At 36.7% G+C, this 125,478-nt stretch overlaps 3 protein-coding genes across 13 annotated transcripts in view; 2 read left to right on the top strand and 1 right to left on the bottom strand.

The window, feature by feature from the left end:
• Positions 1–4,751: 4,751 nt before the first annotated feature.
• LOC121380990 (transcriptional activator protein Pur-beta-like) lies at positions 4,752–66,191 on the bottom strand. 7 transcript variants are annotated; one of them, XM_041510052.1, is made up of 10 exons: positions 66,061–66,191; positions 58,791–58,985; positions 36,470–36,576; positions 35,505–35,607; positions 29,032–29,046; positions 27,176–27,294; positions 24,617–24,746; positions 19,860–19,966; positions 12,493–12,537; positions 4,752–9,906 (listed from the first exon to the last, which is right to left on the bottom strand). In XM_041510052.1, exons 2-10 carry the CDS (start codon positions 58,846–58,848, stop codon positions 9,796–9,798), a joined length of 795 nt encoding a protein of 264 aa, XP_041365986.1. In that variant the 5' UTR covers positions 58,849–58,985; positions 66,061–66,191; the 3' UTR covers positions 4,752–9,795. The 7 variants fall into 7 exon arrangements, with proteins under 7 accessions (XP_041365986.1, XP_041365985.1, XP_041365987.1 ...); XM_041510051.1 differs by lacking the exon at positions 66,061–66,191 and adding an exon at positions 59,088–59,126; XM_041510053.1 differs by lacking the exon at positions 66,061–66,191 and adding an exon at positions 59,088–59,126 and having other exon boundaries at positions 24,626–24,746.
• Positions 66,192–66,304: 113 nt separating this feature from the next.
• On the top strand, positions 66,305–90,862 carry LOC121381403 (putative protein TPRXL). 5 transcript variants are annotated; one of them, XM_041510700.1, is made up of 6 exons: positions 66,305–66,458; positions 76,290–76,594; positions 78,351–78,526; positions 82,435–82,557; positions 83,652–83,937; positions 90,115–90,862. In XM_041510700.1, the coding sequence occupies exons 1-6, from the start codon at positions 66,404–66,406 to the stop codon at positions 90,325–90,327; spliced, it is 1,158 nt and encodes a 385-aa protein (XP_041366634.1). In that variant the 5' UTR covers positions 66,305–66,403; the 3' UTR covers positions 90,328–90,862. The 5 variants fall into 5 exon arrangements, with proteins under 5 accessions (XP_041366634.1, XP_041366636.1, XP_041366635.1 ...); XM_041510702.1 differs by lacking the exon at positions 66,305–66,458 and adding an exon at positions 68,893–68,929; XM_041510701.1 differs by lacking the exon at positions 66,305–66,458 and adding an exon at positions 73,287–73,338.
• Positions 90,863–104,514: 13,652 nt separating this feature from the next.
• The window catches only part of LOC121382220 (arylsulfatase I-like), an 89,035-nt gene continuing 68,071 nt past the window's right edge, over positions 104,515–125,478 (top strand). The window contains exons 1-2 of the mRNA XM_041511748.1: positions 104,515–104,708; positions 108,433–108,707. Of these exons, the coding sequence (XP_041367682.1) occupies positions 108,596–108,707 (112 nt within the window). The 5' untranslated portion in view covers positions 104,515–104,708; positions 108,433–108,595. The remainder of the gene's footprint in view (positions 104,709–108,432; positions 108,708–125,478) is intronic.

The following is a 125,478-nucleotide window of genomic DNA, read 5'->3' as shown; positions in this document are numbered from 1 at the left end:
TCTCACAATGATCCAAATGAATCTTCTTCTAACAATGACGAAATATCACAAACGAATAACAATGACGTAGTAGATGTGGTCGTTTTCGGCGAGCGAATGATAATGAAACCGTATCTAGCCTTTTTATACTCTTTCGTGTCAGTCTAGGTAGGTCAGGGGCCGGTCTAAGTAGGTCAGGGGCCGGTCTAAGTAGGTCAGGGGCCGGGGTCAGTAGGACGTTGCACACGGCACAGTAGGCCAGTCTAAGTAGGTCACGGTCAGTCTAAGTAGGTCAGGGCCAGTAGGACGTTGCACACGGTACAGTAGTCCGTGACATCATCAAGGTCATGGCACCATACAGGCATGACGCTATACAGGACGAGGTCACGTGACGTCATCAAGGTCATCAAGGTCATGACCCCATACAGGCATCATGACCCCATACAGGCCCTGATACTACTGGTGAAGGTAGAGAATCTGCTTTCTCTGTACCTTACGATAGTACATTACTCCCCCCCCCCCCCCCCCCCCCCCCCCTTACACATGGTTATTATGATTGACTTGCTGGTAAGTATAGTACCTTGATAATATGTAGAAAACAAAACTGGATTAGGCTTTTGTCCAAGAAATCTCCAGAGAAGTAACCATCGTTTTTTATGTCTTGAAACAACATCCAAAACTGAACATTCTGTCGCCTTAGCATTCCCCACCAGCATTCTATTCTTTGGTTGTGTTGACTTGTTCCAGTAAGGTAACATGGGTAACGATATGGTGCCGTTTCACTGAGAAACTGCTGCATGTGGGCAACTCTAACATTTTCTGTACCCATGTCTGTTCGCACACACACCGGCTGTCCCTTCAACTTTCGACATGCTTCCACAAAATACCCAGCAATAACACGTGGATCGCTGTTGGTTTTGGCAGCCTCCAGCCATATTATCTTTCTAGAGAACCCGTCAATGCAGCCATTGATACAAATTCCATATGGTGACAGTTTGTCGTAAGAATCAATGTGCCACATGAAGTTTGGTCCCCTACTAGAGTACACACGCCGTCGTATACGACGCGCTGATCGAAGCTGAACACCAGCAGGGTCCAGTACTGCCAGCAATGACCGTACTGTTTCTTGTTTCACGACCAAGCCGGACTGGATACATTTTTGATGCATCCACCGATAACCATGCCTCTGTCCTGATAGTCCAAGTTGGTTTCTAATAAAGTCGATGACAAGGACGATTTGACTGTATTCTTTTCTCCGAAAGTGTGAAAGGTCTCTCAATAATCGCTTCAAATGGCGAACCGAAAGTACAATGCCATGATTTTTAGCAAGAACATGTGTTATATCTACATAGGTGAAACCGAGACTGAAGTATCCTCGAATGAGATCGCATCTTCTTTCCATATTATCCACACTCTATACCTGCTGGAATATTCAATAGCTCATCTTTTTAATACTGCACGTGCATGTGTTCCAAAAATGCGTACAATACTAGCTTTAATAACAACTTGTGCGCACACTTTAATAACTCGTGCGTACGCTTTAATATCTCGTGCGCACACTTTAATATCTCGTGCGTACGCTTTAATATCTCGTGCGTACGCTTTAATAACTCGTGCGCACGCTTTAATATCTCGTACGCACGCTTTAATAACTCGTGCGCACGCTTTAAATTAGTTTTTTCTATGTCCCTTCAACGCCGTGGTAGTTACTCATTATCAACTTTAGGTTTTTTTTCCCCTCTTCTTCTTCTTTTTTAAAAATTATTTTTGTTCTTCTTGTTTTCCTTCTTTTTCTTCTTCTTCTCTCGTTGTTACCCTTTTTTCTTCTTCTTTTTAAAAAGTCCTGGACCATAAGACGTGCATAAAAGGAAGTACTATTTTATTTTTATTTGTGAGTGCGTACGTGCGTGCGTGTATGCGTATGTATGTGTGTATGTTTGTATATATATATGTATGTTTACACATGTATGAATATTAATTTTAAGACAAATTGTAAGGCGTTGTATCAGGGCTCCGCAACCCTGGCACTGTCTGGTCTGGGGAGAAAAAAAAAAAGAAAAAAGAAAAAAAAAGTGATCAATCCTCCGGTTTCTGTTGTGTGTGCTAAATTATATTCTATGTCTGTTGTGAGTGATATGTCATGTTAAAGTTCTCTTGTGTGTGCTACGTCATGACCATGGTATGTTGTATGTGTGTTCTGCCATGTTCTTCTTCTGGTTCTGTTGTGAGTTCTCTATCATGTTCAGGTTCTGTTGTGAGTGCTATGTCATGTTCAGGTTCTGTCGCAAGTGACTGGATAAGGGCCGTGGTATGTGTTGTCCTGTCTGAAAAAGTGCATATAAAAGATATATTGCTGCATTAGGAAAAATGTAGCGGGTTTCCTCTGATGACTACCGAGTCATAATTACCAAATGTTTGATATCCAATAGCCGATGATTAATAAATCAATGTACTCTAGTGGTGTCGTTAAATAAAACAAACAAATAAACTGTCGCAAGTGCTAAATCACGTTCATTTTCTATGGAGATTATTTTCTCATGTTCAGCTTTTTGCTGTTATGTTCAGGTCTTGTCAATGATGTGCCAAGTTCTGTTGTGTATGCTATATATCATGTTCAGGTCCTGTTGTGTGAGCTACGTCATGTTCATGTCCTGTTGTGTGAACTATATCATGTTCATGTCCTGTTGTGTGTGTGCTATGCCATGTTCAGCTTCTGTTGTGCTGTTTTGGCGTGCGTGCGTGTTGTATCATGTTCACGTTCAACATTCTGTTGCAAATATTCGTTGCTGTAGAGTGAATAAAAATTCATAGATCTTGCCATCGTTTATGTTGAGGCAACATTCACTTCATTCGCCTTTTAACCTTACGTCTGATTACACTGTCTTGTTACTGGACTTTGTCATGGATAATTTACAATTGCGTTTGTATGTGTAATATTGTTAATCCATAATACCTACATGTAGGGCAATCCTATAGATCTTCAAAGACAACTGAAAGACTAACTTGATCACCGTAACATACAATTAAATACACCCAAAACCAGTGTAATTATCCTTGCACTTTGGTCGTATATGCCACATACATTACTATGAATTAAAATTGTATCTACCGATACAAATCACGTTGGAAACTTTGCTTCGATTAAAAAAACTTCAAAATAGATATTTGTTTTTCCAAGAAAATTCACCAAAACATGTTTATTATAATTATGGTGCACCTAAAATAGCAAACCATACAAACATTAAGGTTACTGCAATTCCTATTTATATATACAGACACGATTCTGGTCTGATGCCAAATGGTTCGTTGTATGCAGTATCAAATTTTTTCTCACGACAAAACCAAAACTATTTTTAGGATTCAAGCACATAAAAATATTGACAATGTATGCTCTATTGTACTTCGCATTTGTAATTTCTATCACAAACCGATAATACAAAATACATATGGGTCGTATTTGGCACATACGACCTATGTCAGACATAATGATATAACGAACTGTATTTAAAAAGGGTGTATCTACCACATACGACCAGTCGTGTTCACATAATGGACAGGAAGAAAGTCGTGTGTGTCAGTTACGTCTATTTTCATACAAATTGGTATCTGCGATTCACTTACTACCATTTAAATCCTGTATAAGCGATACTATTAGAGACACAGCTACGATTTTTTGTGACAATATGTAATCGGGGATTTCAAAATTGCAAAAAAAGACGTTTTAGCTCTCACGCGACGACATAGTTTTCAGAATTAAAAATTCTAAAGATATTTTGCATAAATTTAGTACATAGGTTTATCATGCAGAGTTAGAGATGGGGATAGACTAGTTTACTTAATCAAACTTAGCACAGGACAGAGCTCATTAGAATTGGTACAACTGTGACAAGCACTCATGAACCGCTGGAATAGGTGATGATATCTGGCGTTTGTGAAAAGTTACCATATCCTGCCCTACCGATGGCACCCGTCATGAGTAAAAGAATTTTTTTTTTTTTTTAACGACGCACTCAACACATTTTATTTACGGTTATATGGCATCAGACATATGGTTAAGGACCATACAGATTTTGAGAGGAAACCCGCTGTCGCCACTACATGGGCTACTCTTCCGATTAGCAGCAAGGGATCTTTTATCTGCGCTTCCCACAGGCAGGATAGCACAAACCATGGCCTTTGTTGAACCAGTTATGGATCACTGGTCGGTGCAAGTGGTTTACACCTACCCATTGAGCCTTGCGGAGCACTCACTCAGGGTTTGGAGTCAGTATCTGGATTAAAAATCCCATGCCTCGACTGGGATCCGAACCCAATACCTACCAGCCTGTAGACCGATGGCATAACCATGACGCCACCGAGGCCGGTTCCGTCATGAGTACTGCCACCACGTCACTTCATCTAAAACTGAATTTTTTTAAAACAAATGTAATTTCTGATCCATTTCACAAATAATATGACGATATTTTACTAAAAAAAACCCAAAAAATAAAACGACGCGGTTGACTGAAAAATACAAGTAAACCTATCTGGTGGGTAGCACCGACTTTGAAGATGGTACAATAATTGTACATGGCAAAATGTAAATCTATAAATTGTAAAGAAAATTAGCTGGATCACATCAATACTAAACATATTTTATTTTTACTTGCCTTCCCGTAATCCCAAGTCTATCGCCAGTTTTTTTTATTTCCTAACAATCTTCAGCATATTGAAACAAAAAATATACTAATATAGACTTAAAAGGTGTACAACAAAACAAACAAAGACACAGCTGTCAACAGTATAGATTTAATGGTTGCACAACAATTTTAGAACATGTTTCCATTGTTATTAAGTAAAAGTACTGTACAGCTTAAACTGCAATTACAACCTTGAAACACCTCTAAGAACCTACCTAAAAAAATAATGTCTTTGGGCTTCTCTATACTCTTTCATTATTTAACAGTTATTGGAGCACTTAGAAATCTTCTAATAAATGGATTCAACAAACAAACAATTCTGGAGAGGGTGGTTAAGCACATTTAGCCTGACCAAAATATACATCATGGATGGGAAAACAAAAACAAATGGGATGGTTCAACATCTTTACATATCACATGGAAAGGGTATCTGCTGTGCATTTTATGGTCCAAACAACTAACCCTACTGCACTATCAATAAAGAAACGAAGCAAAAACAAATATATCTATTAATAATTTTTGTCATTGTGACACTGTCTTCAAAAGATCTCAAATGACACTGGATTATTCTGAAGAAAATCAAATTTGTGTCAAGAATATAAAATAGCAAAATATGTACAATCACTCCACTTTGATCAAATGTTCAGTGTATATAATATAAATTATATTACGCTAACAACTTGCTTATGTATGAAATAACACTAGAAATATTAAATTAACCAAGAACAGGTCATTGTGTTTACTACTTATTTAAAAAATCCATTATATAATTTTATATAAATTTCCAGATTTTTTTCAGTTTCTTTGTACTCTAGAAATAAAAAAAACAAAAAAGAAATTGAAAAATTAACCACAATGGCAGCGAACAAAATGGTAATTAATAAATGTACATGTACTAGTTTACAGGTGACTTGGTAACATTTGGGTTGGTAAAAATAATGTGTGGAGAAATGGTACATATATGGCTGGCATATTTGCTTTTAATTTATAAAAATGTTGAACTATCCCTTTTCAGTTTTAAAATTAAAATACAGTTGTTAAACATAACCGTATATGTACTTTTTAACAGCAGAAACCAAACAGAAAATTAAAAATTAACAATAAGTTTCATTAAAAAGAGAAGCCAAAAGAAAAAAAGAAAGAAATATTTTCTAAAATAAGAGGAAGACTGTACAAACTTTCATATTTTGCTTCATCTACTATTATACATATATCAGTCACATTCGTTGGGCTATGCATTTTAAACTGCATTTCATGATGGAAAACAACTGAGATGATGTAGGCCAAATGAATGACTTTTTGTTTTAGTACTCTGAAGAAGGAATAAGAATATAATGCAAACAAGTTTAAAATAATGACATCTATTTCCCAAGAAAAGGTACAAACAATAAAAAATGATTTTCACAGCAATGTTACTACATCCACCAACCCACTTTTGTAATGAACTTTTGACAATTTTATAACAAAAACTTATAATCATGCTATTGGTATGTTTATTTTAAATAATGTTTATAAATTAAAAAAATATTAACAATATAATGTCAAAGTAATTCAGAGAAACAATTTGATTTTCTGTAATTGCTTCCGATAAAAGGTGGTCTAGACATTTTATTTTGAAAGATGGATGCTGATCTATGTATACTGAACATCATAAAATGACCCAAAAACTAGTTGCCAAAAAAATCCCAAGAGAACATAGCATTCAAAGCCACAAGAATAAATAAATCTGCATAAACATTGAACCAAATAATTATTATTTCTAGAATATAAAAATGTACGAGCACCAGTGGATTAGCTTGAATGTACTTGTATGTGGTAAATTTATTAAATATAAATAAAACGAAATAAAATTGCTGGTACTCTTTGTAATTAGTTGTTCTGTAATAGTCACACAAACAGAGCTGAAATTAAAATAAAGAATACTTTATAATTTGAGATAGATTTTCTATCTTTCTATATACATATACATATACATATACATATATATATATATATGACCCCAAACTCCTCATGTTAGCATCTTTAACAAGATATATACCCTACAGACAGAAATGCCTTACAATCCCAACTGGTGCCCCCCACCCCCCACCCCCCCAAAAAAACAAACAAAAAAAACATGTAAAAAGAAAACAAGTTATAAAATCTCCTTTTCACAATTCTGTGAAAATTAATCTTTTTGGCTTAGATGTGTAATACAAAACATTCTGTCCAACAAATTAACCATCATTAGGTATTGAAAAAACTTTCAAAAAATTATGAAAAATGACTGCCATTTATGTGTTTTGTTGGGAAAATATTAATGTTAATAGGGCATCATCAACATAAGATGCATATTTTCATTATAAAATGACATTTAAAGTTTTATCTCCTCTTACAATTATGATGAAGGCATTAGAAATGCAGCCGTTTGGAAGAAGACAAATGCAGCCCTTTGGAAGAAATGTTCACTAATATCTACATGTACTGAAGTTCTTACCCTTTGATGCTACCAGAATTAGAAACTTTATTAGTTTTACTTTAACTGCACAAAGTGTTAAAAATGGCTTTAAAAACTGTAAATTTTGTAATAGAACAGCTGTTAAAATGCATGAACATGACAACAAGTTGATCATGCCCCTTCAACGAGAAAAAGAACCTATGATTCAAGGTAATAAAACCCAACTCATTGTGGGTTGTGTACCCTGCACCTCTACAGTATATTTTTTTTAGCTAGCCAACATAAAATAGGAACGTCTCCAATCCAGTTCACCTAAGTACGTAACAAGCCAGTAGATCACAGCTCCTTTGTTAATAAATTATCACAAAATAACAAGAAGCCCAAAATTATTTTGTGTAAGGCATGCAACAACAACAACAAAAAAAAGTGTTTAAGAACCCCTCCCCCCCATATAACAAGAATGAGTTATTATAAACTTCCAGTGCAATACTTAATACAACACATAAATAGAACTTCCTAATAAGGATTTGAAAAGGCTCTAGCAACACAAGGAACTCGACATTTGTCCCTGTTAAGGTCTGTTGATAAATATGGGTAAATCATTTGTCAAATTCTAATATACAGCGGTCAACAAAATACATAAAAAATAACAGATGAACATGTTATTTAGCACTAAAGTTTCTTCAAGATAATAAATAAGGGACACAACAATGGAACTGCTTAATGGGAAACGACACCTATTAAAATGTATCGAATCATAGCTATGAAAACAGTTTCCTGATGATAAAGCAAAGAAACACTCAAATTAGAGTCAAATTAAGTGCAATTTTATATCATATAATAGAGATGATGTTTCGATTTTCTGTGTCACCGTTTTAAAAAGATTTTTTTTTTATCATTATAATGTTTTTGTTTAAATAGTTATCACATATGTACAAAACATCTTACACGAATCAACAAAGTAACTATCTCCACACAACATATGATGGGTATTATTATTTTTTTAATGCATGTCTATGCAAGACACATTTTTCTTTTTCCGATTCTCTCTCTTAGGTTATTTCCCCCATCACTGACATCTGATAATTAATCCCAGAGGACCACTTCTCATTTTTTTGTGCATGCTTCTATACAATTTCCGTTTTCGATCAATAAACATCGTTACACATAGTCATTAACAAGACCTCACCAATGTCCAAATGCATGACACAAATGTACACTATTCATAACATGACAACAATAAATACTGCGACCAATTATCGGCAAACCATGTGAAGAAATATCAACACCTCAACCTAAAACATTGCAATGTGGCACACAGACAGTTTATCTGTCTAAATCTTCTCTGCTGCTCGGCCGGATTGCCTTTGGTTCTTGGGATGCAAGTGGGAACCCATGTTTTTTCTTTCGTTTGTGCAATCTAATGCATTTATTTTATTTTATAAAACGGCCCATTAACAGGTACCTGAGCCGACTGCATGAGATAATGTATCTCAGAGCACACCCATGCAGTATTTTTATTTAACCTTAACATCTACTTAGCATTGTGTTTGCGGTAATCATTGCCTACACCAACACAGACAAACTGTCTCTGTACCCATCTTGCTGTACCAAAGTATTGGAACAAAACACGTTTTTAACAAGGTTTTTAGCAGCATTCGACAACCACATAACTAGAGTACCACCACTGGGGGTGCGCAGCTGCATTACTTGTGTTATATTTTCTACGAAAACAACAAGCCGACCACCATTTTGCTTTTTTACACATTAGCGACAGGATCGAGTACAGCCTTCCCAAAATAAGTATAATAAGTTGTCGCAATCTGTCTGTATACAATAATTTACAATATCCCAGAGTCCATCAGTCAACAACAACAAATAACAGGGATGCTAACAGTGTAACAAGCTTAAAACCTTGTTCTCCTTAACCACACTATTAAAAACCAATTATCACTACCGAACTGTTGATGAAAACAATCACGGAAAACTTTCCACGAATCTGTATAGGTTATATATTCTGACTGCTGGGGCTGGATCTTCGCGCCACAAGGGGACAAAGGAAATGTGCTTCATAATCATCTCCGATCATTGCCAATGATATGGTATAAAATAAAATAAAAATACACATATTAAAAAAAAAAAAAAAAAAAAATATAATAATGCATGTGATGAGCTAATAGAATGATAATGGAATATGATTGCAGGCAAGCTTTGCTGCCACCGAGGCACATCATGCAAATGATGCATGGTGCCTAGAATTTATCTCATCAAATCGGATTGGCAGGATTTTTTTTAATGGGACATACTCAGCTTCTTTAAACAGTTCTCAAAATGCACTCTGCAGTTAACATTTTATCTTTTTCTCTCTCTCTCTCTTTTTTTAAGAAAAACTGTATCACAAAATAGTGGGCCAAAAAAGATTAACTTGGCATAAATATTTCCCTTTCTTACCATCACTGTGGACATTCTATTTCTTTTTATTATTGTGGTGTTTTTTTCTTCAAATTTTCATTTTTAAATGCATTTTGTTTAAATCTGATCTGGACCCACTGTTCGCTAAAATATGCAGTCTTTGTAAACAGGCACAGGTCCACAAATACAGGACACACATACAGACATGTCGATGGACATCACCAAGCACATTCCCTAAGTCATAAGCAGGTCAGTTTTGGTCGCTGTTCACAGCAAGTAGATCTGGCCTTACTGCGATTCCTTCTTCTCGGGCCGGTCAACGAATTCCGAAAGTACATCACGAAACCTGGCCCAAGATCGCTCTGGAATGGTGATGGCAGTGCGGAAGTTATTTCGAACCTGCAAAATAGGCAAAGGGAACAGAAACTTAAAAAAATTAAAAACTAACATGAAGAATCAGTATTTAATGAATGAATGAAAGAATGTTTAATGATACCCCAGCACAAAAATATGCATTGACTATTAGGTGTCAGAAAAGGTAAGTATATGCAAAAATTATTTACATTAAGAATAAAATTTATATAATTATGTAAAACACAGTGTAAAGAGCCATGGGGAAAAGTACAATACAATACAAATAAACATGTCTAAGTTCAACATTCTGTGAAGCAACTGTATTAAAATGTTAATTTGTTGTATTAGAAAGTTGACTCACAACATAAAAGTCAGGTAACATTTCAACTAGTTTAAAAAAACAAAAAACACTGAAAGAAAGTACAAATTATATTAAAAGTTGAAATTAAAAGAATTATCCTGACTTTGGTGCCACTATAAAATGTTTACGACTAACAATCTTTTTGATGACTTAATCAAAATATTTTCTTTTCTTGAATATCAGCATCTGTATAAACAAGGTGTTTTTTATTGTCCTAATATTTATAGTAGGATGCCCAAATTTTATATTTCAATAATTTCAAATTAACCCAAAAATACATATCACAAAGTAAAACGAAAAATGACTTCTATAATCATTAGCACAAAACTGCAAACACACTGGTATTCTAAACAAGAAAAATGCTGAATCAGTCGGAAACATCTTACAATGGCTGCAAAGACAGTCCATTTAAGATAATGAAAAAAGGTACAAAGTACATGTACATGTATATATTGATTGATGGTAGAAGAAAAGAAGGGATTCAGTTTATTTTTAAATGTTTGTTCAGGCTGGAGCAGCACTTGTTTCTATGTAAGCAAGAATGGAAAAGCCCAGTAGTTCCTTCTGCAAGAAAACCAATCTTGTATCTGAACTGACTTTCACAAAAATGCATGTTTTAAAGTTTAGAGATAAATAATAATAATAATAATAAAGTTTCCTACATTCAAATGATCGAGCTATCATTTTTATAACTTTTCTGGAAGCCACAATATTTTTGGTACCTTGTCTTCCACACAACACATATTTAGTCAGTTGTTAGTAAACATTAAGAAAAGCAAAGGACAAATTTTCTTCTAACATTTTTAATTGCTTAACACAATCACTTAACCTTAAATCATAAATCTGGCCAATGAAATAAAAAAAAAAAAAAAAAAAAAAAAGAATAAAAAAAAAGAAGAGGAAACTCTCAACCACTTTATATCGACCATTTGCATATTTTGTGGATCATTCACATCTGATATAAAAATAATCTCATAAGCTTTAATAAACATCTCAAACTAACAAAAAACCCGAAAAGTTAAGTTTGTTTATTTTGTTTAACAACACGACTAAAGCACATTGATTTACCGTACACTAGTATTCAATCTATATTGTAAACTGACTGGAGTGTGTTCTGTATTGTGATTGGTTAATTACATTCTTTTTTCGGGATCAAATGAAAATAACACCCTGGAAAGCTAACGACGGGGTAGAAAGTGATGTCATTAGCAATTGGAACAGGCGAAGTTGACGATTCAAGGGTCTACAGTTAGATTGTAGTCAGGTATTTTTTTCAAAAAACGCCAAATATACAGTTAATTCTGTAGAAAAACGATTCAGTTTAAATCTAAAATTTTCATGTGGTTATCTCCTAAGTCCTAACCAGATCCAAATATCCATTTCTTGAAAGACAAAACATTTTAACTAAAAACTGAAGGTAACCACTGTTTACTTTTTATAACTAGTCTTTGCCTCCAAACCTTTAGCCATTTTTCTGATTTTCATCAATGTTGTTCAGTAATCAGGCTGTTAGGAGCATGTCAACACTGCCTCCACTTTTAAATTTTGAGAAAAATTACTTTCAAATGACTAAGAAATGGGCAACATTGTTTATCATTAAAAATGACAGAGAGAAGCATGCCCATTGATTAATTTAGCTCTTCATTTGTTCACATGAGCCATATAGACATGCACATGCATGAATCAGGGTTGGACATTTAAATACAAAATTTAAGTGATAACAGATTCATAAAAATACTTCTGTCTGTGCCTACAAATTGAAGAACAGAATTGTTTTAATGGTAGTAGGATAAATTCTTTTTAAAAGGATAACTGAAGTAATGTGAAGCATCCAGATACAAAGCTGTATACATTTTTTTTTTAAAACAAATATGATACAATTATGTTTGCATTTTACTCCTCTTATCTATTATTACTAACAAACAATGATGACTGTGAAGACAAATGACAATGAGAATGATTATGATTTTAATGAAGGATTATGATTATTATGATGATAAAAAACAAGGGGAGAGGGAAAAAAAACAACCAATAAACAAAACCAAAACCTCCCAAAAAACCAAACAAATGGGGAGTACAAAAAGCAGGAAAAGTGCGAAACTGAAAAAGAGAACAGCTCTGTCTGTATTACCATGACAGGTGCCCGCAATAAAAAAGAATCTCTATGTAAATACTCAGGTAAGGCTTCAGAGAGATGTTAAAAAAAGATGACAGCTACACCAACCAATCTAGTATTACACAAAACATCACCTAGAAGACAATCGTTTTACCTGAGGACTCGATCTATAATTCCGTGAATCATACCCAGAGACCACCTGAAAAAAGAGTTACAACTTGAGACCTTGGACATTTTATGCCAATCTGTCGCCAGCAACCAAAAAACACTGGTGGGTCTTTTACTGAAAACATGTAATTTTATGTCTTTCACAATTTTTCTGACCTCAAATTTTAAAATTCAAATAATGGAAAACAAAATTGGCAAGAGTTTTTAAACTACTCCATATTTAAAAAAATGAATTTTGTGGGTTTTTTTCTAAAAAGTCAAGAATTCAGAGACTTGGTTTTTGGACCATTCTAAAAAGGCAAAAAGGCTTACATTTTTGTAATTGTTTACTGACACTGCTAGACCACATTAATTATCCATCGGATATTGGATGTTCAAGGGATCTTTTATATGCACTTTCCCAAACAGGACAGTACATACCATGGCCTTTGATATACCTGGTTAGAGCAGGGAAAAAACCCTATGGGTCTTTTGAGGTAGTTGATTCCTACAATCCAATCAAACATGCAAGTGCTCAACCGATGAGCTAAATCCAACCCCTCTAAAATAATACATTTTCCATATCCCAGTTTTAAACAATTCTATTTTCTTTACTAAAACATCCCGACATCACTAGAGCACATTTACTTATTAATCATCGGCTATTGGATGTCAAACATTTGCCAATTTTGAGTCTTCAAGCAAACCCACTACATTTTTCCATTGATATAGCAAGGGATCCAAAGACAGGATAGCACATACCACAGCCTTTGATATACCACTTGTGGTGCACTGGCCGGAATGAGAAATAGCCCAATGGGGCCCAGAGATGGGGATCCATCTTGGACAGACCTCGCATCAGCCGAGTACTTTACCACAGCAGTCCACTACAGTCTTATTATACTAATAAAAAAAATGACTAGGTAGTTTTTGTTATATTAAATTTTGGGTCTTTTTAAAAATTAAAATCAGGTGCTATGTTTTGTGTGCAAGTCTGATAGAAAAAAGCCAACCCTGTTAACTTTATTATTTGAAAATATTTTCCCACAGATAGCACATACAACAGCTGTAGATATACAGCACACATACCACAGTCTTAGGTATGAATGATGAAGTTTGTTTTAACACCACCACTAGAGCACACTAATTTATTAATCATCAGCTATTGGATGTCAAACATTTGGCAATTTTGACATATAGTGTTAAAGAAGAAACCTGCTACATTTTTCTATTAGCAACAAGGGATCTTTTATATGCACCATCCCACAGACAGGATAGTATATACCACGGTCTTTGATATACCAGTCGTGCACTGGTAGGAACGAGAAATAGCCTAATGGGCCCACCGACGGGAATTGATCTCAAACCAACCGCACATCAAGCAAGTGCTTTACCACTGGGCTACATCTCGCCTGTAGGCAGGATAAATACCAACTGATGAATCCACAACAGGTTTACCCATGACTTAATGCACCTCACCCACTCAGTAATGTGCTGGTACATCCCAAATTAACCTGAATATGTAGCGACTCCAAACTGACCACAATGGTTTAAAATCTGAACAAAACAAATGTTTTGTTATTCACAATACAGATGTGTACAGAATTTATTTCACAATACAGATGTGTAAAAAAAAATTTTTTTAAATCTCAATAAATGCTAACATATTATTTTATTCTCCTCACTGTGTTTACCCCAGGCCCAAAGTTAAAATTTATTTTATTTAACGACACCTTTAGAGCATATTGATTTATATACTACTCAAAAGAATTTAAGGGTCAGACGATATTTTCGACATTATTTTCTGAATGTCAATTATATTAGCTAGACCATAATGTCATGCATTTTGACGAAAGTGGGTCTAAGCAACCCATAAATGAATTAAAATCCACTGTCATTGACACTGTCGACTAGTTCTAATGGCGAAAACATGCTTACATTTGCACGTAAATTAGGGCGAAAGCGAAAGGTCTGCTAAGTGCCCATAACTTGCTTTTTCACAAAGCGCTTCATTTGCACGCTTTGCACGTATATTCCATGTTCCCAATGCTGAATTTCCGTATAATTGGGAGCTTGCGTTCGTGTCCGGTGCACACTCCAAATTCGACAATGGTACGACTTCATCCGACTATCGAAGATCGAGGAAGGGCTATTGCTTGGCTTCAGGATGGCAATACGCAAAGAAATGTTGCTCTGAGACTTAGTGTCAGTCAGAGTGTCGTTGGCCGACTGTGGCAACGGTACCAAGCAACGAATTCTGTTCGAAATCGTCCACGTTCGGGAAGACCCCGAAGCACTACAAATAGAGAGGACTGCTACATCACCAATATGGCTCTACGTCAATGCACAACCACTGTACGCCGATTATGTGACAATCTGCGGACAGCGAATGGAACTCGAGTGTCTGATCAAACCATACGCAATCGTCTGAGAGCCAATAATCTACGCTGCCGTCGCCAGGCTGTTCGACCACCACTCCTACCACGTCACAGAACGGCCAGACGTCACTGGTGCCTGCTTCATCTGCGGTGGCAACGTGCTCAGTGGGGTTGAGTGATGTTCACTGATGAGTCCAGGTTTAGTCTCCAGTTTAACGACGGTCGGGTTCGTGTCTACAGACGTCCTGGGGAGCGCTTCGCTGACGTTAACGTTAGACAACGTCACCGGTTTGGTGGTGGCAGCGTCATGGTGTGGGGCGGCATCTCTATCCACCACAGGACCCCCCTCTATGTGGTGGATGGCAATCTGAATGGAATCCGCTATCGGAATGAGATTATCCGGCCGTTGGTTCTCCCAGGCCTTCAGCACTCTGAAACTTATTTGGTTATAAATTTTTGACCCTTAAATTCTTTTGAGTAGTATATATCATCAGCTGTTGGATGTCGAACATTTAATAATTCTGACATTTAGCCTTAAAGGAAACCTAATACATTTTTCCATTGGCAGCAAGGGAACTTTTATATGCACTTTCCCAGAAACAAGACAGCACATACCATGACCTCGGATTTACCAGTCGTGGGGCACTGGCCGGGATGAGCAAAGAATGGGTTCAATGAGTGTGTGATCCTATGACCCAAGCATCCGAGGCGTGTGCTCTACCGACTGAGCTTCACACTCCTTCCCCAGAAACAATGTCAGATTCTGGGTCATCCCTACAACATTCCCTAGTGAGTCTACACATCAGAACAGTTAGTTAACAACAGTGCTAAAAGACCACCCTTTAAAAAGATAATAATCAGAGAAGGAAGGAAGGAAATATTTTATTTAACAATGCTGGGGTGTTCTTTCACAAGCTACGGACATTTTTTTTAAAGTTTGCATTATTACTTGATATTATTTATTTAGGCTAGACCGTCAGCTAATGGACGGCAAATCAAATATTCAAATACATTTACATCGGGTCGCCGTAGTCTTATCGCAAATTCATTATGGTCGTTAAAAATTGGGGTAAAAGCCAATGTCTGATACTGCATTACGCTAACGTTGAATAGTCCTCTGTTATCTCTGTGTCCATTTAACAATACGTAACGCAAAATCTTGCAGTTTTAATACCCCTCTCGCTCGTGTAACGTTTTGTAACCATGTCATATTTTACTTTGGGGTCTTTAGTAATACATATATGTTAAAATAAAACGGCAATGACTGGTTGCATACTTTATTAATTAACATTACGTTGCACAATAACACCCTCCCCCCCCAATTACGTTTTGTCACACATCCCATAATTCCTACTCTCCTTAGTGCACGTTGAGTAGTTCTCGAATGACCCCATTATTCAATCGTAAATAATAAAGAAGTAACATACCGCTGGTCGGTAAATGTTAATTTTTCACCGGATCAATTTTATTAAGTCTCAATATCTATAATATGCAATCTAATAATCTCCCAGCAGAACTATTACATTGTAACAGTGTTCAAACTCGCACGTGCTGTTCGTCACATGGTGTGACATCGGGTACGGCCATTACTTCAAAGGGAATGAGTAGCACATTTAAATTATGGGGTTTTTTTTCACTTAATTTACTACTACTGTAGTAACGTGTTTTTTTTAGGGGGGTTTAATTACAAAAACGTACCAAACATGATTTTAATTTTTTTTTAAATAATAATAAAATATTTGAGAAAAAAAGTACGAAACATATGTACACACCTTTTTACAAAATAAGATCGTCTGCTTAAAATAGCACAGCAAATGGTAGTGCAGGATACACATTAAGTCAATACTTTTACTTTCTACGTCCGTAAATAGCGGATTGGACGTGTTGCGATAGATCCCAAATATGTGTTAACGCAAATGGATGGATTAAAACAAAAAGTTATATTCTTCTACCAAAAATATATTATATCAGACAATGTAGGCATTATTACTAAAAACTACGATACAACAGACTGTATCAAAACAGGATACACCTAATTTGCATATCCAGGTCAGAGTTGTTCGTCACATGTTCATAATCGATCGGAAAACCAAAACGAAACTTTTTCGATGTCATTTAAAAAAAAAAAATACAATTAGCTAAATTTGTAAACATTTTTATGAGTTCAAGTGTCCACGATAAGAGCAACTTTGGGAATCTTTATTGGGAAACTGTTGGGTTGAAGGGTCTAATTGGGGAAAAGTTTGATATTGGATTGGGAATTTACGTTAGGGGAATGGGGCCGTTCACCGGCCCCAAAATGTATAGTAGTTTATACCCTGGAATGGGTCCCTAAAGGGGGTCAGTGGGGCAAAGAAAACGTCCGAAGCGATCGGGTTGACATTACGGAAACCGAAAACGGCCGAAGTGATTCTCATTTAAAAAAAAAAAAAAAAAACCTGACTGAAATTTTTTTTTCCACAATTTCTCTGACGACGGAAATCCGTCTCACGACGGACAGTTAACCCGCTGTTGCCACTTCATGGGCTACTCTTTTCGATTGGCATCAAGGGATCTTTTATATATACCATCCCACAGACAGGATAGTACATACCACGGCCTTTGTTACACCTGTTGTGGAGCACTGGCTGGAACGAGAAATAACACAATGGGTCCACCACCGATGGGGATCGATCCCATAATAATCAGAGAATGAATGCACTAAGTGGGTTTGATCCTACAACCAAAGGTCCTCAGCCAAGTACTCTACCCATTGATCTAGTGCCCACCCTACTTCAGGAGGATTTGAAAAAATCCTTTGTAACCATTATGGGTTTAGTAATACTGTCATTTCTGCATATATAAACAGCTTAAATACACTTGCAAAATTTAAAGCTGTATATAGAAGTCACTTGCTCACAAACAATATTCCAAATTAAACACTGTGTATTGTTTTAAAGACAAGTTTCTTTTAACTCTCCACCTGACACACATCGGGATAAATTTAAAAGGAATTTCTTTTCATTCCACACCCACCCAAAACCCATAAACATTCCTAAACAGATATAATTTTGTAAAACACAGTTCTCAACAATGGTAATGTATGGGATAAGCCAGAAAATATGGTATACCTTAACTAATAATATCCTGCAGCTTTCCTATAAACCTCAACCCAAATTTTTTCTTTATAGAACATGGTACAACAGACCAAATTTTATCTTTACAGAGCATGGTATTACAGACCAAATTTTATCTTTTTTTAGCATGGTACTACAGACCAAATTTTATCTTTATAAAGCATAGTATTACAGACCAAAGTTTATCTTTATAGAGCATGGTATTACAGACTTGAGAAGCTGTGAAAGAAAATAATGCAGCAAAACAAATGACCAAAAGGAAGCATGACGAGGATATAATGATGACAAAATGAAATGGACAATGAAGATGACCTGTGATAAAGAACAAAAGGCCCACTGGACCTACATGTACGACGCTCACCTGATCAGTCTTAGAAAATCAGATGATGGTTGCTAATTCTGAAGGCACCGTATGGGGACGCGAGGAATAAGTCTTATAAATGTGTGTAGAATAATATACACACTTTTAATAAGTTATCTCAGATTTATAATACTACCTTTGGTGCATTTCAAAGTTGACAATGATGTTAGTTTATGAACAAAATTTCTACCAGAAAAACAAATTTGGGACTATATATGTATTTGTATCTGGAGACGGGGGTTCCATCAAGTAAGCATTCTTGTTCAACCATGATTCCATTTTCTTTTCAGTTTTATTAATAAATTTCTTCCAATAGGTCAGTTAAATTAAGGAAGACAACTTAACGCACCAAGCATTTCATTCTTATTGCATTTACAAGACTTAAAAATAATAAAAATTAAGCACTTGCATTATAAGACTCAAAAATAATAAAAATAACAGCACATATTCTAGCCTTTTCTATATTATTTGTAGAACACTGGTTGGAGCAAGGATAAACTTGAAAAAAGGCCCAGAACCAATGGGAGATGATCATCAGTTAATGGTACAGAAAACCCCAGGAAATGAAATCGAAAGGAAAGGAATTTTTAACATAACCCCAGCACGTTGTTTGCATCAGCGGTTATTGGGTATCTATTACCGAATTGCAATACTTATGGTTTGAAAATCATTGGTAAGCAGTAAACTGCTGACCTGAAATTATAAAGGAGAGCAAGTGCTCTGTGTCAAGTTCACAGTAATTTTGAATAAAATAAATCAGTGATACCAGCGAGTGATTAGGTGAACATGCAATTGTTCGTATCAAACCATAAGGACAGGAATTGTAAGAAAAAGAACCGGCTACCACCAAGGGATGTAATGCTACAGAAGAGTGATGATGCTATACTTGTTTTACTAAATTTTTGGTGGCTTTTCTGGAAATCTTTTAATGCAAATATAATGCAAAATTATTTACTAGTTTGGTGAAAAAAGTATTAAAAAACTTAACTTCAGAGAATTATTGAGAGACAATCTGTACCCTATATCTTGTACGCAAGAGGTAATTAAAATGAACCCATGTCACACCCTGTTCTACCTCCGATAGAATTGTTGAGAGACAATCTGAACCCCATACCTTGTACGCAAGAGGTAATTAAAATGAACCCATGTCACACCCTGTTTTACCTCCAATAGAATTGTTGAGACAATCTGTACCCCATACCTTGTACGCAAGAGGTAATTAAAATGAACCCATGTCACACCCTGTTCTACCTCCGATAGAATTGTTGAGAGACAATCTGTACCCAATATCTTGTACGCAAAGAGGTAATTAAAATGAACCCATGTCACACCCTGTTCTACCTCCGATAGAATTGTTGAGAGACAATCTGTACCCCATAACTTGTATGCAAGACGTAATTAAAATGAACCCATGTCACACCCTGTTCTACCTCCGACAGAATTGTTGAGAGACAATCTGTACCCCACATCTTGTACGTAAGAGGTAATTAAAATGAACCCATGTCACACCCTGTCCTACCTCCGATACTCGCATGTAAACTCCTCGTCTGTTCGAACCAACATCAAAATAGAACATCTTGTTTTCTACTCGCATTGATCGACTTTCAGGCAATTCACTTTGAGGCTCTGAAATTGAGAACAATTTGGTTATATGCTAGTGTAATATAGAATACTACCAAAGCAATAAATGTCTGGGCCCCACAGATCTCCTAAGTTCATGGGCTATAACATGTATAAATTATATTTTTGACAGTTAAAACAATTCCCATGAAAAGTCTTAAAGGAATGCTCGTGCAAGGCTTTTGGACTGGTATGCATATTCAACAATATATAATGCACATTACTAATTAATATTATTATATTTAATTAATAAAACGGTTAAATGTGACGGCTATTATATATAACATCCTAGTGTTTACACCCTCTGGAGAGCTGGTGGTTACGTAATATTTAACGTGTCACGTAATATTTAACGCCTCACATCAGGAATTAGTCTTAGAACTAAAGAAACAAACATACCTGATTTTTGCGCAATGTTCTGTAATAATATCCATCCCACTAAACCAGCAATAAGTATATATTATTTTACAATACAAAATAAACCACCATGGTCAAAGTGTCGAAATAACAATTATGTTTTGTCAGTACATTAACCTATGTACTGAAATGATAAATGGAGTGGGTTTTTTAGTCAATTAGTCTATACTTTCAGTGGCCTCCACCTGTGATTCCTGATTGGCAGGTGTATATTTGATAGGTAGACAATGGTATTAGACCTTATCAGCCGTCATGCTTTATTACTGTAAATAATTCTGTAAAACTCTTGATTAAGTACTTTCCCCATCTAAAATCACTGACCAATTATGTAGTCCCAAAGAAAAGAACATTATCACTTGGGTATTACAAGTGGTCATTTTTTGCTCCAGCGTACCCTACCAAAAGACCTAATAGTATGCTTTTATATTTTTTAAGAGAGCAAAATATTATAACCCCATTTCCTTAATTAAAGCAAACTGAAATATATTTAGTTAAATAGTTTATTATATTATCAAGTCATTTATGTTCTGTTACAAGTCAGGTTGATGAAAGTGGAAGTGCCGTGTCGTAAATTACTGCGTTTGTTTACACTGTGCATACAGGAGTTGGTAGGAGCTGATGTCACTTTTCAATGAAAACAAGAAAATGGCTGCCCCAAGTTACCTGTAGCAGAAATAATCAGCTTTGTTTTTTTTATTAACTCTAAAATTATGTTTTTCATTTGTTAAAGTGTCAGTATGTATTGGTGGTCCAGGTATGCGTTTTTCCAACACATACGGTTCATATTTGAGTTTAGTTCCCCTTTAACATGATTTTGGCCATACCTCTCGTCAAAAATGGGTATACCCGCATGAAGGCCAAACTTATCTGTAACTCTACATGATAAATCCATACATAAAATTTTAGATCAATATCTTGAGACATTGCGAAAAAAAACGTCTGGCAAAACTATATTTGGGACAGAGAGACAGACAGACAGACAGAAGGATGGAGATGAAACCTATAGTCCCCTCTGGTTGAACCGGTAGGGGACAGACAGACAGACAGACAGAAGGATGGAGATGAAACCTATAGTCCCCTCTGGTTGAATCGGTAGGGGACAGACAGAGAGACGGACAGAAGGATGGAGATGAAACCTATAGTCCCCTCTGGTTGAACCGGTAGGGGACAGACAAACAGACAGACAGACAGACGGACAGAAGGATGGAGATGAAACCTATAGTCCCCTCTGGTTGAATCGGTAGGGGACAGACAGAGAGACAGACAGACGGACAGAAGGATGGAGATGAAACCTATAGTCCCCTCTGGTTGAACCGGTAGGGAACAGACAGACAGACAGACGGACAGAATGATGGAGATGAAACCTATAGTCCCCTCTGGTTGAACCGGTAGAGGACAGACAGACAGACAGACAGACAGAATGATGGAGATGAAACCTATAGTCCCCTCTGGTTGAACCGGTAGAGGACAGACAGACAGACAGACAGACAGAAGGATGGAGATGAAACCTATAGTCCCCTCTGGTTGAATCGGTAGGGGACAGACAGAGAGACAGACAGACGGACAGAAGGATGGAGATGAAACCTATAGTCCCCTCTGGTTGAACCGGTAGGGGACAGACAGACAGACAGACGGACAGAAGGATGGAGATGAAACCTATAGTCCCCTCTGGTTGAACCGGTAGGGGACAGACAGACAGACAGACAGAAGGATGGAGATGAAACCTATAGTCCCCTCTGGTTGAATCGGTAGGGGACAGACAGAGAGACAGACAGAAGGATGGAGATGAAACCTATAGTCCCCTCTGGTTGAACCGGTAGGGGACAGACAGACAGACAGACAGACAGACAGACAGACGGACAGAAGGATGGAGATGAAACCTATAGTCCCCTCTGGTTGAATTGGTAGGGGACTATTAACATGAACAAATGAATGCTGCAAATTAAAAAACAATTCTGTTTTTTTAAATAAAAGTGTTTGAGACTCTGGAATATATGCTAGTCTGAATAACTGTCACTTTTCAACTGATATGTTATTCCATAAATTAAAAAATATACAGGACATTTATACTAGACAGTATTATTGGTGAAGACCCTAGTTTTAAATTTAGGTGTGTTTTTGAAGAAAAAAAAGAAAAAAAAATATTTTGTTGCATAATGGCAGCTTCTCACCAAAAGGTTTATAATCTTTTGCTCAATTTAACAATTTAATTAACTTGTGAAAATAGTCAACTGACAGAATTGAGCGCATTCAGTTGTGGCGAACATTATGCCAGTCGGATGTCGATTACAAATTTTCTAATTTCGGGCAACTTATCTGTCTCTGACAGCTCTATCCTATTTTATTTCATATGCTTTCAACTATATATCCATAAAAAAATAAATTATTTGAATAATTTTAGTGGACAATCAACAGAACAGGGTGTGTTCAGTTGAGGCAAACACACTGTAATGTTGTGCCAGGCAGATGCTGCCAGCAAATTTACTTTCTTTGCATAACTCATCTGTGTCCGACAGCTTTATGCACTTAACTTGCCAGATTTTATAAATTTGCTGATGTTATAAGGTTTGTAACAATATGATAAAGACAGGAATCTAGTCATACTGAATGTTGACGTCATATAAGCAACTCAGAATTCCAATATTTCAAGTTATTTAAGTAAAGATTATATTATGCAGGGATTTTATTTTGTAGTTATTTAATAGTAGTTATAACAAAATATGGCACCTTTAACTGTTATATAGCACTTTTAATCTGTACCAGTGAATAATTGAAAGAAGAAACGAAATGTTTTATTAACGATACACTCAACACATTTTATTTACGGTTATATGGTGTCAGACATATATTATGGTTAAGGACCACACAGATATTGAGAGAGGAAACCCGCTGTCACCACTTCATGGGCTACTCTTTTCGATTAGCAGCTAGGGATCTTTTATATGCACCAGCCCAGACAGGGTAGTACATACCACGGCCTTTGATATACCAGTCATGGTGCACTGGCTGGAACGAGAAATAGCCCAATGGGTCCACAAACGGAGATCGATCCCAGACCGACCACGCAGCAAGTGAACACTTTACCACTGGGCTACATCCCGCCCTATTAATTGAAAGAAGGCTAAACACATTTTCACACATACCACATAATGACACGGTAACATTTTAACATGGGAATATTGCCTAAAGACAGTTATTATACTAAAAGTAACTACATATACAAACTATGATAATCTGGGCAGCATGTATTTTAACATGGGAATATTGCCTAAAGACAGTTATTATACTAAAAGTAACTCCAAACATATACAAACTATTATAATCTGGGCAGCATGTTACAAAACATGAAAAGAAGAAATTTTTAAAATAATGAATAGGTCATTGCAGTACATGACAGTATAAAACGTGATGGACAATAGGTCATCATAGGTTAGTACAAAGTTTGTCAGATATTAAGTGATTTCAGTATAAACACTACAATTCTTCGAAATATTAGGTTATTTTGCTACAAGATAATACAAACATTGTTAGATTTTAGGTGACTGGAGTACAATAATACAATATAAACCACGTCTGTTATTTATTGATTTTAATACAAGACGGGACAAAACATTTCAGACATTATAAAACACTACAAACCTGCAAGCCTTGTCAGATACTGAATGATATTAGTACATTACAAATCCGGTCATATATTACATGTGGGTGATTTTAGTACAAGACAACACACACCTTTTCGATAGGTTATGTTAGTAGAAAACAATACAAATCTTGCTGGAGTACAAATCAATACAAACCTTGTCATATATTAGGTGACTATAGTACAAGACAACACACACCTTTTGCATAGACCATGTTAGTACAAAACTATACAACTCTTGTCACATATTAGATGACCTTTGTACAAGACACCAGACATTTTTTGCCTAGGTCATGTTGGTAGAAACCAATATAAACCTTGATGGATAGGTCATGTTAGTAGAAACCAATACAAACCTTGATGGATAGGTCATGTTAGTATAAACCAATACAAACCTTGATGGATTGGTCATGTTAGTAGAAACCAATACAAACCTTGATGGGTCATGTTAGTAGAAACGAATACAAACCTTGATGGATTGGTCACGAGTGTTAGTAGAAAACAATACAAACATTGTTGGATAGGTTGTTAGTAAAAACCAATACAAACCTTGTTGGATAGGTCGTGTTAGTACAAGACAGTACAAACAGTGATCTTACCATCCTCACCTTGATCATCGGTGCCGAACTCATCCAGCAACTCGGTGAGGGCGTCCCGGAACTCTATCATGCCCTGGGCGGGGATGGCAATCTGTGAACGTGGACCACCACGTGGTATTGTTTGTGACACCTAGTAAAACAGGTTCAATTATAATTCTATAATTGTTTGTGACACCTAGTAAAATAGGTTCAATTGTAATTCTATAATTGTTTGTGACACCTAGTAAAATAGGTTCAATTATAATTCTATAATTGTTTGTGACACCTAGTAAAAAAGGTTCAGTTATAATTCTATAATTGTTTGTGACACCTAGTAAAGCAGGTTCAGTTATAACTAATGCTTGTGACATCTTGTAAAACAGGTTAAATTTTAACTATTGTTTGTGACACCTATTACAACAGGTTCAATTATAAGTTATATAACTATTGTTTGTAACATCTATTAAAACAGGTTCAATTATAACTCTACTGTATGTGACACCTATTAAAACAGGTTCAATTATATAACTATTCTTTGTGATGCCTATTAAAACAGGTTCAATTATATAACTATTATTTGTGACACCTATTAAAACAGATTCAATTACAACTATTCTTTGTGACACCTATTAAAAACAGATTCAATTACAACTCAAATTTAAACCATATTTAAATACAAATAACACAAACAAGAACTGACCCACCATCATACCAAACCTTGTTTTTTTAAAACAGGAAGAAAAGTTTTATTTTCAGTGTGTTATGTACATATAAATTGAAATTCATTCTCTGTAATTTCACTCCCCAAATGTGATTGTATATATATTATGTAATTTATATGTACATATTGAACAGATATTGAACTGATTTATATAATCCATTCATTTTAGTCCTATTGCTTTTGTGCATGCTGCTTTACAGTGCTGTTACCGGTATTTCATTCAGTCAGTCATACAGATTTGAATCATTCATTTAGCCTTACTTTTGTTTGACATCCAATAGCTAATGTTCAGTTTGTTCATAATGTATACTAGGGGTGTAACAAATACACATGGTGGCGAATACAATACAAATCATGAATATGAGGTGACAAATACGAATATGAAAAGGTTTTGCAGAAAGAAAAAAAGAAGAAGGAAGTTTGTTTTGTTTAACAACACCACTAGAGCACATTGATCAATTAAGCATTGCCTATTGTATGTCAAACATTTGGTAATTGTGACATGTAATCATCGGAGGAAACCTGCTACATTTTTCCTAATGCAGCAAGGGATCTTTTATATGCACTTTCGCACAGACAGAAAAACACATAAAACGACCGTTGACCAGTTGGAATGAGAAAAACCCCAGTAAGTTGAATGGAACCACTGAGGTGGTTCGATCCTGCAATGTAAGCACCTCAGACGAGCACTCAATGGACTGAGCTAAATCTCACCCCTTGCAGAAAGAAAGAACAGGGTTTTTTTGGTTTTTTAAAAGTAAAACCTGATTAATCATGTCTACTGTCAAGTCCAGAATCACGTTCTTTTTAAGAACACTAACATGTTCACATTTTCACAGGAAAGGAAGGAAGGAAATGTTTTATTTAACGATGCACTCAACACAATTTGTTTATGGTTATATGGCGTCAGACATATGGTTAAAGACCACACAGATACTGAGGGAGGAAACCTGCTGTCGCCACTTCATTCACTACTCTCTTCGATTAGCAGCAAAGTATCTTTTATATGCACTATCCCATAGACAGGATAGCACATACCACGACCTTTGATATACCAGTTGTAGTGCACTGGTTGCCGGAATCCTAAACATGATATAATAAATAGAAAAAGTTGGGATTCTGACCCAAAATCTAGGATTTGCTGAAGAATGGAATCCTGTTAAATTCACAGCCTTGTAATGTCAGACTTCAATTATTAACAACGTCTCCAACAGCGAAAAATGCTACGGTCTGTCTATGGTTTAACTAATTCGTTCAAATATCTGGATGTGCCAAAGCAAGAATCCTGCTAAATTCGCAGCTTGGTAATGTCCAACTTCAATTATCAAAAGTTGCATGAGATTTGTCGGCCCTAAAGAAAAATTTAGATGTTTTCATAGTACAATTCTATTGCATGCAATAAATTGATGCAATTAATCGCATAATGAGAATGCCCCTTAATAGTAAAAAATATCAAGGTCTGTAAGTTCAATTAATTCAATGATGTCTACATGACTCACCAGGGTTTTATCAGCTATGTTTCTAGACTCCAATAATCAGCATCATTCCCCACCATTCATAAAAGGCTATGTCATTTTTGATTAGGACTAAAACATTCCCAATATGAATGTACCGGTAGATATTCCTTGTATTTATTATTATATACGGTACAGATATATTTTGAAATTGATATGTAACAAACACCCCTATATTAATTTGAATAAATAAAAGTACATGTATATGTATATTATTACTCTTTTAAAATCTAACTTGGTTTAATAAGAAGAAAATTCCCTTTTTTGTTTTGTAAAAGACACAAAAATTCCCAAAGTAAAAGCCATGGGCGTCAAGTCAAATTTTAGAAATAAAACCCTGCTCACCCTGAGGAATCTCCCACGTTGGTTCTCCTTCAGGTCGAGATAGTAGCGCCGGTTGTCCTTGACGATCATCTCACTCTTCAGCTTACCATCCTCCGGTGGGTTCTCAGTGTTGGCCGGACCTGTGACAGACCAGTAAGCGGGATATGTAAACAGTACAATCTGTGACGGACATACAGCTGGGCAGAGGTACATGAGCAAAATATACCTTAACGTGCATTACAATGACGACACAAACAATTCTGGTGGTTTTTAAATGATCATCTTGGCAGATATGCAGTACTCACACATGAATTGTCATAATGAACAATGGTTAATCTATCTATGTATAGAGGCTAAAACATTAGTAAACTTAGTCACAATGTCTTCACGAAGTATTTAGTAACATAATATACTCGTATCCATATATATGCAATGGTAATAGGAAAAAGCAAGCTCTGTATACATATAAATATTATGTTAAAATGTGTGTTAATATCTTTTGTAATTAAAACAATTTTTTTTTTAAACTTGAAATGAAATACATTAATTCAGAGCATAGCTAAAATTGTTCTCATTTACAAACTATATTCAGTCCAAACTAAAAAAAATATTTTTATTTACAAACTATTTTCAGTAACAAAATGATTGTTTCAAAATATATCAATTACCAAGCATAAATATCACTTCTTACAGATGCTTTCATTTTAAAGCAAATGGTTTAAGACTTAAGGTACATGTAGTTAATGTGAAGCAAAACTGGACATCATGAATGTTTAAAAATATATTATAACAGGTTTTGTTTTTGTTGAACATGTCTGCAATTAATAACTGACTTTTGAAGATCTCTGTTTATGCTCCATGTACAGGCAAACAATTTACGAACTAGACTGCTTTCAGTAATATCTCATATCAATGAAATTCAATAATAATTCTAAAAAAAAAATTATACAGTAGCTTTCAAATCCAGTGACAGTAGGTGGCCATTCCGTGCATTTTATGCATTTACATCTTTAAGCAGGGTTAGTTCAGATTTCCTATGTAGCTATCATAATCACAACAAAATATTACCAGAGCTTAAATATAAATATAAGTTCCTACAAGTTTCATGTTACAACACAAACACATTTAGTAGTTTGGTTTTGGTGGGCTTTTTTTAAGACATGGGTCAAACAAAATTTCTAGTTCCAAAACACATATGAAATATATTTAAAAAAGAAAGAAAAAATAACAATTTTATATTATATGGTATATGATTTTATCAACAACAAAATTAATAATAATAATATGAAAATGTTTTTATCTGCAATTAAAAAAACTAAATTACCAGCATATATTGAAGGTGTTGGAAGTAAATTAAGTGTTAAAGTGTTGCAACTGGAATTTTACAGTGTTGCTAACATTATGCTGGTAGCATCAGCCTTTTATTATCACACTGCTTTATAGCATTTAAAAGTAACAACACTTACCAAATATTTTTTATATTTCTGTCCAATACTTTAAAAATAAAAGACTGCCGTTTTTTTTTTTTACAAAAATAAAATTCTGTTATAACATATGTGACTACAAATGTTGATATACTGTTACCATTACATGAGCACTGTACTCGGTTACATGTACTACTACTCAAATTACTTACTTGAGCATTTAAGTCCAAAACTAATAAACAAGAAAATGAGTGTATCTGATAAAGCTTCAGCTGTCAAATATTTGTGATTAACCTGATAAAAACTTTGAAAAAGGTATCTTTTTATGTATTACATGGCACTGTGCATAATAAAGAAAGAAATAAAAGTTCTTACCATAGGAATAATGCCTCATTATTTACCAGGTCTCGGCAATATATAATTAGCAGAAAATGTTGAGCAATCTATACTTACTATCGTCATTGTCCTCTGCAAAAAACACGAAAAGATCAACTTTCAGCCCAAGTATCTCTGCCCTAGCCGTGCAAATTACTAGTACTTAAAAACAGAAACTGTCAAATGCCAAATGAAGAACAAAATTCACAATTTTAACTTTTCTCCTGGAGACTTGACAATGCTTTCTAAAGAACTGATCACAATTATTGAGTCATATGAATAAATAATTCACAATTCAATCAGTAAGCTTTTCCAATGTTTACAATTTTGGAAAATCTAAAGCAAAAATGTGGAAAGCAAAGCAAAATATGGTACTAAATACTAACAAGTTGAGAACAAAATACAGCAATATATCAAACGTATGTTCAAGTATGTATAGCTGTGATGTATTGCTGCTGATGTAAATCAGTTATTTTTCTCACTGAATTTAGTTTTTAGCTCCTTATTATATATTATATTATATCAGTTACATCTTCCTTTTTTAAATAATAATAATTTGTTTATTATCATTAATTTACTACTAGATCTGACATATTTTGTGAAATGTAGAGATTTAAAATATCTAATGTACAACGTCAAAAAATCTCAACTGATGTCCAAAAACAAGTTTTGCGAAAAAAAGTGTTTGTTTTATGTTTTATTATGGGTTTTTTTCCTTCTATGACTTTGGAGGAAACCATAGCCTACAAGTACTCATGTCGAAGTTAAACAACTTTACAACAGTTAAAAAACATATATCCGAAAATATTTGGGTACTCATCAGTACCCTCAAAATATTTCAGGGTATTCATTTTTACCTAGCCCATTTTACCCTCTGGCAAAATCCCTGCCATTATATTTCAATGTTTAATAATAATAATGGAGATATATTCTGACTATTAGCTGTATTCAATCCAAAGGAAAATGTACTTACAGGTAAGGCTATAAAGTCACTTTTTTCTTAGTCACAACATTTTGCTCGTATGTTTTGTTGTTTAAAAAAAAAAATTGGAATGTGAAACAACCCAATAACAGTTTGTTTTGTTTAACACCAACACTAGAGCACATTGATTTATTAATCATTGGCTATTAGATGTCAAACATTTGGTCAATTTGACATATATACATATAGTTTTTCCATTGGTAGCAAGGGATTATTATATGCAGCATTCCACAGACACAAGGTTTTGCCTGAGGGTAAAACAGGTATGGCGTCATACCCAATTTGTTTTGCAGATTTTGACAAAATTAACGACTCTTTATCATTACTGTATGACGTTTTTTTTAACCCCAACCCTAAACCTAATAAATTTTCTTTCTGGGGGAGGTCCCCAAACCTCCTGCATTCAGCACACACACATTGTAAATATTCAATTCCATATCGCCCTACCCAAAAATTTCTTTCTGGCAAAAACCCTGAGACAGGATAGCACAAATCACAGCCTTTGACCAGTCATGGTGTACTAGCTAGAATGAGAAATAGCCCAATGAGACCACCAACGAGGATCGATCCTAGACCGACTGCTCATCAGGCGAGCACTTAACCACTGGATTATGTCCGGCCCTAATAACCCAGTAAGACCAGCAGGTGGGGATATCCTGTGAATCTCGGTGATAAAGTACTTTCCCGAGGTGATGGGTTGTAGATTTGATGAACTCTCCATGGACTCAAGTTTTCCCTCTCCCAACCAGTGCCCCGTGACTGGTACATCAAAGACTATCCCCAGATTTTTTTTTTTTGAAAACCTAACAGTGTGTAAAATCACCCTCCATAAATATACGGAAAAATGATACTCTTCAAAATAATCAGGTTAGAGGAGAAATATGATTAAAAAAATAATAATAAATTGAGTGGTACAATAAAAGTATATTTCTCACCCCTCCATGTTGTGTTTGGTAGGTTGCATGCAGCAGGTTTCCTCTCCTCAGTGTAACTATATGTTAAGACACCAAACTGCTATAGCATAATGTGTGCCGATGTATTGTTAAGAAAATATTCCTTTCCCAATAAAGTTTAAAGTTTGTTTTGTTTAACATTACCACTAAAGTGCAATTAATCATAAACTATTGGATTTTTAAAACATTTGGTAATTTAAACCCATTACATTTTCTCCATTTGTACCAAGGGATCTTTTATATGAAAACTATCCCACAGACAGGATAGCACACATCACAGCTTTTGATATACTAGTCTCACTCCAGCCAGTGCACCACGACTGGTAAACCAAAGGCTGTGGTATGTGCTATTCTGTCTATGGGATGGTGCATATAAAAGATCTCTTGCTGCTAATCGAAAAACAGTAGCCCATGAAGTGTTGACAGCGGGTTTCCTCACTCAATATCTGTATGGTCTTTAACTATATGTCCGACGTCATATAACCGTAAATAAAATGATATACTAGTCATGGTGCACCGGCTGGGCCCACTGACAAAGACAAGCTCTTTACCACTGGGCTACATAAAGCCCCTCCCCCTCCCAATAAGACAAGCTCTTTACCACTGGGCTACATAAAGCCCCTCCCCTCCCATTAAGACAAGCTCTTTACCACTGGGCTACATAACGCCCCTCCCCCTCCCAATAAGACAAGCTCTTTACCACTGGGCTACATAAAGCCCCTCCCCCTCCCAATAAGACAAGCTCTTTACCACTGGGCTACATAAAGCCCCTCCCCCTCCCAATAAGACAAGTTCTTTACCACTGGGCTATATAAAGCCCCTCCCCCTCCCAATAAGACAAGCTCTTTACCACTGGGCTACATAAAGCCCCACTCCCTCCCAATAAGACAAGTTCTTTACCACTGGGCTACATAAAGCCCCTCCCCCTCCCAATAAGCCCACTGATGTGGATCGATCTTATAACCCATGAGGCAAACATTAACCTGTATCTGTACATTTGAGCTACAACACATTCCCCATAATTATAGTGTACCTGTAAGTCTTTTTAAAAATATCCAGACGTCTTGTGTCTACAAGCTGACAGACATAATATTAATCAAGTGCTTAATGGATCAATCAGAATACAATTAGGTTTAGTTAAAAATGCATGTGCACTCATATAACCCACCAATTAAATCAAATATTCATTAGTATGTACTTGTTTGAAAAGGAAAACTGAACTCTGCAGTGTAAAAGGTGAAAAGTCACACATAAATTGTCTTTTCTGAGATGAACACCCCTCCCTCCCCCTCCAAAAAACCCCCCAAAAACACACACAAAAACCCCCCAAACATTTATATAATATGCCAACACATCGTTCAACATATACATTATATTATGTTTTATATAGAGGGATAGAACATTTACTCTTAAAAAGTCTTGTTCCTTTTTCAATCTCATTGAAAAAGCAAAAGATTATTGATCTGTTCACATTTCAAGTCAATTGCCTGATTGAGTAATAAAGAACTTTAAGAAAGTGCTTGTTATTAAATGTATCTAGAATATGAGTAAAAGATGAGATACATTCTTGAATGAGTTTTAATATAAATGGACATGATAGTAGTATTCCAAATGGTATCATGCATGTAATCTATTAGAAATGAGTATAGTAATAAGATGTTTTAAATCAGTCTCCAACATAATTTTGAGACACCACATGTGAAAGAAATTTAAATTAGCAATAAACTTGCCTTGAATTCATTAACTAGTTTTTATTATTATGCTCCACTTGTAACATAAAAAGTTATATAGTAAAGTTTTATAATTATTCAACAGTCAAATGTCAGCATTTACATCACAAAATAATAGATGTTGGCAAACATAACAGCTTTTGACAAATCAGTAAAAGAATCTATTTTTAGAAATATGTTCCCAAATATTAAAATCTATTCTCACAGATGAAAGTAAAATAATCAATTGCAAACCGAGAAGCAAGATGAGTGTTAATGGAATGTAATGTCTCTGGAATTCAAGTGACAACTGGAAAGAATTTACAGTTAGAAATCAAAGAAAATGTCTACCAACTGTCCATCAATCTTAACGCATATTTTCTGGATTCAAATATTTTTAACAAAATTAATATTTATTACTAAATTATATTAAAAGGGATGCTGTTAACATGTATGTATTAACTATTCCAGGAGGAATAACAAAATATGTTTTTATCAAGCACTTCTTTCTGTGCTAGAATTAATCGTTAGCTACATACATGTACATGTATGTATAGAACACAATGTAGTTTTCTGTAAATCTGATGAATGAAAAACAATTAAAAACTAAAAAAGCTACTGATGATATTAATTAAATTGCAGTGTAGTAATTTGGTAAAAACAATCATTAGCTTTTTAAAACATATGTTTTTAATGAAAGAGGGTTGATTTTAATTTAAAGACAACCAGTCATTAATTTTAAAATATTTACAATGTTTAAAATCTATCCTACATTAATAATACACATATATAACTGATCAATTCTTTTAGAAAGCAAAGTTGTCTGCACAGTTGATTAACAAACTACAAAATAACTAAGTAATACAACAAATTAAAACATATTTAACATCTTGATTTCGACATTTCAACAATACAAATCTCCAACACATTTCAGAGCTGCACATTCAGAAATCCTAATCAAATTTTAACCAACTATATAAACATAACACAATGTAAAATTTAGGGTAAATTACTACATACATGTATATTCCACTTCCTAAAAAAATGAATTCTTTTTGTTAAAGTATGAAAGTCAAAAACTTTACATAATTCATATACAACTGTTTGAATTTGTGCAGCTTTGAAAGAAACAATTTTCACGATTGGTGGTGTTTAGAATGAACTAATTAACATTAAATGGTGAAAGCAGAACATCGTCAATTATTCAGAATATTAATGGCAGCACAATGTTACCACTAAATAACCTGAACGTAGTTTCTCCTGGGAGTTCACTAATGAATTTTAAAAGTCTGGAATATTCAATTTTGTTTTTACACAAACCTAAGAGAAAGTATTATTTTTTAAAATTTAAGCACACATGGTACTTTAATGTTTAAGGCTGTAAACAATTTTAAAAGATTCAATATTTGTTAATATAATACACATCATCTTTAAATATTACAAATACTACAAGTTATGAAATTTGTTTTTGTTAAGTGTACTGTATGATGAAATAAAATACAAAATATGATAAAAACAATGTGATCTGTTTTATGCCAGTGGTGTTTTAATTAGTTTAAGTAAAAGGCAGTGTTCGAGATTAACGGTATCCCGATATTCCGGGGATACCAAAATTTAATTTTGGATACCAGACTTCAAGAACCCTGTATCCCACCGGGATACCATATAATGGTTTTTTTTATTTTTTATCCTGCGTTTTTATTTTTCGCTAAACAATGAAAGTCGTCATTTACTGGTGAAGTTAAGTAACAGTATTTAAGAGCTCGTACTCAGTCTAATGCTATGCCATAACAATATCTCCCCAACTCATACCCAGTCTAATGCTACACTGGAGTAATAGTGGCATAGCAATAGACTGGGAACTGCTAAGACGCTATTGTTTTTGTTGGATGTTTCCTCCCTTCAAATTTTATTTGAGATATTAATTCCACATCTGCAGAAAATTGATACAGGTAGGTTTATCATTATTAATGTCAGAATCACTTGTAAATTACTGCTAAATATCCATTTATGTTAGTATTATTCAAAAATAGATTTCATTTGATTGCAAATTTCACGAATTCCGTGATTGCGGCGTTGCAATAGACTGGGAACGAGAACAGTGTCTTCCATGTTTGTTACGATGTTATTTATGAATTTCATTTAAGTGGGATACTAAATTCTCAGGTGGGATACCAGATTTTAAAATGTTAGTATACAACTGGGATACTGCCCCAAATTTTTAATCTCGAACACTGAAAGGTCATCTAAACATTGGATAACACTAGATTCAACCTATTCTGGCAAGAAATTACAATTTGCTATATTTTTATACATGTATTTGACAGAGACAAGTGTAATATTATTTGTTATATGTTTTTCAAATAAAAAACAGATTTAAAAAACAGAAGAGAGAACCTTTTACAAATAAAATTTATTTATGGCACATGCATACACCAATGTAATTAACTTGCCACATCATCCATAGTGAACAGTTATCTGTAGTCTTAATTTCAGTGGACGGCTTAACTGACATGGTGCAACCAATGATATGTCTCAAAATCAACCTCCAACATACATGTAGTGTGGGATATTCAACTTGCAGTGTGAAACTACAAATCTCACATAATGTTCTGTAAAACTGGGGTTTAAGAATATTTTTTAGCCCTTAGGAAAATAAAAAGCCAACCAAAGCCCCCCCCCAAATACTAAAAATAAAATAAAAAATAAAATAAAAATTACCACTTAATAATTTAGTTTTAAGCCAGAAAATATGTCCACATTGTTTGGGCAAGATGTTGTGCACACATGAAAATTCTGAATAACCAAGAAAGCACTTACTTACATACATTTCTGCTGGAAGAAAAAGAAAAGTGTAAAAAACCAACAAACAAAAACCAACAAAGCTAGACCACTGACAAAACCCACCTAGGGATGCATAATGTTCTGAGAAATCTGTCAGATAGTCACGGAATTCTGCAGCAGAAGACATCGCGAGAAGGAGGCGACTTTTCTTCCCACCTGCACCCACCTGGAAAATAAGCACCCCAAAATATCAACATGTTCAACTTTTAAAAACAAATGTCCCCTTGTAACCCAAGCTAATTGTTTCCTAAATCATCAAATGTGAACTCAAATGGAAATCTGGTGACTATGTTTGATTATCAATTCGCCTACAAACTCATTTGAAATTTGAACACCTTTTTTTTTTTCATACCATGGAATTTATTATAAGTTATTTATTTCATAGCCGATTGTTTTATACATTGCTCACAAAAATAGTATTTTTTCATTATTTCCAAAACACTTTCACTTTTCTTCTTACATAAAAAACAAACTGAAATTATATAAAAAAAAAAAAAAAAATTGTAGGAGGATGGGACGGACTACAGAGGCGTAGCATGGGCAGGGCCACCGGGACGGTTGCCCTGGGCACAAAATTCTGGACTGGTGGAAGGGACTCGAGGAGTGCTAAGGGTCCACTGGTTAGGAGGCGCAATACTTGCCTTGCTCTGGGTGCTGGCAACCCACGCTACGCCACTGGAGACATACAAATTATATTTTCTCACACATATTGCCTGGACACTGGATGTTAGACATTGATGTCAGGGGAATCTAACCGGGATTCTCATGATTTTCATCTATGGGAATCGAGCACCGACTCAGTGGATTTTATTTGAAGATTCCACTGAAATAGTAAAACAATTTAATATACCTGTAGATCTTTTGGGATTCCATCTCATAATCTTCTCACCCAAAATCTGGGATTCGTGGAAAATTTGCAGCCTGGGAATATTACGGAAACTGGATTCTTGTAAATTATAGGTACATGTACCATTAAAACAACATGCACCCAGTAACTACACATAGAGATAACAGAACGAGTATCTCACCTCTGCCACTTTAATAAACCTGCCACGTCTGTTCTGTTTGACATCAAGGTAGAATCGTTTTGATTGTATATGAAGTGTTCTCGTGGCCAGTTCCTGCTCACCAGATCCTGCAAAAAATACAATTAACAAATTGCCAATACCACACACGTCACGTTTCAGTTAATTTTGTTGAGTGAACATTAGTCAGTAATAGAGTGCTCACTTGACGCGTGATGGGTTGTAAAATCAATCAGTCTTGATAGATTCGGGTTCCCCACCCACCAATCCCAACCAGAACTCCAGAACTTGTAGGTAAAGGTACGACTGCAGTGTTTCTGCCAGAAAGAATTTTTTGGGTATGGCGTTATGGAATTGAATGCAACCAGTCAACAGGGGGAATGAGGGGCCTCCCCTAGAAAGAAAATGGGTTAAGGTTAGGGTTAAGAAAATCATACAGTAATGATAAGAGTCATTAAGGGACCATCTCAAAATTCATATGATGCCAAAAAAGAAGAAACAGTTTAGTCTCTCTTGAGACCCCCTCCCCCCAAATAAAAGACTAAATAAGATTATGTTTTGGCATCATCATTTATTTCAGATGAAAACGTCACTACTTGTACATTATGTATTTATATAAAAATGCAGAATACATGTAGGGCATACTAGTAATAAAATGTTTCTATTTCATGTATTTGTTTCTCATTTGTCATAAAGTTGTCAATTTTAACCCTAGAGCGCTGCCCGTATCAAATATGATACGCAAAACTATATATAAATAAGGTTAATTAAAAGTAAACATATAAAACAAGGTTTGTTCATTTACCATGAAATTATTCACAAAGGCCTGATGTGTCATATTCGATACGGAACAGGCATGCCCTCTATCGTGTTTTTACAAAACTAGTGTCTACAGATAGCTGTAATGGTGGATGAAGACGTGCAGATTCGAACAAAAATTTGATGAAGAAATGTTACGCTCAGGTAAGTGGGACTGGTTAGTAAATGCTATGCATATTTGTATCGTGAGTTCTAATTGGCTGTCAGGGGAGGTGGTGTAATTATCTGATTGGCTGGATGGTACCTGGCACACACACAGAGTTCCTGTTCCTGAGGAATGCCGGCTTAGTTTTTCTGCTGTTCTTGGAAAACGATCATTTCTGAAAGTTTTTAATACTGATGCCAACTTAAATTTCAAAGACGAAATGGCAAGTGCAAAATTATTAACCCCCTCCCCCCCAAGACGAAACCATTTCGTCTTTTTTGGCATCATATAAATTTTGAGATGGTCCCTAATTTTGTCAAAAAGTTAACTAAAAACCCCCCCAAAATCTGCCAAAAAATTGGGGTATGATGCCATACCTATTTTATCCTCTGGCAGAAACCCTGAACTAGTACGCAAAGGTATGACTTATATGTAGACTATGTACTATCTATGTACTATCCTATTACACTGAAAATGCATATAAAAGATCCCTATTTGTGTTTTGTTGAATTTATGGCTTCTTAACATGGGTCGCTGCTTAAGCAGGTTTAACTGTATTTAAAAATAAAATTTGATCTTTTAAAAGATACCATACCATAAATGTAATTTTTCACACATTTTAAAATAAAAAGCTGAAAAAACACAACATCCATACATATTGATTTGTCTTGTTACTTAATGTAGGTTACTGTAGATTATTTGGAAGCACAGGAAGATGGCACATATCAGAACCTGTTTGACGGCCATTAATTTTTAGTTTTTACTTAAATAGTTTAATATTTTATTTATTAGTTCAGTTATTTTGAAATTATTGATTAAATGTAAAATAAAAAACCACTTAATCAGTGAGATTACATCAGAAAAATAGCAATAAGGTAAAATTTCAATTACCAGTCTTCCAACTCAAGATTATTGATCAAAACAAGAGCATGCATTCATATGCAACTTTGTAATCAGTGGGAAAGACGACTAAGCAAATTATGACCATTTTTCATCTTCAGAAATGGTACAGAGTACCATAGGACATGAATAGCATTAATATCATCATAAATACCCAATATTTTGTCATGGAATGAAACAGTTAAAACAATTAGAAAATTTTGTAAAATTGTGAGCATGAATAAGGAAAGTAAAGTTTGTTTTATTTAACGACGCCACTAGAGCACATTGATTTTGTTTTATCTTATCATCGGCTATTAGACATATGGTCATTCTGACACTGTTTTTTTTTAGAGGAAACCCGCTGTCGCCACATAGGCTACTCTTTTACAACAGGCAGCAAGGGATCTTTTATTTGCGCTTCCCACAGGCAGGATAGCACAAACCATGGCCTTTGTTGAACCAGTTATGGATCACTGGTCGGTGCAAGTGGTTTACACCTACCCATTGAGCCTTGCCACAATGCCACCGTGGCCGGTTAGAGCATAAATAAGGTACCCAAACATACCTGTAGAGTACTATATATAACCTATACCATGACATCTTCATATTGCTTATACACACATTACATATGGAGATGCATGGTACCAGGGTTGAAAATTAACATGAAAACCATGGTCGTCAGCCCTTCAATTTAACTGCACAGCGAAAATCAAAACTAGAATTTTCTTTGTTGAATAATAACCATGTACAATAATAATAACCATGCACATAGTCTGTTTGCGTCAAAAGGAAAATGATGAATTGGCATGTAACTTCATAATGAATAGTTAAAATTAATATTAAGAAAATGGTATTAAGTTTTAAACCAATACCGACCCAAATAAAAAAAATTTGAAAAAGAAATCCATTATAAATAAAAATGTTTCTTTACAAATTACCATTAAATGACAGATTAAAGATAATTTTTAATACAGGGGTAAAGAAAAATGCTAGAACAGCCAATTTATGCAACTTCACTTGCATTGCCTCTGAAGTAATCGATAATGCAGTACAAAGAGCCTAAAGCCTTAAAAGGTAAAACTGCACGTTTTTGTAAATTAGTCTGGGAGTGGCAGTCCTCTTTATGGCGATGCAAGTGGAATGAACTCTCTAGTAAAGGATTTCCTCGGAAGTGGTTGTCCTTCTATAAACAAGGCAATAGATAAAGATTGATAGAATCATCCACTATTTTGCCAAATACCCATTCGATTCTACATCAGGGCTAGAAATGGAGAAAAAAAATCTACATGCACCAGGTGCATGCTGAAAAAAATGTTACATGCACCATTAAAATTCTGCATGCACCAAAAATAAGGTAAATCCTGTTAACAATGAGGAAAATACTATTTTCATTACCTTGATTACAGTGCTGATTATCATTTTCTTTTTAATTTAACTGTCTTAATTGTCACTATCAGTATCACTGTCGGACATCCATGCTGGATGTACGAATATTTGTGTTTTGTATTAAGCAAGTTATCAACTTTTTTAACTCGATAAGATCTGTTGGTATAATATAAATTAGCCTACGGAATTCGACGAGAAGTTGCGATTGAAATAATCACTGGCTGACTTCGAGTCAACTACGCGAGTAACGCACATGCACGTTCGCAATCATCTGATCAAGTGCCCATATCTGAGGTCGAAAATGTTCAAGGCAGTTACGGTACTTTGTATTGATCACAGATCTGGTGGAGTTCAATTTGTCAGTGACGACAACAACTGTGTTATGCGCGTGGATACCATCAAAGTCAGTCTCGACCACCTTCCCTAATACCGTTCATGGATATAACTGAGATATTGCCGGCAATTTTCGCAAATATATTTCACGGAAATGACCGAAAGGGCGCCATTGTTGTAAGTAGGATTATGGGATACAAAATGGATGAGCCCATAAGATAAAAGTTATCGTTTTCATGTGGCGAACAGATTACGAAATGCATACACAAAATTCAACAACTTGAGTCTGAATCTGGTAGACAACAGGATACTAGTATACGCAATACACAGTACTTGAAAAATATTAGCATGCACCGCGTGCACCCAGTTTTAAAAGTTACATGCACATGCAAAAATCAGCATGCACTGGTGCATGTATTAACACTGCATTTTGAGCCCTGTACATTGTGCAGATACGGCCCTGAATTCGTATTACAGTTTTGTAGTTCAGAAAGAAAGACGTTTTATTTAACGACGCACTCAACACATTTTATTTACGGTTATATGGTGTCAGACATATATTATGGTTATAGACCACACAAATATTGAGAGAGGAAACCCGCTGTCACCATTTCATGGGCTACTCTATCCGATTAGCAGCAAGGGATCTTTTATATGCACCATAACACAGACAGGTTAGTACATAGCATGGCCTTTGATATACCAGTCGTGGTGCATTGGTTGGAACAAGAAATAGCCCAATGGGCCCACCGACTGGGATCGATCCCACACTGACCACACATTGAGCGAATGCTGTACCACTGGGCTACATCTCGCCCCTTGTCGTTCAGATTACCTTGATGTTCCATCAATTGCCGTAAGGTAGTACTAAACCAAATAACTTTCGGCTGGGTCAAAGTTCGAAGTGCACCCAAATTTTGAAATTAACACAACAAGTCCTGTGATTGGTGATAAATGTGAGTGTACTGGTTGTAAAAAAAAAAAAAAAAAAAAATGTATGCAAGTTTATTTCATCTAGTATCACTGTGTCAAGTAGCTTGTGCTTGAAACATGTATGGGGTAAAAAAAAAAAGTACTAAATTTTGTGCGGAACTAGGGTAGTCATATATGCTACCCATTAACTCTGAAATGAGCAGCTTGACCCCAAATTTTTTTCCGATTTAAGGGTGAGGGGTGGTAGTATTCATATCCATGGTGTTTATGTCGATTGATAAGCTGTAGGTAGGAGTTTTGGCCACACGTTACTATTGTCGTCTATGGGATTTGAAACCTGTATCAAAAAAGATTTAACCTTTGCAGTTTTATAAATATACATTTGTTTTATTTACATTGAAATTCCAAAAAAAAAAAAAGTGTTTTTCACATGGTATGGGTTTACAATTTAATAAATTAAGGTTTTTATATGAATTTTATATTTATATGCCAATTAATTGACTTTTGAAATAATCCCTGTAGTAATGGAAAATTTCATTGTTAGTGTAAGTTAAAACTACAAGATAATTTTTTTTCACAGAATAAAATGCTAATAAGCTAATTAAATAGGATTAATTTGTACCATAACATTTAATAATGTCAAAAAATAGGTCTACTAGATAATTATTGTGTATCCAGTCCATTCCAATAAGCCGACCACTTTAAAAAACAATTCAAGTGCCTGCAATACGTTTTGATCTATATTTCTTTACAGCCCCAGACCAAAATTGTAGAAGCAGAGACTGAGTCTGGTCAGTCTGGCGCTGTCAAAATATATATATAAAAAAATTCAACATGTTCTATAATATCGTCAGATCTGTAGTTTGCACCAGCAGAGACGTGGTGTGTTTTGTCATATTGGTCATTCTATTCAGTTTCAGTGCATTTCTTTTTTAATGGGTACCATACTCGCCAGACTCTAAAATCGATGGTTGCCCAATGGACTACCTTTGTAAAATTCTTAGTCACCCTTAGCCAATAAAGGTCACCACGGGCGATCGGGGCGACTGCTAATTTTCAACTCTGTGGTACTGCAATAATTTGTATTATGTACAGACATATAAAATTTTACTTTGAACTTAGGCCTACATTGAAATGGTTATCGTTTTAGTAATTATTTCATAGCATATGCTCTGTGCAATTAATATAAGAGTATCAACAATTAATTATGTATATGTAAACATGTGCCAGTTGGAAATTCAGGGACACAATTCCTCAACAATAGAGCTGAAGAAATTGTAGTTTAAATGCATTTCTCTAGATACAAGTCCAGTAAACATCACCCCATCCCCAAAGAGCAAACAGTGGTCCCAGCATTAATGACATTCACAAATTAGATAAACCATTGATTGACCTTTATATGTATGGAGACAATTCAGATGTACAATTTGTTGAAGTACAGAAGAAGATTTGTTTAATATTGGGGCCCACACCTTAGGCCCCCGGGGTGTTAGAATGACCAAGTTATTCACAAATTTGTTTCTCCATGTGCTAAGTAAGCTTCCCACAAAATGTGATTTGAAATGGTCATGTAATTTTGGAGAAATCAAAAAAAAAAAAAAATTAAACACAATGTACGAGGAACAGATGAAAACAGATTGCAATAGGTCACATAAGCCTTCAGCTCAGGTGTCCTAAAAAATCCAAACTGTACATGATGATGTCAACATACTGCTTTTTAATGGAACCTATGTGATCATCTATTTAAGAGTACCATATTAACATTATCTTGGATTTCTAACATTGCAACACATACATGTACTGTCAGAAATTATTCATCGTAACGTTAACTAGTAATTTGAAAATTGCCAATTTATGTTGTACATGTACAGTGGATCCACCGACAATGTCCATGTACACATAGCACCACAGATACCGCCTCACAAATCAATACAGAATGAAAGAATGCTATATATAACCTTGCAATTGTTGCTGGCAACTTGCCAATCATAAACTGCTGAATGTAAACAAATATGTCATGATTCAGCCGTTTTTCAGTGGACAAAAATTAATTCTTGACATTTTGTAATTAATATCCTGGAATTAAACGTACAGATGTCAGCACACAAATGCAATCAACTGGAACCCATTAAATCACATATATTATACGCATTGTGTATACATGTACGTGGATCATGAACACGACGAACACTGCAGCCTGGTACCAGTTCCGACCCAGAGCAAGTTTTAACGACTCAATGGGTAGGTGTAAGACCACTATACCCTATCCTCTCCAACTAACCGCTAATAACTAACAACTAACCCACTGTCCTGGACAGACAGGCCAGATAGCTGGTGTGTATCCAGAACAGCATGCTTGAACCTTAATTGGATATAAATACAAATATGAGCTGAAATGAAATAAAATATAGTACTACCTGTTGGTGAACCTGAAGACAAACAAGCTGTACAGGTCTACAAGTTTACAACTCGAAAATATCCATTTTCAAGCACATTCGAATGTAGCAATAATGCATTGAATAAAATGAGGTAAATCCTGTTACAAAATGTGCAATTTTTATTTTAAATGCAACAAAAAACAATCTATTTCTCAAATTAGCATTTTGGTTAATTTGTGTGAAATATATACCATGCAAGGCATTCAACTTCTTCTTGTATTTGGCAAAAGACACCTCCAACACTTAGCATAAAATATATTAATTAAACAGAAATAAGATACAAGCATTCTTAAAAAAGAAAAGAGACTGAGGCAGCAATTGGCCTTGAAAGAGTAACTAGGTGTTTACCTGAAAAAAAAAAACCCAAAGGCTGGGCAACATGCCTAAATAGACAAAGTGCGAGGCAGTAATAAATACACTAGTCTCAGTATTCATCATAAGTGCAATCAAAGTGAGCTGAAGATCACTCTACTAATCACATTAAGTTTCAAATAAAATGCATTAAAAATGTTACTGGAAGGCCACCAATTCATCAATCTCCTAAAACTTTCCAGGCGAGTGTTGAGGGGAGCCAGAGGCAAAGACTTATCTGAGTGATGGGTAGAAAGAAAGAAATGTTTTATTTAACGACGCACTCAACACATTTTATTTACGGTTATATGGCATCAGACATATGGTTAAAGACCACACAGATTTTGAGAGGAAACCCGCTGTCGCCACTACATAGGCTACTCTTCCAATTAGCAGCAAGGGATCGTTTATTTGCACTTCCCACAGGCAGGATAGCACAAACCATGGTCTTTGTTGAACCAGTTATGGATCACTGGTCGGTGCAAGTGGTTTACACCTACCCATTGAGCCTTGCGGAGCACTCACTCAGGGTTTGGAGTCGGTATCTGGATTAAAAATCCCATGTCTCGACTGGGATCCGAACCCAGTACCTACCAGCCTGTAGACCGATGGCCTGCCACGACGCCACCGAGGCTGGTTAAAGAGTGGTGGGTAGATGCACACAACACCATCTGCAATTTATTGCAATCTGGATGTATGTCACATTATGTGCCAAGATTTACTAATGTGAGAAGGAATCCTGCCATCAGAAAGAAAACAAAATATTTATCTCAACACCAGTGTGCAACAATTATATTTGAGATGTCCATATATAACTCACCTATTTTTAATGCATTCTGGGGACAATTTTGAGTAGTTGTAAGCTTATTTATTTCATGCTAAACTGTGATTACCAAGTAATAGGAATCAAGAGATGCTTACAAATAAGATTTTAAACAGGACTCAAATTTAATGGTGTGTGCCCTATAATCAAATACTTAAAAAGCCCTAAAAATTAAACAGAGCCTCATGAACAAACTAGCCATGCCTTATTTTGCATATAAGCCTAACCAATGGTCATCACATCTGAACATGATTCTTAACATTAGTTTATTTTGGAATAAATTAACATTCACCTATATTTTCATTGCAACATAATGAGCATGAGAGTCCAGGCCTTCACTCATATTGCAAATTACTCACCGTTTTTATTTTCAGAAAACAGGTATTATACTCGCTGCCTAAACTAGAACACCTCGCCCAAAACCCCTGGCAGTAAAGAATGATGCGAAGATTTCCGATTGGGAACTATACTGGCCAAAGATTCCTGTTTATAGTCATCTGAACACTTTGGCTAGTACATGTAGTTCCCAAAGATTCATTTGGAATCATTTGTTGGTTCCCGACTGCAAATCTGATTGTGTGTAGTGACATACAAAATATATAGTGTATCCACTAAATGCAAGTTATATATCTTGTCTCTGACACGTGCAGGTAATTCCTTTTTGTAAGTTATTTGTAAATTATTTTCAACTGTCACATGATTTTGTGTCTGCTAATTGCAAAATTATCTCATAATGGGATCTTCATTAGTGGTTTTTTTTTTTTTAAACGAGACTTTTTGGGTGTTAAAACAATCCGCAATTTTTTTTAGCCTAGTAAAAAACCTATAGAGGAATTCATGTCCAATGATCACGATGTACACAGTGACTGAGGACTGAAAATGATATTGTAACATGTGTCTGGCAGCAAATGCTGCCCGGTGTTACTTCTTCCTGGGCAAATACCATTAGGCTTGCTAGAAATAACGACATCATGGGGTAAGAGCAGGGTTTGGGATAGTGTACAGAAAATTAGGACCTCTATAAGATGTATTTTTAGAGAATTATGGAATTAAAGTATAATTGGAATCAAGAGCTAAACAGCAGATGAGATAATTCTACATATATATATCGGACTCTTTAAGAATGGCTGATTGTTTGGTGGTTTTAGGCCAAGATCAAGCAAAATGCCACATTTGAGAAAATAAATTATTTATGAATTCAGTAACATGATATGATCAGAAAGCTATTTATGTCTAGTTTCCAAAACTGTTTATAGTTCTAAGATACACCAAGCCATTCAAAATGTATGCCCATTTTTAGAAAATTACATTTTTGACTTGCAACAAAAGTAACTTTTTGTCAAAAAAAGTCCTTGGCTTTTGAAAAAACATGGCGAGTGAAAAATTGCACACCTCAAAATGCTTAGGCGAGTGAAAACCAAGTATTATTAATTTATGAAGTAATTGGTACATGTAAATGTAGAGAATGTTGCAAAAATCAACCAATAAACCAATAATGTTTTCTTGTAATTTTATGCTTGGTTCATTAGTGTAGTCTAACTTCTTTGCCCTTTCAGGAATAGTTATTTAAACATTTCAGGAGCAGAAATAGAAATATAATTATGATTTTAGAAAAAACCCACCAAAAAACCCACGCATTTTTTTGTAAATAATACCTAGGTCTATTCCTACATGTACATGCTTATTGTCATTTCTTTTCCTTCTTTTTATTATTCCATCTACTGTTGAATTGTCTCTGTCTAAATTTCATTTCTTTTTTAAAGAAAGTAGAAAGTTACACGCTTGCCATTTTCATGACGTCGTATATGCTTTTCAGGCTAACAGTTATGAACTAATTGAGACAATTTTATGGACTTCGCTGATTTCTGCAATGAGTTCATTTGTGTAGGCTACAGAAGACAACATTTAATTCAATTCCATTTTTTTTGGTATTATTAAACGGGTCTTTCTAACAGCTAAATACAGTTTTGTAAATAGTAGCAACCCCCCCAAAAAACCCAGCCTACGCCCCTGGTTATCTGAACGATTCTGTCACACTAGACCCACCAAAATGTGGCACTGTTACTGGAGTTAGTGTATTTGATCCAGTGAATACTAAGCAAGAAAATTAAAAATAATATATAATATAGGTGTTCAAAAATTGTTTGCATAATTTCAACTTGATTATATATAAACATACATGTACAATGTACCTACAGCACCTTTGTTAAAACTTCAATACATGCAAAATTTTGGCAATGTGTTCAAGATCCAAAACAATAAAACAATGAATTTATTTTTATTAAAAATGTAATAACTGAAAGATATATTTCAAATTTATAATACTGATGTGCAGCAAACATAACAAAATAAAGAGTATCGGTGAAGTACATGATACACCTGTCAGGAGTTTGATGGAAAACCATAGATATTAATGAATATGTTACAGGTATAATTCAATTCTAATTATGTGAAATTTTTGCAATGAGATGGATGAAGTTTGTTTTGGACTAACTACCGACGATACTGTATCCATTGCAGAAGGTGCTGCCTGATTAATGAATTTATTGTTCTTTATTAGGTCGTGTATGCAACTGTATGCAAGATATGATCCAGACAAGGATTTACTGTTATGTGCAGTAGACCGTGAAAAGTAGGTCATAGTGACTTAGTAATAGTACGCGACACACCGCCATCACAAGTTGTATCCTACATGTAAGGTTTGATGGTCCTGTATGCATCTGTATGCAAAATATGGTCAGGACAAGGATTTACTGTTATGTGCAGTAGACCTTAAAAAGCAGGTCACAGTGACACACCACCATCCCAAGTTGTTCCTACATGTGAGGTTTGATGGTCCCATATGCAAGATATGGTCCAGAAAAAGAAAACGTTAACAGACGGACGTACGGACAACACCATACCATAATACGACCCATCATAGAGGGGTGTATAAAAATGGAGTCATTTTATTTTCTTCCGTTACCCAATTTTAAAAGCCCATTTATGACAATTAAAACAAAGTTGCATTAAATATTTTTATGCTATGGTGTAAATTATAGCAATATTATATTCAGCTCTAGGCCGACAGATTAGTCAGGATTTCTGCCAGAGGGTAAAACAGGTATGGCGCCATACGCAAATTATTTTGCATATTTTTCTTTTAAAGTTAACCTTTTGACAAAATTAATTAGTTATCATTAATGTACGATTTTCTTAACCCTTACCCTAAACTTAACCCATTTTCATTTTGGGGGAGGCCCCCCATGCCCCCCATACCCCGTTGACTGTGGTTGCATTCAATGCCATATAGTGCCATACCCAAAAATTTCTTTCTGGCAGAAACACTGTTAGTACATGTAGATATTTTAGTGAAAAAGGATTGGGTTTTTTTTTGGACTGATCCAAAAGACTGGCAAAATATTAGTGCTGCAACGATAAACCGGTATACCGCAATAACTGATCGGCTCGATACGAACCACGGTACAGTTTTGCATATCACAATTTTTATACGCTATTTTTTTTCCTTATATCTTATTTGACTTGAAATAGGCAAACAAACAAACAAACAAACAAAAACCACATCAGTGTTCTCGCTGCTCCATTTAAGCGGGGCGCCCCGCCCTGCAATTCCATTTTGCCGCCCTCCTTTCACGTTCCCCGCCCTCCTTTATTTTTGAGCGCCCTCCTTTATTTTTGAGCGCCCCTCTTTATTTTCCAGCACCTATCTCCTCTATTTCCAAATGCACTTTTTTCCACACAAAAAACAACGATCAGTCTGCACACTGGACATCAAAGGAAACAAGCCGCGTTGTGTACGAAAAAGCAACTGACGAAACATTTACGACAGTTATACCGCAACGTAATTTAACAGTATTTTTAACAGTCTCTATTTTGTCCAATATCTGTATCCATTTGTATGTTTGATAGACACAATAAAAGTTATATTTTATGTAAGCAATGAAAACATTTTATTTTTTACGGATTCGGCAATCTCCGATTAAAAAAACCTCTTATTTGGCGCCAAATTTGTCACGTGATCAGAACGGTCATTCTGTCTTTTGTTTCCACTAACTATCGTTTAATATTTTGTCCTCAGTTGCAGATATAATTGGTTGAAACTGATGATTTTTACTTTCTGTTATAATGTTTATTCAGCAGTTCTTTATAAAATATTGTAAACTTTTCATTTTGAGGAGATATGAACGCTTATAAAAACAACGGAAGTGGTAGTGTTTATCATTAAAATCATTTATCTTGAGTGCCAAATAATATATACACCGTCTTTACAAAAACGAAACTACTTTTTATCAGCTGGCGATAATGTTTTATCACAGCAATCGATTCATTCGATGAAGATGGAAATAGAAAAATGTATCTGACATTAGGAGATCACTTTACAAACATCTTAGTTTTTCGTATATCTTGAAATTTTTATTTAAAATAATAATACTAAAACTTTGATCGGTCCAGCAAAACCGGAACTGCCCGTGAATGTCAGACCGATATCATCTTCGGTTCAATTAAAAGACGAGTCTTTTTATAAACCCCTTTCTCCTTTTTCGTAGGCAAAATAAGGAGTATGTCTTTTTCTCAAAGTCTACCAACAAACAACAATATGATAATCAAACCCCCCCCCCCCCCCCTTTTTTTTTTTTTTTTTTTTTTGCTTTTCGTTTATTGGTGGGGGTTTTTTTTTTTTTTTTTTTTTTTAAGGGTGTGGTGCCGAGCGGCCGCCCTCCTATAATTTTCACCCAGTGAGAACACTGCACATTATTTTATTAATTGGTGATGACAGGAAATGTAACAATCACGTCAAGCGTAGTCGGCTTACTTGTTGGCATACGAAGTGATGTCGGTTATACTTGGTTCTAACTTCTAAACAAAACATGTTAAAAGTCCAATGAAAATAACCAGTTAACGATAATTATAAATAAATGTTTTGTTACTTACACATTATCATTCATAGTTCATTTACGCTGGAATACGGCTACGGTTATCATCTTCAAAGAAATAAACCAACAAATGAGAATCACACTTCGCTGTTTTTCACTTAACTCGGAATACTTCGGCCAATCGTTCAAAATACCTTGGCTCTGGTTCGGTCGATCTGCCGAAACATTTGAACTCAATACGTACATTTCCGTGTCAAGCGAGCAGCAATGGAAAAGCCCGATAGTAAGGATTTCCAAATGTGACAATTTATAAATAGTTTGACACCGTCACACCGGTGTTCTAGTAGACTAGTATTGTGTTAAAAAATAAAAATATGGCCTAAAACATTTAGCCTGACAGCTGAAACTAATAAAGATCATTAAAAAGTTATGCCTTCCGTTTTCATTAAAAAAAACCCAACCCATAAATATTAAATTTAAATAATATCAACTATATTGCAATACAGTTTCTTATATCGTAATACGGTTTTGACCGTATCATTGCAGCCCTACAAAATATGATACATTTCTACACACCTGATTTGCAGAGGAGATAGAGATTTTAAAAATTACAGTTTTCACATATTAGTGACTCGTCAGAGCTATGCCTGTTGTCATATATAGGTACATGCTAATTTGGAGAATTAAATCTTTACTAATGATTAAATACTAAGGTCAACAACAGTCACTTGCTACATCTTCATTTTGGTAAAGTTGTACACAGTAAATATAACATATCTTACTGTAATTTCATGTCATGGCAATTTTTCATAATTGGTACTTTTTTTTTAAATTATATTATTTTGTACACACACAGTTATATATACTGAACAAAAAAAGAAACTTCCGATTTGTACATATAGTATTTGTTGTGTTAAAGAATTCATTGTGTAATGAAATTATATAGGTAGTATTAGCCGCGAGCTGTATTATCAAGATTCATGAATTTTATCGATTATTTTTGCACTGTTAATCGTCGACAACGTGAAATTCAATTTGCACGTGCATGCATGGTTCGACATGTCCCGTGTAGTATTCAGTCAATTTGTTTTACTTGTCTTACTGACATTGTTGTCAAGTGAACGAAAACGCTTCAAAATTTGTAAAAACATTTACGTTTTTTTACATTGTAGCATTTTCAGTATGCCAAGAATACCCAATAATTTACGCGAACGGGCGATTGGCATGCTTGATGCCGGCATGCTCGACAGAAGACGTTGCAAGGCATGTTGGGAGTTCTAGTTGAGCGATACGAAATCTTCGCGTAAGATTTCGAACGACAGGAAGCACCAACGACTTGCCACGTCGTGGACGTCCGCGTGTTACAACGCATGGTCACTGCTACTGCTGCTAACACACCTGGGCTTCATAATAACCGAATCAGTGGGCAAACTGTTCGTAATCGTCTGCGGGAGAACGGTTTACATGCACATGTCCTTACGTCGGATGCGTTTTAACGCAACGTCATCGTCTAAATCGTCTTAATTGGGCACGTGTACACATTCGTTGGATAAGGCGACGCTGGAATACCGTTCTTTTTTCGGATGAATCCAGATTTTCTTTACAACGTGGTGATGGCAGGGTGCGCGTCTACCGTAGGAGAAATGAATGCTATGCGGACTGCTGTGTTCTTGAACGCGATCGTTTCGGGGGTGGGGGTTGTGTCATGGTCTTGGCAGCCATTGCCCATGGTTATCGTTCACCACTAGTCGTCATTGATGACAATTTAAATGCTCAACGTTACCGCAATGACATTCTCGCTCATCACGTCATTCCTCTGTTCCATAACAACGCCAACATCTCAATTTTTCAGCATGATAATGCCACCTCTCATACAGTTAGAGACACTGTAAATTTTCTTAGGACAAATAACATTGATTTCATTGATGACTGGCCCGATAAAAGTCCTGATCTCAACCCCATCGAGCATGTCTGGGATAGTCTGGACAGACGACCGAGGCGTCGTCTCAACCCACCTGCTAACGTCAACGAACTTCGTCAAGCGCTCATTCAGGAATGGAACAATATTCCACAGGCAGAAATCAACACTTTAGTCAATTCTATGCGCCTGCGATGCACTGCAGTGGTCAATTCAAGAGGTGGTCATACCCGTTATTAAGTGGGTTTTTTTTTTCAAACCCTACCACACTTGGTCAAAATGTCTCCCAGTTTCTGTTAACCTATGGCCATGATTTTTGCACCAAACGATGCATCATGGAACACTCTTTAAACGCATATATAACAATTATTCCCCCGGTTTGTTTTCATCAAGTTATGTTCAAGCAAAGTTAGCAGAAGTTTCTTATTTTGTTCAGTATATATGCACATTAGTATAATGTTAAATTATTATTTGTTTTATTCAATAGCAAAACAGGCCTGGGAAAAGAAACTTGGTGATGCTATTACCTATTGTACCACAGGTACATGTAGTTGGTTTACCACTAAGCAACATCCACCCATCTTATTTCTAGGTAAGTTAAAGACTTCAACCTTCCCCATTTTGTATACAGAACAATATGTTTATTTGAATTGTTGATTATAATAGAAAAAATATGAAGTGAAAATATGCAAGCAGCAATAATGTCTACATTAGTATATTTTACAAACAATATACACAATAAATCTTTTAAACAAATTAAATCTTGAAACTTAAAAAACAACTTATGAAATATCCTGAAATAAGAAAGCAAGTCCGTCTATGTGTTATCAAGATCAGACGAAACACCCCTACTTTTAATCAAACGTTATTTGTATAGCACATGCTTTCTGAGTTGATCCCCTTAATGCAAATACACAAACGTTTTAATGAACTTTACTAGATTCAGTTGTCATGCTAAACTAGTTAGTCCATAATTTTAGTCCAAAATCAGCATATCCACTACTTCAGGATTCGGTGCCATCCTCTGTGCTGTTACAATGCCACAGCTGTACTGAATATATATACGTTCTGATGGTACCAGGGATGGGGTGTATAATGAAATTGTCAATCAGTCCCATATGTGATGTCATTACTTCCTTTTGTGGGGAGGAGGGTGCTTAAAAAATGAAAACAATTAAAAAATATATATATGTATGTATAAACTAACATTTAAAAGGTGATATTTGCCAATTAGTGTAAATAAAAGAAAATCATCATAGTGGCATTTGTATGCTTTTATTTGGAATCATGAATGCAATCATCAAAACATGAAAGAAAAAAAAGTTTGATCACATCAGCAAAAAACCCCAAATCAAATTGTGTACATTTAACAATGCAAGGAAGGAAGGAAATGGTTTATTTAATGATGCACTCATCACATTTTATTTATGGTTATATGGAGTATGACATATGGTTAAGGACCACACAGATATTGAGGGAGGAAACCCGCTGTCATCACTTCATGGGCTACTCTTTTCAATTAGCGGCAAGGGATCTTTTATATGCACCATCCCATAGACAGGACAGCACATACCACAGCCTTTGATGTACCAGTCATGGTGCAATGGCTGGATCGAAAAATAGCCCAATGGGCCCACTGATGGGGAACAATCCCAAACTGACCGTGCATCAAGAGAGCATTTCACCACTACTCTACATCTCGTCCCCATTTAACAATGAAATAAATTTTAAAAAAGATAAACTTTCCGTATGTTGGGGGCAATACCGATGACATTCTTCTGCCACTGAATAAAAATTACTGCTGTCTGTAAAGCTCAACGATGTATATACCTGGTGTATATTATCTAACAGTATTTAACATTAGTGCAGTTGAAATATGTCTACATACAGCAAAATAATCTTTCACTTTTTAAAAAAACCTGCCATAGGCAGGCTCAAAATTGCTGTCGGTGGGCTGTTTTACCCATGGCAATGTTTTTAAAAATATTGCTGTGCACGACAAATTCTCAAGTTCGAGCCCTGCATATATATGTATACAAAGTATGAATATTCAGTACTGTGTCCAAAAAATTAATAATAGATGACACCGTTGGAGCATTTTACAACTTGAGTGAGCAAGCACATGTTTAGACTAAATGATGAATAATGTTGTCACCGACTGGATAAATTTGACTACTGGCTCTACAGCGAACTATAATCAAGAACTCTTCTACCTTTAGTTACAGGCAGATTTTTTCCACATTCTGTCCCTGGGCCCCGTTCCATGAAAGAATTGTAGCTAAGGTTAATTGTAGTTACTTGAGGTGAATTTTACAACTGGCACCGTAAACTTTACAGCTGTTCCACAAAGCAACCTTACAGTAGTTGTAAGTGCCCCTTTAATGATTAAAATATTCTTTACGAAGAAGTACGAATTAGTTAAATAATGAATTGGTTACAGACTTTTCGGAACATCTATGATGTATTCAATGGTATTGGACATCCATGAAAAAAGAAAGAAAGAAATGTTTTATTTAACGACGCACTCAACACATTTTATTTACGGTTATATGGTGTCAGACATATGGTTAAGAACCACACAGACTTGAGAGGAAACCTGCTGTCGCCACTACATGGGCTACTCTTTCCGATTAGCAGCAAGGGATCTTTTATTTGCGCTTCCCACAGGCAGGATAGCACAAACCATGGCCTTTGTTGAACCAGTTATGGATCACTGGTCGGTGCAAGTTGTTTTACACCTACCCATTGAGCCTTGCAGACATTCATGAAGTAACTTTGTCAGTTTATTTGCTAAGCAATAATTGCCAAATGCATAAGACATGAGAGTTATCTCCCGTATTTTCATGGTTTTATGGCCTAGAATGTTTTTCATCGAACGCCGAGTTTTATAAAAGGTATTTGGTATATATTAGATCCATTTTATACAAAAAGTTAGTATCCTTCTTAGAAAATGACCAAATCATCATTTAACTGCCATTTGACAGCTACATTAGTGGCTTACAATTGTCTCGTACCTATTGTAAATTTTCACAGTAATATACGACGATAGTAAGCTACACTGTGTCGTGGAATGGGCTGGCAATCATAGAACAAAGTTATGGTGGTGATGGTAGGCATTTACGGTGATAGTAGTGCTAAGATAGGTTCATGGAACGGGCCCCTGGACAGAAATTGTGAATAAAAGATTACAATGACAAAGATTCCACATACTAGATGGTCACCTATATTGACTTTGATAACATCTCCTATGACAAAAAGCATGTAATTTGTTGCCAACTGCAAGTTTGTGTCATCGCTAAATAATCAAATGCTGGGTTCTTTGTTTGTTTGCCCATTTCCCGTCAAATAAGATATAAGGAAACAGTAATATGTAGAAATTACAACACGGCAAAACTGACTGTACATCTATAAATGACAAAAAATTAGCAAATTAGCATTTTGGCAAATTAGTAATGAAATATATTCGCCAAATTCAACTTTTTGCCAAAATGCAAATATATTTTAATTTAAAATGTTCAAGTTTTAAGTTTTTCACATGCATTGTGATGAACATCCATAGACACAATTACACATATACAACAAGTTTCATCAATCAATGACTTTGTGAGAAATGGGGCTAACGTTAAACTCTAACGATACGCTAAATGCAATAAAAATAATAATAATAATTTTTAAGGCTTTTCAAATGTAACTAGTTTGTCTATCTGGTCAGTTATTCTATATTTATTGGAATTCGATAGATATATAAATACATTTTATACTGTAGTTGATTTATTTGTGGATTCAACTCGAACGTTTATGTCACATAGCAAGCGAATTCAAGCAAGTTTATTTTTTTAAATGGCGACAAACCGGAGAATACCTATTATGACTTACATTTTGTACATCAAACATGACTGTACCTTAATTTATTTGTTCTTTGTGGCTACTAAATAAAATTGCAATAAATATATGATATAAAAGTTATTTAAAAATTGTCTGTTCATATTTAATTTATCATACTATATGTTTAAAAAATATTGCTACACAAAATTAGTAATCACTAATCAATTTTCATATTGAATAGCAACTGTCTCTAATCAAAATTTTGAAAAAAAAATGTTCCATGGACAGCTGTCTAAGTTGATAGTCTGCTACATGTGGGACTGTGTGCGTTCAGTGGTAAAACACATATGTTGCACTGGAACTATATTATTTGTCCACTTTTTAGTTCAGAGGGGGTAAAGTTTTGTGTTAAAACAACATGTTGGTTGTTCCGAGTCATCCGACTTGCTCAAGTCTTATTAATTAATAGACAAAGGCAAATCATTTTCTTTCCAAGAAAACATAATGGTAATCTAGCCAGGGTTAATGATATGGTCAAAAAACTACTTTAAATATGCATTTTTAAATGTACTACATCAAATTGACAAATTCGTACCACACAATTTTTGTGACTGTTCACTCATTCGAATAATTATATCATAAGATTTAATACCAGTTATATATATTACTATGCTTTTCCACTAAAAATCCCCCAGTCTAGTTACCTTCACCCCTGTGAAAACTACTGAGTTCCATAATGAGAAGACAATGCTATTTACAGGTCAGTGGCCCATTTCATTAAACATTTTAATTTTACGTCTGCTACTAGCAGTTATACCGGTCGTGCATTTGCACGTTTGGCATCTATTTCATGAATGCAGAAAATTACATCATTACTGAAGCTGGAGTATTTTAAAGGGACACGCCCTAGTTGTTAACCATTACGCCATTGTTTTTCGCTACTCAACCCATTTTCTCACAAATAAAATTGTACTTTACTTACATTTTATTATTTAGAATATACATTTCCATTCACCTGAAGTGTTTTTTTGTAATCCTGGTGTTTGTAATATCACAAAATGCATTTTTTGTATTTCTTAAAACCGCACGTGTGTTTGAGAAAAAAACGTTGAGCAGACAATTTCTAATATATTTTTAGAGGGGATCTTCCCGTTTCAACGTCACAGACGTTGGTATACCACATAACCGTTATCATTTTGGTTCGGTTTGTTTTCTTGTGCACTGTTCGCGCAGTCAACATCCGATTTATTGTCGTTTGCTTGTCATTCATTTGTGAGGTTTTTCTTCAGTTTTTTCTTAACAATAAAGTTCAGACAGGTAAGTATCTCAATACAAAATGTTACAAACCCTTAAAACCAATAGTACCCGGTGCCGAATAGCAAATGTAGGCTAATTGTGGTTTATATATATTTATTATTTCAAACACTGTAGTATTGTCAACATGGTCAGTGACGGACTATCATTGTCGTCTTATTCCGATTCAAGTATCATGATTGCTGCAGCAGCCACTTTCTCAAGAGAAGCACCCAGACTCATTCCTTTCGCTGAACAGGACAGAACAGTTGGAACATGCCAGGAGAGGTGAAAGGAATGCATCCCAAGTCTGTGTGCACTCTGGGAAATTCATCGTGACATAGGCATTTCTGTGCTTCGAGCGACATCTACCAGTGACACCAGAATACTAACTTTCAAAATTATTTCAAGTACTTGGGTCACAGGGGATTCCCATGGTATTTATCGATATAAAACCTGCTTTTTCACTCTATTTTATAAAAACGTGATCTAAGTGTGTTACAGTTTTGTAAATTAACCAAAATTATAATTAATTTTCGCGGGCTAAAACTAGGGGTGCGACTTTAAGGACAACAGAAAATGAAATATGTGTTCTTCAAACTATTTTTTTTTTAAACTATAATAGTATTAAAAATTGTGGTTTTGTCGTAGATTTACTTGCAAAACTAGGCATATGATGTTTTGTGAAATTGGGCCTAGTATATTATTTTTCATAATTTTATTTTTAAACAAATTATTGCTTCCATTTTAAAAGATGAAAGAAGGAAAGTACCGTTCATCAAATATATTTTTTTTTTTTTTATATTAGACATGGTGTGACAAATGACTCGTCAATCTTATTTTTATGAAAATTATTGTGTATTATTACTACCTTGTACAAATTACTTTTAATATATACTGGACCTAATAATGTTGGAAATTAAATTTCATTTTTTATTAAAATTATTAAAACATGGCGGAGCGGTTATAGAATCTGTCCGCCACTAATCCTTCTGTAAAAAGAGGGATTTTTTGGTGGGGATTCTTAAAAAAAGTGGGGCATGTTTTTTTGCGGAGGAAAAAGAAAGAAAATAAAATAATTTATTTAGAAAAAGAAAAAAACACTTATTGGGGGGGGGGGGGCAGCCCCCCCACCAGCCTCCCTTGCTAACCCTAATCATTCTGTAGCCGTGTAGGCTATCAACACTCCTCTGTAACAATCGACCGACAAAGTTCCTAAATTAAAATAAAGTAAAACAGAAAATCACTCGACTCGACCCTATGTTCCTAAAACAAACTAAACCCTAACCGTTCCTGAAATAAAACACAAAAAAATAAAATAAAAAATAAAATAAAATGGAAATTAACTCGAGTTATTGGCTTTATTTTAGTAATCGTCAGAGTAGTTAAAATTATCGAAAATTACATATTTGTTATTTAGTGTATAGTAGGCCTAAATGGTTGTATTTAGGCCTAGGTGGCGGACATATTCTATAACCGTACCAACATGGCACCCTAGTTATGAAAATAGTTTGTGCATGCATTTTTATCGATTCTAGTTCTGTACATTTCAGTTATTTGGATCCATTAGTGGTGTTTACTCTGCCCACAATCCACTGCACTGAAACATATTATGCCAACGCAATTCATCATTAAATTTCAATTATAAATTAAAACAATAACGCTAGTTTTACTATTAATTGAGTCTACACACGTCAATACTTGCGCAAAACGCAAAATAGTGTTATGAACATTACCATTTCCTCAGGAATTTCCATCCAGCAAAACCAAAACAAACTTGACCTACAAAATTTTGACAGCTTGCACTTCCTGTTTTCAGAAGTCACAAGACAATTACTGCCATGCGTTGACTATACTTTTATAACAAGATAAACATACACGTACAACACTCAATCAACAATGAACGAGGATACAATAAATAAACGTTGGGCAATGTACATTAAGAAATAATTAGGCTTCCGGAGTTAGTCGATGCCGCGCTCGCCATGTTGAATTTCCGCTGACCACCACATGGAATAAAACATCTTTTTGAAGGATAATTTAAATATAAAACAGCAAGAAAATTATCTGGACATACTATTATTGTTAGCTTGATAATGCTGCATTCGTATTATATGTCAATATTGACGTGCGGAAGCAAGACTATAAGAATTTGTGAAGATACGCTGGCCCGGTCACTTGACAGAAAAACATGGACACTTGTTAGAGCTAAACTTCCGTGACAGTGCAAAATATGACATGAACCAAAATATGTGGTACTAAACGAATTTTATAAATATTTGAAGAAACTGCGTATAGAATAACCTGCGCCTTGACCCTGCGGCTGTTGCTGCTCGTCACCACTCAGCTCACGATCCGACATGGTGCAACCCTTCCTGAGCAGATCAAGCCTCCTTCTAACAGCTCATGAATAATTCATGAGGTCAGTCACGTCCTTCGCTAGTTCCTCGGTACTCTCAAGTTGACGTTCGCGTGATGTTTAGTTTGGCGAATTAAACTCTGAAGAAGACAAATGATGAAGAATTAAAATGCATTGCTTGTTGCAAACTGAAAATAATCAACGAATGACAAGCAAAATTCAACATAATTATGCCCAGATACCTTCGATCAGGTGGCAATCCAGTTCGAGGTCATTTCTTGGTTGCATGTAGTCGTGAGGTGATTGGCCATTCATTAGGGTTCCTTTACGTCACAAAGGTCACGGTTTGTTTTGAAAACATTCACGTGCATATGGGCAAGTTATGCCAGTGCAAAGGGGAAAGAAAATACTAACATGGAAGTGGTGTCTAATAGTATTATTTATGATGAACTATTGTCACATTTTAGATTATCGTCAACTCTAAAAAATACTAATCTTTAAAACAGAATATAAATTGTAAATTTAAATTCAGTGAACTGACCTACAGATGTTGCCCCCCCCCCCCCCCCCCCCCGTGCTGGTGAATAAATACTGAAACATGGTAATAGTATAATGTTGGATGAACCCAGGGCCGTACCCAGATCAAAATCCTAGGGGGTGAGGGGCACTATTTTTGTTATAAATAAATGAAACACTATACAAATTAAACCCTAATATATGTCTGCTATGTTCTGGAGTGAAAAAAAGAAGGTGAGATTCTCGGGGAGGGGGGGGGGGGGGGGAGGGCAAAGCGCATATATCTTGTTTACAGGGTGAATTAGCGCACTTTACACACTGTTGGAGGCAGAACGTAGTTCAGTAGTAAAGCGCTCGCGTGATGCTTGGTCGGTCTGGGATCGATGCCCGTCGGTGGGTTCACTGGGCCATTTCTCATTCCTGCCAGTGTACCGCGACTGGTATGTGCTATGTTGTCTGTGGGATGGTGCATATAAAAGATCCCTTGCTACTAATGACAAATATAGAGGGTTTCCTCTATAAGACTATAGGCTATATGTAAATAAAAGTAGGCCTACCAAATTTTTAACATCCAATAGCCGATTATTAATAAATCAATGTGCTTTAGTGGTGTCGTTAAACAAAAACAAACTTAACTTAGAACACGGTTAGTGTATAGGAACTCTATTACAGCGATCGAGAGTCGTGTTGACACGTTGCAACGGTTTCTTTACGACGAACTCGTGATACGTTATAGATGTACCGCAGTACTGGGATTAAATGATAATTTGTCGAATTTCTTTTTGCTGATTTTGTAAATAGGATATTACATTTAGATAAAATTGAAGACTTAGTTTGTAAAAACCTTTAAGAATCTACGAATTGTTCAGATTACAATAGATCTGTTTATGTGCTCAAACCTAAATTAAAGTTTACTTACACATTTTTTATTGGAAATAAGCATATTGATGTACTTACCTTTGCTTGAAACCCAATAGCCAATCTCTATTATTTTAGTGTCGGAGTAAGCGGAATCGATCGCGTAGCTTGTAGGCCCCATGCATTTTTTTTTATGGATGCCTCAATAGGTCAAAAAGGTATCGTGGGAAGTCTGCAAGTTGCGGGCGATTCGGTGTTATATGTTCGAGTCCCAGCAATGACATGGGACAATTTGTGAGGCCAGAAAGGATGTAATTATCCCCTGCGCCAGTGCGTTAACATCTATGTATGAGACGATATACATACATACATACAATTGCGGGCGATTGGGTGCCACAGGTTCGGGTGTGTGAAGGCTATAAAGGATTTTAATATCCCCTGTGCCAGTGCGTCATTGAATATATATATGTATCTTTAAGTCAAAACCCGACATACATACAATAGAGATATTCAAAATATAAAAATATATACATACATACATACACAACATACATACCATACGTACGTACGTTCGTTCGTTCGTTCGTTCGTTCGATAATTCGTATTTATTATGTAACATGGTCATTTTATTACGTGTGTATCATTTTATTATATATATTTTAGTAGTCTTTTATTAGTTATTCCAAGATCCCAAGCTTTGCACTACTCGCTTTAAAATGGCCTGCTTGCGAAAAACGTTAATGATTACTGTTCACATGCAACAACCCATTAACTTTAATAAGTATTGACCACTGCCAAGCTACTGGCTAGACGTCACCATTTCAGGACATCTAGTTTTAAATTTTTTACTGTGAAGCATACCTCCCCCCCCCCCCCAACCCCCTAGGAACTTTACTTTGCGTGCTCGATCTCAGTCAGCCCTCCCACAATGTCTACTTGCTTCCATCGTTCATGATTAATATAATAATATATTTTAAATAAAGTAGCATATATGTATGTGTTGATGGATGTGTGAATTTATACTTTTGTAAGTTCAGTGGGTAGCGTGTTTGTATTTTAACATATTTCATTATGATGACATTGTATATATTAAGCTTTATTTTGTATTGTGTAAATAGTGTACTGATCATATTTTTATTGTAGATTATTTGTTTTATAGGCACATGAACGTTATCAGTGATGTGGGCTGACATCAAGTAGGGGCTCTTGCCCCATATACTTGGTAAGAAATATACGTGTATTGTATTTGTATTGTACATATACATGTATTAGTATTTATATAGTGAATGTGTTATGTGAAATATTGTTCTTGTCTCAAAGTAGTATGTATGTGTTGAATGTGCTATATAAAATATATGTACAACATGTACATGTAATTATGATTTATGTTATGAATATCATTCTGGTGTGATGCAGATGTATTCACCGTTCGTTAAGTTAATTGTAATTTTAAATAATTAGAAATAATTTTATGATTATGAGTAACTTGAATATATTTATCATTGTCACGGGGATCCTATAATACCCGTAACTGAATGAAACACGATTATCCAAATATCTCTCCTAACTGTATATCTATTAGATCTCTCTGTGACGGGCAGTTATACCCGCGTGGCTCGTCTAGGTATGATCAGAGATAAGATCTTATATCAAGTATATAGAATATAGTACGTTAGTTCACTAGAAAACACAACAAAAACACAATACACTTTGGAATCTGTATTAACCTACGCTGACAAATGTACTGCCGCAGTAGTTAATTAACAACAACAAATAATAACAACCCAGAACTGATCACTTAATTAGTTAATCTCTAGGTGTCTAGTTTACACAATATTCTAATCACTTCACCGTGACACAACACCCACACGTGTGATAATTGAGAAACGCTTCCAGGGGAACTTAATTAATAAAGGAATTACAACTCTATTCCTAACTGGTTAATTTTTAATTAACCCTTATCTACTCATTCAGTAACCTTGTAATACAGAATTAATACTGGTACCTATCACAATAAAGACAATAACCTACAGTTTACCTAGGTCCTCTAGGATGACTGGTTAAGCTTTATATATATTTAGAACAGTGAGCCTACAGTTTACTGCGTCAGATTACTGGCAGCACCGTCTAAATAATATTGGTATAATACAGTATTAAAATATTTAAAGTCACATCAATCACATCAAGGTTATACAACAGAGCAGAAATAATATTTACCAAGTCCAAACGGACGCGTTCCCTGGAAGCCTTCCAATATGTTTCTCCCCGATATCTCTAAAACCCTAGCTATTTACTATAAAAATCCGAATATCGCCTGGGGGTACAACGCGGTCCTCCCCCTATCAAGTGATATTTCCACAGCGACCAAGCCGACATATTTGTTTTAGATGGCCAGACTTGCTGACGCTTAGTCGCCAAAATCACGGTCGTAAAAACCGCACTCGCGGAGGTATTACGTAACTACTGGCCACATGGCCTCCGCACCTGGGCTGGGTGTGTATTAGGCACAGCTCGACCACGGTCGCGCGGAGGTATTACGTAACAAAGTGCCCACCTGGGCTTAAGTGCATATTGGAACTGCACACGGCCCTCTAAAACAATTAATATCGCCACAGGCGAAAACAAAATTAAGAGCATGTTCCGTCACAATCATATATTTGTGAAAGAAAATGTTTAACGTATATTAATTTTATTATTGTTACATTAAGTGCGTGCGTGTGTGTATGTGTGTGTTTGTGCACGTGTTTGTGTATGCGTGCATTTGTGTCTGTGTATGTCAATGTGTTTGACACTGTGTGTGTGTCTGTGTGTGTGTGTGAGAGAGAGAGAGAGAGAGAGAGAGAGAGAGAGAGAGAGAGAGAGAGAGAGAGAGAGAGAGAGAGAGAAATATGGGGGAGGAATCCGATGCTGCCATTTGAGCTACTTCTACCGATAAGCCATCAATATATATTTTTATTTGCACAAGTTGACTTATTAATGTATAACGGACCAATCAATTTTATATTGGCTTACAGGCCCGTAGCCAGCATTTCGAGTGGGATGGTTCGACTAGATATTTACTGTTGTCTTTTGGATATGAAGTGAAGCACCAGATCTTTGTATGGGGTAGGGGTGGGTGGGAGTCCAAGGGCATGCTCCCCGGAAAATTTGAAATCTCTGAAAGCCTAAAACGAGTTTTCCTGGCATCTGGAACTTAAAAATGGATATTTTAAAACAATGATTTTCGACTATGTTGTAGATTGTATTTCCTAATGGGGAAACTTAGGTATGAGAAAGACACTCCTCTTGTTATAAGATGGAATAATGAAAACATTAAAATACTAGGTTTTTATTTTGGAAATATAGACGTTTCGGCAGATAACTGGATACCAAAAATTCAAAAAATTAAAACAATCTTAAATATATGGAGCAACAGAAAATTAACATTACATGGTAAAGTAGTTGCTGTAAATTCACTCGCCACCAGTGGCCTGTGGTATTTATCAAACGTTTTGGAACTTCCGGGAAAATATGCTAAACAAATTGATAAAATTATTTTTGACTTTATCTGGAGCTACAGGAAAACATTTTATATCAAAAGAGCAAATTCAACTACCTAAGGAGTTAGGTGGTTTGGGAGTTGTAAATATTCGGTTGAAAATTAAAGCACAAAGAATTAAATTTGTCAGTAGACTTTTGAGTTTAGAAGGTGAAGGTAATTGGAAATCTCTAGCAGACTATTTTTTAGGCCAGTATAAAAATTTAAATATTGATAGACACGTTTTAAAATGTAAAATTGTAAACAATAATGCAAACTTCAAATCAATGCCGAATATTTACAAAGATATACTATTAATTTGGGAAGACCTTGACATAACACGTGACACAGAAAGCTACCAACAAATTTTGTACGAACCATTACATGACGACACAACGATAAGTAACAAACAATACAAAAATATACGTAGTGAAAGACTAAATTTAGTCAAAGACATATGGGACTTTGCTACGGACGACTTTATGGACTTCGCTGGTTGTTCGACCAGCGCGGCATTTTATCGCCAAATAAAAGACCTACACGACAACTTTGCGCGACCTTTATTGTGGACATTGAAAAACGAAGACCCCTTTGATGGTGACTTAGACGCCATCTTTCGGATCAACGTAGGTGATACAGTTATGCTATTAAGAACTCACAAAAACGCATCATTTAAAACCAAATGGTTTACCATTTTGAATGAAAACATAAACTGGAAAAATGTTTGGCAAACACTAAATTCTGGATTAATTGAAAATCACGACTTTGATTTAATTTATAAAATGATTAGAAATGTAATTGCAGTTAGAAAACACCTCTATGACTGGAAGATTGAGTCCACTCCCAAGTGTCTTGTGTGCGACGGAGTGGACGCCTTTTTTCACTGCAACAAAACAAGACTATTTATTAAACAAATTGAACCCATTTTCAAAAACCTTTTTGGCAAGAAATTCAAACTAAATCCATACGCAATGATTTTTGGAATTAAACATAAACCTGGTAATTATGCGTCGCAATTGGGAATTTTTCTCTGGAGTAAAGCAATAATGTTAATTTGGACAACACGTAAATTATTAGAGGGTGATAAGCCATTGTGACGGTACATGCTCTTAATTTCTTTTCGCCTGTGGCGATATTAATTGTTTTAGAGGGCCGTGTGCAGTTCCAAATTGCACTTAAGCCCAGATGGGCAACTTGTTACGTAATACCTTTGCGCGACGGTCTTCGAGCTGTACGCCTAATACACACCCAGAGCAGATGTGGAGGCCATGTGGCTAGTAGTTACGTAATATCTCCGGTAGTGCTGTTTATGGCCAGGGGATTGCTCGCGGTTTGGCGACAGCCAGTCTGACGGTCAGAGAAAAATATACCGACTCTGGGAGAGGTAGAATATCAGATGATACGTGAGGTACCGCTTTGTACCTCCAGGCGATTTTCGCTGTCTCTGAGAGTTTTGAATAAATAGCTAGGGTTTTAGAGATATCGAGGAGAACCAAAAAGGAAGGCTTCCCGGGAACGTTAGTCCGTTTGGACTTTGGTAAATATATTATTTCTGCTCTGTTGTATAACCTTGATGTGATTGATGTGACTTTAAATATTTTAATACTGTATTATACCAATATTCTTTAGACAGTGTCTTCGGTCATCTGACGAAGTAAATCGTAGACTTTTTGTTCTAACATTATACAAGTATTTGGTAATATAAAGCTTAGCCAGTCATCCTAGAAGACCTAGGTAAACTGTAAGTTATTGTCTTTATTGTGATAGGTACCAGTATTAATTCTGTATTACAGGTTATTGAATGAGTAGTTAGGGTTAATTAAAAATTAACCAGTTAGGAATAGTGTTGTAATTCCTTTATTAATTAAGTTCCCCTGGAAGCGTTTCTCCATTATCGCACGTGTGTGTGTTAGCGTTTCTCAATTATCACACGTGTGGGTGTTGTGTCACGGTGAAGTGATTAGAATATTGTGTAAACTAGACACCTAGAGATTAACTAATTAAGTGATCAGTTCTGGGTTGTTATTATTTGTTGTTATTAATTAACTACTGCGGCAGTACATTTGTCAGCGTAGCTTAATACAGATTCCAAAGTGTATTGTGTTTTTGTTGTGTTTTCTAGTGAACTAAACGTGCTATAATAATATATACTTTATATAAGATCGTATCTCTGATCATACCTAGAGACGAGCCACAGCGGGTATAACTGCCTGTTACAGAGAGATCTAATAGATATACAGTTAGGAGAGATATTTGGACAATCGTGTTTTATTCAGTTACGGGTATTATAGAATCCCCGTGACAGCCATGGATGCTCTTTCTACCTGTCTCTCTGTCCCTCTCTCTCTCTCTGTCTGTTAGTCTCTATCTGTCTGTCTCTGTCTGTCTCTCTCCACTCTCAAGAAAAAAACATTTCTTACACATCTATGTGAGAAAGCACCCCTTGACAACTGACAATAATTGCACTTTTAAAGAAGCGGGAAGTAATTCTCAATACGTCATCAGTATCTGCGGTGCCTTCTGACGTCACACATCAAAGGGAAGTTACTCTAAACCAAATGCCATATGGTCGTCCTTTATTAATCTAATAGTTAAAATTAATTACTCTTAATAAGTAATACTAGTTTAAATTAACTGATTACTGCGGTAAAAAATAATTTTATCCACATGATAAAATCTAAAGTGCGTAAATGTCCTAAAGCGACGAAAACTGCAAGAAGAGGTGATTTTCAATACTGTATTGCACAATTACATGTTTGTTTACGTTTGACCAGTAGGCCTACGGCAGTTAGTAGGCCTCTCTACTCCCCATGACTGTGACAAATATACTTCTGTACTTTCAGGACCTAATGCCCAAAATGATTCATTGGGGCATTACATTACCTAATGTATTAAATTACTCTTAGTGTTAAAACAAATAGGTCTGAGCACTACCTCCAAACAACAAATATCATCTCATTAATAGGCCGGTTACTCGAGTATAGAGGGTTACGCGTCATTCTAGATTACCCACGATCCATAGCGGTCGGCCATGTTGGAAGGCATCAACACCTAATAATAGCTAGGCCTACTTGTCGAATCTTTTTGTTAGATTTCATTCGTTCTGAACCAACATAATGCCGACTACTTGTGGCATTGTCAGTTGTAATGCCCGCTACGGGAGAGACAAGGATTTTTTATTTAGTTTTTTTTTTTTTTTGGGGGGGGGGGGGGGGGGGGGGGGGGGGCTTCCTAGCATTATCACGCATCAGGGTGAAGAAACTAAAGAAAAAAGTGAAAGACGAAGGAAGCTTTGGCCCAAACTTTTAATTTTGGCTTAAGTTTCAGCTATAAACCGATCGGACCTAGGACATGTCCTATTGATTATCTTATAACAAAAACTGACAGTTCAAACCCAGTTTTTGATAACATTGTGTGTGTGTTGTGCCGTTACAAATATGTACCCATCAGTTGTTCCATTTGACTGAAGAATGGAAATGCCATCACACACCTGTAAATATGTTTTATTAGGACATTTATAATTAGCATCTGAATACCCTGGGAAAAAATACATTCAAAACAGATTCACTTGAAAAATAATTATTTCCAAAAAGAACTCTATATATTAACAAAAATAATCCTCCAAACTCTAGTGGTATATGAGCATGTACAAATTATTCGCACCCAAACATGTTTGCAGTTTATTACTAGTCACTGTTGAGAATATTGGTAATTATCAGGCATTGATTAGTGAATAACCCTAGCTGCACTGGTGAGCCCTGGGAGGGGCGAAACATGTTAATGAACTAGATAATGGTGTAAGAAATATTGGTCGCCTGTGTTCTACCTAGTACTTGTGTGCAAAAAAAATAAAACAAATTGATTACCATATGAGTGGTATGTGCTGCCCAGTTTTGGAACAGTTTAAAAACCCTGACTATGTCCTCCACCAAAAAGTAAAAATTTCATTAGTCATTTAATAAAGACCATTCAAAATACACCACTAGAGCATATTGTTTATTAATCACCGGCTATTGGATGTCAAACATTTGTTAATTTTTACAAATAGTCTTAGAAAGGAAACCCACTACTTGTTTCCAAGTAGCAAGACATGTAAAAAATCAACACTTATCCGTTTATCCTGACAAGTGTAAATCTACTCGGTGTGTGTGTGTGTGTGTGTGTGTGTGTGTTAAAATGTACCTCTGTGTATTGTTCAATGCATCTTCATTTCGAACAATCAAAACCAATGTCCATCTACTTGAATAAACAAACCAGTTATTTGGACAGGTGACAATATTGGTGGACAAGTATATTTCTATATGTACTTGCCCTGTGGACTAGTAAAACATTGTGCTTATTTCTATCACTGGCAAGGAATATTTTATATGCACCATCCCAGAGACAGGGTAGCACATACCACATCCTTTGATATACCAGCCGTGGTGCACTGGCTGGAACACGGAATAGCCCAATGTGCCCACAGACAGGGATCGATCCCACACCAGACAAGCAGTTTACCACTGGACTACGTCCCAGACCCTATGTAACAAAGTAATGACACCTATATAGGTGCTGACAAAATAACTAATCACTAAGAAAGTGTTGTTAAATTATAATCATCATAACTGAATTTAACTTGCAATATTGAGGCCTGTAATTTTTCCCCCCATTTTTTGACTGTGTACACGTTTCGCCCTCCCAGGGCTCATCAGTGCAGCTTGGGTTTCATATCAGTTAGTATTGATAAGAAAACTGCAGACGTGTTTTTCGGTGAGTTCTTTGGTGAGTTTGTCATAGTTCACATAGTTTTATAATTAAATTCAATGTCCATAAATCCATCACCAGTGATACTAAATACCTGTAAATGTGTACAGTAGTTTGTATTTGAAAAGTTATTTTCTTTTAGTTTTATTAAAACATTTCACTTTCTTCACTGCCACTCCCTTCCTATAGCCAATACTTTCCAGTGGGTGCTTTCTTTAATTTCACACAAGAAAAATGAAACCATTCAAATGGCTTGTGGGGACAGTCTCCTGAATCGCATGCGAAAGTTAGTATTCTGATGTCACCGGTAGATGTCGCTCGAAGCACAACAATGCCTACGTCACGACAAATTTCACAGAGTGCGCACAGACTTGGGGTGCGTTCTTTTCACCTCTCCTGGACATGTTCCAACTGTTCTGTCCTCGTTGTATCCCCTCTCCAGATAACGTAAGACTTAGCAAAACTATTGGTTTTAAGGGTTTGTAACGTTTTGTATTGAGACACTTACTTGTCTGAACTTTATTGTTACTGAAAATGTTCACGAACTGTGAAGAAAAATCTCACAAATGAACAACAACAAATCGGATGTTGATTGCGCGAACCGTGCACGAGAAAACAAACCGAACCAAAATGATAACGTAGAGGCACTGATTTTCCGTTTCAGATTTTTCCCTTTTCCGTTTCATAATGTTACAAAATCCGTTTTTTTCCGTTTCAGTATTAAACAAATTCTGTTTTTGTTTCACACAGACTTCGGACATTTTCGGTTTTCTTTACCATATTATCGAGAAAATAATTACAAACGATCACACTATAAACCACTTCCCTTATATAATTTATTTTGAACAAAGCCTGGCATTCCTTTGTGAGATCGGAAATATGGCAATGCCGCAAATGTTAAAAATTAATAAGCAAACATAACATAATATATCTTTCACTTGAGTAAATATCGGACAATTTTAGCTCACAATGTTCGGTTTTTCCCGTTAAATCGCCGGGAATAAGCGAAGAAAACACGACTGGTAAAACGTCTAGATACTCTACATTAAACATTTGGCGTAACATACAAAGGTACTAGTGTCGTAGCGTAGCACAGGCAGATGTCGGTGTCTATAGTTTCTAGTTCGAAAAATAAATTTTAATTAAAGGAGACCGGACACCAAAAGACATGTAGTGTGTAATGGATTAAGTTAGCGTCAAAGACCGCATTACTCTAACGCCCGGCTCGCTGCGAGGCACCGGTCAGCTGCGCGTCTTAGATTTGGGGTAAAAACAGAAGTGGGCGGGATTATGCATAAATCTGAACGAAAGCGAGGCAATACGTCATCGGTGAGAGTTACCAAGCAATACCGGTACACGTGTTGATTCTTTGGTTGTGCCTTTTAGTCGTCTTTTTTCTTTCTTTTTTTTGTCTCCAGATTTATCGGAAATTTAATTTACAAGATAATTAGTGTTATTATATATTGTCGACGTAATTATATGATAGTTAACTGCGCAGTGTTTAACTGCAACAGTAACAGCAATGCATCCCAAGAAACGGCCAACATCATGGTTTCGATTTCCAAAAAAACGAAAGTTGTTTTAAAACATGGACGCATTATTGTCGTAGAACGGACTTTACACCAACTAAATACAGCAGGTTATGTATGGTACATTTACAAGGTGAAAATTAAAACAAGTATGTATTTAAGATATACATTAAATAAAGGTATTGCAATTTGTTCACATACGAATATTTAAACTTCACATTTATTTACCTATAATTACCAAATTAATTTTCACCGACAGCCCATAACGACTCCATACTAATGTCTCTTTATCTAGTTGTTTTGTTAACCTTATAACAAAACACCTTAAAAACGTGAATTATTACGTTGGTTAACAATGTTTATAGTCAGTTCAGTATGTTGTCATTAAAATTAAAATGCTAACACTTTGGCAGGAACAACATATGTACTGTGGCCAGAAGGAATGATGGTTAATTAGTTTTAAAGCTAATGTCGATTATTAAAGCATAATAAAATTGTACTTTTCAATGCTTTCTGTATGTCATATTAAAAATACTCTACACCAAATAATTATTTTAATACCCTGGGTTTCTGCCAGAGGGTGCGGAGGGTAAACTTACATGTAAGTACTAAAAAATCTCAGAAGTTAATATATATATATATATATATATATATATATATATATATATATATATATATATATATATATATAATGTTTTATTTTTTCGATAGATTATAGTAACATAATTGCTGTTTAAAATTTTATAAAAGTGCATGAAATAAAATGTTCAATAAAAAAAACATTTCAAACCTATAACCACCGAATATACTCCTTTGAAAATATTTAGTTTTTACAGGCCCATAGCAACGACTTGGGGGGGGGGGGGGGGGGGGGGTCACTGACGGACCGGGTATACTCTACATCAGATTTTGGTTACAATGGCAAAAATTAATGTCATAAAGAAAAGCTCACAAGTGGGGGGGGGGGGGGGGGGGGGCACCCGTCCCATCCCCCCAGTTCTTACGGGCCTGTTTTATTACCTACCCTCAAATTATTTTCTGGTAGAAAACCTGGTACCTTTGGCAGAGGTTGAAACAATTGGTCGTCTAATTTTCGACTGTTACCATAAAATAATATAATTAATCACTTTTGGCATCTAGCAATTTAAAGCAAAATTAACAATAATTACCACATGGAATAAGCATCATATATTATTTTGTTTTACCTGTAATATATTTTCATCAGGACTTCCTTCTTCCTCCATGAATGATTAAAGAAAATAACACTGGATATATTGTAATTATTTTTATTTTATTCCAATATATAACAAATGTGTTTTATGTTAGTATGTGGAGCAAACTATCTGAAACAGTTGGTTTGAAATCATGATTACAAAATCCTAAAGATAAAAGGAACTGGTTCCTAATCTCACACTCTACATATTATCTACATTTGTATAGGCCTGTAGGAACGATATTTGAAGTGGGGGGGGGGGGGGGGGGGGGGGGGGGGGGGGGGGGGGGAGGGGAATACAGTCTCTAGTGAGGGATACAAACTATATTTTTATCTTTATATCATCTTTATTTATGCAAAGTAGTGAAAACTTAAAACATACATTTTCATCCTAGAGTGTGTGATGGAGAACAAGCCCCTAGGCCCGCCCCTCCCCAGTTCCTATGAGTCTGTTGTATTTTATATTAATAAATGCAAAGACTACATAATAATATTGTCGATAAGACATATTAGTTGTAAAGTAATTGTCAGTATGTGGCAACAGTATAATATTTTCCAACATTTCTGTGTTTCTGTACCCGGCTGTGGACAGTTTCGGCAGACTGGTAACACATTTTCTTAATAATTAAAAATACACGGTTTAACCAAACACATTAAAACTTGGAGGGTAACTAGTTAAGAGAACAAAGTTTTTTATTAAATTATTATATCTTGCTTTGGTGAGGAGGGGACGCTTTTTGCAAATTTGCGAAATCGGCCAATGGAATATCCACTGACGTGTCATATTTACATCTATGCTGAACAAGATTTATGATGAAATATTATTAAATTTTGTGTGCTTTTTGTCTAATTAGGTCCATTTGCTTCAGTTTACATTAAAAATGTCATAAAAAATTATGTTTTAAAAATGCTTGTATGCTAGTCTATGACCGTGTGGTTTCCTCGTCTTCGTCGGCAGTTGATTCATCCGAATTTTCGTCTAAGACAACATTTCCAGGATTAGGGACAAAGTCTCTGATAAGTGGTTCAAACTGATACGGTTTGATGCCATTAGCACAAGCTGGATACAATTCTTTGTCACTCGAATCGCTAAATTCGTCCATGCTGCTTGGTAGTTTCTTCAGTTTTCCTCTCATCGATGACGTCACGGGTCTAGCTCATCAATTGTCGACAGTTTCCGGCAAACATCGGAGATCGGCGAAAAAACCCACCCAACCAAGACTGGCACGCTTAACTTAGGTCTCACTACACAGATCACTACACAGATCCACTATAGTTCCTAATTGGGACACATGTTATGGTTCACATATTCACTTCTAGGAAATGGTGAAGAATTAAAACAATATGTATATTTAATGGTAAGCCTCCTGGCTGTATTTTGCCCATGTTATTTTGTAATATTGTGCATCGACCTTTATGGGCATGGGTATATAGCGCAAGTGACAGCCGAAGTGAATCGGTTAATGAACCACCTGTTCGGACCGGTACTACAGCCAGATGCGGTCATATAGCAAAAAACCGAGACGGAAATGTTCTCAATTTTGGAGTGAAAATAAATGCTTATATAATGTATGTTTGCAATGGTGTATGTTGTTAGTGCCAACGAGAACCCGTTCTATGGGCAATCTTCGCTTGAAGTTGGGCAGTTTAACATGGGTTTGAATGGCAGATGACATCTGTGTAGTGAGACCTTAGTCAGTAAGGGGAGCGCGGTAGTTGCGTGTTGTGGTTTATGACGGCAAACAATTCATTACGCCGTATATATGGTTTGGTGTCCGGTCTCCTTTAATCAAATGCGCTATTTAAAGTTAAATAATGTTTTGGAAAAAAATCGGGAATTCCGTTTCAGATAGGTATTTCCGCGATTCCGTCCGCGATTCCGCGATCACGGAAAATCAGTGCCTCTAATAACGGTCACGTGGTATACCAACATCTGTGACGTTACACAGGAAGATTCCCTCTAAAAATAGATTGGACCTCGCTTGCTTAACGGTTTTTTCTCGATAGCACGTCTTGTGAAAAAATGCAAAAAATAAATTTCGTGGTTTTACAAACATCAGGATTACCAAAAAGCACTTCAGGTGAATGGAAATGTGTATTCTAAATAATAAAATGTAAGTAAAGTGCAATTTTATTTGTGAAAAATGGGGTTTAATAGCGAAAAAGAACGCCGTAATGGTTAACAAATAAATGTAAATAGGGTGTGTCCCTTTAAACTGCGAAGCTCGTATTTGTATACAACAATGAAACGCTATTGTTTGCCCTCCACCATGGCCAGCCGCACAGAGGTATGGGTAATATTGCTATTTTTAGCACATCGCGGAACCCTCTATACATAATATAAAGTCATGATAACATGCATTGTGATGAACACCGATAGGTACAACACCAACCTCGGTAGTGTCGCGGTTAAGCCACCGGACATAAGACTAGTAGGTACAGGGTTCATAGCCCGGTACCGGCTCCCACCCAGAGCGAGTTTTAACGACTCAGTGGGTAGGTGTAAGACTACACTCCCTTATCTCTCACTAACAACTAACAACTAACCTACTGTCCTGAACAGACCCCCCCCCCCCCCCCCCCCCCCCCCCCCCCCCCCCCCCGTCCCCAGATAGCTGAGGTATGTGTGCCCAGGACAGCGTGCTTGAAATGAAATGAATGATAGGTACAACTATAAACCAAGTTTCAGTGATGTAGGACTAAGAAAAGAGCTAAATGCGAAACTTTAACAAGGTGAAACAATAAACTGAAAACTGTGCTTGTGCCTCCCCCCTCCCGTGTATGCTTCCCCACACCACTTCGTTCCTACAAGCTTTAGGGGAGGGTGGCGCAATTCAAACGTTAGCATGGGCGTGTGGAGTGTTTGCCAAGCGTTATATATTCATATACATATACATATACATACACATACATACACATACATATACACATACACACAGACATACACATACACACACACACACACACACACACACACACACACATGGTTTTTGTTTGTTTGTTAAAACAATGTCTGTGTAGCCATTCATGGCCAATTTTTATAATATATAAAACAATGCTAGAAACAAATTATTAAAACAATATTCAATTATATGACCGTGACAAATGATTGGAGGATATCTCCGGGCGTTCCGTAATTTTCTAGGAGAGGTGGTCGTTATATATAAAAGAGGGTTTATATATAGATATATTTGAATCTGTAAAACATCGTGGTGTGGTGCCAAATTACTTTAGCAATATTGATGAGACTACTTTGTATATTGGACATATTACTGTTGTGGTCACAAAAGCCATTATGTTTTTTACTCTAGCATTGGTTTCAACTTTGTATATCTGTGGTATGAATCATGAAATGCCGTTTAGTAAGGAGTGAGGATATCTTTAAATGACTTTTTAATCATTTACGTAGGGAAAAAAGTGATCGCGAGACAGACATCCTTGGTGTTTTAGGTCACAGCTAATATCCGTTTATTATCTTTGATGCATTAAACGATTACTGTACAGCAGCTCAGTGGCGTAGGTGTCAAAACGTGTATGTATGTATGTATGTATGTATGTATGTATGTATATATATATATATATGTATATATATATATATATATATATATATTATATATGTGTGTGTATATGTATGTGTATGTATATATATATATATATATATATGTATATATATATATATATATATATATATATATATATGTATATATATATATATATATATATATATATATATATATATATATATATATATATACATGTATATACATGTATATATATACACATATATACACACACACACACACACACACACACATATATATATATTATATGAGTGTGTGTATATATAAACCATCGCTGTTGCTACTGGATCAAGAAAAGTATATGTGTGCGGGGGTTGGGGTGGGGGTGGCACATGCCTCCTTTGTCCCCTCCCGCTTCCTACGCCAGTGCAGCTGGTATTCCCTAGACTTCAATTTGCATATATTGTTTTAAATTTAACAGAAATATTGTGCAAAATAGGACATTTTCAAAATTCCAACTAGACTGACACATTCCTATATTCACAGATCTTGTTCACATTTAAACTACAACAAAAAACAAAAAAAACCCTACACATTATCAATCAAATTTGGATTAATTTAGCATATGACATACACGTAGGCTTCACACAAGAGTAAATACATACGGTAATCAATTTTATATATAATCTGTTGAAGGGGCGAGACGTAGCCCAGTGGTAAGGCGCTCGCTTGATGCGCGGTCGGTTTGGGATCGATCCCCGTCAGCCCATTGGGCTATTTCTCGCTCCAGCCAGTGCACCACGACTGGTACATCAAAGGCCGTGGTATGTGCTATCATGTCTATGGGGTAGTGCATATAAAAGATCCCTTGCTGCCAAACGAAAAGAGTAGCCCTCAATATCTGCGTGATCCTTAACCATATGTCCGATGCCATAAAACCGTAAATAAAATGTGTTAAGTAGTTCGTTAAATAAACCATTTCCTTCCTTATATCTGTTGAAGACAACGAGTCTTCAATTTACTTAAAAGTTCCTATTATATCCCCTGCCTTGGTGATGCAAATATTTGATATAGAGTTGGACTTTTCATTACGATCAAACGATAAATTTTAACTGTCCAACTTTAGATCAACGTTTGTTTGTTTGTTCGTTTTGTTTAACGACACCACTAGAGCACATTGATTTGCTGGAACGAGAAATAGCCCAAATGAGCCCACTGACTGGAATCGATCTTAGACCGATCGCGCATCAATCGAGCGCTTGACCACTCGGATCACCCATCCAATGTGAAAAACAAATCTATGCAGACCCGTTCACCTTCAGTGTTTTTATTATATACAACACGCCGGGATTGTTGTTTGTGGGGAAGACTACCTGTGTGTCTGAGTCGCTTTTTTTTTGGGGGGGGGGGGGGGGGGGGGAGGGGGGTTGAGTTTCTTTTTTTTCATTTTTTTAACTTGAAAAGGAAAACTGACAAACATAAGAATCATCAAAGCTGTAATAGAATGACTTCACTGTTGCTCTTTTAATTATTTTATTTTGCAGACATGCTAGATCTGAAATGTAGGCCCAAGCAGATGCACGTATCGAAGTATTCGTCTCCGTGTAATTACTCCAGCGAGTTTCGCTGCCGAATCTACGAGATCAACCCGTACGACTTGTCGTGCGTCTACAAGATTATGTTTGAGAAATCCGCCACCAATACTCTGCTGGATTTCTCCACCAAGTACACTCCTCCAAAAGAAAAAGAGAAGGCTGATGTAGCGAGGCCATTATCACCTGGAACCGAGACTCCGAAACTAGCGGCTCCTTTACTGGACATAATTTCTCAGACTGTTCCAGAGGAGAAGGTCATTTTGCCCGTATCACCATGTTTAATTCTGGTTTCCATAAAAAAAAAACCCAAAACCCCCACGACGGCGACAGAGAAAATACCCTGGCGCATATGAATGCGGATCAAAGACAATTTTCATGGAAACAGTCAGTTTAATTTTCACAAGTCAAGATACCTTTACTAATGGTTTACTGCATTTACAAAATGCAGTATTTACTATATGGAATGGCACGGTCTGCACCATTCATCGACTGATAGAGAAAGCTCTGAGACATGTTCAGGAGGGCGAGAAATCGCGGTAGCGCGCTAGACTGAATTTTGTTTTGCCTATTGTCAGATAAATGTAATACGATAGAAGATAATGGTACCAATCAAATTGTTCGTGGGCGCTCGGCCTTTTAAACACGTAACAGTTCAACTTTGTTGATCTGCCTGCATCCATCAGCGTCCGTTACAGTTTTATGGAAACCAGGATTTACACTGTGTTACATTAGAATTTCAATCCAACTGGGGATGTAGCTCTGTGGTAGAGCGCTCGTCTAAGGTGCGATAGATTATCCCGTAGTTCCAACTAGTACCCCACTACTGGTACTCCAAAGGCCGTGGTTAGTCCTGTCCTGTTTTTGTTTTTTTTATGTTACAAGTAGGAGTAACCTTTTCGGCAGTGGGTTTGCTCATTTTCGCTTTATCGACCAAATGTCAAAATAATTATATACTGAACATGAAGAGCTGTAACGTGGGACGTAGCCCAGTGGCAAAGCGCCCACGTGATACGCAGTCGGCCTAGGATCGATCCCTGTGGGCAGGCCCATTAGGCTACTTCTCTTTTCAGCTAGTGCTCCACAACTGGTGTAACAAAGGCTGCGGTATCTACTGTCCTGACTGTGGGATGCTGCATGCTGCTAATCGGAAAGCGTAACCCATTAGATGGTGGTAGCAGGTTTCCTCTCTCATTATCTGTATCTCTCATTATAACCGTAATTATTAATAAAAAAAGTTTGTTTGTTTTGTTTAACGACACCACTAGAACACATTGATTTATTAATAATCGGCTACTGGATGTCAAACATTTAGTAATTTTTACATATAGTCTTGGCGAAGAAATCCGCTACATTTTCCCATTAGTAGCAAGGGTTCTTTTATATGCACCATCCCATAGACAGGATAACACATACCATGGCCATTGATATACCAGTCGTGGTGCACAAGTTACAATGAGAAATAGTCCAATTGGTCCACCGACAGGGATCGATCCCAGAACAACTGCACATCAAGCGAGCGCTTCACCACTGGAATGTGTCCCGTCCCTTATTAATCAAAGCGAAATTATTATGTTTTTTAACAACACGGCTATCTAGAACGTCGATATATTAATCATCGGCCATTGGATGTTAAACATTTGATAATCCTGCCACATAGTCTTCAAAGGAAACCCGTAACATTTTCAAAGTAGCACCAATGAATTTACAGGCCTGTTGGAGCGTTTTGTTAAGTGGGGGTGGGGGCGGGGTGGGTGTAATGATCAGAGTCGTTTATAAGCATTGCACGACGTCTAGGTGGGTCCGGACTTATTCTCCTCCGGAAAAAAAAAAAACTTGGATGGCTTTAACGCCTTTTGTTGGCATCTGAATTGTAGCAAATTTAACAAAACAAACAAACTGAATAGCAAAATTAGCGATTTTAAAACAACAATTTAAAGACTATAATGATTATTTTGCATAATATTTTAACCCAAGTATGTTTTCATTTTGATGGCCTTTTCGTTTTGACAGTGTATCGATGGATGGAGTATGAGTTCGTTTTCAAATACTGCCACACATGTGCTTGACTCGAGCAAATCGTACACTGCGTATAAGAAAGACATAGAACGCAGGAGCCTGTCACTGCCATCCAGACTTATCTCTTCCAAAGATGACTCCAACCGGAACGCCAAGGCCGCAAATTCCAAGTAATTACGACAACACTGAAATCCCATTTTAAAATCTAATGTGCAGTTAAAATATGAACCTAAAATAGTTCACCTTTAATGTTCTCTTTCTGTCCGAGAACATACTGTGTGTGTATTACACCAGCCGGAACACCAAACCAAAATATTCGAATTTAAAATTCATGTGATATTTCGTTTTATCTACCAATAATTTTTTTGTCTTTACAGAGCCGTAGCTAGCGGTGGTGGGGTGAGGTGTGGGGTGTGTGTGTGGTGTTGATTTAAAATAATATAAATTTACTGGTTATTGATATTGACGTTTAAAATATGTAACCTGCCTGAAATGGCTGCAAAGTAGTATATCAGAGCCTTTAGATTTAAAAACTTCAAAGGGGGGACGGAGGCGGATGGGAGGAAGGGGCGGGCAGTTTGTGTGTGTGGGGGGGGGGGGAGGGGAGGTAGGTGCATGCCTCCGGACCCCCTAGTGTATTACGCCTTCCATGCTCGTTCGTTCCAAGAATTCATCTCTCCCCCCCCCCCCCCCCCCAAAAAAAAAAACCCCATCTTATCTACGGCCCTGCTTTAATATTCTTACATGGAACTCAAGCCTGTAAGATGAAACATTGAAGTGTGTCGATACTGCGGGGGGGGGGGGGGGGGTAGAGCGGATCAGACCTGGTGAGGAGGGTTGGGTTCGAATATGATTCTTGTGGACCCATTTGTTTGCATTTTTCCTGAAAACATATATGAATAGCGTAATATTACACTGCAAAATGTTTTAACAACGGCGGTAGGTTGGGGAGTTCTTCCAAACCTTGAAGACCCCTCCCTCATTCGCCCCCTTACACCCATCTACCAGACTACATACTAGCAGGTCCACACATTATACAAATAGTAAGCAGTTTTTGGTTCATATCTAGATGCACACGGAACCATATATATATATATATATATATATATATATATATATATATATATATATATATATATTCCAGTGGGTCTCGGTCGTATTACTACCCATTGGGACTGTTCTTAACGATTCCTAAATCGTTTGAAGTATTTCAAATACATGAAGCTGCTGGAAGATTTTTGCCAACTGTGATTTGATTGGTCGAAATGGACTTGACTTGTTTTATTTGCTTTTGTCTTACGACGTAGAGAAAGTCTTTTTATGATCTGATAAAAATCAATCTAAAGTTTTTAAACTGTGAATATGACTACATGTACTATGACGGTTAGATATTTTGTCTAAAAACACCTCAGAGTATACTTGGTAAAAGATCTACCAACCATTAACAGCGGAGAAGGGGAGGTTACTCAAGACATAGTATAAACGATGAGGACTTCTTGTTATTATTTTATTTATTTTATTTAAAAAAATACTATTTGTCTTATTATTGTTTTGTGTTAGCTTCACCTATTTATCGCTTTGGTTACTAATTGTACTAATATTAATTCACAAAAATTATAAAATGTACGCGTGCAGTATGGGTAATTAGATATATAAACAACACATGATTCGTCGTATACATAAATAGCTTAGATATATGATCAGAATTAGATATTGTGATCAGACCAAGTCTGTCGTAAACAGACAACTCAAATAGCTCACTTGTATAGACTGACTCGGGACTGCATGATTGATGTTTAAACCTAAAAATGACAGACCCTAGTTTTTAAACACAACGTATTTTTCTCTTTTAAAGTCGGTGGTTTTTTTTAATATATAGTTTAAATTAGAAGTACTTACATTTTATTATTTAGAATATCCATTTTCGTACAGCTAAAGTGGTTCTGGTCATACAGGTATTTGTAATACCCTAAGATGTAGTTTTCATAGTTCTAAAAACACATGTTCGTCTGAGAAGTAATGGTTATTGAGACAAGCTCTAGTTGTTGTTTTTGTTTTGTTTTTTAATACAAGACAAGACAAGACAAGACTTTATTTACTCTCTGGCCGTTGCACAACGGCGTAGGAGGAATATATACATAATATTTCTATAAACACGTGACAAGATGAAAGAGAAATACAAAAGTTAAATTACAATGATTGTGAATTAATTCCTATGAACATTTGCATACAACATAAAGCTGTGAATATTCATAAAGATACAAATATATAAACTGTTTAGCCGGTAGAACTAGTTAAAATTGTTATTGGTAAATTAATGTTCAATATATATGTAAAATGTACTTCTGGGGGTTGGGGATGTGAAATATCAAGGATGTTTAAATGAATTCATAATTACTTTTATAAACTTTGCTAAATTCTTTAGTGTACTGATTCGTTTGTTTTACATTAGTTCTTTGAATTTAGAAGTACTTGGTCTAGTATAGTAATAAGGATGTAAAAATTGAGTCCTAGAATTACTAAAAAAGTGGCAAATGAAAAGATAGTGAAACTCATCACCAATTTCACTTTCATTGCACAGGGTACAAATTCTATCTTCTAATGAAATATTATTCCAGCGTCCTATTTCTACCGGTAAATAATGGTTTGATGTTCTGAATTTTAAGAGTGGTTTCCACAGTTTTTTCTGGAAGTATATTAATGTATTTGTCTAAAATTAATTGTTCCTTATATAATTGGTAGGTTTTGCCTCTCGAAGATAATGATATGTTACTTCTCCATGTTTGTGAATATTGATCAGTTTGTCTTTGTTTAATTTGTTGCGAGAGACAATTAACTGATCTGAAAGTATGAGCTACCCAGACATTACCCATTCCCAAGTTTTCCAAAATGTTTTTAATAGTAATGACCCATTTATATTCTGTTCCGTTAACAATATAGTCATTTAGCATTACTTTATACAATAACGTCGAAAAATTTGACTGCTTTCCTGATAAAAGCCTTGCCCAGTAACATACCATTCTTCTATAAATTATTAATTCAATAGGAAGTCTCCCTAGCTCTCCAAAGAGCATAAAAAATGGTGTTGCTTTCTTAATAGGTAAAATATGTCTTAAAAAATGTATTTGTACGGAATTAAATATATCAATTTTCTCAATTCCCCAGACTTCACATCCGTATAACAAGATTGGAAGGACTATTGAATCAAACATTTTTAATTTACATTCGGTTGATAAATGATTATCTTTGGCTTTTGATAATACAAAATACATGGCCTTAGTAGCCTGTTGGCTGAGCTTAGTTTTAGTAATACGGAAGTTATTTAATTTAGTAAAGATAATTCCAAGATATTTATATTCTTTTACATTCTCTAGAACAGTGTTTCCGATCTTGAAAGTATGTTTATAATCTCTAGTGGTTCCCTTAAAAATTAATATTTTCGTTTTGCTACAGTTTATTTTAAATTTCCATTTTAAAGAATATTGATAAAATATGTTTAAGGTGTGTTGTAAGTCGTTTGCGGAGGTTGATAAAGGTGCGGTATCGTCTGCATATAACAAACAAAACATATGTAGTACAATATCTAATGGTGAATTTTGATTATCGGACATAGGGGCAACTCCTTGACATCCATGGTTAGTTAAGTAATCTTCTATATCGTTTAAATACAGGGAAAATAAAATTGGGGATAAATTTTCACCTTGACGGATGCCGATATTGCATGGGAATAAAGCCGATTGTTTATTATTTATAAGAATAAGTGATTTTAGGCCTTGGTACATTTCGTAGATAATTCGAAAGAATTTACCGTTGGTATTATTTTGCAGAAGTTTATGCCAAAGTAGCGTTCTGGGTACATTTTCCCGTTTAAACATCAGTCATTAGCGTCTCTCTGTTATGATCTTATCCAAATGTGTAGCAGGTTTGTAGATGAACTAAACTTAGTGTCCATTTCCACGGGTTGCTAGAAATAGACACGAAAATAATGGAAATGAAATAAAATACAAACTAGTCCAATTGCATTTTATGATAAGGTTTTATCTAGGATAGCACTGCCTGATAATTGTATTTATTTCAGACCTACAGATAGGCCAGTTTCAAGTTCGGTGTCTTTAGGTTCTTCCTACCACCAATTCCCAAACAGAATTGTATATGTGTTCAAACATTATGATGATATACACAACTACATCAACCAATACAGGTACGTTTGACGACAAATCATTGGACATTGTGTGGGTCTTTGCACTTCGTCATTTCTCAAAAGAAATAAGGGGATGCAGCTCGGTGGTTAAGAGTACTCTCTCCAGAACGATTTCCACGAACAGTATTATATCATGTCACATACATTAATGATAAGAGTAATTAATTTTGTCAAAGGGTTAAAGGCATATTGTCACAGACCACTGACCTATTACATGGCCTAACAAAGTATTACTTAAAAATATATATATTTGATTTGTCCCTAAATGTACTTTATTCAACCATCTATGTAACCACCATACTCCACTTATTAATGATATTTTGTAAAAATAATTGAATTATGGCAATGGTCCATAATTCAAAAACTAACATTGCTGAGAGGTTTAACATGGATTTCACTTCATCATGGTCTAGTTAAAGTGATGCAATAGCTAGATTTAGTCTGTAAAAATTAATGTAATTTTGATTTATTATTCATTTTTAGAGAAATAAGGTCCTTAAATCTTTGACAGTATGCCTTTAACTTAAAACAGAAAAATCTGCCCAAAAAAATGTGGGAATGGCACCATACCCGTTTTACCCTCTGGCAGTAACCCTGATATATATATATATAATCGTATACCAAATCGTATCGTAACATATCATATTACCTGTATATTTATATCTGCATATTTAGATGTGTGTGTGTTTGTTTGTGGTCCACCGTCTTAGTCGTAGGCTGCCTTCAAACTGAGGAAATCGATTTTTCGATTTCTTACAACATGATTTCTTCTCATTTCTCTCTAGTTTTGTCCTTTAGTGTATTCTACGTTAATACCACCGTGCCGTAAACAAAGGTAGTCGCATTATTTTGTAACTTACACTTTTGATTATGTTGCTGTTTTATCAGAAGTTTACCTATGGGCCTAAAATGTTCACTCAATATGGGAAATATTCATAGAGTAATGTGTGTAAAATAATTTATTATGCTCGCCAGAGGCATGCATAATAACATTTTTTATTCCGAATATATATTGATGATACCGAAACACTGTCGCACACACATGTGCATATCATCATCATCATCATCATGATCATCATCATCTACTGCTTCAGACTGGACTATACGTACAGACGAATGAATCAGCTCAAGCACAGTTTGGTGGAATACCCCAACCACTATTCCTCGGCATCAGCACCGCAGTACGGCTCTCTCAGACTACACGACAGCAAAGAGGCATTCAGCCCTGCACGAGTAGCAAGTGCAGTGATTACCCCGAGTCTGAGTGGGTCGCCGCGTGCACAGCAGCGTTCACCGCAGTCACCTGGCAGAAGTCCGCCATGCCGACCGATGACATCCACAGCCACCCAGCAAATCAGGTCTGCTCTACACAACTATAGAGTGAGTGAGTATGCATACATTTATAGGCGTCGGAAGATGCCAGCGTCTTGAGGAGTCACTATACTAGTGTATATATACTGCTCAAAAGAATTTAAGGGTCAAAAATTTATAACCAAATAAGTTTCAGAGTGTATTAGATTGATGATGTAAACTACACCAATTTTTTTATTTATTGTTCCATATTTACAAAAACCCACAAATAAACGTCACTGTATACAAGAAAGTCACATGACATGCTGTCAAAGTTGAAGGTTGTCAAACATGGATTTTACACATTAGAACATTCGTTTAATAGTGTGTGAATCCACCCCTGGCGCGAATACACTCGACACATCGTTGCCTCATGCTGTTGATCAGACGTCTGAAGAACTCTTGGGGAATGGCCTGCCACTCTGCCATAAGAAGTTGACCCAGATCATGAAGGTTGGCCGGAGGGGCATGGTTATCCCGAACTCTCCTGCCTAATTCGTCCCAGGCGTACTCTATTGGGGCCAAGTCAGGCGAATATGCTGGCCAATCCATCCTGGCGATACCTTGTTGTCTGAGAAAGTCCGTTACCACCCTGGCGCGGTGGGGTCTTGCATTGTCATCCTGCAGAACTGCCCCGCCGCCAATCTGCTGAAGGCCTGGGAGAACCAACGGCTGGATAATCTCATTCAGATAGCGGATTCCATTCAGATTGCCATCCACCACATAGAGGGGGGTCCTGTGGTGGATAGAGATGCCGCCCCACACCATGACGCTGCCACCACCGAACCGGTGACGTTGTCTAACGTTAACATCAGCGAAGCGCTCCCCAGGACGTCTGTAGCCACGAACCCGACCGTCGTTGAACTGGAAACTAAACCTGGACTCATCAGTGAACATCACTCGACCCCACTGAACACGTTGCCACCGCAGATGAAATGTGCACCAGTGACGTCTGGCCGTTCTGTGACGTGGTAGGAGTGGTGGTCGAACAGCCTGGCGACGGCAGCGTAGATTATTGGCTCTCAGACGATTGCGTATGGTTTGATCAGACACTCGAGTTCCAGTCGCAGTCCGCAGATTGTCACGTAATCGGCGTGCAGTGGTTGTGCGTTGACGTAGAGCCATATTGGTGATGTAGCGGTCCTCTCTATTTGTAGTGCTTCGGGGTCTTCCCGAACGTGGACGATTTCGAACAGAATTCGTTGCTTGGTACCGTTGCCACAGTCGACCAACGACACTCTGACTGACACCAAGTCTCAGAGCAACATTTCTTTGCGTATTGCCATCCTGAAGCCAAGCAATAGCCCTTCCTCGATCTTCGATAGTCAGTTGACGTCGTACCATTGTCGAATTTGGAGTGTGCACCGTACACGAACGCAAGCTCCAATTATACGGAAATTCAGCATTGGGAACATGGAATACACATGCAAAGCGTGCAAATGAAGCGCTATATGAAAAAGCAAGTTATGGGCACTCAATCTAATTAAAATTAGCTCCACTATTACATGTGGATCGAAAGACAGCCAGTTGGAGCTCATGTCCACCAATCAAAACCTTACTTGCAGAATCCTGCCAGTGATTTAAAACTAACAACACTGCGTAGTCCCCAATGTCCAGGTAACATTTCGTCTGTAAATAATAATTTAAATATTGACCAATCACACTTCGCCTTTATAACGTTATTTGGGAGCATACAAATTCTAAAAATATCGGGCGAGTCTATTTTAGTGGCCGCAGTACAGCGAACCATACCAATACATACGGGGTGGGTTATCAGTCTTCAATTTTACATTAAAAATTATTTATTTATTTATAAAATTTAAAAAAAAACTAAATCAGTCTTCAGTTTTACATTACAAATTATTTATTTTATAAAATAAAACATGTTTTAAGGCATTCGTAATTCACACGAAACATGTCGTATACCCTCAGGATAATTCAGAATGTTTTCAAATTATTTTTAAATCACTGGCAGGATTCTGCAAGTAAGGTTTTGATTGGTGGACATGAGCTCCAACTGGCTGTCTTTAGATCCACATGTAATAGTGGAGCTAATTTTAATTAGATTGATGGGCACTTAGCAGACCTTTCGCTTTCGCCCTAATTTACGTGCAAATGTAAGCATGTTTTCGCCATTAGAACTAGTCGACAGTGTCAATGACAGTGGATTTTAATTCATTTATGGGTTGCTTAGACCCACTTTCGTCAAAATGGAACAATACCATGCGTGACATTATGGTCTAGCTAATATAATTGACATTCAGAAAATAATGTCGAAAATATCGTCTGACCCTTAAATTCTTTTGAGTAGTATATATATATATATATATATATATATATATATATATATATATATATATATATACACACACACACACACACGCACACACGTATTATATTTTTTAACGAATATTTATTGTCCCAGATCATATAGCAGTGTCGGGGTTGGGAGCCCCAAATCACTGCTTTGTGTGTGTGTGTGTGTGTGTGTGTGTGTGTGTGTGTGTATATATATATATATATATATATATATATATATATATATTGTTCTAAGCAACAACCAAATATGTTAAAAATAACAGGACTAATAGAAACTGATTCAGACTAAAGTTCAACATATGCATATAGTTGGACATGGACAGTGATCTATAATATAAGTTATATATTTTTATGATCCGAGATTTAAACGGAAAATAGCGAATAAGAGGGAAGAGAATCAGAAGGGAGAAGATTTAGAAGAAGAAGAAGAAGAAGAAGAAGAAGAAGAAGAAGAAAAAAAAGAGAAGACAGAGATAGATGACATAAGAAAAAAAGAAAAAAAAGTTGTTTTGAATTAGATAAAACCTGAGACCCTGCGATTTCCAAACAAGCAGTAGCAGCAGCAGCAGTAATAGTTATTCTATCCAAACAGCACGACTTAGTGCATATATACTGAACAAAATAAGAAACTTCCGCTAATTTTGCTTGAACATAACTTGATGAAAACAAACCGGTGGAATAATTGTTATATATGCGTTTAAAGAGTGTTCCATGATGCATCGTTTGGTGCAAAAATCAAGGCCATAGGTTAACAAAAACTGGGAGAAATTTTGACCAAGTGTGGTAGGGGTTAAAAAAACAAAACCCACTTAATAACGGGTATGACCACCTCTTGAATTGACCACTGCAGTGCATCGCAGGCGCATAGAATTGACTAAAGTGTTGATTTCTGCCTGTGGAATATTGTTCCATTCCTGAATGAGCGCTTGACGAAGTTCGTTGACGTTAGCGGGTGGGTTGGGATGACGCCTCAATCGTCTGTCCAGACTATCCCAGACATGCTCAATGGGGTTGAGATCAGGACTTTTAGCGGGCCAGTCATCAATGAAATCAATGTTATTTGTCCTAAGAAAATTTACAGTGTCTCTAGCTGTATGAGAGGTGGCATTATCATGCTGAAAAATCGAGATGTTGGCGTTGTTATAGAACAGAGGAATGACGTGATGAGTGAGAATGTCATCGCGGTAACGTTGAGCATTTAAATTGCCATCAATGACGACTAGTGGTGAACGATAACCATGGGCAATGGCTGTCCAGACCATGACACAACCCCCACCCCCGAAACGATCTCGTTCAAGAACATAACAGTCAGCATAGCGTTCATTTCTCCTACGGTAGACGCGCACCCTGCCATCACCACGTTGTAAAGAAAATCTGGATTCATCCGAAAAAAGAACGGTATTCCAGCGTCGCCGTATCCAACGAGTGTGTACACGTGCCCAATTAAGACGATTTAGACGATGACGTTGCGTTAAAACGAATCCGACGTAAGGACGTCGTGCATGTAAACCGTTCTCCCGCAGACGATTACGAACAGTTTGCCCACTGATTCGGTTATTATGAAGCCCAGGTGTGTTAGCAGCAGTAGCAGTGGCAGTTTGGAATCGATTGCGCAAATGCGTGTTCATGATATAGCGGTCTTGACCACGCGTTGTAACACGCGGACGTCCACGGCGTGGCAAGTCGTTGGTGCTTCCTGTCGTTCGAAATCTTACGCGAAGATTTCGTATCGCTCGACTAGAACTCCCAACATGCCTTGCAACGTCTTTGTCAACATGCCAGCATCAAGCATGCCAATCGCTCGTTCGCGTAAATTATTAGGTATTCTTGGCATACTAAAAATGCTACAATGTAAAAAACTTTATATTTTTTTTTACAACTTTTGAAGCGTTTTCGTTCACTTGACAACAATGTCAGTAAGACAAGTAAAACAAATTGACCGAATACTACACGGGACATGTCGAACCATGCATGCACGTGCAAATTGAATTTCACGTTGTGGACGATTAACAGTGCAAACATAATCGATAAAATTCATGAATCCTGATACTACAGCTCAAGGCTAATACTACCTATATAATTTCATTACACAATGAATTCTTTAACACAACAAATACTATATGTACAAATCGGAAGTTTCTTTTTTTGTTCAGTAACAGGGCCGTACCCTGACCAAAATCCATGGGGGGGCACTAAATTTTATAAATAATTTTTAACATACTATAAAGATTAAACATTTCTATGCTATTACTGGAGATATATATATAAAAAAAAAAAAGGACAAGATTCTCAGGGGGGGGGGCAGCTGCCATCCCTGCCCCCCCCCCCCCCCCCCCCCGGAGGGTACGGCCCTGAGTAATATATATAACTGAAATTCAAATGCTAATAAAGACCAGAATAATGGTCTAAGAAAGATAACTTTAAAATATTTCGCTAATATAGTTCTGGACAAGTTTTCGGCCCTGGTAACTTTTCTTAAAACTTGCTACAGTTTTACGCTACACGTTGAATCGAATGCTCACTTTCGGAACCAGTCAAAATAGTTTGCGAACATTTTGTGAAAAGCGGCTGGTTGAAGATGGAGCTTGTAAACTGTGTTTCTAAAAAGACTATGTATTTGTCTTCTTTTCACGACGCGCTTTCTTCAATTTCCTTTAGATCTTATTTGACGGTTCGTTATAATAGAATGTGTAAGATTTCAGATATCACATAGCTATCTCTCACTAGTAGGATATCAAGTTGATGACATCTGATCAGTGACACGTCGCCACAGCCATAGCATGCACCAAAATAAGCACTACGAAAATTGATTGCTCTGTGGTGTATCAGTTAAATTAAAACTGAATGATCTGTAACATATTATGTTAACTGGAAGCAGAAGCGACGTAAGTAAGTTCTAGTTGGAAATGACGTTTAACTTTTATTCCAGTCCTGTCAAATCTTCACAAATGTTATAAAATCTGCGAATCTAATGGCAACAAAATAATATCAGAGAAAGATGTGTTCAACAACTCGTCTGGTTTGATTAGTTCTTCAATTGCATGATCTTTACATCGTCAATTCCAACCAACATAAAGCTTGGTGTTGTGGTAAATATAACAAAAATTACATAATTATTTAGGGATTATGAGTTTAAAAACTATTTTTGGATTTGATAAATATTACATTACACGAGTGAAGTTGTGAATTGTACGTGTCATACTGCAAAACGCCGGGAATAAAGATGAGATCCCCACTCGTCTTGTTGATTCGCGGGATAAAACAACAACAGATCATCCTGGTCAGAACGAATGAGAAGTTCATGATTCACTATACAGAAGTACTGACTATTCATTTTCTTGTCGTCCACAGTCAGGCGTAATTAAACATGTAAAATACCGCAACAGAAATATTCGATGTATTCTTGGTTTTGGCCGATTTGTTTTATTATAAAATGTTTTAAAATATTTTCCAGATTGTGAATATTTTTTAGCAACGTGAGAAGACAATGTTATCCTCCCTCCCCTGTTTCAACCGCTTTATAAGTGTATGCTGTTTACCAAGTAAAGCACGCATACACACACACACGCACGCAACCACAAATGACCCACGCATACCTACAGACACATGCACATACGCAAATATATTGACGCCCAAAAGAAAGTTGATAATTTGATAAATATTGCTGCTAATCGAAAAGAACCAATTTGGAAACCACAGTACAAACATTTTGCATGTATCACGAATTTCATTGTGACATTTTGATACTTCATGATACTTCCATATTCCACCGCACCGTTTGTTAGTTTTCTACAATACAATTTCAAGCATTGTAATGTTTCTTTTGGACGTCAGTATACATTCAGGTAGCACATCTTGAAACAAAATTTGCGCAAATATCTGTTACAGGTCCCAGCAAGTAGCTCAAGCCAGTTTTCCGAGACGTCAACGACGGGCCCAACAACAACTTCACCAGCATCAAGAACTGGAGCCAGTGTAAGCAAATATTCCAGGACGTCGCCTAAGAAACTTTGTGCCATAATATGGCTGAGAAACACTGCTATCACCAATGTGAAGTTCTACAAATCACCCACGGAAACCTCGCAGTCTGTCACCAGATAAACAAAGCCTGCGTATCGGTTTTTTTTTCTTCAAATTACATTCTTGTTATTTGACGTTTGACTTTAACCTGTGACGTTTGACATCAATTTTTTTTAAATTTTTTTATCTTATTTTATTAACCTAGGTTGCGTTCAATTCGCAATTTTTGTCGCAGGCTCGAGCTAACAGTTTGACAGGCTCTCATCCTGTCACAGTCAGTTAACCAGTCAAGGCTGCATTGTACCAAAAGAGAAAGTCAAATATTTACGGAGGTTTGGAGGGGGATGAAAATTAATATATAATAAAATTATAACTGTCGCAAAATTTAGCGGCGGGTGGGGGGGGAATTGAAATTGATTATGTTTAGAAGAGTGCAAATTTAGTTGTTATATGTGTTGTTCAATATTTTATATTTATATTTGTACAATTCAGAATAAACGTAGCTCGAGTGGCCTCCAGCCCTTCCCTGTTTATATGTTGTCGCGTCCCTGACAACACGTCCCTGACAACCTATAAACAGGCTAGGGCTAGAGGACACTCGAGCTACAATAAACGGTGCTGTAGTTATTTTTATGCGCACGTGCTATAAGGTATTCAGGCATATCTGCCATGGCAATGTTTATGATGTTCAGCCTAAAAAACAGGTTTGTTTTTTTAACGTCACCACTACACTTTATTGATTTATTAATCATAAACTATTCGATGTCAAACATTTTGTAATTTTTGACATATAGTCTTAAAAAGAAAACCTGCTACATATTTTTTCCCATTAGTATCAAGGGTATTTTATATGCACCATCCCAGGATAGCAGGATAGCACATACCAAGACCTTTTATATACCGGTTGTGGCGCACTGTGTGGACCGAGAAATAGACCAATGAGTCCACCGACGGGGATCGATTAAAAACCGAGCGTCAGGCGAGCGCTTTACCACTGGACTACATCCCGCCCCTGTTGAGCCTGAGGTTCAGCCATGCTGTCCTAGCCAAACATTTTGGAAGAATGGTGGACGGTGGGCACGGGGGCCATGCCCCACCCCCACCCCCCTCCAATCAAACCTTTTTTTAACTATTAAATTTTATTTAAAAAAAATCATACATACATACATACATACATATATAATGAGGGTTACCCCCCCCCCCTCCCCTCCCAATATAAAATGTTGGCTACGCCAATATGGACTACATAGGTCCTTTTTAGGATATGTTGCCCACAGGTAGGTAAAGCTGCCTACTAAATCCATGTGCCTAATAACATAAAATAATAACAAAGGGAAATAACTCTTCACAGCTTCTTGCAGACAGATACCATTTATCTTACAACGAGTTATTTTAAAATGTATCTAACGAACGAAACCGAGTTTGATACGTTTTTAAACGAGTTGTGAGATAAATGGTATCTAACGGACACGAATGTATTATTTTATGATATAACATTTAGTGAAATATCTTGAAATATCAGGGAAATAAAAGTGTAATCAGTCACTCAGTGACGATAACACATTTTACAGTGAAAATTTCACTCTAAAATGTCTTGCCGTCACTGTAGAAAGTGTTATCTTCACTGTAAGAAAGCCGGAACTATTTTCTGCAGGCATTTTAAAAATAAAGGTAAATTGCCAAAAGTTACATAATAAATAGAACAGTTTCATGTTTTTTGTTAAACATGATATATCTCATCGAGTGAAGTTTGTAATCATATCTCACGAATCGCGCTGAAAACCCCCATGAAATATCCCCTATCTATTTCTTACATATCCTCAAAAACCAGGTTTTAAGCAAATTTTAACATCTTTTTCGACTAAAAGTTATTTACAGCCGTTGCACTTGTAGCTGACTTACGCGTCACAGACATATGAATGTCCGGTTAACTATACGTCACAGTCTAATCGATTTCAATCCTATAGTTTTTCATTGGTTGTATGGCATTGGTGACCTGGTCATCACCTAGGAGCAGCCAGTCGTATGTCTTAAATTGTAACACACGTGTTAACATGTGTTAACAACCATGTGAAACCCAAAAACAATGCATGGTGTTCTCACTAACGGGTGTGTAAGAAACAAGTTGTGAGAATACCACATATTTACTTGCAAAAGTACACGTAGAAATTCCAAATTGCAGATAGCTATTTGAACGGCATACAGTCTACTCTTTACCTGTAGTTCTTTTTTTAAAACCATATGTTGAATACATAAGTAATTCTGTTTATTCAAATTGTACAATTTGTTGAAAAATACAGAACAATAAATATATTAGCTTCAGCGTTTGGTGTTGATTTAAGCGATTTTAGCAGTATTTTGGTTGGAGAAATGCTGTGGTTGGAAAACAGTGGACAGTTAGTCCCCTGGGGAGTGGTCTTAGCGTTAGATAACATTCAATTTTCTATAGGGGTGGGACGTAGCCCAGTGTTAAAGCGGTAGCTTTATCGTCAGTGGACCCATTGGGCTATATCTCATTCCAGCCAATGCCCCACAACTGAGCCTCTATTAGAAACATACTTATGTGCCATTGATTGGCTTAGCTTAGTAACTGGTTTAACGTATCCATATACCACTAGGGTTTCGAACACGCCTATCCCGAGTTCGGCCTCCAATAGGATCGGGGGTCTGACTCGGGACAAGGATAACCTAACAAATAGGGTCAATTTTGACATTTTGAATATTAACGCCAAAAGTATAAAAAAAGGGGAAAATTGGGGTTAATAAGTTTTGGCTACGCTCTTAAAGAAAAATATTAACATTCCTAACCTATATAAATTATTAATATAATATAATTTCGGCGCAAATTTAGATGGGCTGGTCTAAAATTAATAATAATTATTAAACAATATTCATTAAGTCCATGTGAGGTTAAGAGGAAAGGGGCTGCCAATCATATTTTAAACATTGGTGTGACCAGGTGAGGGGAGGGAGGGAGTGGAGGCCGGCCCTACACAAAACCTAAGGCCGAACCGCCTACGCATATAGGCCCCCCACCCACCGTGTCCAACCGCAGTTCAGTCCAATCCTGGCAGCCTACTAGTTTAGGAAGTTATTATTAGGGCTATAAGAGTTTAATCGCTGTGCCACTAGGGGAGTGGCGTAAAAAAAATCCAGCGATGGTTAATTTAGTATTGCGTTTTGGGTACCAAGCCTGCCAGAAGGAGAGAGGTGAACCCGGCCGATCCATGGAAAAACAGGCGACTCCTCAGTTGTCCTTTAAAACAACACGATTAAGTCATTTAGAAGACGCGGCGAACACTTTAATCTATAATACCTAGGGCAGTAGACGAGGTAATATTAACCAAGCATGTGCGCAAAGCCACCCGAACATCCACTAAATTACCGTTCCCATTCTGGAGCTCCACGCGGTAAGACGTGTTTGTTTCGCGTGTGCACACTGCACGTGCTTTCGTGTGCTCGACTTGGGGGTCCTTCATTTCGTTGTTTTTGTCAGCGAAATGAAGTTTTGTACTGGGATGTATGCGGCCATTGGAACTGATTGAACGCTGGAACGCTTCTCGTTTCGACAGCCTGCACCACCAGGTTGGATTCTTTTTTAGCGAGATTCCTTGCCTCCACGTCATTTCTCCGTCTGACTGTCGACTTGGGTTTTTTCGTGACTCGTATGACGGCCATTCTGCAGAACGCCACGGTTGTTCGCGTTTAGTCTCTACATGTCCGAGCCTGTCCTAGCAGCACTGGAAGATTGACCGCCCCACTCTAAGAAGAAATAGCGGGGTCGGCCCCTACTACTCTTTTTCTAGACTTTACCTTGCTTTATAGTGATACCATCTCGTATCCTCCGGAGTCGGGCCCGTCCGCACCTCTATACCAACCCATGACGACTGGACTATACCCTACTCTGATACTCTCCCTCGTTCAGACAAATCCGGCTTCTCAAGATCTGTATTTCAGCACAGCACTACACCTTCAACATCTATCGACTGTCAATCTAGGGGTTTTCTTGACGGGATGCAACCCACCTCGTCCCTTTAAGCTGTGCACCCAAACGGCCTTAACGAGGCCACTCGCATGGACATATCGATCGGACTTTAAACTTTTAGATCTGCGTTCAAACTTTTATGTCGAAATTACTTCTTTTTTTTAAAAAATATTATTAAATAGTCCGATCCTCTCTTCTTTCTCTTATTTAATTTTGGACTGTCCTTCTAAAATGCTCCAAATTATATAAATATTCGGCCGAGCAGTCAATTCTTTTTATTTTTGACTTTTTTACTAATTGCTATTTTCAAAATTCTGCCCATTTTCAACCCCTAGCTGCTTATGGGAAGATATAGCAGTGTTACTCTACGACTACGTGTCAAAAGTGACAAAAAAAATTACATCCAATAACCGATAATTAATAAATCAATGTGCTCTAGTGGTGTCGTTAAACAAAATGACCTTTAATTTCACTGTTTTGTAAACAATATATTTTTTTCTCAAGTTGAAACATGTCTAAGCATCCAGGCAAAAGATATGTCCCTTAGTGAGGAATTTTTCTTGTCTTCTGTCTGGTAGTTCACAGAAACCGGAGCTATCAAACTATTAATCTAAAGGCGACACTTCACAACACTTCACGATACATCACGAGACGAGTGCCTCGTACGAGGATATCCACGAGAATTGCAACATTATGATTTCATCGCTTTCTTTGCAATCGGCTATTCTCGAAATAGGCACTCGTATCGCGTGGCGGCGCCTTAATAAGCACAATATAATGACTTGTAGAAAGTGGCATGACTAAGACCATATTCATTGTGGTCATACTATATACATGCACGTGATTACCACTTTTTGGGGGACCAGAAATCTTCCGGTTCTAATGATAATCTTAATTTATTGTATAAAATTACAAATATGGATACTAATACTAGAAAGCGCACAATACCATTAGAACGATTATCCGTTGACTGTTGCTTTGTGTGTGGGAATGCCATTTTGTGTTTAGATTGCTCATGGAAATTTCCTAAATTAGTTTCAATGTTATGAAAAAAAGTTTGTTTTGTTTAACGACACCACTAAAGCACCACTAAGGCTACTGGATGTCAAGCATTTGGTAATTTTGATATATACTCTTAGAGAGGAAATCCGCTACATTTTTCCAACAGTAGCAAGGGATCTTTTATATGCATCATCCCACAGACAAGATAGCAGATACCATGGCATTTGATATACCAGTCGTGGTGCACTGGCTGGAACGAGAAATAGCCCAATTGGCCCACTGAAGGGGATCGATGCCAAACCGAACGGATCAAGCGAGCGCGTCAGTGTTATGACTGCAGATTAATAAGTTGATTTGTAGTTAGTCAAAATGAGTAGGTGCTAAGTTTGCTGGTAGTTTCAAACCAGTTTTTGTAATACAGTTGTAACAAAATATTGTTAAGCATCACTAAATCTACATGTTCTTCACAGCGCATATATACACGCACGCACGCGCGCACACACACACGCACACATACACGTGCACGCACGCAAACGCACACACACACACGCATATATATACACGTGTATACCCCCCCCCCCCCCAAGAAAACAAGAAGAAAAAGAAAAAGAAACCCATCTTCGTACGGTGCATTAGTTGCTTATTTAAAACATTCATTTACACCAGCAGCTAAACCCTTTCAAACATAACTGCAATATGACCCACACGATTTTATAAAGAGCGAGACGCCATCTTAACAGAGATACAGACCATTAAACTGCTAAGGAGTAGAGATAAGTACAGAATAAGTTCTCTTTCATTTATTTTGAAGTATTTTCTTTTTCCGTCTGCGAGGTTTGATTTTTAATTTAATTAGTGTAAATAAATCAAATAAACCAAGTACTGATGTGCATACTGATACACATACACGCTTAAAGCTACAATCTCGAATATGGGTTTATGAACAATTTCAAACCGCACTCCATTGTATACCCTCTCCACCCCTAAAATCATACATAAAACGGTTTGATTTTGTAAGAACTATATTTATCAGTTTTTCTTGTTTTGTTTATTTAAAAGCATACGCTGGTATTACATTCACACCCCTCCCCCAGATCAAGAAAATGTTAATAATTGTGTACGTACATTAGCATTTTCTTCATTTACGAATTTACCTTAGTTTGAAACCCAATAGCCAACGTATGTCTCGTGCTGGGATGTCGTTAAACATTCATTCATTTATTCACATTAGCATAGTAGATCTGAGCCCATATTTTCAAAGTTATCGTAAAACTGTCGTAGCCTATAACGAGTGTCGAACTGGCGTCATAGCTTTAGACTGTTTTACGATATCGTTCCGCTAAGATAGCTTCGAAAATCTGTATCCTGATCATAAAAACCTAAGAGACCCCTGGCGAAAGAGAAAACAGGAAAAGATGACCCGTTTCATCTTACAAACAGTACTGGTGTAGGTTGTGAAAGAGAAGAAACGGAAAAGACGACCCATTTCATCTTACAAACAGTACTGATATAGGTTATGAAAGAGAAGAACTGGACAAGACGACACATTTCATCTTACAAACAGTACTGGTGTAGGTTGTGAAAGAGAAGAACTGGAAAAGACGACTCATTTCGTACTACAAACAGTACTGGTATAGATTGTGACAGAGAAGAACTGGATAAAACGACTCATTTCATACTACAAACAGTACTGGTATAGGTTGTGAAAGAGAAGAACTGAAAAAGATGACTCCTTTCATACTACAAACAGTACTGGTATAGATTGTGAAAGAGAAGAACTGAAAAAGATGACTCCTTTCATACTACAAACAGTACTGGTATAGATTGTGAAAGAGAAGAACTGAAAAAGATGACTCCTTTCATACTACAAACAGTACTGGTATAGGTTGTGAAAGAGAAGAACTAAAAAAGATGACTCCTTTCATACTACAAACAGTACTGGTATAGGCTGTGACAGAGAAGAAAAAAAAATCAAAATTAATTGTATGCCCGTGGCACGCCATTCTTTGTTTTATTTTAGCTGCAAATGCTAAAAGAACATATTATTTTCGATTTTACTGATGAAAACGCTTCTCAAATTTAGTGGAATGATATAAAAACAAACAAACACCAACAAAAAACCCAAACCCCCCCCCCCCAAAACCCCAAACAAAATGCCCACAAACCTAACATTATATTGTGTCAAAGAAACTGATGATCAATGTTGACAGCGAAAAGCGTATTACAGCTGTACTTGTATAATTCTTACAGTGTCAGAAGACGGATAAGTGAAATTGTAGTTTGAAGCAGCTACTAATTCTTTACATTTCTGTTATGTTATTTTTAAAGGGCTGTTCCTAAAATTGTGACATCATTGTTTTAATACCTACCACCCGTAGAATAAAATGGTACAATTTGTAAGCACCCACAAAATATATCTTAACAGTAATATTACCATTGGTAAAAATGGATCTGCTGATATAGAATGTCAAAATCTATAGATTGAAATAATTTTTAGTTAATTTTAAAAGAAACATTAATTTCCATTATATTTGTCTTCTAAAAAAAGAAAAAAAGAAATACAGACAGACAGACAGACAGAAGGGAGAAATATATTTATAGATGAACAGACATACAGACATATAGATAGATATAAAAATAGACAGACATAAATAGAGAACGAGAGAACATAGCGAAAAGAAGAAGAAAAAAAAAAAGAAAAAAAAAAGAGGGAGAAAAAGATATGGCTTGTACGCCATATGTTCAAATTTTGCAGTCATTTCAGGCTCTCTCGGTGTACACACGAATAGCTTAACGTCAAGTGTCTCATTTAAAATGTCAAAACACTAATATGGGGCAAGTATACTCTTAGCTATGTGTGTCAGTAAATTACGTGTTTTCGGTCTTTCACTTCGACGTAAATCTATTTCTTTTTTAGACGAATCTACTTTTCATTCCCGTTTATGATTATGGGTTACTGGGTTGGCAAGTGATTAAATGTAAGTTCTTTGTCAGTTGTCAGAATCACGGCTTTTCAGGCTCAGCTAGACAAATTAAATTATTGGAGTGATCGGTAGCCCATGAAGTTCAGGTGATCGGTAGCCCATGAAGTTCAGGCGATAGGTAGCTCATGAAGTTCAGGCTGTAGGGTGAGTAGGTGGGTAGGTGCGGTTGGAGTTTTCTAGGATTGCATTATGAACAGCCTTGTGTGTATTTGTTTGAGAATAAGTTGTAAATTTTGAGTACAGTACATGATACTAAAAGATAGTTTCTTATTTGAACCAGTAATTTTTTTCACATTTAGTTGTGTGAAATGTATTTCTGCCTCTATATCACTTATTAGTGCACCTTCCAGCATGGGGTGGGTGGTGTAGTAGTCATCTAACTCAGTCAGTAGAACATTCGCCTGAGGTGCTTGGGTTGAAGGATCAAATCACATTGGTGGACGTGTCCTTTGATTGATTGTTTCTTTCTTTCCCCCGCCACTAATTACTAACAACTAACCACTAACCCACTATCTTGGATAGCCTGCCCAAAATAAGTTTAAATGAGTGATTGTTTTCCCCCATTCCAACTAGTGCCCCACGACTGATGTATCAAAGGCCGTGGTACGTACCGTTCTGTCTGTGGGAAAAACCCATATAACAGACCCCTAGCTGCTAAATCTTCGTTCCGTTTTAAGCATTTTAGGACAGCGCTATCTGGTAACTATTGAGCCCTCTTTATTGATCCGTGTGTGTGTGCGCGCATGTGTATGCACGTATGTCTGTATGTACATATATGCGTACGTATGTACATGTATGTACATATGTACGTTTGACCTTACATGCTAATGTATATATATATTATAATATTATGTACATATGTATGTATGTACGTCGTAGGCGTATGTATGTGTTTGTGCTGTTTGTGTGTCCGGATAGCATGCGTACAATAGATGGATGAATATTCAACGAAACCCAGCACAAAACAGATATTTTTCAATATCTTGTTGTGATTAATGAAAAATATATTTATTGGACTTAAAATAACAATTTATGAGAGGAAGCCATTGATTGGTACTTTTGTCTGGGTTTTAATCCTGGTTTTGTTCTCGTTACACATACAATAGCAGAAACACATAAAATGGTGTGAAATGCGTTCACTACGTGCTCAATCATACTGCATGTAATGCACGTGAAATGCCAGTATGTGGACACATAAAAGTCACGTAACGGTGTCATATTCCTCGTCACATTAAGAATGCCACGACTCAGAGAACAACAAAGGGAGCGAGCGTTGGGCATGGTTCAAGTGGGGACTTCGCAAAACCAAGTTGCTAGGACCTTCAGAGTCCATCCATCAAATATTGGACGACTTGTTGAACGTCATCAACAGACCGGGAGTGTCCGTGATCGACCTCGACCTGGTCAACGTCCCGTTACGACCCCACGCCAAGATCGGCAGATTCGACGACACCACCTCCGTGACTGGTTCAGAACTGCGACGATGACAGCAAGCAACACGATAGGACATCATGGAAGGCCTATCCATCCGATGACGGTCATCCGTGGACTCAGAACGGCTGGACTCAGATGCAGACGCCCGTACAACGGTAACATCATGACACCGCGACATCGTGCTACGAGACTGCAGTTTGCTCTCCAGAATGGTAATCATCCACCAGCCTTTTACCGGAGCATTGTTTTCTCAGATGAGTCCCGTTTCTCGGTCTCCTTTGCCGATGGAAGAGCACGTGTGTACAGGAGACTCCATGAACGGTATGCTAACGGATGTGTGAGGGAACGTGATCGGTTTGGCGGCGGTTGTCTGATGGTATGGGGGGGGCAATCAACTGTGATTTCAGGAGTGATCTCATCATTGTCCACGATGCCCTTACAGCCCAGCGTTATGTTGACGTTATTCTAAGACCAGTTCTCCAGCCACTTTTGCGCCATCACCGAAGACCAGGAGGTCCCCTTCTGTTTCAACAAGACAATGCCCGTCCACATACTGCAAGAATTACCCAGGCATTCCTGCAACAAGCCGGTATCACCGTTATGAACTGGCCCGCCGTTTCACCGGATTTGAATCCAATTGAACACATGTGGGATGAATTAGGACATCGTGTACGTCACCGCCATCCACCACCGCGTAACGTCGCTGAGCTTGCACAGGCGTTACAGGAGTGGAGGAACATTCCTGTGGCTTATTTGAGGTGTTTATGCCAATCCTTTCCCCGTCGTCTTCACGCATGCTCACGGGCCATTGGTGGACACACAAGATACTGACCTTGATATGGGTGTGTGTGTGTGTGTGTGTGTGTGTGTGTGTGTGTGTGTTGAACTTTTCGATTACGAATGCAACTCGATTACTGATGATAACTGGCCATGTTTCCATGTGAATGTATCTCATGAATACCAGTCATTAATGTCATATTACATTATCCATCAATTCATTAATAGTTTGTCGTTATTTGCAATGAAAAGTTGTGTTTGCGTTTTTATTGTGTGTCAGTATAGTATATAAGGCGTTACTTAAAGGCAGATAAAGAAAACAGCTGCACTTATTAACAAGATAGTGCAAACATCCGTGATTAGTAACATACATGGAAGATGTTGCATAGTCGCAAACCGGTGTAAAAGGAACGCAGGTCCGTAGGACCTCGGTTCCTAGGAACAGTAGTCCTATCGGACCACAATAGCTTAGGAACCATAGTCCTACCCGAACTTTCATACCTGGTTTACTTTTAAGTTGTTTTTATCCTAGGACTTGTATTCCTACCGGACTTAAATTCCTTCTACAACAGTGACAGAAATACTAGTCCGGCAAATTAGATGTCCGTTTGTTATACTTTTCAATTTGCACGAGCTGTCAGAAAGACACGAGTGAAAAACATGAGGGTTTGGCAGGCTTCCCTCGTAGTGTGATGGATATGTGTACGAGTCTCTTAAGATCATTGTGGGTTCAAATCTCTGTCAAAAAATTGTTTTTAAGTTTGAGTATCAACTTAATTGTGTTTTTTTACGTCATAGACTTGTGGATCAGACACGTGAGTGAATTTCTGTAATCGTCTTACATTTTTGTCAGCATATTGATGTAGGACGAATATCTTGCTATTTTCAAAAGTATATAATGCAACTACAGATATAAAGTAGGCTATATGTTCATGTGTTCAACACGAAGAAATATATGGAAAAAACCCCAACAAAACAATATGTAGAAATATATGGAAAAAACCCCCAACAAAACAATATGTAGCCCAAAATTGTTTTAAAAACATACATATGTAAATGAAAACTGGTGACTCCAAAAAAACTTAACATTTGATGAACAGCAAAAGACAATTACTATATACACCAACATAATTTTTAATTATATGTGTTATAAGTTTATATTTTGACAGTAAGTCATAATCCGATTAATTGCGATTTTCTTAATCTTTGTCCGATCGGACTTTCATTCCTCGGAATCCTAGTCTGTGGGACTTGCATTCCTAGGAATTTAAGTCTGTGGGACATGCATTTCAAGGAATGCAAGTCCGTGTGACTTTTATTCCTGGTACTCCTAGTCCACAGGACTTTCAATCCTAGTATTCCTAGTCCTCTGGAATTTATTTCCAATATTTTGCTTATGATTCCTGAAAATCCCTGAAATAAAACGTTGAACACTGAACTTAGTTCTAGTAATTAGTACTAATAACTAGTACTATCATGACCAGTTACTACAAATAAAAATAACAGGAATAATAAGCACGAACAATTGCCTTTTATTAATGAAAAATGAAAAATACCATCAAAACACTTGAAATTAATTATCACTGACTGCCTTATGGCAGTTTTGACCATCATAAACATAAGAGACGAGTTGGGGAAAGGGTCTCAGTATTATTATATCTGTCCGTTAAGGAACATCATAAGCGTTTGAGACTGGGTCGGGGGAGGGGGCACTCCCCCAAGTGCTGGGGGGGGGGGGGGGGGGGCAATGGACACGATCGGGCAAAATGAGCTGGCCTGAAATCTTCACCATGTTTTTCCATCATTCTACTCACAATATTAGTTGTAATCCATGTAAAAATGCAGACTGATTTGTTTAGAATCGTATATAGAGTCTTGATAGTAATGCGAATATATATATACGTTGTGTTCCAGATTCGGACATTTTCTTTTCATTCGAGCAACAAAAATCAGCCTGCCCCCCCCCTTCTCCCAAAAAGGGAACCCGAATGCCTATTGTAACCAAAACTGTCAGGTGTAAAAGTGGCATGATTAGTTAGTCTGTTTAAAAATATCTTTGTAAATTGTGTGTGCATATTATTGACAGTATGATAATTGTTATGGGGTTACTGTTTTGTTTTTGTCGGTGTATTGGCCCATTGAGCTGCTAAAACCCACTCTTAGTCATTGATATTTCTATTAATTGATAAACCGTAATAAAAACCATTAAAAATATTTTTGTATCGATGGTATAGTTGGTTGGGACTAAGATATCATAGAGTTCAGGTCTGATATGCCATATGTTAGACCAAATTAATTTTTGAAAATGAGCAAAATTGACAAAGCAGGTACATGTTCAGTAAGTTATGCAGGGGGAGGTCTAGACTGTGGCAAGTAGAAATTTGCTTTGAAGAGGGGTGTTTAGACCACGCAACCCCACCCCACACCCTATGTACACGCACCTGTAACATTAATGACGACAAACGTAAAATTATATAATAACAAGATAATTTATATAACGCAAATATCACATTTTTATAGTTGAATTATTATTAATATCATTATCAAATACGAGTACATAATATCTAACAGATAATTGTGTTGGCGTAGCGTAAACTCTATTAACGTGCCTCTATCCAATTAAGGTTCAGGCACGTCTCTCCCACACCCAGTCTCTGGCATGGCCAGTGGTCGAGTGTGGGACAGATAATTTACTTTTTAATGGGGAAATTTTGAATTATTTATAAAAGGCATAGGGGGATTTTGATGCGTCGTTGAAATAACCTATGGTATTTAAATAAAAATTAATTTTAATTACTTTAGTGTGACGCTTGTTTTTGACTGGGCATTTCCAAACAGGTAAATGAAAAATGAAAATTTACACAATTTATATGCCCTTAAAAAGATTAAGATTGAAAAAAATTATATACCCTGGACTGATCCAAAACTATGCCTTCGGGCCAAGACCAAGGTGACGAACCCGCCCCAAGAGAAGAACCCGACACCAAACCGACCCCAAAAAGGAGACGAGACGCCCCGGACCTACCCCGCCCCAACCACGGGTGGACTGAATAAAAACACCCGAGGACATTTATTTAATTAAAAACATCCACCCCCATACACAATTTATTATTAAAGTATATTAAAAAGAGAAAAAAACAAAAAAACAACAACCCTAGGTTAAAAGACCGAGCTTCAAATTATATTTAAAAACATACAACACACAATAATTAATAATAAAACACATTTACAACAATATTTGCTTTTTTTAAAATGATATAAACACATTAAAGACTAAGGTTAAAAGAGGTAGTAAAACGGGGAGCAGGAAAGTGTCACTGCCAGATCACACTAACCACTACCGGGCCACCCAAACATACATCATACATCCACCACCACCAAACTACACATTAAAATAACTATATACAACAACGGCAAACACTAAAAACTACCCCCCCCCCAACCCCCCAACCCCCCAACCCCCCCCATTTCAAATATATTTTTCTGCATGAAATACATTTCAAATATATTTTTCTGCATGAAATATTAGTAGCTATATATTAAACGTGTTTCTGATCGTTCTAATATTGGTACTAGGTTGAATTTCATTTTATTTTCTGAAAAAGAGTTTTTTGTACGTACGAAATTATTTGAAGACAAAATCCAGTTTGGGCTTCTTACAAATATTTAGACGACCAGAAACACATTGAATATACAGATGCTAATATTCTAAACAAGAAAATGTATTTAATATGTAAGTTTAATCGTAGAAATATTATATTAGTCGGAAACATCTTACAATGCAGCAAACTCGGGAATGTCCCTTTAAGTAAATAAACCAGAAAGGAAACTGCTTTTCGTTTTGTTTACATTTATAATTTAATTTGTATGTGTACTACCGGACTTAAATTTTGATTGTCTAGGAATGCAAGTCCGGCCCGGACTTGGTATTTTGGTATATTAGACCTAGGACCTGCATTCCTAGGAGATTAAGTCCGGGCGGACAACTGTTCCCACGGACTTGCATTCCTTTTACACCGGCGGACTGTGAAACGTAGCGTTATGGACAGACCATCAACATAGTGTATACAGCTATGATATACAAAACAAAGGATCGCACAAATGATCACTGTGCCAAAGTGATCATAAATCAAACATTTTAAAAACGAAAAACATATATAGACCTAAGAACATTATCATGGATGCTTGTAATTAAAAACAGAAAATAGATGCTGGAAAATTGGTGCTGGATTCTCCACCCAATACAAAAAATACGACAATTTTGCCATCGTTGTATTACGGTAAGAAACAGCGCACGTGGGGGGTACGTGCGTGCATGATGCATGCATGCATGTTTCTTCTTCTTCTTCTTCTTCTTTTATTTTCTTTCGCAGTCTGGCTTTAATTAGTTATGAGCTACAAGTGCGAACGAAATATGGAGGTTATAGCGACACACTATGAAACTGTTCACAGCTAGTCGTTCCAAAGCGACAGATGTTTCGGGTCGGGTTTCCAACAGCTTACAAAAGTTAACAAACGAAAATGTCACAACACATTTCCCATGATCTACAAGGCTACCTGTGTTGTTCGACGCAAGTGATAGGGGGCTTTGAAGTAGATTTTCAAAATGTTGTCGTGTTTTTCTTTTGAACGAAAACAAGAAAGTAACACCAAAGCTTTCGAATGCAAAAACAGGAAAATAACACCAAAGGTTAAATCGAAGAAACCGGTTAACAGAGAATTAATGTTGTTAAATACAACGACATTATGTGTGAAACAAATATTTTTTATCAGTTTAAGGTTATTCCATTCTCGCAAAATATTAGGTTGGTGTGAAATGATGTAGATATTTTATTTATTTATGGTTCGTTTCTTTCTCATCTTTTAATTTTTGTTGTTATTTACTTCTTCTTTGAATTACATTTGTTTATTTTCAGATCTGTATTGTCGTTGTTTTAAGTACCGGTATGCATAGTTGATTTATGCTAGGGTCAGACTACCAACTGTCACGACCAACTCACCAACTCGCTGACCGCACACCTATCTGAGTACTCTTTTAAGTCGATTCTCGTCAAGTATAACTCCTAAGACCGATTAGTTATTAATTTGAGCGCATCAGTCTTAAGTCGGGAGTGTGGGAATTACAACGCGACTGTCGAGTTGGCCAACTCAATCGTGACAGTTGATAATCTGAGCCTAGCATTAGACAGATGTGTTATACATTATTGAAGATGAGCAATGCTTTCAGATTAGAGTGGTAGTAACTCACATTCACCCCCAACAAAAACACCCGATATAATAAATTAGAAAACAAATCTGATGAAATTAAAGCTCTAGAAGAAAATAAAAACTTAGAAATCATTGAAAGTGCAAAAAACAACAAAAAAAACTTGTTAAAAAACCATAAATGAATACTCCGCACCATCTGAACAAATTATCAAGGATATTACCGAAATAATATCTCACTTTAAATTAATTACTTTGACGGACAAGGAAGCAGAGAAGCTAGAGTGTGAAATAACATATTTTGAAGTATTAACTATTAAAAGATGAAACATGATAAACGTCCAAGCTAAGATGGGTTTACAGTTGAATTTTTAAAATTCTTCTCCTGGCGATCTTACACAGTTTATAGGTCGTTCCATTAATTATATCTGAAGTATTAAAGAAATGTCTAATGTATAAACTTAACGTATTATAACATGTATTCCTGAACCGAATAAAATACACTTTAAAAAAATTGGCGACATATAACCATTTCAACCAATACTTACAAAATGGCTTCTGGTTGTAATAACAGATTTCTGGATAACATAAGGAACAAAGAGTAAAGTATGTTTATTGCGGGTAGAAATTACAAAATAACTACGAAATAATGGTTTGCATTGAAATGAATGTTACATCATATTAACTAATTTTGAAAAAAAAAAAATTGATTCGATATTCTGTTCTTTTACATATAAAACACTAGGCATTTTCAAATTTAAGACTTCTGTTTTTTTTTTTTATCAAATGTAATACAAAAGAGATTTCTCTCCAAACCAATCAGAAATAGGTTATACGCAAGGCGGTCGCTTGTTTCCTTATATATTTATTTTATGTGCTGAAATTCTCGGCATCATAACTAGAAAATTCACCTAATATTAAAAGTATCAGTATACTTCATATAACAATATTCTGTTGATGCATATTTTATTCTTGATGTCAACACAACACGTTGTCAGGTTTAGACTATTATGTACAAGTGTCTGACCTCAAAATGAAAACTGCCACATATCGATGAGCTGGACCGAATTAGCAGGCTTTAATATGTTGTTCGCCAAATCGCCAAATAAGAATTAAAGTTAAATTTGGCAAAAAGCTAATTGTAAAATTGTGTATCTTTTGTAAATGCACTGCTATTTTCGCCGGTTTTTGTTTTTCAAATTAAATTTGAATTTGGCTTTTCCGATTAAATTCTTACATTGCTAATTGGGGTCGAGCTTAAACCCTGTTTAGGTTCCTCTTCGATTAACATGCACTTCCCACAGAAAGAAAGAAATGTTTTATTTAACGACGCACTCAACACATTTTATTTACGGTTATATGGCATCAGACATATGGTTAAGGACCACACAGATATTGAGAGAGGAAACGCGCTGTTGCCACTTCATGGGCTACTCTTTTCGATTAGCAGCAAGGGATCTTTTATATGCACTATCCCACAGACAGGGTAGTACATACCACGGCCTTTGATATACCAGTTGTGGTGCACTGGCTGGAACGAGAAATAGCCCAATGGGCCCACCGACGGGCACGTCCCACAGGTAGAGACCGTTCAGTTGAGGCAAACGCTACGTAGTAATTTTTTCAAATCTAGTCAAGTCAGGCTCGTGTGCAGGAAATTATGCACAGGTAGGGTCCAGACTGGAAGTTTCTAGGTGGATCAGGGTATGCTTCCCTGGAAAATACATTAAAAATTAGAACATTTTCTTAGAGCGGCAGCAAGTGAAATGTATTTCCGTGTGTATAATCACCTACAAAATATCATCCGGCATGTCATAATCCAATCAGTATCTAGTGTTTATAATATTTTGTTATCAGAATTTTGCAAGGTACTTGTGAAAAGCCAATAGAGTAGAAATTATGACAGTCACATCAAGACACTGTCAAAAGCTTCGGTAGATATCAGAACAATAGAAAAAAAAAAACCATGTTGAATGTTCAGAAATGAAGGAAGGAATTAAGGTCAGACATAGGGTCAAGGACCACCCAGATAATTAGAGGAAACCCGCTGCCGCCACGCAAATGGGCTACTCTTTCCGATTAGCAACAAGGGATGTTTTATCTGTTCAGAAATTAATATTCTGAGCAAGAAACTAAGTTTCCACTAAGGCACTCCAGATACATCGTTCAACAAAACCAACTTTAACTCTAGATACATCGTTTACAGGAATAGGTCAGGTCAGGTCAAAGGATTTTACGTGCACATTCAGAACAAGCTTTTGTAGCGCACGCCTGTCATGGGCGCAGGTGCCGACCGCGGCCGGCTCCTCCGTCCAGGACAGCACACAGGAATAATAGTATGTACCTTTAAAAACAATCTCATTTACTCAAAGTTAAAAAAACCAAACTTTGTTTTGTTTAACGACACCACTAGAGCACATTGATTTATTTATCATCGGCAATTGGATGTCAAACATTTGGTAATTCTGACATTTAGGCCTAGTTTTAGAGACGAAACCTGCTACATTTTTCCATTAGTAGCAACACATCATGTATATGCACCACCCCAGAGGCAGGATATACCTGTACACTGGCTGGGCCCTCCGATGAGAATCGATCCCAGACCGACCGCTCATCAAACGAGCGCTTTACCGCCTCTTACAATACCTAATGCAACACACTTTCTTAACAAAGTATGTATTTTATCCTATATTTTACAACCTATAACTGCGCCATGCTTCATTAAGTGTATGTATTTTATAACCCAGCTGCGCCATGCTTCATAAAGTGTATGTATTTTATACTGTATTTACAATTTAGCTGAGCCGTGCTCTGTCGCTGATTTCCAGTCAATTAGGGGCAAGATGAACGTCCCATAGACATGTCTGACCTACTGGCCCGTCCGACCGTGTTGCCCCAGGCAACTGGAAGGCGACATTAGGTGGTGGATTACCGCAAGAATTACAACTTCGCACTGGCAACGATGGCGGGGTATCTGTGGAGTGTAATCTGCGCGAGTTGGCTTTGTTTCAGCCCTGTCGTTATCGCTGCAAAAAACCCACCGCATATTGTCTTCATCGTCGCAGATGACCTCGGTAAGTGTTAATAAAGTTTTGTTTTTTTAAATGTTGAGAAATTAATTTTATTGAATAAAGTGAAGTTATGAGTTTGGTGAGAAATCTACGCCTGTTGTACTTATAGTATATTGCTTAAATTATTCCTGGATTTACGTCCATTTCCATCTTGATGGTCCTAATGTCAGCAGAAGCCCTATGCCGAGTCTTTGAACGCTTCATGTGAACATTTGGTGTACACAATAATTTAAAAAATATGAAATTTTCATAAATTTTGTCAGAATTAATATTTTATTATTCGGAACTCTTCACTTGATTACGAACACGATCCAAGTAAAATGTGAAAATGTTAGATTGGAAAGTGAAAAGACAAATATATAGGTGATTTAGCATGAGGAAATAAATCTATCACATGTCTACACGTGCAGAAAGTGTAATTTCAAGTAAGAAAGTAAGGTTTTGACGGAAATATATTATATAGCAACAAAGATTATTAATATATATATATACATGTATATACATATATATATATATATATATATATATATATATATATATATATATATATATATATATATGTATATGTATATATGTATATATATGTATATGTATATATATATATATATACAATGTATATATATATATATATATGTATATATATATATATGTATATATGTATATATGTATATGTATATATATGTATATATATGTATGTATATATATGTATATATATGTATATATATATATACACATGTAGATATATATATATATATATATATATATATATATATATATATATATATATATATATATATATACATATTAATAATCTTTATTGCTATATATATATATATATTCCACCAGACATTTTAATGTCAATTTATGTACGCATTAGGAGTGTGTAGAAAATTATTTTAAAATGTGTGTCTGTATTCTCTACCCCCACCCTCTCTCCTCGCCTCTAACTCACATCTCCTCTACCTCCCTACCGCTCTCTTGCTCTACCTCTCTGCGTTTCTCTATCTCTTTCTCTCCCTATATCCCCCTCTCTCTTCTCTCCCTCCCTCCATCCCTAACTCACTCTCTCTCTATCTCTCTCTCTCTCTCTCTCCTCCTCTCTCTCTCTCTCTCTCTCTCTCTCTCTCTCTCTCTTGCTCTACCTCTCTGTGTTTCGCTGTCTTTTTCTCTGCAACCGCAGGTGCGTAATCGGGAAGGGGGTTCGGACGACTCTCCCTGCTGACACTAAAACAATAGTTAGCAGTACGATGTTAGGCTTTTCATATACATGTGACCGGCCTCGGTGGCGTCGTGGTTAGGCCATCGGTCTACAGGCTGGTAGGTAATGGGTTCGGATCCCAGTCGAGGCATGGAATTTTTAATCCAGATACCGACTCCAAACCCTGAGTGAGTCCCCCGCAAGGCTCTTGCACCGACCAGTGATCCATAACTGGTTCAACAAAGGCCATGGTTTGTGCTATCCTGCCTGTGGAAAGCGCAAATAAAAGATCCCTTGCTGCTAATCGGAAAGAGTAACCCATGTAGTGGCGACAGCGGGTTTCCTCTCAAAATCTGTGTGGTCCTTAACCATATGTCTGACGCCATATAACCGTAAATAAAAATGTGTCGAGTGCGTCGTTAAATAAAACATTTCTTTCTTTCTTTCTTTCTTGCATACTACTCAAAAGAATTTAAGGGTCAAAAATGTATAACCAAACAAGTTTCAGAGTGTATTAGATTGATGATGTAAACTACACCAAATTTTTTATTTATTGTTCCATATTTACAAAAAAACACAAATAAACGTCACTGTATACAAGAAAGTCACATGACATGCTGTCAAAGTTGAAGGTTGTCAAACATGGATTTTACACATTAGAACATTCGTTTAATAGTGTGTGAATCCACCCCTGGCGCGAATACACTCGACACATCGTTGCCTCATGCTGTTGATCAGACGTCTGAAGAACTCTTGGGGAATGGCCTGCCACTCTGCCATAAGAAGTTGACCCAGATCATGAAGTTTGGCCGGAGGGGCATGGTTATCCCGAACTCTCCTGCCTAATTCGTCCCAGGCGTGCTCTATTGGGGCCAAGTCAGGCGAATATGCTGGCCAATCCATCCTGGCGATACCTTGTTGTCTGAGAAAGTCCGTTACCACTCTGGCGCGGTGGGGTCTGGCATTGTCATCCTGCAGAACTGCCCCGCCGCCAATCTGCTGAAGGCCTGGGAGAACCAACGGCCGGATAATGTCATTCAGATAGCGGATTCCATTCAGATTGCCATCCACCACATAGAGGGGGGTCCTGTGGTGGATAGAGATGCCGCCCCACACCATGACGCTGCCACCACCGAACCGGTGACGTTGTCTAACGTTAACGTCAGCGAAGCGCTCCCCAGGACGTCTGTAGACACGAACCCGACCGTCGTTGAACTGGAGACTAAACCTGGACTCATCAGTGAACATCACTCGACCCCACTGAACACGTTGCCACCGCAGATGAAGTGTGCGCCAGTGACGTCTGGCCGTTCTGTGACGTGGTAGGAGTGGTGGTCGAACAGCCTGGCGACGGCAGCGTAGATTATTGGCTCTCAGATGATTGCGTATGGTTTGATCAGACACTCGAGTTCCAGTCGCAGTCCGCAGATTGTCACGTAATCGGCGTGCAGTGGTTGTGCGTTGACGTAGAGCCATATTGGTGATGTAGCGGTCCTCTCTATTTGTAGTGCTTCGGGGTCTTCCCGAACGTGGACGATTTCGAACAGAATTCGTTGCTTGGTACCGTTGCCACAGTCGGCCAAGGACACTTTGACTGACACCAAGTCTCAGAGCAACATTTCTTTGCGTATTGCCATCCTGAAGCCAAGCAATAGCCCTTCCTCGATCTTCGATAGTCAGTTGACGTCGTACCATTGTCGAATTTGGAGTGTGCACTGTACACGAACGCAAGCTCCAATTATACGGAATTTCAGCATTGCGAACATGGAATACACATGCAAAGCGTGCAAATGAAGCGCTTTGTGAAAAAGCAAGTTATGGGCACTTAGCAGACCTTTCGCTTTCGCCCTAATTTACGTGCAAATGTAAGCATGTTTTCGCCATTAAAACTAGTTGACAGTGTCAATGACAGTGGATTTTAATTCATTTATGGGTTGCTTAGACCCACTTTCGTCAAAATGGAACAATACCATGCGTGACATTATGGTCTGGCTAATATAATTGACATTCAGAAAATAATGTCGAAAATATCGTCTGACCCTTAAATTCCTTTGAGTAGTATATATAGGTGTCCACAGAAAAGGTATATTCTAACCCCCCCCCCCCCCCCCCCCCCTCAGATCCAGACCACGCTATCATCGGCTATGCCACTGAACCGATTCTCTCAACACCTCCATGTATAATTATCAGATACTGACTTGTTTTACGAGACGCGCCTTGATCTTTATTTGGCTAGCCCCCTTTACTGTGAGAAAGTGAGCAAATGTTGCATATGTTTATTTTCACAGAGAATCTTTAGGCGGACAACATGGCATCACGGACCCAAAGCTATGTCTACAGAAAAAGATGCATTCTAATAATATTCCATCGATACTGCACGAAATAGAAAGGACAATTTGTTGAACGCAGACGCGTGTGCAGACGGATGGGTGTCTGTCTGTCTGTGTGTGTGTGTGTGTGTGTGTGCGGGGTGTGTGTGTGTGTGGGGGGGGGGGGGGTGTGTTGGGTGGTGGTGAGGGTATCGAAACCCCCTTGCTCCAAGCTAATTCTATTTAAAAAAAAAAAATTTGCGTGAGATCATGACTCGAACGCCACTTGAACTTCGCTCACCATAGTCTAGACCTCCTTCACAAGTTGCTGCACACATGCCTTTAGTGGCCCTCAGCATACTTTAAATTATGGCTATTTGAGGTCTTGTTATTGTAATAGCCAACACTTTGTCGAGGAAGAAAGAGGAAACCAGCTGTCACCACGTAGGCTATGCCTTTCGAAAAGCGGCAAGGTGTTAATCTTATGCGCTTACCCGTAGTTAAGGCAGTACATACCACAGCCTTTGATGTACCAGTCGTGGAACACTGGCTGAGACGGGCATAATACTTAAGTTCATCGAATGATGCGGGATATAGCTCAGTCGGTAGAGCGTTCGCCTGAGAATGCTTGTGTTTTAGGATTGAATCATCTAAGTGGACCTATTCTCTGGTTGTTCTTTTCTCACGCTCCAACCAGTGCCCCACGTCTGGTATAAGAAATACCGTATAATGTACTGCTCTGTCTGTGGGAAAGTGCATATGAGAGATGTCTTGCTGCTAATGTCTCCATGTCAGAATTAACAAATGTTTGACATCCAATAGCGGTTGAAGAATAAGTCAATGTGCTCCAGTGTTATCATTAAACAAAAACTAATTTTAACTTTTTAAACTTGAAGTCCCTCGATAACGGTAGATCCTGCGACACATCAAACCGTAGTAAAGCCACGGTCGCGTTCAGTGATGTAAGACGTTGTTTCTTTTGAAAAGTGCCAGTTTTGAATTGATTGTGTTATTTCAGGTTATTAAGATTTATTGTTTAAACACAGTCTGACAAAAAGTCCCACGATATTGCATGGTCAGGTTTTTAAATTTGTATTATTTTTTTAAAAGTTTTAGGATCAGTGCTCATTGTGACTTAGTGTGTCATTTCAGGCTATTAAATTCAGATTTATGGATTAAACAGTCTCTGATAAACAGTCAACGATTTCCACAGTTTGCATGCGTGCTTGAACATATAGGATTCAAACACGTCAAATCAGGTAACATGACTGTAGGATGTTTCAGAGAATTTTTCGACATAAGTGTAAACATTCAGGCGAGGATCCAGGGTTTGTGAAAGGAGTGGTTAGGTGGGAGGGAGGGAGTGTATGTACGCCGGGCATGGTAACAGGTGTTTGAATAACCTTTAAAAAAAATTCTTTGACGTCAGCGAAAAAGAGGGCGCCCCTTGTCTCCCCCCTTATATCCGCGACTGACACTTACAACACTGGTAACGATGTTCCTAAACGGAGCGCTAGATCTCGTCGCTTAATTTACCTGAAGCCACTTACCCCTCACCCACGGCTTACACTGGAATGAGTTCAGGTTTAGCCAAGTTTTAGATTTGCAGAATATTTCCTTAAAAATATTAATATATGGTTAATTTAAGGACAATTTTAAAAGCCAAAGACTAAAATGAAAATGGTCATGTACGTAGGAATACTATATTATTAGTCCCCTATCACCGGCGTCGTGGTTAGGCCATCGTTCAACAGGCTGGTAGGTACTGAGTTCGGATCCCAGTCGAGGCATGAGATTTTAAATCCAGATACCGACTCCAAACCCTGAGTGAGTGCTCCGCAAGGCTCAGTGGGTAGGTGTAAACCACTTGCACCGACCAGTGAGCCATAACTGGTTCAATAAAGACCATGGTTTGTGCTATCCTGCCTGTGGGAAGCGCAAATAAAAGATCCCTTGCTGCTAATCGGAAAGAGTAGCCCATGAAGTGGCGTCAGCGGGTTTCCTCTCAAAATCTGTGTGGTCCTTAACCATATGTCTGACGCCATATAACCGTAAATAAAATGTGTTGAGTGCGTCGTTAAATAAAATATTTCTTTCTTTCTTTCTAGTCCCCTATCGGTCCAACCACAGAGGACTATAGCTTTCATCCCCGTCCTTCTGTCTGTCCGTCCGTCCTTCTGTCTGTCTGTCAGTCCATCTGCCCCACATATAGTTTTCAGGATGTTCTGTTTCCACAATGCCTTGAGATATTGAGCTAAACGTTTGTGTATGGCTTTATCGCGTACTGTTACAGATCAAGCTGAATTTTCAGGGCGATTTACCCATTTTTCACAGAGTTATGGCCCTTGAACTTAAGAAATACGAAACAATTTTCAGCCCGTAAGGGGGACATGTATTGCTGAAGGTAGCACTATACCAATTAATTTCCAGCTGGGTCGAAGTTCGAGGTGCACAGAACGTTTGATAGAGAAGTTAACACCACAAGTCCTGTGATTGGTTATAAATGTGAGTGTGTTGGTTGTAAAAAAAATTAGTTTCATCTGGGCTAAAAATGTATACAATTTTAATTCATCTAGTGCCACTGTGTCAAGTAGCCTTGTGCTTGGAACATGTATGGGGTACATGTGAAAAAAAGCACTAAAATTTTTTGCGAAACTAAGGGTGTTGTAAAAACATCTGGTTTTACCGAAAAAGAGCCATGAAAGGTACCATTTTCTGCAGTTAATACTTTGAGGTAGGGGTTGTAGTACTGATATTTATGGGTCATAGTTTGGTTGATATATTGCATATAGTGTTTTTAAACACAAACGTTAACATGGTCACCTATGGGATTTGAATTGGTATAGTCCAACCTGAAGCAGTACTCCCAGAATGCTTGTTTTATTCCTGGTATGTCACTTTGTTCCCACTCTATATCTGACCTGTCAAAGAGAAAGTAGCTTGCATTACGTGCCTTCAAATACAAGCCGGGTGTACATTTCTGATTGATGGTTGCACATTCTTAGAATCTTACCGTACGTGGTCGCGAGAGATCAGACGCGATGTCTCGACAATGCTAAACCAAATAATATCCCGCCGGATCACAGTTTGAGGTGAACCCAAGGTTTAACAGAACACTTAAAAAAGTTAAAAGTTTGTTTTGTTTAACGACACCGCTAGAGCACATAATAATAATAATCGGCTATTGGAAGTCAAACATTTGGTAATTTTGTCATTAATTTTTCCATTAATAGCAATAAATCGTTTGTATGTATTTTCCCACAGACAGAACAGCACATGCCTGAATGCAGTTTTAATTATGTTGTACCACTGTGCCCAGTAGCCATGAGCTTGAAACAAAAGTTAAACTTTGTTTTGTTTAACGATACCACTGGAGCACATGGAAATTTTACTTTGGTCATGGAAAGTCATGGAAACTGAAAATCGGTCTAGAGTTTAAAAAATGTATTAACCAAATACTGGTATACTTTAGGGCAGTATCTCGTATATAAGAATAATTATATGTAGTTTTAAACTATTGGTGTTGTAAAAACATCCAGTTATATCGAAACTGTACCATAAAGGGTTCCACTTACTCCAGTTAATACTTTGGGAAGGGATTTCTGGGTTCTGGGTTCTGGATTCATATTTATGGGTTATAGTCTGGTTGAAATATTGCATTTAGTGTTTTTAAATACATAGGTTAACATTGTCGCCTATTTGAGTTTATTTGGTATAGGGCAACCTGTTATTTCGCATTCGACCCAGTGCGTTTCGTTTTCGGCCTAGACACAGCCGTAGCTCTGGGGCCTAATTCACTAAACTCTCAAAATTTTGCGATATCGCATTTGCAATGCTAAAAGACTTGCAAGAAGGATGCTTTGTTGTCTAGCAGAGCCTAAAAGACCTTTGTGAATTAGGCCCCTGGTGTGTTTTGGGCCTAAAGGTAGCCGTACACCAAATATCCGAGTTCGAGGTGCACCCAGCTTTTCATTCCACAGTTGAAGCTGCCAGTCCTGCCATTAGTGATAAATGTGAGAGTGTTTGTTGTGATAAAATGATGTTCATCTGGCCAGTAAATTCGTGTAATTTGGTTTGAACTAGTGTCAGTGTACCAACTACCATTGTACTTCAAACATGGGCAGGGTCCTACTACAAATAGCATGACAATTTTTGTGCATAACTCGGGTAGTTATAGACGCTACTCGTTATGTCTGAAACGAGCAGCTTAACCTCTAATTATTATTTTTGATTTACTCTAAGCGTGAGGGGTGGTAGTATTTACATCCATGGCGTATATGTCAGTTGATACACTACGTGTAGCAGTTTTAGCCATATATGTTATTATTACCGTCTGTTGGATTTGATTTGGTGGTATACACCCTAAAACTGGCATTTTTGCACTTGGAAAAGACTATATATATTTTACCACCAGTAATGCCCTATCTGTATCTTTCAGAATTATAAATATTCCCGTCACAGTGCTTTTAAAAAACACACATTCCATTCCTTTCTGTTTTTACGATCATTTCTGCCTCATTACACAACCATGTAAAATGCTTCTAAACAGTTTCATGCATGTTTAAAACGTGTTTAACATGTGACAAATGGAAATCATTACACAATGAACGTTATCGTAATACCCTTCCCTGGCGAGTGTCATAATCTGTTTATTGCAATTCATAATGATTTTTATTATGTAACTGCATGATTCGAAGGTAGCATATTGACGACTTGGGTGAAAAAACGTGTTGTATATTTTTATGAGCTATACAACGGCGTAAATATGCATATGGAATTCCTAATTTTTAGTACTTAGCTATTGGTTAATTATGTGTTGCGGTATTATTAGATATTCTGTCCTTTAAGATTCGTTTTCTTTGGTATTTACATTTTGTGATTTCCATCATTTTATTTGTGATATTAAACAAAACGGGGAAAAGTTTACAATTAAAGGGTTTAGAAGCTTTGTAATGACTAACAACAATAAGGATCTATTTTGTGTGTCCTAGATTGGAAACGGAGCAAATATGAATCGATGAATGGCGCGTCACGGAATCAAACGTGAATCAGACTATTTCTTCTGAAATTCGCTGATCCAAAACATCACGTAGCGTGCAATACTTTTTGGCTATTACAGCATTTTGCTTAAAGCGGCAGTATCCGGAATATTTTTTATTATTTAAGCATATAGAACAGAAAATCCAATTACGTTTGGTGCATATAATATTATGACGCCGCACTCCGCATTGGTTTTTTGACCGGCCTCGGTGGCGTCGTGGCAGGCCATCGGTCTACAGGCTGGTAGGTACTGGGTTCGGATCCCAGTCGAGGCATGGGATTTTTAATCCAGATACCGACTCCAAACCCTGAGTGAGTGCTCCGCAAGGCTCAATGGGTAGGTGTAAACCACTTGCACCGACCAGTGATCCATAACTGGTTCAACAAAGGCCATGGTTTGTGCTATCCTGCCTGTGGGAAGCGCAAATAAAAGATCCCTTGCTGCTAATCGGAAGAGTAGCCCATGTAGTGGCGACAGCGGGTTTCCTCTTAGAATCTGTGTGGTCCTTAACCATACGTCTGACGCCATATAACCGTAAATAAAATGTGTTGAGTGCGTCGTTAAATAAAACATTTTTTTTTTTTTTTCCCGCATTGGTTTCACTACGCTGGCTTATTCAGGTCAAAAACAAAGCCATTATTTCGAAAGTGGGACACTTTTGACGGGCTCCTACCGATCTCGGTTTTCATTGGTTTATCGCAAGTGTGGAATTCCCCAACAAGAGATCACGTGAGATTTCGCAATTTTTGAACAAATTTAACTGTCTTGATTGAGGGGTCGTCTCATATCTCCAAAACATATTTATATCCATAGAGGTATGGTACAACGCCTTTCCAGGGGTCGGTGGGTGGGGTATTTGCCTTGCAATTTTGATTGTGGCCAGCTGTTGGCATACGCGTTACATGTAAGGGGGTGTCACTAATTACGTAACGCTCTAGGGGTAGAGGAAGAGGGTACTGTGTTCAATTTACGTAACATTTTTCAAGACTATATGCTATTTTTATTCATTACTTAGACCTAAAAAGGTGTTTTTTGGAAATGTGCGGTCAGTCTAGGATCGATCCCCATCGGCGGGTACATAAAAGACCATGGTATGTGATATCCTGTCTGTGGTATGGTACATATAAACGACCCCTTGCTAAAAAAAATGTAGCGGGTTTCCAAGGCGCGTGTGCAGGGATTTCAGCGGGGTTGTGGTTACAGACTGTGTTGAGCGAAGTCTATATGGGGCCATGCTCCCCCAGAAAATACATTTCAATTTTTTTAAGCTTGGGCAAGTAAGGGTTTCGACCTCCAATACCCCCCCCCTGCACATGCACCCGATTCCTCTCTAAGATTATATGTCAAAATTACCAAATGTTAGACATCCAACAGCAGATGGAAGGAAGAATAAGATATGTTTTATTTAACGACGCACTCAACACATTTTATTTACGGTTGTATGGCTTTACCCTTTCCAAACGAAAGAATATTTATTTGAATTTGTCGATTTTAACACGTAAATTAACGTTCATTGTCTACTTTAGTATATTTTATTAAAAAATATATATACACGATTAATGTGTTACTAGTATACAAATTAAACTTTGAAAGATCTACTAACACTTTATAAAATATTAATTCTGAAATAAGAAGGTACGATTATCGATAATACGTTGTCAAGATCAAACCGGCTTTAACTAAAGACTCTAGTACCGTATCCTCAACCGAACGTTCTTCGTACAGCGCAAGATTTCTCTTTTAATTTTTTGAGACCAATCCTACAATTTGAAATCGGCAAACGCACGTGTTAACTGAAACTGACAACAGACTGTCGTTTGTGCTTTGCCGAGCTATGGCGGCACAGGCGACGAATCAAGCGTATACTTTTGACGATCTCCGTTCATAGCGAATACGCACCAGTTTTTTAAAAGTGCATTTGAGCGTGTATTTCATATTTGTACATGATGTTATAATATGGTAACCAGAGAATGTAACTTTAAATATTATCACTTTTGGATTATTCACTGTGTTTCTGGTCGTTTTGGAGTTCGTAATAGCTCAACATGAATATTTTATCCTGCAATCACTATATATGGGCGATATGTGATGACTAGACAAATCTCTATATTTTATCCCACAATAACTATATTTTGGCAATATGTGATGACTAGACAAATCTCTATATTTTATCCCACAATCACTATATTTTGGCAATATGTGATGACTAGACAAATCTCTATATTTTATCCCACAATCACTATATTTTGGCAATATGTGATGACTAGACAAATCTCTATATTTTTATCCCGCAATCACTATATATTGGCAATATGTGATGACTAGACAAATCTCTATATGTTATCCCGCAATCACTATATATTGGCATTATGTGATGACTAGATAAATCTCTATATTTTATCCCGCAATCACTATATATTGGTAATATATGATGACAAGATAAGTGTCTATATTTTCGGCCAATGACCACATTTATAGCTTTTTGGGATGGAATTTTACCAAAGAAATGTGTATTGTTAAACTTTTTTATTATTTTATTTTCAAGTTGATGGTTTTGATTTTTTATAAGCGGTTGGAAGAAACGTTTTGTTTTAAAATTAAGAAATAAAAAATTGTTGTTGTTATAGATTTATTTTGTTTTGGTGTATAAAAACTGTAGGCAATAAGGCATTTAACTGTTTGAGCCTACTACCCTAAAACAGCACTGTTTTGTAAGAAAATGGTTAATTTCATTAATGTTTCTAATTGTATAGGACTGCAGGCTAAATAAAATAGCCGGTTACTGTTTTAAGATATCTAATCGGCTTTATCTTGCTCATGTCCAGTGGCAGGAGGGAAGGAAGGAAATGTTTTATTTAACGACGTACTCAACACATTTTATGTACGGTTATATGGCGTCAGAAATATGGTTACGGACTACACAGATATTGAGAGAGGAAACCCGCTGTCGCCACTTCATGGGCTACTCTTTTCGAATGGCAGGAGGGTTTCGGACGTAGAAGCAAAGTTTCTTTTCTTCAATATATTTTCTAGGGAAGCATGACTCCACCCCCTTATGAACTTCGCTTGCACAGTCTAGACCCCTCTGCTAAAATTCCTGCTCATGCGCCTGGAAAAAGGTACATACTTCAGAAACTAGGGTCAACATTTTAATGTTTGAGTACTGTAAAAAAGCATCAACCTCCCAACCCCCCCCCCCCCCCACCCCCCAAGAAACAAAACAAAAACAACAAACCAAATGCACCCCATTTTGGGTAGGGGGCAGGCTGATATTTGCCCGAATTAAACGAAAATGCCCGAATCTGGATTATAACATTTATTGATATTAGCATTACTTCCAAACAGCTATATAGGGTTGCAAACGAATACCTACGACTTTTTACCGGTATAAGAACTAATATTGTGGGTAGAATGACGCAAATACATGATGAATTGGTTTCAGGCCAGCTGATGTTGCCAAAGTATCTTTATAGGTTTTGTCCGGATTTGAGGATTTGTTCCAGCCCTGATGTCTCGTACGCTTATGCCCCCCCCCCCCCCCCATCCACCCCGACATAAAACCCGAACGATACAAACCAGACATTAAATAAATAAAACCCATACCCCCGAAAAATAATAATAATAAGAAATAAAATAATAATAATAATAATAATAATAATAAAATAAATCCCAATAAGACGTTTACCCCTCCTCTCCCTCGATAATGTACCTTTAAACTACGTGTTGTAACTTTGATGCACGCACACGTCGAACGTCAGTTGTTTATGTGCGCTAACCCCACGAGTACTCACTGGAGGTATACATCACGGTTCGAGGAATTGGGCCACGGTTCCTAGTTTATGGTGCTGTCACGTGCGAACACAACTCGCTGGTACTCGAATGTTAACATATCGTCATAGTTTTCCACAAGACTAACACCGCCACCTGGGCTCTGTTAACACCACTCTGTGAAAACGTGTTTCATGTCTAGTTCCCTTGTCTGTTTTACACTGTGCCCTCCATTTTCATCGTCCCAACCCGTGTTCCACGACTGAAACATCAAAGGCAAAGACTTTTGGTAAAAATTACAAGTTTCTTTTGCTTAATTATTCAGAGGAAACCGCCAAAATGTTTTCATTAGCAGCAAGGTATTTGGCCTTAGTAATGAACATTTTGAAGCAGATATTTAAACGGGAATATCAATTGTATTTATCTTACTGAATCATTCAGAGTAGATAATCACACTATATTTCCTTTCTTATGACACGCCATTTTCTATTTAAGCTAGGTCAAATACGCATGTTTGCGAAGTACTTCCTTCCGCGTTTGCGTTCACATTTTCATTTTAAACTGTTTTAATTATTCCAGTTTTTTAGCTACACCATTTTCACTATACGGATATAATGAAAAGGTTGCGTTCACACTTACATTTTAAATTGGTTTAGTTGTATCAGTTTAGTTAACTTAATTTAAAGTGTAGGCGAAAAAAAAAGAAAAAAGAAAAAAAAGAAAAAAAAAAGAAAAATAATAATAAAACAAGATAAAATGTAGTGATCAAACCAACGAAAATGTATGGACATGTAGTGATCAAACCAACGAAAATGTATGGACATGTTGTGATCAAACCAACGAAAATGTATGGACATGTAGTGATCAAACCAACGAAAATGTATGGACATGTTGTGATCAAACCAACGAAAATGTATGGACATGTAGTGATCAAACCAACGAAAATGTATGGACATGTTGTGAACAAACCAACGAAAATGTATGGACATGTTGTGATCAAACCAACGAAAATGTATGGACATGTAGTGATCAAACCAACGAAAATGTATGGACATGTAGTGAACAAACCAACGAAAATGTATGGACATGTTGTGATCAAACCAACGAAAATGTATGGACATGTAGTGATCAAACCAACGAAAATGTATGGACATGTAGTGAACAAACCAACGAAAATGTATGGACATGTTGTGATCAAACCAACGAAAATGTATGGACATGTTGTGATCAAACCAACGAAAATGTATGGACATGTAGTGAACAAACCAACGAAAATGTATGGACATGTAGTGATCAAACCAACGAAAATGTATGGACATGTTGTGAACAAACCAACGAAAATGTATGGACATGTAGTGAACAAACCAATAATGCTATCAAAAAAAAAAAAAAAAAAAAAAAAAAAACACCTCCAAAAATACAAAAAACAAAACAAACCCAAATAAAACAAACCCAGAAAAACAAACAAAAAACTAAAAGAAGGAAGGAAGACGCGCAAAAAAAAGAAGATAAAAACGCTTAAAAGGGAAAAGAAGAAGAAGACCCTCCCCCCCGAAACAAATGGAAATAAAATATGACCACAAGTGCCTATAGACCTAATTTGTAAATCTTTATAACTCACAGAAACATTGCGTCGTATTCGCCATGCTGAAGGAAAACCGCGAGAATATTGCCACCCTTGTATTGCACCACGAGGAATAGCGCTCTCAGATAGTGTTGATGGTATTTTTCTTATGATGCTACAAGATGGGGAGACGATAGGGCAGCTTTGAAAAGACGTCGTTCGGCCAGTGTTCCGGTGTATAACGCACATTTGGCAGACTTAGTCGTCCAGAACACAATAAAGCAAAAGAGCTCTTTTTTCAGGAAAATTGCTTTTAATCTAATATGTATGTTAGGATGTAAGGAATGCTACTGCAATAAATATTGTTTTACAAAACATACGTGCCAAGAGAGGCATAAAGTCTTTGCGGGAGGTATTTTTCGTCCCATTTTCTTCTTCACGGTATTCCCGGTTACATGAGTTTATCGATAATACGGGAACATAGACATACGTGTAGATTTGTTTTAGACTAAAGATACTAGTAGGCAATTCGTAATTCATATCATGCAAACCTAAAATTCGAGTTGACTGTGTCTGCGCAACAAGAGAGTTTTTATACTTTATTTTAAAATAAATAAATAAATTTTTATAATCAAAATAATAATAATAGTAAAAAAATAAAATAAACAAACATAAAAGCGTAAGCCCTAAACATTTCCGAATGTGTACGATCTTTATTATTAAAAATACTATCTTATGTTAAAAGTATGCCCAAAATTATTTTTAACAAAACCAACCCATCTATATTATATTTAGCTCATTTAATCACTTTCTGAATCAAAATGTTTGCTATGGAACTTTTGTATGATTTCGGTCGATTCCAATGTCATCGCATGTTACAGTCGATGGAAGATGGTGAGACGAATCTGTCCTACAGATTTCAATTAACGGTTTCTCAAATTATTTACTGTTATTTTATTTCAACATAAAACGGGTGACTGGGATTTAATCCGAATGAAAAGGTTCAACGACCGGTCAGTTTGGTAATGCCTTACTTGTCGCTGGTATCACATAGCCCAAGTATTATCTGGACTAAATGAAAGTTCTTCCAATAACTTTCTTCCACTATTCGCACGTACAGATAAGATGGTCAGTGAAGTATGAATGTCTGAAAATGTGACAAGACAAGGTAACAATGAAAGCTTTAACACAGAGTCCACACGTGTTATGTTACACATGTAACAGCAATGTTCAACAACCTGGGTATACTAGTACTTCTACCAGATACAGTCAGACCTATCACTAAAGGCTCACTAGGGACTCTAAGGACATGGTGTAGGGTTCAAAGTTGATTTTGCTTAACGACACCACTAAAGCACATTGATTAGTTAATCATAGACTACCGGATGTCAAACATCTAGTAATTCTGACATACTAATAGTCTAAAACGAAACCCTTTATATTTTCCATTTAAAGTTAAGAGTTTATTTTGTTAATTAATCGTCGACGTGTGTGTGCGTGTGCGTGTGTGTGTGTGTGTGCGTGTGCGTGTGTGTGTGTGTGTGTGTGTGTATGTATTGATGTGTGAATGTGTAGCTGTTTGGATGGATGTGTGGATTTGTGGATATGTATATGCGTGTGTCTGGAAGGATGGTGCGTGTAGAGAGTGCGCGCGTGTGTATGTGCAAAAGGGACAAGATTTTTTCAAATTCTTTTGAACCTCATTGCTATACGAGGTTAAAAAGGTTGGACTGTAATCACTGTTTGGCCAGTACATGGTAAACAAGATAATCCATTAATCGGTATGTAGTTATATTATTTACCTTCATTGTTGACAATTATAAACCGCAGCTCTTCGCCGCCTTTAACAGGCGTATCCGTCAAGGTGAACTATTGGCTACAATCGTATTTTGCTGTTATCTAAATAGATCTTTAAAAATGTACACAAGCACGGGCACCTTGTTGTTATACTTCCTTTCCAAAAACATTTATCAATGCACTAAGTCTAATAGGTTGAAAAAAGAAAGAAAAAAAAACACCCAGTGAAAGTAAGTAAAATGATATCAAGTGCTAGAAATTTCTGTTTATTGTCACGTTTTGCTACTTACTAACATATTTCAACTCAGTCTGTTTGCAGTGGGTTATTATTACAAAATACCTCACAAACGCCCAAAAAATAACAAACAAATTTACTTAATTTCCACATATAAACATTACCTTTTTGTCTCCAGAAAAATATACAATTTTAAGCCAGTTAGGTTCACATCTGTATTTTGGGGGAAGATATTAGTTTCTTAAATCATTATACAACGTACATATTAAAATAAAATGGAATTCATCTTCAAATGTATCAAGACAAAAAGGACAATTTTGGATAGGTCATGTCTATATTTATTTTTATGGGCATTAATGTCAATATAATAGTCTCAATCTTGTGAATGCACTTCTAAGATTTATATACTTTCCAGTCCAAATGTGTTCCAGCAATTATAGTTGACTTAAATAATATAAACAATTCATATCTATCACGATAATAAATGTTATAAATTGTATATGTACATATTCTTCCTATGCCGTTGTGCAACTGCCCGAGTATAAATAAATTCTTGTCTTGTCTTGGTCATTCTTGAAAATATACATCTGTAAATCTTAATTTCAAAGTTGTTAAGAAAGCTTTAACGTCACCTATTTCCTGAAACATCTAGAGATAGCCAAAGCCATTACGACATAACACATTTTCCATCTGACTTGCCCAATTCGTTTTTCCTTTACAACAAAAAAGCATTGTAAAATAAATTAATGAAAATTATATTAATATTTGTGTTTCTTTTATTGCACAGTATATTTACAACAACCACTGAATACATTTTGTTAGTACCAAAAGACAAATGCAACATATATAGTACAAGAACATA

This window comes from Gigantopelta aegis, chromosome 9 (assembly GCF_016097555.1).
Source record: "Gigantopelta aegis isolate Gae_Host chromosome 9, Gae_host_genome, whole genome shotgun sequence".
Lineage (NCBI taxonomy): Eukaryota > Metazoa > Mollusca > Gastropoda > Neomphalida > Peltospiridae > Gigantopelta > Gigantopelta aegis.
Note: the sequence above shows the minus strand (reverse complement) of the source record. Positions and strands in the feature narration are given on the sequence as shown.

Bases quoted from the DNA above. Each gene is read 5' to 3' on its own strand.
- LOC121381403 (XM_041510699.1), top strand. From the start codon at position 73,573: ATGATAACATGCATTGTGATGAACACCGATAGGTACAACACCAACCTC. The intron at 73,721-76,289 runs GTAGGTGTAAGA...TTTATTTTGCAG, and splicing joins GAGTTTTAACGACTCAGTGG to ACATGCTAGATCTGAAATGT. The intron at 83,938-90,114 runs GTGAGTGAGTAT...TATCTGTTACAG, and splicing joins CTGCTCTACACAACTATAGA to GTCCCAGCAAGTAGCTCAAG.
- LOC121380990 (XM_041510052.1), bottom strand. From the start codon at position 58,848: ATGTCGGATCGTGAGCTGAGTGGTGACGAGCAGCAACAGCCGCAGGGT. The intron at 36,577-58,790 runs GTTATTCTATAC...TATTTTTTGCAG, and splicing joins GCCGCAGGGTCAAGGCGCAG to GATCTGGTGAGCAGGAACTG. The intron at 9,907-12,492 runs GTAAAACGATTG...CCTATTTTGCAG, and splicing joins ATTATAGATCGAGTCCTCAG to GTTCGAAATAACTTCCGCAC.